The 144,179-nt window shown below is 41.7% G+C and overlaps 1 protein-coding gene across 8 annotated transcripts; it reads left to right on the top strand.

Annotated features, from left to right (window-relative positions):
- Positions 1-29,466: 29,466 nt before the first annotated feature.
- LRRC2 (leucine rich repeat containing 2) lies at positions 29,467-124,867 on the top strand. 8 transcript variants are annotated; one of them, XM_075411126.1, is made up of 9 exons: positions 29,467-29,589; positions 39,762-39,907; positions 51,837-52,047; positions 64,182-64,338; positions 87,977-88,113; positions 114,571-114,716; positions 116,908-117,063; positions 118,892-119,028; positions 120,834-124,867. In XM_075411126.1, the coding sequence occupies exons 2-9, from the start codon at positions 39,783-39,785 to the stop codon at positions 120,881-120,883; spliced, it is 1,119 nt and encodes a 372-aa protein (XP_075267241.1). In that variant the 5' UTR covers positions 29,467-29,589; positions 39,762-39,782; the 3' UTR covers positions 120,884-124,867. The 8 variants fall into 8 exon arrangements, with proteins under 8 accessions (XP_075267241.1, XP_075267243.1, XP_075267245.1 ...); XM_075411128.1 differs by lacking the exons at positions 29,467-29,589; positions 39,762-39,907; positions 51,837-52,047; ... (3 more) ...; positions 118,892-119,028; positions 120,834-124,867 and adding an exon at positions 109,525-113,984 and having other exon boundaries at positions 88,024-88,113; XM_075411130.1 differs by lacking the exons at positions 29,467-29,589; positions 39,762-39,907; positions 51,837-52,047; ... (3 more) ...; positions 118,892-119,028; positions 120,834-124,867 and adding an exon at positions 109,528-113,984 and having other exon boundaries at positions 88,035-88,113.
- The last annotated feature ends 19,312 nt before the right edge of the window (positions 124,868-144,179 follow it).

Below are 144,179 nucleotides of genomic sequence, written 5' to 3'. Positions count from 1 at the left end.
GGAGAAGAAGCTATAGCGAGGTTATTAAAAGCCACAGAAAAGCAAAATGTCTGCTTTCAACTTTTCTTTCTTGCCAGTCTTAAGGCAAAGATCGGATCCTTCTTGTGTCTATAGGAACAGGATGAGACACTGTATGACTATAAGGCAGAAGGATAACTAACTTGCTCGTTTAAATACCAGAGGGTACTGAGGAGCTCTGAATATCTTACGCTTAGTTTGTTCCTGTAAGTGACACATAGAGCTTGGGTGTTCAGAGTGCTTTCCTAGTTTCGCTCTGCTTGTGTCTCATGAGCTGTCAGATTCAACACACTTGATCTGCGGGACTTTTGTGCACCTCCATTCTGAATATTTTATTGATAAGAGTTATTATACCATAGTTTTAGACAGGAGGTGACTGGAGACATGTATTCTAGCCCAAGGAAATTTAAACTCATTTCTTCTAGATCTGGTGAGAATGACCCTACCACACAACTACAGGCTTGATTCATAGCAGAAAGTGGGTCTAAACTTGTAAAGTGCTCTTTTGAAGCTACATTCCTATGTTCTAAAAAGACCCATGGGCTACAGAGAGCAGGAGGCATAAATCTGTACTTCTTGTGCAGTGACAAATGTATGTATTTTTGTCTTAACTGTCTCTATGCAAATCAGAAAGAAATCTGTAAACGAAGACTGGTAGCCCAGATCTCTGCTTTGAAAATGAGTGCACTTAACACCAAAGTAAATCAGAAGTATAACTCTCTAGTTCCTCTCTAGTTCGGTGCACTCCTGTGCTGGCACAGCTTCAGTAGCAGTGGTAAAGTATGCCCTTGCTGATACGTAAGCTTTAACGTGGTGCTTACAGCTCTCAGCTTGGGAGTGAGAGAAGTGAATGGGAGCTGTTCATGCTGAATAACAGATTTTCCATTTCTAGATAAGCAGCTGTTTGTATAAAGATGGGTATCAGCTCAGAATCAGAACATTATTTTAATTCAGTCAGCTAAAGAGGTATGGTGACTTGATTCCTTAAAGACTGCTGTGCACTTGTGTTGGCTATACACACAAAAGTGTTAGACTGAGAAAAGTGTTTTGACGTTGGTCTAGGTAGTGCTTGCCTGTGAATAATGACAAGGAAGTTAACAGCAGGTAACCCACACTATGGATTATAGCTCTTCTTTACACCTGTGCAATTTTCCACATTCATTATTTAATACCCAGCATGGATTTATCCATAATTTCATTGTAGATTAATCTTCCTAGAGAGGAGCCTGTATTCAGCTAGAGAGACCAGCACTTTCTAATTAACATCTCCTGTGGTCTCAGCTTGCTTGGATGACTTCTGTATCAGCTATTTGGTCTCAAGTAGTGGGAAAGATGTGGACTGACTGTTCTTTTACCCAAGCACCTCCTGAAATCTAGCAGAATGCAACAGAAGATACGTGCTGAAACAGCTGTTTTGCTCTTTGGCTTGAAAAATCAGCAAAGGCCTGTTTTAGAGATTTTTCTCTTCTTTGCTTTAGGTCAAACCCATTAGTTTCGTTTTAAAAAAAGAGAGCTTATTAGTAAATATACTTTAGAAATGTTCCACTAACAGCATAAAAATTTTAGTTTCTGCGTTGTTTTACATACGTGTACCCAGGTAGCCAAAATTTTATTGTACCTGGATTACATTGTCCTTATCCTGTCTCAGAAAACTGAAATTCTGAATTCTAGATTTCTCACTGATTCATTTTGGTGAACTTAAGATTTTTTAGGATCTTACTTGGTACTTGCTTTTTGATTATAAACATCAAACTTTTCATATAAGTAAACTCTTGGGCTGTTAATGAAATACAAAAAAAGAAAGAACTAGAAATTTATTAAATGCTTGTTAATTCTGTGGGTGTAAGATTTCAGTGTTCCAAAAGGTCAAAGACTTAAGACTGTAATCAGTATAAATTCTGAATATTTAAAGGCCCAAATTCTGCTTCCTTTTTGTGGATGTCTAGCCTGAGTGCTGAAATTAATGACATCTGTCTGGATTTATTATGCTGGTGTAATAGCTCAGATCTCTGAAAAAGTAATTGGAAGGATGAACTAGACAACCAGTTTATTATCTGTAACTAGCTTATATTTATAGGTGCTATAGCAAAGGTTGTTAGTTGGAGTGAACTTCAGCATTTGAGTTTTTGTTATTTTCAGTTCATTGCCTATCAGGGAGAAGGACTGAGTGCATTATGATAGGATATGTATGATTGTTGCAAAAATTCAGGAGGCACAAAGGAAGAAAAGGCAGTTTAAGCTGAAAAAATGTCAGTCTTTAACTACCAACTATTTTTAAAATTTATGATATGTCACTATGCAGCTGCCACAGTCCTTGAAAGGCATTTAAATAGCAATGCAATCATGAGACACAGTTAACATAGTTCACAAAGTGATAGTCCTGTTTAACTAATTTGATACCGTTCTATGATAAGGTCACTTGCCTAGTGGGTGAAGGGAAGGCAGCAGACAATAGTTTTTCTGGATTTTAGTAAGGCTTTTGATACCGTCCCTCACAGCATCCTTCTGGACAAGCTGGCCAGCTGTGAGATGAGCAGGTACACACTGCACCATGTGAAGAACTGGCTGAAAGGCAGGGCTCTGGGTGTTGTAGTGAACGGGGCTACATCTGTCTGGTGACCAGTCACTAGCGGTGTTCCTCAGGGCTCGATCGTAGGGCCGGTTCTGTTCCACATGTTTATCAAGGGTCTGGATGCAGGAGTTGAATGCACCATTAGCAAGCTTGCTGATGACACCAAGCTGGGAGCTGCTGTTGACTCTCTTGAGGGACAAGAGGCCTTGCAGAGGGATCTAGATAGAATGGAGCATCAGGCAATTATCAGTGGCATGAACTGTAACAAGAACAAATGCCAGATTCTGCACCTGGGATGGAGTAACTCCAGACACAGGTACAAACTGGGAGAGGAGTGGCTGGCGAGCAGCCCTGCAGCAAGGGACCTGGGGTTGCTGGCTGACAGCAGGCTCAGTGTGAGCCAGCAGCGTGCCCTGGCAGCTCAGAGGGCAAACCTCTGCACCCTGGGGTGCATTAAACACAGCATGGCCAGACGGCCAACAGAGGGGATCATCCTGCGGTGTTCAGCATTGTGCGGCCTCACCCGGACTAGTGTGCAGTTCTGGGGCCTATAATTTAAGAAGGATGTGAAGGTCATTGGATGCGTCCAGAGAAGGGCAACAAAGCTGGTGGAAGGGCTGGAAGGCATGTCCTGTGAGGAGCGGCTGAGGACTCTGAGTTTGTCTGGAGCAACCTCATTGCTCTCTACAGCTTCCTGAGGAGGGGACATGGAGGGGGTGGTACAGATCTCCTCTCCCTGGGACACAGCGACAAGGCATATGGGAAGGTTTCGAAGCTGCATCAGGGCAGGTTTAGACTGGACACTAGGAAGCATTTCTCTACCGCCTAGAGAGCTGGTCAATGCCCCACGCCTGTCAGTGCCCTAGAAAGATGTGTTTGGACAATAGTATCCTTGAACTTTTAGTCAGCCCTGGAGTGCTCAGGCAGCTGCATTAGATGACCATTGCGGGTCCCTGCCGACTGCAGCTCTTCAATTCGATTCAGTTCCTTTACGGAACTCATCGTTTTGCAATCTGGAACTACTTCATTAGCGTGAGGCAGTTGAGAAAATGGAGTATTTTCAGGGTAATTTTTCAAAACCGAGTCAGATTAAAGTGTCGGGATTTCTCTGTGCAGGTCATCCTGCTAAGTGTGTCCCATGGAACTAAAGAGACCAATTTTCCAACCTGAAGGAAAGCGTGGTGAGGAGCGGGTAAACATGCTTTCTGGCCTGCAAACTGAATTGTTAGAAAAGCTTGGGGGTGGAGGGAAGGTTGTGTATGTGCGCGGATGGACAGGACTGGGGTGTCAATATTTGCTGCAGGAAAAGCACAGGATTTTTCCAAAACCAGGCTTGCCTGAACTGTTCCTATTCACCCACTGAGCAGGGCTGGGCTAATGACAGGCACTCCTGACATGGCCCATAACTTCTGCCCACGCAGGGCAGAAAGTCAGTGACAGCCACAAAGGGCTTGGAGGGTTTAGTGAAGTTTCCAAAACCCGGGTGCACAGGAAAACAAAGTGATGGGTTCTGACGTCACCGTGTCCTGAGCGATGGCTTCTGTTGTCACTGAGGGATGGACTGAGACATCTCCACACGATGGACTGTGACGTCCCGGACTGACAGATTTTGACCAGGCGTCCCTTGCTGCTTATAACGGGGCACCCAGCCCCACCCAGCCGGCTTTTGCCTGGACTCCACCTGAGCAATCTGCAAGGTCTGGAGTGCTCAGCGAGGCCTTGGTGCTGGTGCCGTGCTTGGTGAGTTGTTCTGCGCAGCTCTCTGTGCCCGAGCCCACAGCCATCGAAGGATTGTTCCCAGCCCTGCCAGCTTCAGGCAGCTGGGGCACCCAGAAGCTGCGCTGTGAGGGTTTCCTTCTTGAGGGACCTGGGCACTTCTTCCACCCCTCCTCTCACTGGCCAATGACCGTGGCCTCTGCCTTTTCTAGCTTAACACCGGCTGCTGCAGCACCTGTGAGAGGGAGCTGCTCAGCATCCCCAGACCACCGCAGCCAGTGGAGAGCATGGCCACGGAGCTGGAGGACTGCTGTCCCATCTGGCTGGGCAGCTGGGATAAGGCCAGCTTTGCCATGCCATGCCTTCACTGCTTCTGCTCTCCATGCATCCTGTGGTGGGCTGAGAACAAGCCCAAGTTCCCCCTCTGCAAGAGGGGGATGCAGTCCACCCTGCACTCGGTGCGGGCAGACACTGACTACCAGGAACATGTCCTCACACCATCCGTGCCAACATCAGACTTTGTCAGTGACACACAACTAGCTCCCACAGTCCCAGACGATGATGGCCTCCAGGGCCGTGGATCAACCCAATGGTGGGCTGCCAATGAGGTGCCCAAGCATTCTGTGAACATCCTCCAGCACCCAAACTGGCTGAATGCTTTCCAGACCCACCTAATCTCCTCCAGACCCTGCAGTCCTCGTTCCATCAGGAGATGCAGGAGACCTTTGGCAACAGCTTGTTACAGACAGCTGTGGTGGAGGACACATTCCCGGGCATTCATGGGATGGATACGGAGCTGCTGGTCTGGATGCTGGGGGTCTCCCTCCAGAACCCCAGTAGCCCCAGCTCTGCTGCCTCCCAAGGAGGGTCTCCCAGCCCCAGCCCAGCCCCCTGTGCCAGCCCTGCCACATCCAGCGGGGATGAGCTCCCCGCCACCTCATCCACTGCCCTTGCTGAGGGTGCCAGCAGCCACGGCTCTGCTCCTGCTGCCACCCCCATGGAGCAAGAAGAACCCCAGGAGGAGCCAGGGGAGGCTGTGCCTGGCCTGTCCACTTCCAGCCAGGGCAGGCATCACTCCCCTGGGTGGCTATGATGACCCCCAAAGAGGAGGACTAGCAGGTCTGAGGGCTCTCCAGCCACCAAGAGGCCAGCACCACATCAGTGACGCTGGAGGGTGCCTCGGGGGATGGCCACAGCAGGACTGGGCCCATCCACTGGTTCCTGCGCCAGCCTTCAAGGGCTCCCAGCCCCCCCCAGATCCAATTATCCTAACAAAATAAGTGCATGCGAACTACAGAAAAAGTCTCAGTGTAACAGAAAGTATAGGCAGTGTTGCTATCCTCGGCCTTTTTTGCTTTTTTGCTGGGAGGGGTGGGATGTTAATGCTGAGGGGTCCTTCTACATGTGCCAGCTACTATTTCAGTGATCCCCCTGAAGGTGAGTCCTGCATCCAGGCCTGCATCTCTGCAGCTGGTCCCGGGGCAGATGTTTGCAACCAGGGGATCTCCAGGGCCAGCCCATGCCCCACCACTCATCTCCCCACACCTCTCCTCCTACCAACTGCACCCTCTGTCCCCATGTCCCGTGGCTCTGCTCTCCTAACAGCCTGCACTGCCCGGTGCAGCCTCGCGAAAGGGTCACCCAAATCCCTGCTGCTGCATGGAGTCACGGCTTGGGGCTGCTCTTGGCGCCCCAGGCTCATACCCTGCCAAGGCAGGAGCCCCAACAGCTTCAGCCAGGGGAATTGTGAAGTCCTGCTCCTGGGGAGGGACAACGCCAGGCACCAGCAGTGCGGCGGGCTGCCCTGCTGGAAAGCGGTCAGGTGATGGTGAGCATGCTGCTGACCTCCAGCACAGGCTTCCTGCCCGCTCCTCCAGGTCCAGCCTCGGGGCTGGCATTTCTTCTTCTCTGCTTGGAAAGAACTCATCTTTGGCAGACGGCTGCTGTTAGTGCCCTGAGGTCCCTCACCACCACACCCCATCGCGTGCTCTCTGGAGGACTTTCCCCAGCACAGAACCCCTCTGCTGCACGTGGACCCCGCAGAAAAGGCAGCGCATCTTCTCCGTGCTCCCCAGGGCCCCTCGCCCTCCTCTTACGCCGGACCCCTTCTGCAGCCAAGCTGGCCACGCAAGATGGGGAGTGACAGAAGCTGGCTGCTGGCTTTGGCAACAAGAGCTGATGTTGGGCCCCAGTGAAAGACCCAGTTCCCAGCGCCAGGCCCACAGGTGACCCTGCACACCTGAGGCACGTAGCAGGAACCTGGGGAGCAGCGGAGCAGGGAGAGGCTCTGCGGGCAGCAGGCAGAAAGCAGCGGGAGCAGGCCAGGTCCCACCATGCTGGGGCTGCACAGAGGGCGAGATGTCTGCCCTGGTAGGAGAATCCACCTGCTAGAGACAGGCTTTCTCTGCAGACCGCATGATTCAGGAGGTTCAGACTTGGTATTAGGAAGCATTTCTTTACCAAGAGGGTGGTCAAACACTGGAACAGGCTCCCTAGAGAGGTGGTTGATACCCCAAGCCTGTCAGTGCCTTAAAAAGAGGCATTTGGGCAATGTCCTTCATAATGTGCTTCAACTTTTTGTTGGCCCTGTAGTGGTCAGGCAGCTGGACTAGATGATCATTGTAGCTCTCTTCCAACTGTAACTCTTCTGTTTTATTCTATTCTGCATGTTGCGCCAAGAGATTGGTTCTGTTCAGAGATCAAGTCTCATTCATTCAAAAACTAATACTCCCACAGATCTATTATCAGGCCTGGATATATAAATGGTGTAATCCTGATGAGCAAAACTCATGGAAATATAGAAATATCCTGGTTTCGGCTGGGATAGAGTTAATATTCTTCCCAGTAGCTGCTGTGTTTTGGATTTAGTACAAAAAGAATGTTGATAATACACTGATGTTTTTAGTTGTTTCTAAGAAATCAAGGACTTTTTTCAGTTCCCCATGTTCAACTAATGAGCAGGGGCGAAAGAGCTGTGAGGGAGAATGGCCAGGCAGCTAACTCAAGCTGGTCAATGGAAATATTCCACACTGTAGAGGTCATGCTAGTATATAACTGGGGGCTGGCTCATGGGCAGAAACTCTTTTGTGAGTTCAGTGAGTCTGGAGAGTTCTGCAATATCTGTGAGATTGTTGAATTCTGTGATTGCTGCTCAGCGACTGGCTATGCAGTTGGTCACTAGGCAGTGAGAAAATTTGTATAGTGTCTTGCTTATTTTGCATCATTATTATTATTATTATATTATTTTATTATTATTTTATTATTATTGTTATTTTTCCTTTGTTGTCTTATTAAACTGTCTTTACCACAACCTATGAGTTTTACTTTTTGTCCATTCTCCTCCCTGTCCCAGTGGGTGGAAGGGGGAGTGTGAACGAGCAGCTGTCTGCTGCTGAGCTGCCAGCTGCTGGCTTAAACCATGACAAGAATGAATGATATTTTCAGGCCCTGGAAATACTGGCTGGGACAAACTGACATAAAAGTACCAGTAGAAGTAGATGTTTAAGAGATGATATCTTGTTTTTTGGAATGAGGACTTTGGGCCTCAACCTTTCCCTGTTTGAACTTCTTAACCTTGTTATGACCAGAATAAAATAAAATGTAGATGAGCAACAGGACTACTAATATGGTCTCACACAACATTTTGCCCAGTCTAAGTGCAGCTGAGGTGCTCCTGGCAAGTTGACTATCTTTTTATATGGATATCTAGCACCCAGTCTGGGGCTAGTAAAACAGCATAAAACACAAATCAATTTTACTTGCTCTTTAATTCCATGTAAGTATTGCAACTGAGGCATAGAATAGGTGCATCTACCTTCCCCTTCCCCCAGACCTAAGGTGTGTGAAAGATCTTAGGGAAAAGAACAACGCACCTTACATCAGCCTCAATGAGCTGGGTGTAGCATCTCCACGCTTGGGAAGATACTGCGTGGGATAATGCCTGGTGAATCTTAATTCCATTATACATCACTTCCCAAAAGAATCCTGCGGTCCTTGCAGTAATCTTCCTACAGAGAAGAAATAAATGAGATATCTCAGCAAGATAATTTTAATTGGCCTAAACTTCTAAGTGTTTTCTTGTTGCAATCACTTTGGTGAGGGATGTGATTTTCTGATACCATCTATGAAAGTGCACTTATGCTGCAGTAAAGATACTTCATATTACAGAATTGTTCAGGAATAATTATAAACATTTTTTTACTGCTGTAACTTCATCTACTTTAAGTCATTGGTACTGCTTTAACCTACCAGACCAGGTAACACATAAATATTAACTGTGTATGTAGTTCATGTGGCATCTCTTTCAAACTGGGCAATAAATGATAGGAGAAATGATAATGACTCTCATAAGAAGGACTGCTGTTTTGAAAAGGCTGAACCACTCCATAATTATGTATTTGGAGTGATATTACTTGCAAAACCTCAGTATATATCTGTTTTTCTCATTCTGGAAGAAAGGGTGAATGGGAGGGGAAGCCTTCTCTCTACTTACCAAAAAATACATTGGGAAGATCTTAAAAAAATATAAGATTTTCAGTCTTAAAAAGGTCAAACAAACAATTTATTTTAAGTCTTTACCCCAGCATCAGCAGTTCAGGATGATCACTCAGACTCTTCAAAGAGGCAATCAACTCGTAAGATGGATGATATTGTCACTCATTAACAAAAAAAATTGTAACAGCTCATTAGAAAGAAAGAAAAATAACCTCACCAGGACAACAAATTATTACATCGGCATGTCATTCAGTTACAATGAAAAATTGAAAATGATGAAGCCGGTTCCCAAGGTTTTGCTGGAAGGGGGTTAAGTTTAAACATACGGGGAAAAAACAGACCTTGTCACAAACTATCCTGTGAGCTTGCAGCCTGGCACCAGCTCCTGCTGTGCACAGCAGGCACTTCCCCTCCCAGCTAGAGGGTATACTCACAAGACACTAAAGAGGATCAGAGTTTCTCCTGATCCCTCCTTGAGGAACACGTATTACCTCTGGCTTTGTCAGGAGGATATAGATCCATCCTGAAATGGGATTGAAAAAACCCAACAAAACCAACAAAAGGCAGGCATAGATTCGATAATAAAGATGCTGTTCCTGACTTTTGCTAGCTAAAAAACTCAACCCAAAGCCCCAGGTGAGCACAGCAAAAACAATCAAAGCCCTGTAAAGTTGTTTTCCTCTCTTTCTGTCTGTCTTTCTCTCCTTGTCTCCATGTAAAAGTTCTGCTGGTACAGAGATTTTTTTTAGAAATGTGGAAAAGAGAAAAATCTACTGTAAGTATAATCACACCAGCAAAATGCTTCTTTTTTTCCCCTTGAGGGTCAGCAAAATCCATACTTGTATTTTCAGGTACCTCAGTAGAGAGATAAAGCAATACAGGATACATGGTGTGGTCAAAGTTGCAGTGGAAAAGTTGACAGATACTGCTGAAGGTAATTTTGTACAGGCAGCAAAACACGTAGGTCAGAATGAGAAGTGTCTGAAAAAGTTTCTTCCACTAGACGTGTACTACTAAAATCCCTTTAAGATTAACATTGTGTTACTGTTTGATGTCCTTGCAGTCACTTATTCTTGCTTATAGTGGTGGTGTTATTGTTCTTTTCTTGCTGCTTCTAGGCATTTGTGGATATTATCTGTCTCCATGATACTTTTTGGAGAAGCACAAAGAGAAGAGGTGAGCTTTGGCCCAGACTTTGGCTTACAGGCATTTTTTCCCTATTCATGTTTGGGACTCACAAAGGCTAGATTTGGTGTGAGATATTAGTTGGGGTTCCTCCAAGTTTTTTCATAGTTAATCACAACCTAATGAAGAATCTTATGAGGTACATCATAGCCAGAACCTCCTGCTACAGCTATGTCTCCGGCAAGGAATTGCTGAAATGAGGCTTTCATCCTGTTCCTGGAAGCTGCTTGTTTTGTTTTAAATCAGGGATGACATTAATAACTGCATCATTTCAGACATGGGTCTTGCATCCCTCAGTATTCAGTGCAAGGCTGTCCATATAACAGTGGTGCTGTTTTCCACCTGTTACCATTTAACCTCTGGAAGTGGAGTCTGAACCTACAGTGCTATCGGAGTGCCTTTGTGTCAGTGTGTCTGCTCCTTTTTCGGGTGTGTCAGCCACACAAAAGGTCTATCTAGGAACAACAGGGGATGCAAGGCACCTTTCTATTTCACATTTTTTGGTCTATTGTATTCTTGGACATAATTTGTGGGGTCACCCAAAGGCATTCACATGTCTTAATGTTCCTCCTGAACTTCAGGGGGACCAATGCCTCATCACCACAGAGGATCTGGACCTAATTATCCACGTGATACATAAACAGGTTGTTGAACTTTTCAGCTAACCTGCTGAAAAGATTAGGTCTGACATGATTTAATTAGCGGTGGTAATTTCTGTTTAATAAACCTCTGCTTGAATACTTGTTTTTCTGCTACAAACACTTGAACAGCTAGTGAGAAAGCCCCATTGTTGATTGCATGTGAGGTGAGATAACTGAACAGCTCAGAAAAGGGCCACAAAGCATGAGTCTGTCCAGTCTGTCCCACTGGGTAAAGGTACTTACACCTAACATTTTGATTCAGGCTCCTTTTTCGTTTAAAGCTTCACTTGACTGAATTAAACAGAAGACTGATTGCCTAGACAGATTTTCAGTGCTCCACAGCAACAGCCTATTAACCTATTTAGATGGTATCTACAACGGTAAGGAGATTAGAAACTAGAAAGGAAACTGGTAGAGAAAGAGAAGAAACTCAAAAGCAGGTTAAAATTTTGGTACTTTTTTTTGATGAAATTACCAGAAATAAATAAGGGTCGTACTGTCCCACAAGTGAGTCTGGCCAGCTGTTATGAGGTAATCCTGTAATGACAGTCATGTACTAGCTAGATTCTGAATGAGGCTAATGTCTAGATAATACAAAATGATTAGAAGATGTTATGAATTTATCCCCAGTGGCACCTCCTCAGAGACTAACCATAGCTCTTGGGAGCACTTTGTGTGCAATAAAACTAGTTTTTGTGGATTACAAAGACCTGAAATCTGTACTTTCCAAACTTTCACTGACGACATTAAATGTAAGCTTGCTTCAGCAATTACATTTTCATCAGGCTCCTAATTTGACAGCCACTGCTCTAAGGCAGAGGTGCTGTTCTGAGCCTCAGAAAAATCTAGTGCTGTTTTCTACAAAAGTACGTTTTGTTCCTGAGCTACTTTGTCTCTGTAGCTCTGTTTTACAGCTTTAAAATGATGACATATTTTAGTTTATCCCTTATTTGTCAGTTTTGCCTTATAAATTGTCATCTTCCCTGTGGTAGTATATGTTTCTCCCTCTTTTTATCTTGGACCTATCTTCCTGAGATCTTCACTTTGCTTGTAGGCCAAGGAGATGTCATTGTAAAGCATATATGTGAAATCTGTAGTTGCCAATTTGCAGGAAATCCCTTCAATCAGCAGTTTAGGACCTTATTGGAAGCTGGGGATCAGAGGGCTTTCACAATGGGTCTTTGTAGCTATATTTTGCCATTGCTTTGATAGAAACAAAGACTAGCCATCCTACAGCCCTGCAGCAGGAAGGAATTTGTTTTTCATGGAAAACCACAGCCTATTAGCAGTCGTGAGCGCAAGCTATTGCCCATTACAGCCATTCTTAGAAGAGACGGCCTGTGTACACACATGGAAAAGTCTGATTCAGTGGACTATGCAAATCTGGGAATGGCTACACCGAGATCAAAATCAACCATATTTAAAAGTCTGCAGCTCAGCAAAAAGTCCAGGAAAGGTTATACTGTAAACATGCTTTTATATAGAAAATATTCTTAAAATGCAAAGTAGGTATCAACTGCAGACAAATGTGAAGTCTGAAAAATGTGAACTGTTCAAGGAGTAACAGGGGAAACCTAAGACTCTAAGGATACTAAGCCTTTTTTTAATTAAAGGGTAAGTTTCTGCTAAGAGGTAAATGATTTAAGGGAGGCCCTGGGAAAATATTATGAGCTTTATTTGTTTTGTTATGATTGAAGCACAGAAACTGAGGTAGCTAAATTAACAGGTTTAACACAATTAGATTTGTAATTCTTCCACTGCATTTGCACATGCATGGCAGGAACCTTTCTAACCATAGAAGCAGACATGTATACACAGAAAAGTCTAAAGTAAGGCTAAGTAGTACTCAAATTAAACTTCTTGATGAGACAGAGAAAACTTCCAAAGTGTGAGGAATAGTCACCTCAGGTATGTGAAGAACAGTCATAAGAAAAGTCACCTAGTTGCCTGGGGAAAAAGCTCTAATAAGTAGTTGTTTGAACTTTTTAAGTGGTTATTGCGTTATTTAATTTGCCATTTAACTTTCTGAAACTAATATATTATAATAGAATATTTTATAAAGAAAATACATTCTCTTTTACCCTGCAATACTTCGGAGAAGAAACCCCACTACTTAAAAAATTCCATTCTTCTCAAGGAAGATAATGTGGGTAATCACATACATAACTAATAGACTTGTCTAGATGTCCATGAAAAACCTACAGATATTTAAGGGAAAAAATATCTTTTCTATACATTTGTAGAAGATGACTTCCTGTGTCAAAATCTTTACTTGTAAATCACCCCCCCCCCCCCCCCCCCCCCGTTGTTTTTTTCCCCACACAAAAGAGTGTGAAGATCCCTGGATAGTGACTTGAGGTCTACTGACAGTCGGCTGGATTTCTCTGTTACATGTTCCACTGTGGTAAAACAGATCCCTGCAGGTACAGAAAGCCACGGCTTTAGAAGCAATGTTTCCTTCCATTTCTCAGGGCTGTGAAAACAGTGGGAAGAAGCTAGTTAGGTTCCACAAAACGTATATGTTAAAAGATCAAAATGTAACTCTGAAATCTCACTTTCAAGCCCAAAGACAAGTGGAAATGTTCTGGCCTGCTTCCATACTGTAAGGCAGAGTACAGGCAGTGTGAAAAAACCACAGATGTTTTCTGCTGGTACAACTCCGGGAAAGCATTTTGAGAATCTCCTCTTCATCCTTACTTTCCTCTGCAAGCATAAATCAAAAGGAGTAATTCTTTCAGCAGTGAACATGCACATTTTCTCCTTCTATTCAAAAAACCTTTTTGAGCCATTGGAATGCATTTCTGGCGGGCGCTCAGGAGCACAGGAAATTTGAAAGGAGCTGTTAATAGCTGCTAACAGTTGCATTCAGAAGAGAGAAGATAGTGGAAGCTAGAACAGCTAAAGCAGCAGTCTGTTCTTTACCTAGTAGGCAAAAGTCAGATTCTTGGACTTCGAGGTAGCTTACTAAAATCATCATTTTATAAACCTAGCTCTTCCCTTTTTTGTTGTTCTATTAACACAGACCTTTGATTTAGCATTTTTCCCCTCAACTAACTAGAGTTTTGTCTTGTGGTATCAGGTTTCTCCTAGATGGTTTTTGAAGTGGCTGGTGTCCTAGTCGTAATGTTGATGTCAGCCGCCTTCTGCTACCTAACAGTTTAGGATCCTGCTTGCTGAGTAAATGCGTGCTATATATCTGCTGTCTCAGCCTCTGAAGCTAATTTACATATCACAGCCATCTTGAAATATGTGCTATGCTACGCAGAGTCCTACAAATTGTATAGAGAGGAGTTAGTTCCTTTCTACCATGGGTAACACTGCCACAGTCTCTGTTAAGCACAGAAAAATACAGTGCTTTTAAAATGAGCCTATTGATAAACCAGTAGAATATAGACTGCTTTTAAAAATTTCCTGTAAGTCTTTTGTCCATCAGTCATGGTATCAGCCACAGAAGTGTTTAGGGCATTCACAAAAAAACTGCCCAAGATACAAGTTCTTCAATTTTGCAGAAAATTTTAACAAATTTAACAACTTACCTGTGAAATTTTGTGAAAAGCAGTGTTACACTCCTAAATCCCACCTTCACATATGTATTTTACATCTGCCATCATCTGAAAGTTATAAATAGTGATGTTCCTTCAACTATATTAAAATACAATGAACCAGGAATAAAAAAGATAGTTTAAAACAAAGAAATATTGGAAATATCTGTTGTAGGAGGACTATATTGCTTTGGGGTATTCTTCATTCTGTCCTGGACTACATGGCAGGACAATAAGATGACCTCTTCATGTCTTGTCTCCCCTATGTTTTGTTGCTCTGTAACTGCTTGATATTCTTTCAGCAGAAGCTGAGAAAAAGGATTGTCCTTCGGTACTATATTTTACTTATGTTATTGCCTAATACAGATTGAATTCAGTGTGAAAGGAGGAAACGGCTCTGTAAAACCATTTTTAGTAAAAAAATCATCCCAGTCTGCAGTGGCTGGGGACCTGTATTAATTTATTGCCAGCATCACTTTGGCAAGGATGCAGAGAAAACTCATGAGTATTTTTTCAAGAGTGCACCTAAAAAATAATTTTGAGAGAAGATATCTGGGATATTGCCAAAGTTTTAAAATATGATCATGAAAAGACTAAGTTGGTTCCCTCACCCATTACTGGCCTTTCCCTGTCAAGACCAAGTCTCTTCTAATAAAGGAAAGGTTATTTTCAAAGCACAGCATGTATAGTTCATTTCCCACGCGACTTCTCCTTTTTAAAAAATATTTGCTCAAGTGATCAGAAAATAGGTTCTTTGAAACAGCGAGCTCTCCTTGGCTTCCAGCGTGAAAGACTTTTAACAGCTTCAAGCAGAGGTTGATGAATACATAGCAAGGTTACACATATGAATTGTAACTGGTGGTCCTCTTTTATCGTTGGTTTTCTAAAGTGAGAAAACTTACTAGCAGCAGAATTACTTTCCTACAAGAATGATCCCACAAATCCTGAGCATTTATGTTAAAATGATTTTAAAATAAGAGCAAGTCATCTAAATTAAGGACTAGAAATTTTCAGAGCAAGTATAGTAGTCAAACAAAACTTTAGAAATTAAATACAGATGGAGACCTTAGCTGTTTAATAACTAGTTGAAGAGGAATGAAATCTGCTCATGGACAATTAGGCAAATAAGAGGGAGAGGCAAAAGTCAATAAGGTAGTTTTCGTGAATTATTCAGCCATGTTGCCACAATTCCTATGGCAAAAAGATTGCTCCAGTGCATATTTCGTAATTATAGGATAGCACAGGAACTTGTTGCCTATGAGCCCAAGGACGAGTAGCTGAGAATATATCTTTGAACATAGATTAGTCCCATTAATTGACTCTAGGGAGAATCCAAAATATGTCAGGTGTGGTTGAGTCCTAAAGCAACTGTCTCTGTACAGGTCTGTGGATGTCTTCTGTCGTGCTCTTGATTTTAAAAAGCGAAATAGTACTTTAAGAGAAAATAAGGGAATTATTTTCAAATCTTCCCTAGCATACTGACAGTGAAAAGGCTCTTACCAGTGACCAATCCCATCTTCACCATTTCAGAGAACAGAAGCAGAACCCAAATGAATATAAGACAAAAAGGGGGCTCATCAGAAGCATGAAGGGCAAGTATAAGCTGCAGCATAGCTTGCAAAGGTGGAGGAATCCCTCAAAGCAGGTATACATGTATATACATATATATGTATGATTTAAAAAAATTCGTTGCAAAAGTTCATGTTAACTAAATTCAACCCACTAGAAAAACAAGAAATCTTTTCCCTTCAGTTATTAAAGATTCAGTCAAGAATACTGACAGAGCTATAAAGACGATCTTGACCTTTCTAGCCTAGTAGGGAGGCTCTTATTATGCTTCTGTAACCTTTCAAAACCAAGGAAGAAATAACAATGTATTCTGTCGTCGAGTCCCTCTAGCCATTGCTTACCATCATCTGTTTCAGGAACAAATCACTGTGAGAACTTGAAGCAGCTTTCCAAGTTGTGTCCTATAAGACTTAAAAGCTGCTACTTCTGTCTTCCTGCCTAGCAAGTCAGTCAATAAGCAATTGAAAGGCAATTATCACCTGTCTACCCCCCACTCCCAGTATGGATATCTCCACTACAGCTCATCTGAGTGAACATATGTCACAGCAGATACAGGCTGCCTATGCCTCTTTCTGGCACATACTGCCCCAGCACTGCACACATTGTGCAGCAGGTGTCAGAGGCAGATGTGATTTCACTGATATATGTGGAATGAGGATTTATTTATACCTATGCAGGCATAATTGCCCCAGGAACATTTTGGAAAGCCAGCAGGTAGTGCAGAAAGATTTTTGTAAATGAAAAAAACCCATCTGTAACACATTCAAGGAAATACCTAAATAAAAACTGAATTAAAAACTGCAGCAGTGAGTTGAACGATTTCTTTAAAAGAATCTTTAAAAGAAATCCTAATTACATTAAGTCTAGGATGTCTGAATAGGGTTATGTGGTAACAGAAAGTTGATCCAATCCCTTCCTTCCCAAACAGGGGCCCTGGCCATTACCTGGGCATGGAATAGAAAGCTGCTACAAACAGGCAAGTCTTTAGTCCTGTCAAAGCCTCATGAAATCACAGTATCTCTAGGTAGGCTTAAAGGTCTGCTAAGCCACTACAAAACTGAAAACCTTCTATGCGAACCTTGCCTTGTATGCAGATCAAGGAAATTTGCACCTGTAAAGTTTAAATTTGAACAAATAATCAGGAGAGTATCAGGCAGGTGGCCAAGGCTTTTAAGTCTAACACAAGTCATCGAAGCTTTGTGGGCATTCTAAATTATATATCAATTGCTATGTCAAAGGGTGCAGCCCTTCGGGAGAAACAATATGACAATATGGATTTATGCACCCATTTTGCAACACAAGGGCACAACACAAGGTCAAGGCAATGGAGAATAAAGGACTAGAAGCCATACCTCTGTTAAGGAAATATTACTGTTGTTTCATGTGGGGGCTAATAGTCAGCCAGTTCCACTACTGTTGAAATTAGTGGTAGGTCCTTGGGTAACCACTGTTGATGTCTTGAGTGTGCTGTCATCTGCAGCTGTTTGGGATGGATCTCATAGAATTTGTGCAGTTTCCTGAGCACACAATAGAATAACTGTACTGCAGCCTTTGGAAAAACAAGCATCCCTTTTTCTCATGTGCAAAGCTATGTGAGCAAAATGTGACATGACTTGCTAGGTAACTTGGTGAAACGCAACTTTAAAGGCCACATATAAATAGAGATTACTAAAATTTTACTCTGGGATACCAACACACCTTGGATGCTTCTGCATTTCACTGGTTTTTGTATAAAACAAGAAGAGAAATCTACAGGAAAGGAGCACCAATGTCTCTTCCAGGATGTAATGAGACGTATCTTCAAGTCATAGACTCCCTTGTAGCACTAGCATAGTTTTTTCCTCACCTTCTGCTTTCACTATCTTCAGCTTCTTGGTGTTAAATTGAGCTGGCAGTGTTACAGGCCATTTTAAATCGATGCTTGCAGAACTGAAAGAAGTGTGAAGCTGACAATGAAGAGTCAATGAGGAAGCAGTGATAGTAATTACTGGCTCCTCCACACAAATATCCCAAGTTTTCCAGCTGTGTGAATCTTTCCAAGTTTTAAGAAAAAGGAATTAATGCTGTTTTTTTTTTTTTAATTTAATATGGTTATGTATCTATGTAAGAACAAGTTTGTGTGGACTCGCAAGTTATAACCCTTCATTTCAGTGCACCCAATTTGGCCATGGTGAACCGTGATTTCAAACAGCTAAGTCAGTTTTGGACTGGACATGTTCATACTGTCTTGCATGCCATTCGCACCATTTCACTGTTGTGCCAGAACTGGAAGAGGCTGCGCTTCAACAGTGAAGCCAATGTGTTGCTTACAACATTGTTCGTATCATGCTGAAAATACAGAGGGTCCCTGGTGTGCAAGTGAGGGCAGAGACTTTCTTCTTCCATTTGTATTCCTTGCCATTGATGTGATACATTTTTTATATGGTTCATACCTATAAAGAAATATTACCATTTTACACAAGCCTGATAGACATTAAAAAATGGGTACATGCTGAGGTCAATGGAACTACATAAATTAAGTTCCTGGCTATGTAAACTAGAATAAACTGTGTTTTTCTCTGCATGTTTTCTGTATTTTCAGGAAAAAGTTTAGAGAGGGTGCCATGAATCTACCAAATGTGTAGTAACTTAGAGATCCTGCAAATCTATGTCTTCTCTTAGCCACAGATGTATTTGTAATTGCCAGAATATAAATCCAGGCAAAATAATCTTTGTCAGTAAACATACTGCGATTTTTTCCATTGTGTAAATGTAAGTGCATTTAAATCCTAGGGAATGATTTGGACATGGAGCGTTAAATGATGCTGAATTAGATAGTGAAGTAACACAACTCCAGAGGAGGAGGTGAATTGAATGCCATCTCTTCCAAGAATGTACCAAGCATTTATGACTTAAGACAAAACTAATAGTGCTACGACACTCTTTTTCACCTCCCACATCCACCCTCTTTTTTCTGAAAACTGGTTTCACCTCCTGCTGTAATGAATCAAAAAAATTGCTGCCACTGATAGGGGAAATCTCCCTCTGCTCTCTGCTTTTTTTGTTCATGCTCCCAGCTGAACAGCCCAGCTGTACTGGTAGGTTTTAGATCCAGAAACCCTATACTAAACTCATTTGTCTCTCAGAAAGCTATTGATATATTTTGCCAGAACAGTTTACTTCTGAGGTAATAAGAAGCTCACGAGAGGAACTGATGGTTGCTGGAGCTGGCACAAGGTAAATGGTGGGAGTATCCAGCTGGGAGCAGGGAAGGAATTAGGACTTAAAAAGGGATATCAAGACCTCTCCCTTTTAATGAAATTGAGCTTCAGGTCAGTTCACCCCGTCTCATGAAATCATGGCTTAAATCCTACATTCAGACTTGGACTGCATGCCATTACAGTGAAATAAGGCCTGCAGACACCTTTTATCTGCTACTCAGACCTTAGGTCTGCAGGCAGAAACCGCAATGGTATACATTGTTCTATTCCAGAACAGATTGTTGAAGCCATAGGGAAAACTTTGAAGTTGGATTCCATAATCTTATGCCACCAGATTACTGTTCACATGGACCAGGAACAAAGAAGGAAATAATGATTCCGAAGAGATGCTGTGATTCCTAAGAGATACATTGGTCCGATATCACACAGAGCAAAGCAAAAGTCTTATGCTTTCATTGCCTAGCATTTATCTGATGATCACTGCAGAGAACAAGCACAGCACAGCAGGTGGTTCTCACTGGCGTTTACTGGAACTTCTTCAAGATACTGTTGTCCATACTTGAGCCAAACCTACCAATATTTATAATTAACAGTCAATAATAAAAAAAATATAATATTTGAAGTACCTATGCACAATCTCTTGATAGAGGTCAGGAAGGTCTTTGGAGTCCCTGGGGCTTTTCTGAAGGCCCTTAAGTCTCTTTTAAAATCTGCTCAGTAGCAGTAATGCTATTAGCTCTCTTGTCAGTGGTCCAGACAAGTTGTGGTTGTTTGTCCTAGACTGTGCTGAGACTTCCGTTCCCCACCAGCTGAGCTAAGTTGGCTTTGCCGTGGTCCTGCTTACCTGGAGTTGTGCTTGAGTGGGACACCTCCGTTCTGCTGCTGATGCCCACCTGAGAGTAAGGTTTGCTCAGTGGACAGTTAAACAGACAGAAACTAACAGTGCAAAAAGAGATGGATTTTTTACCTGGATGCTTTAACTCCACAAACTTGCTGTCTCTGGAACAATGCAAGTACCAGTGACAGCAGCAGAGTAGATTGCAGATACATGTCCAGGGCAGAGAAAAAGGCAAGATAACTGAAGCAGGTCTGGTAGGTTTTCTTCTTTTTCTGACAGGTTTTTATCCCAGCTTCTTCTTCTACCTCATATCAGAGGTCTCATGTAGCCCTCCACTAGTGAAAAAAATAGGCCGTCTATACTTGAATGAATCACAAAGTGTTTTTTCACCTTTTAAAAAACATTTATTTGATTTTCCATGCTCCTTCATTGCTTGCCTGTGGTGCAGATCTCAAATCTCTGAAATACAGATTTCCAGTTAGTCTTACTGGAGCTAGTGTAAAACTATTTAAAACACAAACTACCTGAGAATCAGTGATGGTCAGAAAAGAACTTATTGTCTCCTTTTTTTTTTTGGCATCCACTGCTTGTGGATACAGAGTAAAGTGCTGTGTATATCCTTTATTCTTCTCATGTACAGAGAAATGTAGGTTTTAATTGCTCTGTTTTCCACACTGTATGTATTTTTCCTAATTCTTTTAGTTCTGGCATCCTGTGTTGTTCGGTAATTGTTGCAGAGCCAAGGAATCTAATAGAAGTATCCTTTATTCAGCTCCTGTGCTGTTGTGGGTCAGTGCTGTGCAACCCTCTGCACAACCTAGCAATCTGTCCCAGTACAAACAGTCTTTGAGTAATTATGGGTGGGACACAAGGAGGGGGGTCCTCACCTCCAAACAAAGAAGATGCAAGAGCCTCTTTTTCAATAGAGCTGGTGGATTTTGATCAACCAGTGAAAAACACTGTCTGACTGGTGCCTGCAGTAGCAGGGGACCAAATTCAAAAGACACTGGAGTTGAAAGGACCTTCTTTACAGATGTTTTCACCACAGTTGCTATCTATAAAATGCTACTTGAATAATGCCTCTCCTTTTTGAGGCATTGCATTATTTCCATTGTGATGTCTAAGAATTTCATATACTTTTTTGAATATCCATAATAGAAGACTGTAATTTTGTTGCTATAGATCATAATGTCTTACAGTCCTAATATACATGTACATGTATAAGTTGCTGGAAATAGTTAAAACATAGCAGAGTATTTCTCTTAAAATCATTACCAATCTCTCTGATTTTAAACTTTCTGAGAAACCATTACCAGCTCTGCTTATGAGTTCATTGTATTAGGATCATTTCCACCTCAGACATTCATCTATAAACCTGTAATATAGTTATTAAAACTGTGCTAAAGGTTGAGCTTATTAAAACTTCCCTTCCAAATCAAAATGATGAATTTGTGTCTTAATGGGATAGTTCATTTAAACAAATTAAACACCATTTAAACTGTTTTTAAAAATCATTACATTCTACTAGGTTAATTATTTTAAAGTTATTGTTTAATGTGTATGAATTGCCCAGACAGAACAAAGGTCCTTCATCCTGTCTTGCGATTCATTATCTGCTGTGATAAACTGCTTTGTCTCTACCTGTAATTACCTTCTGTAATTGCCACTGCCCCTTCTTGTAATATTTACTTGATGGACTGAAAGGTAATATACATTTAAAGGTTGTAGCACCTTCAATATTTGCTGTTGTTGACAATACAAAGCTCAACCGCTTAAAGCTGTACCAGTAATGGATAATGCTGTTGTTAGTGCATTGCTAGTACAGAATTGGCTAGTGTGGAGCTTTTCATCTTCATGCTGGCAAGATCTTCAACTGCCTTCTGCCTGGAGACTGTGGCACACAACTGGTGGTGGGTCTGTGTGGTCACAGAAAGAATTGATAAAACTGATGGGGCAGAGGGACCCAGAAAGGGCTGCTTGGAACAGTGTCAGTAGTTGTCCTCAAACCAAAGCATCTGCCAAACCCAGCCCTGGCTCTTCTGAAGCTGAGTGGTGGGACTCCTGGGGGTGTCACATCCACCCTGTGTACTATTCCCAGAGCTCCACAGGCCCTCAGCTCTGCATAGCATGGGGATATATATCTTGTACCTTTTGGCCGTGTGAAGATTTCTAGGCTCTGGGCTTACCAAACTCGGCAACTCTGCCCTTGCGGAATAGAGTTTCTTTTGCCAGAGACTGTACCCTGTTCCTGCTAAATATTTGATTCAGTGGCATCCACCTTCTGTTGACTAGCCCCATGAGTCATGTGTAGAGGAGATGCCTGACTGTTTCTGAACGAATTACCTTATCAATATTAACATGTGCTAAAAATGAACGTTCATCAAAATAAATTTCCTCCTTATCTACCTTCAGGACTCCATTCTTATTCTTGGTCCTTGTATTTCTCTCCTTTAAAGCTAGAACCCTGTACTCTATGTGAACGAAACCCACTAACAACTCATCAGACTAGCACAATTATGTTATTTCTCTTCCTTTCAGGGCTTTTTTTGAAGTCTTTACAAGTGCAGTGTTAAAATAACATCTTTTGAGGCCAAACTTTCATTCAGTGTATTTTTTTTCAGCCTTGTCTGTAGTATAGACCAGGACATAAAACATGGAGAGAAGCACAACAAAATTAGTGTAACTCTGATAGTACGAGAGCTAGTGACCAAAAACTTTTCATGACTACCCTAGATCATGATTTATTGCCTTAGTTTGAGCTAGATTCTTATGTGTCACTTTTTGAAACTAGAAATTACCCTTATCTGATGGCCCTCTCATCTGGGCTGCAAACATAGAAAATTCACCTGAACTGTTGTTGTCATATTTATTAGGTCATGCTGGAGTGACCTAAATTTAATCTAGAACCAGCAGCACAACTGAGTTGAGAAGTCACTCCGCAGTTTTTTTGCTGTGCTTACTTGAAAGTTGCTTCTCTTGGAGAAGATCATATCCAGATTCCCACTTCGTCTGCTCATAGTTTGTTGGTGTGGATTAAAAGTCCTTTCCTTGGCTCTATCTTACCTTATAAAATGATGATAAGAATTTGGCAAAAGCTCAAAAGTATTGTGCAGGTAGGGCAGAAGAGGTCACTGGCTGCACATGAGCAAGAACCAAGTTTTATAAACTCATGAGGCAAATTTTCTATTTAAGCCACATGGGTTACATCTTTGTTGTAATTAACTCTTTCTTCTGGCTCATGTGTAGTCCAAGAGGTGGCTCTGGAGTCAACAAAACATTAAAACTACCGTGTGTTTTTAGGAAAATCAAAACTGGTGCCAGCCAACCTCAAAATTTTGCTGCAAACATGCTTCAGAGCCCCTTCATGGTCTGCTCTTAACATCAGCACAGTTGGTGGGAAGCAGGCAATGGGCAGCGTAAGGGTGTTTGTTATTCTGTTGGGCAATCCTCTGTCATGAGTCAGAATCCCAAAATTCGCTGTGAACCTTCAGTTCCGCTTCCTTTGATTAACCATGTGTCAGAACGGCAATATGAGGTCAGATTACACCTTTTCCCTCCAAAGACAGGACTGGGCACCTGACACTCCAGGGCAAATTTGTTTTCTGATGTCACAGTTTTTCCTCACATGCTGACTTGACCCATGTGACAGCATCGTGAGTCCTCATGAAGAATCTACGTGATAGTTTATCTGTTTTTTACATTCTTTGGTGTCTCTGTTCCTTTATTTAATCAAATTCAATTTCGTTGCCATTGGATTCAGGGCTCTGCAAAGGCGAGTTCTGTTTTACTTGCTTTTGTGTCTTCTTGTGACAAATAATTCCAAGCAGAAGGTATTTAAGAAATGCTTACAAGGCATGCTGGCTGCAAAAAAACATTAAATATCAAAGGTTGCTTATTGAAGAAGTTTTTAGCTTACTAGCAGCAGGGCAGTAGTTAAAAACGTTTCTGAATTAGAAGACAGAGATAGCTTCTCTCTCTCTCTCTGTCTCTGTTCTGTCTGTAGCTGGTACTTAGACATGCTGTTCCTCCACAAAAATTACTACCTGTAGTCTAGTAATAGAGATATAGACTCCTGTGTGCTGGAAATTGTATATGGGACTACAGTGGGACTACTGAGACAGGGCAGTTGCGCCAGAGCATCGCATGTTCTAGTAGCATGTTCTTGCATGTATTCTGCAAAATAGACTGCCAAAGCTGATTTATCTCTGCGGCTATGTGTGATACACAGAAACAAAGGAAAAAGCAGGTATTTGCATTCATCTCTCCGCAGCGGTATTGAAGGCAGAAAAACCTCAGGATTCAACGCTATAGATGCGACAAGCTAGGTGTCCATGTCATTTGGGCAGTAGATGGCACCATTTGTTTCATTCTTAAAAACCTCCTCTCCCGCTGCGGTTTTGTCAGCAGCAGGTCTGCAGGATGCGGGTGACAACAGTGTGTCTGCTGCTTCGTAGCTGGCTCAGAGCAGAACATTTCTTGGATTTCCTGTAGTGTACCGCAGCGGTGTATGGCAAAGGAGCCGTAAATCTGTGGGGATCTACGCTGCAGTGCAGTTTCGGCACAGCCTCGTCCTCTCAGACAGGCTACCCGAATAGGCCGTTGCGTTAGGGCGTTGCATTTGGTAGCCCAGTGATCTGTTTGCTCCTGTGCTCCGGGTGGACAAAGTGACTATAAAGGCAACTGAGTTTTCCTGTGTTTCCCCTTCTTCTTCCAGGTTTAATCATCCTTGGAAAACAATGAGTTTTTATCCCTTGATAGTGCCTTATTACACCTTGATGAAGATACGCACCCCTGGAAAGAGGTTGTGCTGCTTCTCTGGCTTGGTCAGGGAGGACGGACAGCTGCGGTTCACTCCCTTTAATGACACATCTAATGAGGCTGTCTACTGAGCCTGACTCCTACAAAAATCCTCCTGTTCTCAGCAATTGCTGGTCAATCAAATGCAACATACATCTCCTTTCTGTTCATTCACACGAGTGGGCTCCTGTGCCTGTAATTTGTTACACAATTAAATGTAATAAGAGAGACATCAATAGATAACATACCCATTATTTTGCTCAGAAAATGCCTCTTAAATGAGGTGATTCTGTTCAAATCGGGTACACAAGTGTAATTAGCTCTAAAAAGAGCCTTGCGGTTGACTAAAGTTGTGCTTCCGCTCACACCTTTGTGCACCTTTCACATGGAGGGCTGATCATCAAATGCTGATGCTAATATTAGTACTGACATGGTTTCATCTTGGGATCCTTTATAACCTTGTTAACAGCCTCCTAGGAAGGACTCAACCAGTCGCAGCTTTGTCTGCTCAAAGAGGCTGGCAAAGTCTGTGATGTCTTGTACAACTCTTGATTCTAAGTGCTCTATTTCTTCCCCACAGTGCCTGTAAAATCCTTCAGGAACTCTTAGATATTGTTTCTGTCATGATTTTAAGGTCCTTACACATTTGCTGGAAGGTGATTTACCTCTGGACAAACAGCCTGCATGAGCTGAAATTAACTTTAAAAGACATTTATGAAATACTGGGGACAACTCTATGCGTATTTTGTGGTTCTCTGAGTGTTGCTTATTCCCAGATCACTTAGGAGCTGTGACTCTTGAGGACTTACGCACTATGTTAACAGAGTCCCCAGTGAAGTCCCTGAACAGCAGCAGTGGGAGGATTTGTTTTCAGCAGAGCTATGCAACCTCACAAAAAAACCATAAGCTGAGCCACAAGCCAAGCCTGCTGAAGCACTTTTGTGATAGAGACAAGTCTGCACAAAGGACTCTGTAGCACAGGCAGGACAACAAGGTGATGTGACTCCCTTAGACTTTACCCGTCATACTACTGCTCTGGACACATTTCAGAACAGCCATCTCTGGGCTTTGGTTCTGTCAGGAGTTATAAATTGGATCCTTCCCTTGGTGCATACTGAGATTGTATCAGAAAGGGCTGACGCCTCAAGGCTGAAAGGTCACAGATATAAGAATCTGCCCTGCTGAAGTGATTCGTAAAGTGAATTATGGATTCTGCAGTATTATTACAGATATTCTGCAGCTTTGACAGCCCTAGGCTGAAGGCCACATGGATAGTGTGAAAACAAAACTACAAGTAAAAATATTTTGTTTTGCTGAACAGTTCTGTTCAGCACATGGTAAATTAGTGTACCAAGTTGTATCCCCTCTTTAGCCTGACTTTGTGTAAGTCTTCTCACAGATTTTGTTTTGTTGTATCTTTACAGGAAATATGTCCCTAAAAAGCTGTTAATTGTCATATGCTTCCTTCTAGTAGATATTTATTTGATGACAGCTGTGCTAGAATCACTTCTGTTGTTAGTCCTTTTTGTCTGAAGTGTTAGTGTGAAGGTGTCTTGTCTGCACTAAATGCTCTTCCTGCTTCTACCCATGCTACGCCTTGGCTGGAGCCTGTGTTACCCAGACACTCACCTGAATGTCCAAAGTCTTCTACTTACCTTAATTTAACTGCATATTATTATACACAGTGGAATGAACAAGGAAGAGAGACCAGAAAAATAAGCATATCTTTTGCAATTGATTATCTATAGCAATCATTTGTACGGTAGATTGTGTTGTTAGTATCTTTGATGCTTTTACTTTGTGAGTTTTCTATGAAGTGACACACCGGAACAGAGTGTTTAAGTAGAAGAACTGTGCTCGAGCTGAAACAGATGTGGAAAAAAGAAATATCCCTTGGCTTTTCTGTTAATAGTCAACTCTCAGTTACCCCAGTTGGATTATCTGAGTTGTGGATTTATCAGTGTCGTGGGTAGAGGATCCACTATCTTGGGACAGTAGCAGGGTTAGATGAGTACAATGATTCATGACCGAGGCTGTATTGCTTTCAGAGAGAGCTCATCACAGGAAGCAATATAGCTGCTGTCTCATGGAACAGCTGGCTTCACGCTGTGGCAGCTTGGGCATTTTTGCCTGTTCTCAAGGCTGGGATGCCAGGGATTTCAGTGCAGGCTTAACCTCAGTTTGGTGACAGCTCCAGTTCTGTGAGGCTGATGAGAACCAGCAGCCAAAACGGACCTGCCTCTTTATGAAATGACTGCTATGGGACCACATCCCAGGCAGCGCTACTTGTCTAGGAAGATAATTCAGTAGACAGCAGTGTCACAAGAGTACAGAGACCCTGGTTGGTCTACTGGATCAGCTGGATGAGGAGCACTTCCCAGGGGAGCACTGTGGCAGGCATGCAGGGCCGCGCTTGAGACTCTGCCGAGACCAGTTTGGTTCCTGCAGACTAAGATTGCCGACGCTGTGCTAGGATGCAGTATGTAGTATGCAGAGAATACCTTTGAGGGAACTAGGCTCTGTCAACAAAGCATGCCTTAAATTGGTTGAAGCCTGCCAATAGGTTCGGTTGGATGAAAACAAGCCTTCTGTCTGTTCACTGGTCTGTGCTGTTTACTACTCTCTTGTTCGTGTTGTTATCCATACTATCCAAGCTTTCCCTACTATTTTCTGGTATAGCAGCTTCCCTATTAGCTCCAAGAATGGACTGTGCTTTGACTGGATTTGTGCAACATCAGATGCAAGATACTCTTTGAATGAAGCTGATTTTGGAGACACATTTAGGCATTAACTTACCTTACGATTTTCCTTTTCCTTATGTTTTTGTTGTAAAATACACTGAGATCTACCACTAAACAATATTATCTATTCTGTCTCTCTCTCTCTATCTCTTCAGTCACTTTTTCTATCTCCTCCAAATCTCTCATGCCCTTCCTCAGCCATTCTTCCATCATTAGTGTCTTCTCCTTCATAGCACAGCCTTTTTTTTTTTTACTGGGTAATGTCTATTTCAATAGCTGATCTTTTTTTTCTCTCTCCCTTCCCAGCACACATCCTAAGTATCTCCTTCTTATGAATAGGCTATGACTGTAATTTGAAGAATGGCTGGTTTATAACTCCTTGGCTATGGCCAAGGAAATAACTGCAAGGTCAGCCGTCTATGGCTGAGACACATCGCAGTATTTCAACATTTAAAGAGCACAGGACCTCTTACCTTCCTTAGCCCACATCAACACCTGTACAGCAACTGGTGGGTCCTGAAAAGGTGAGACAGAGACCACATTTCTTAATATAATTACTAATTAAGAATTATTTCATGTTATTGTGTTCTCAACAAAAATATAGGAACACATTTTCTTAGGCAGTGTACAAGAAAGTAGAACTATGGAGCATGCTTTTGATCACAAAAAGCATGCACTTTCTCTGCTCCAAAGTGTTCTCTCCCTCACTGATTTCTTTGTCAGCTCTTGCTGGCAAAGTCTGATATGCATCGCTGCTACAGGGAACCTAGATAGCTATTTGGCAAAAATGTGCATGTTGGGGGGCAGATGTATCAGAAGATAAAAATGTCTTGGGCAACTCAGACGTGATAGGGGTGATCAATATACTTTTTACCACCAATGTTTGTAAACAGTAAGATGACTGAACAGGAAGGACTTGTGATGCAGATCCTTCAGGCATGTTGCCATACCTCAAAACACACTGCATCGAAGAAGATCAGACTGAATCCTGATATTGTCTCCTTCAGGCATGAAGATAAAATTGAATGTTTAAATCCACAGTTCATTGTTTTGCCTGATTTTCCCCTTCCATTGGTACCATTGTGATGCAATTTCAGCGAGGGCACTGAAAATACAGCAATGTAAAACTAGTATCTGAAGTTTCATCCAAGTCCAGCTGCTGTAACTAATGCTTATTATTACTGGCAGAGATGAATAGTAAACAGAGATGGTTGAAAAATGCCATTTCTTTTTTTATCAGAAAATTGAATAATACTTTAATTGAAAAGCTGAATATAAAAGGAAATTAAATCAAAAACATTTTTTGAAAATGTTTCTGATTAAAAAGTTTATTTTTTGAAAGCATCAGACCCAAAACCTTGTGCAAAAATTGCTTTCTTTCTTTCTCTGATTACATGTAAATCATTTAGTTTTTGACTAAGAAAGATTTTCTAGATGGGGATGCATAGGCTTATTTCATCAAAGGTACAATCAGAAAATTTCAACCATTCATACTGAATCGTCAGGGCACTGACGGGCCTCCTTGTCCCTGCCTGCGTCCCCCTGCTCCTGCCCTGACCCCAGGGCCTGCCCCACCTGCCCACAGTCCAGGACCCCATGTCAGCCCCTGTGGCCATCAGCCTCTGCCCCAGTGATACCACAGAAGGGATGGTCTTCAGCTCCCCACAGCCCTGCCCTGCCAGGCCATGGGGCAATACTAGTGGTAAGCAGGAATGCTACCATCAACACCAAGCAGTGAACATGAAAAAAGTGAACCACCATCCGCAAGTAAAAGCAGAATTTGCTGTAAATCAGTCACTCATGGCAAATGCACAGTGAGAGGCTGCTTGCATGTGTGTCTATTTATCTCTCGCACTTGCATGGACGTGGGGAAGAAGACATAGCTGGTACCAGAGGAATGCAGACTATGTCTATTTTTTTTTATTCTCCTTGCCCTTTTCCAAGGAAAATACATTAGCATGAGTAAGATTAACTCTGTCACACTTTCCTTGGTGCAAATGAGATGCTGTCCTAGTGCTGTTGTTTTTTGTCCTGGGTTGAGTCATGCAGCGTAGATACTTTATCCTGCCCATGTCTCTGCTCTAAGACCACAGATCATGTTTTCACTTTACAAATATAGCATATTAGTACATCTGGAAGGCTAGTCACGCTGTGGGGTTCAAACAGGTCTGGCTGGCCATGAGCTATGCTGCTGCTATAAACAACCTCAGTGTCCCAAATTGAATAACCGCAGAGCACACTCGGGAGCTCTGGACGCTCGTGTTCTTTAGTAGTAGGTAAGTGACAGTTTTGCTGATTATTGTGTTTCTTCAAATGTGTGAGGTCAAGGTGGGAAATGGCAGGGAAAGTGAGAAGTCATTATCAGGTCTTCATTGCTGCTACTGTCCTGTGGATTTTTAAATGTTAATGTATATGGGAAAAATAGCTGAAACATCGAGTGTTGTTCCAAAGTGATGTGCTTACTGGATACATTTAAAGATAGTAAGCTTCACCCCATATATAGTTCCTCTAAGTAGATTTACACCCGTGACAAATCCAAACTTTATAATTTAGGAAAGCTTTCAAGACTCACTCAGTGAGTCAGTTGTAATAAACCCTTGCTCTTACATCTCAAGGACATATGCTGGTGTGAGAATGATTTTCAATAAAAGAATGGTTGGAGAGGTTGGTCATTTATCTTTGTTGTCTGTCAAAATTTAGAGTGGAATTTAAAAAGAGTTATAGAACTTCAGTTTCTGCAGGCTACTTACAGCTAATCTAATCGGTGTAGGAAATCTAGCCTGTTAAATATTTTGTGAACAAAGCCTATCATTTAAAGTCAAATATTGTCATTATTGTTGTTGCTACCATCAGTATTTATGTGCTGTCTATCACTGACATGTTACTTTCTGTAGGCTAAAAAGTACTGACCAGCTCTTTTCCTCTCAATGGTAGTTAACTGTGTACCATTTCAAGGATCAGTGAGGCATGATAATGCCCATTAGCTAGAGAGGTAGATTATACCAAAGAGTTTCATCCACTTTGCTCTTCTCAGACAGAGGTGAAGGTGGGGAATTATTCCAAGGAGGATGTCCATCTGTCCATGCCACCTGTGTCTCCTATCCACAGGCACAGGAAGGTTTTGTGGGAAAGACTAAAGACACATCTGTGGTGGGGGAAGAGAGCTGATAAAATATAGCTGACACATGACTGTGTGCTGGTTTTTGGACAATTTGAGATAAAATAACCTGGCTCTTAGAGCAGCTGAAAGCAGCATACTCTCTTGCTTATCTAAATTGTCTGCCATGTCTTCTCAAATAAAAGAATTTGACTGCTTAGGAAATTTCTGTAAGTGTTTTACTCAAGATGCAGTAAAGTGATCTTGTATCCAACACTGGAAACAGGACTAAGAGGTTTGATGCCATAGGTCAGACATAGATTTTTACTCTCATTCTGCAGTAGGGGAAGCCACAGGTGATAGGATTGGATTTTAAGATCGATGCATGGAAAATAGACCCCTGAGAGCAAAAGGAAATCATCAAAATTTTGAGGGTCTTTGGCTAGCCTCAATTAGGACAGAGAGCCTAAAATAATGCGTATGATGCTGTCATCCACATAGATAACTTCAGAGGCTGGACCCTGTACACAAAATGTAACAGTAATAACGTCACTTCCTCAGGATGTTCCAGATCCGTTAATCTCAAGACAAATGAGAATAAATCAACGAAAGGTTGTACTAAAAAAATGAATGGCATAAAACAGGTCTGAGAAGTCTAAGACTGTAACTTTATGCTTAATAAAGATGATCTCATTATATATGAAAGCTTCCATGTTTTGTTTAGTGGGGCTGAGTGCAATTTTATTTGCCATAGGTCTTGGTGTGAGTAATTAAGTGGGGGCTCTCTGATCAATTCTTATCACATGCTCTAGCTTTCCCAGGGCTCTGTTGTCTTCTACTGAAGACAATTGTTTTCACCTGCTGACTACAGCTATATTCATATGTTCAACCACCTTTAAAAATATGCAACACACTTTTGAGCTCACTGCTTTTTCCTTTGACAAGAAACAGCCTTAAAATACATGCCCAGTTCAAATGCAGCAGTCCTCTCTCAATCTTATGAGAATTAGACCTCTCTTCAGCAACACCCAGTGAAAAAAAAATAATGGATTTATGTCACAGACGTCAGTCCAGTGTTTCATTAGCTTCATTGTCAGTGGAAGAATCACTTTGAATAATTAGTCAGCTCACTGAAGTGCTAGAGGAATACATCTGTAATAAATCCCCTTGCATATGTAACATCTATCATGCTTGATGGCAAACATATTAGTGCTACAAGAGTTGAGGAAGTATAAGGAATATTGTAATTCAGTTGCTAATTAATCTATCATTAAAGACCTAATTAATGAATAACCCTGTGAAAAAATGTCTAAAAATCAAGATGTGAAGACTGCAGTGATAAAGAGGAATCTTGTTTGTAAGACTATTTAATTTACATCTAGAATAGGAACTGATTAATGAAAACTGTCAGTAAGACATTGTACCGCAGCACTGGACAAAAAGAAATGCACACATAAAAATATGTGGAAACTAAGCTCACCTTTGCATATCTGTATTTACACATCTTTTTAATTTCATGATGTTCATAGTTATTTCTGCCTGAAGTATTAGGGGTAGGTTAAGAAAAGACATATTTGGTCTCTTAGCTGTGGTATGTAAACAGCACAAAAGCTGTTTATTTGTGTATGAAAAAGGCTAATATCAGAATCTGTTCTTAAATGCCTCTTTTATGAAATAGTTAAAGCAGAAAACTCAAAAAGAACTTGATTCATCAGAGCATTCAGGATTAAGCTCTGTGATATGAAAAGACACTGATTTCTGAAATTAACCTCAGTGAAAGATGGACTAATTAATAGCTTGAAAGTGTCACTGTCTGTCTATGTTTGTTTATCTAGGAGCTGGCTGGCTGAGACTGTGCTCTTGAGAGAGCGGGAGGGAACATTTCAAACTCCCAAAACATCTGGGCTCGCGTCCAGGTGTCAGGACTGCTTTCTCCAGCCATGGAGCAGCTTGTCCCTTTCCTCTTCTATTTATTCCATAGTGCAGCTGCATTTGTTGGAACTCTGCAGACTCGGGCTTTCAGGGGGGAACCTGCTGTGATCCATAGCATTGCCCTGCCCATGTGTTCCCCAGGATGCATCCATCATATGGATACATATATAATCTGAAGTAAAATCTAGCTTAGATCCCCGACCCGAAACTCTCACTGTCAAATCGGCAAGTCTAGTGGCAGGTAAACCAGCCAGACTAGCAGTGTGGATAATTCTCTGCTGGTGTAGAACAACAAGGGATAGTTATTGGCAACAGCACTAGGTAGGGAAGAGCAGCTTCCCCCTTTGCAGTCCTCCCCCAGTCTCCAAGTGAAGCAGGGAAGCATTGCCCCACTTACAAGCTATGCAGATTTAGCACAATATAGTTGTGTACTATGAACATAGTCATTTCTATTGCTCTTTCAATCACAGCATGTTTCTGTAATTTAATCTTTCCTTGACAACACAAAAAATGTGTTCAGTTGCTATCCAAATGTCAGGTTTCCTTTGAATTATTTAAAGACTTGTGAGATAAATGACTTGATCATTCTGAAGTGCAGTGTGAAGGAGCTTGTTTCCTAAGACATTATTTGCAGGATTGGTAGGAAATATGTTCATTCCCATTTTCCCCTATGTAATCCTGCCAGTAATATTCATAAGATTGCAGCAGATCTCCCATAGTGATTATCTGAAAGAAAAACGACCCAAGTGAACAAGGCTGTTAAACAAATTGAAGAAACAAAAACATTAATAATTTGGTAACTCATGTCAAGCAGCAATGCAAGGTATACACAGTGCTGTTATTGAGGGCAGCCAGGCCTCATACAAACTCAGGAGGGCTATAACAGAGACTGATATTGCCTGTATCTGTAGTATCAAAATTATGCTGGACGTCTTCCAGACCCAAGAGAAGACACAGGTCTTATTCTACAGAATGCACTAAACAGGCAAGTTGGCCAGCATGAACTCTGATGCCAGCTATGTTCAGAGCAGGCTAGACTGTCATATAAAGCCAATATAATTTTGGCTTATGACTGGCTGTATTCAACCCACACTAGACAAGACAGAGATAACATTGGTAAATAAGGAGGACCCATAGAAGAGTTAGTAATTAGCCCTGGAAGGCCACAAGATCAGTATATCTAAGAACACTTTTCCCCTGTGCTCCGCTACTTTTGTTTCCAAAGAAAACCTTGCCTTGTCTTTAATTTTTTGAGGTATGCTCCTCAGTGCATCTATGCATTTATGTATCTCAGATGACGCGATGAATGCAGAAAGGCTGCAAACAGTTCATTCAATGAAGCTGCTGAATTGAAGAGCACTGCTTTGCTGTGGAACACCTTCTGTATGGAATTTAGTGTTATTTGCAGCTTATGTATCCTTAAAGAGTTAGCTTCTCAAAGATCAGTCAAGTCATGGCATCTTGTCATGCAAGCACAGGTAACTGAGGTGAAACTCCTTTAGCACTGTGCACCAGGAGCTGCCAAAAGGCAGTCCCATTTTAAAACCCACTTGCCTGAGTGTTCCTGTATATCCTAGGTTGGTTACACTTCCAAATCTATTGCAACTCATCATTTTCTTGCTTTTTATTAAGCCCATGAAAAAAAAGAAAAAAAAAAGAGTCAAATGCCTTCTCTGAGATCAGGGGCCAAATGGGAACAAATACAAGTTGTCATGAGATCACTGGCTGCTGTCAAAGATGGCTATGGAAGCATCTAGCAGGTCTGTGGCAGATCTGTAAACAGGAGTGGAGATACCAGTAGCTGAAGAGAGCAAGAGCATTTAAGAGGCGGCATACTAAATGTCTCCAGTTTTACTGATGTATCGACATGTTCTGAAGTACACATATCTTTGTAGCCACATCATGAATAACAATAAATAGAAAATACCAAAGTTTTTAGACATTAGAAGGCAGAGATCATCTTTTCCATTCTGTAGTTTTTCAACACCTTACTGAAAATATTCTGGTGTAGAGCTCCTGGGTACTCCTACTATTTAAAGAAGAAAGTCTGAATTAGATGTTAGAGAACTGTCTGTGTACCTTTAGGTGAATTTATATGATAAAATAAAATAAATTATAATATAAATGATAAAATAAAAATAATCCATGCAGATACTTCAGCAGATGCTGTTACTAGCAATAACATTAGTCACTGATGTTGTGCTGTTTAAATAAAAGCATATGACGAGTATCATCACTAAGATTCTGTTTTTTTGCCAGTAATCCTCTGAATGTTTAAGACCCGCAATATCCTTACACACATAACGATTTTAACAGGCCTATTTACATATACGGTTATATGAACAAAATTTTTACCAGAGTGTAGCAGAACAATAGTGTTGGCTTCTTTTTAAGACCAGAAATCTCACAGAAGTGTCTGTAAAGGTGTTTGTTCTGTTCCATGCATGCAGCGATAGCTCATGACAATCAGACACCTAAAAGCAAGTATTGGCAGCAAAAGAGGGCTCTTATGTGAGCAAGTGCTTCTCCTCAGCTCAGCTGGCCCAGAGAGGTGGTGGATTATTGAATTTACCCAGAAAGAAGTAAGGATGGGTTTTGGTGCTGAGATGGGGCCTGCAGTAGGTCAAGACTGACAGAGTTGCAGAGGAGAGAGGCTTGGTAAGGTGTGCTAGTGAAAGCAAAGGGCTCTGGAACAGTGAAATTGAGAAAAGTTTGTAAGTCATAGCATCTGGGACTGAACGTACAGTCCTGAGGGCAGAAATATGAATTTGTGGTTTAGAATGTAGAGAGGGGAAATGCTGGTTGTGAGGATTCTTGTGAGTCCCTTATTGATGAAAACTGGGACTAGGCGGTAGATGACCTAGCCCCCTGTTAGTTGAGGAAAAGAAGACATTGTAAAGTCCATGGTGTTCAAATTTTTTTTTTCTCAGAGAAGTGTTACTTTTTTCTTCCCCCTCTTCTTAAGAGAAGTGTAAAGAGAGGGAAGGAGTGAAGCAAAGGGAAACTTCTTTCCTCCGCCATTAGTACAAGTTTCTTTAATTAGAAAATCTAATATCACTTTCCTGAATAATGCAAATACATGTTATCAAAAAAGCTCTTTTTATTTTAAAATTAATTACTCAAAGTGCATATTACTTAAAAATATTGCCTCAAATGTAATGTGTAGCTGCTTATGAAGGGAAAATCTTGCAATCATTAGAAAAAAAGAAATGGATCCTGAATGGCCAGCTTTGTTTCTGAGCTAACAACTATGAGAAAGATAAGGAATCAAACTGACTTCCCAGTATATTGCCTTTTAAGCATACTGATTAAGGCCTTGTAGATTACTGCTTGGGAGGTGTAAATGGCTAGGGATAAAGTTGCTTCCACAGAAGCACACAGAGAACTGTTTTCTCCACAAGTTGTTCTCTTGTAAATGACACCTTTGCCTTCTCTTTATGTTATTGAATCCCTTTTCCTCTGGAAAGCACTGTGCTTTGATTATCATATATTACTGAAAAGCCTTGCTTTGTGATCTATATCTCACTAAAAACTTGTAAGACTGAATGAATGTTATAATCATGCATAGTCTAAGAAAGGTGTGCTGATGATCTGCAGCATAATTTATATATAGATACTACCCAAGGAAGATGGCATTAAGCTGCAAACTCAGTGTAGTAATGAAGTAGGGCCTTGCAGATGCAGGTGATGGTTGCTTTTGTAGTCAGAACTTGTCCTTAATGAAAGCAAACTTTCCTGATCCTTGGATGAGAAATAACTTCAACATGGTTTTTGTTTTTCACTTACTGTCACAATAGTGGGTGGGGTAATCCTCACAAGTATGAGCAAAGCTTGGCCTTAATGAGCATGTGTAAGTATGGGGTGTGAAAGGAGTAATACTGAATTATAAAAGGACGGGAAAATTGGAAGAGGAAGGGGGCTGAAGCATGTGTAGGTTTGGGTGAATAACCATGTGACTGCTTTGAGCAGGGTGGTTGGACTTGGTGAACTTCAGAGGCCCTTTCCAGCCTTATTGATTCAGTGATTTCTGACAATGGGTAAAATGCTAATATTGATTATCTGTGAAGAGCCTAAGTATGGGAGTGAACACAGGTGTGGAATGCCAGTTGAAAGGAAGAAGTTGGGAAGAAGTCTATAATTAGGCATTTCTCCATGCAATACAACTTTCCACCTGTGACTGATAGATGATAGCTTTGAGTTTTCTTATGCAGGTCTAACCTGATGACTGGAAGAAAGCAACTGCTGTATGTGAACTTGAGCAGGTACAGACCTATGTGTTTCTAGAAATGAGAATTATAATTGGTAGTTGCTTTTTCTGTCACAAATTCTTGCTGTGCATGAGTAAGTACCCTGAAGAACCTATGCCTAGGTTCAGATAAGTTTAGTTTCTGCCAGCTTGCCAGGCTGTCTTTTCTGGGTAATAACTCAATCAGGACGGTGGTGGCATCTGAACATTGGGAAGTACACATTCTTCCATCATGCTTGGTTCTTCATGTCCGTTTTTTGGACTAGGATAGAAGGTGAAGCAACAGACCTGTGAAAGTTGTTGGGTGACCTTTTCAGAGTTGTAGATAGCAACAAAATTTCATGTTTGTCCTGGTGAATATTTCTAAAGCCTTAGCCACCCTGTGATCTGGTCAGTATTTGTGGCTTTGCTGCTTCTGAAGAGATTAGTTCTGAGGAGCTATGATGGACACCTCTCACCTCCCACCAACATTCTTCCTCTGCTTGGTTTTACCATTGAAGAAAAACCCCTATGCATTGCAGCCTAATCCAACTTGTGGATAAAAGCTGTACGAACTTTTCCAGCCTGAGTGTCTAATAAATCAGTGTCTCAATAAAGAACAGATGACTTAACCTGGGAGACAGGAAGGTGGGGAACAAGCCAAGTAAATAGAGTACTTTCACAGTTTATTCAGACTTTGTGTTGATTAAGGCCATCTAGTTCCAACAGAGGTCAAGTGTCCAGCTGCTGCTTCACTGTCTCTCAGCAAGTCAGCTCCAGCAATAGCCCTTCTAACAAAACACACTGATATGAATTGGTCTATTAAAATGAATTAGGTCCTGCAGAGTGACTGCTGGTCTACAACTACTGTGAGAGGGGAAGTCCTTGTCATTTGGTTTCTGGATTTGGACAGCAGAGGAGAAGGTTTTCTTTTCTATGGTAAACAGTTTCCTGTAAACTATTAGTGAATATGTTTTAAAAGGGTGCAGCTGATTATAGATAAACCTTTCCACTGAGAATAAGGTCACCATTCTCATTACACTGCTATTAATGGGGTTTTGACTCAGCTGTTGTCAGCAGTCAGTTCCAGATAGGTTGGGAACTGTTTTTGCCTCATTGTTAGTGCTCATAAAGATAAACAAGCAATGGGAGCAGCTTTAAGAATAGCAAAGATAGCAGCTTGTGTAAACACCCTAAGATACAGAAGACTGTCATAGAAAAATACTGGTCTCTGACCAGTCTCAGTGCCAGTACTTGGAGGTATTTGTGAGGGTGTTTCTTACTGAGACAACAAATAAGGTGGACAGGAAGGCACCTTTCCGCTTGGTGTTCCTATGCATAATCCTTTTTAGTCCATGCTGTGCATTTTCTAGAGGACATGAGGGTGATTTACTGGCTCAGAAGAAATTATTCCTTTATGTGTTACGTATTAGAGGGAGATGTATAGGCAGAAAGGGGTGAAAGAGAAAAGGGACAGTTATGAAGTTATAAGAGGACAAATGCACAGGGGAGAGTAATTTACCCTTCCTCCTCAGTATTGTAACAGAAGGACAGATAATAAATAGCCCCAGCTGAAGGATATAGAGCTTGGAAGAAAAGATCACAGTAAGGTCTGAGGAAAAAGTAGTAGATATAATCTTGAAAACACCTGCTAAATGAAGGAGCAGATTGCTTTTTACATGTTCAGTAGATGGTCCAAAGGGTTTTTCTTTCCTTTCTGTATTTTTTGTTCTTAAGCTTATGAATGGTATAAGTGTGGTATCTAATGAAACTTCAAGCAAAGTTTAACTATTTTTCCTTTTCTTTGTTTTTATCTGGTAGCAGCAATTATTTTTAAAAAGCTTTGAACTTGTGTTCTGTGAGACTTGTTTACAGTGGTTCAGCAAACCATTTTATGAGAAATAAGCAGAAGTCCTCTGTAGACAATCTAGCTGCATTTCACGAAAACCACTCTGTTGTGGTGATTGCACTCTTTGTCAGTGACCCCAAGCAAGAGAGTACAGTTTTATATATTTTATCAAGATTTTGATCTGTACTTGCATTAGTATTTTAGCAGGTGATTTGTTTCTTTGTTGGTACTGAACCATTGCTACGTTTTAGTAAGGAACACCATGTTGCCAGTCATGGTATGCTTCATAAGATGTAAATCTGAGGTCTTCATCTCTCGTCATTGTTAAAGGTTTCACAGTGTGGCTTTTTCTCGAGTAAAAAGAAGGTAGCGTTCATATTGGGTCAAGCTCAAGCATCGCGCCTGCTACAGGAATTGAAAGTTTTGTCACAGACATCAGCAGGGGCAAGGTTCCCACAAGAAATTCCTGTGGTTTTAACAGAGTATGGAAAGCTTGGTGAGTTAGGGTCCAGTTCAGCTCAGTTATTAACTGTACATGAACTAATACATTGCTACTAAGCCTTCGATTGTTGCAAGGTAATCCTACGCATGCTGATAAAAGCACCATGTGTTCACAAACCCTTCGCCTTATCTCTGCCTTAGGTAAGTTTTGATTGTATATTACAGGGCTGATCTTTCAATGTCTTTCACAGATAAGCACCTGCTTGTGCAATCATTGGAAATTCCCAAATTCCGACGGAACAGCGTCGCTTGGGCGCATAAAGACTGAAACATGATAACTCAAGATGAAGTGGTTTTGCATGATTTATAATAAATACATTCTTTATGAGCTCCTGTTTCTATATTAGCTACATAAATTGTTAAAAATACAAAGTCTTTAAAGTTATTTTCATCAGTATTAATCAAATAGGCATTTCTTTGCAACTGCATCCTTATCTTGGAAAGGGAAAAGTGCAAGGAATGCAAAAAATTCAACATTTAGCTGTTACCATAGTTTTTACGTAGAAATCAATTGTACGCTACGTTGATGACTGCCAGCACAAAACTCTAGACAAATTAGGCAAGATGGAAAGCATACTATGTTAACATTTCTTAAGATTTCACCTTTTTTTCCCAGATAATTTTAATGAAACATGATAGTTTAGTTCCTTATTTTTCTCATGATTTCTTTCCAGAAGTGTTCATGATGACTTGTTCTTGCAGGAGAAGCTTATAGTTCCTTATTTTTCTCATGATTTCTTTCCAGAAGTGTTCATGATGACTTGTTCTTGCAGGAGAAGCTTATAGTTCCTTATTTTTCTCATGATTTCTTTCCAGAAGTGTTCATGATGACTTGTTCTTGCAGGAGAAGCTTAATGTCGACAGAATGGGGCATCAGGTGATAATATTTGACTTTTCTCTCATAAGAGGACTGTGGGAAACTCGAGTCAAGAAGAACAAAGAACGTCAGAGGAAAGAGAAAGAAAGATTAGAAAAAAGCTCACTGGAGAAGTAAGCCAACTCTTCTGCTGTTCATTTTAACTGAATCCATTATTATTACCCACTAACACTGACAAATACTAAGCATTATCAAATGATTCAAATTTTGTTTTTTTGGAGTTGGATTTCAATGATTTCTTGCCTCCTTTCCTCTGATGATTGTAAGAGAAATGCAGCGCAAACTGTGCTTGTATATCATTAGTCCCTGCTCTTTCCTATGTAGGTTGTGATTTACCAATGGTGTATTGTATTGTCTACTGTGTAGATTTGAAGTGAGAAATAACACATTTTGTACCTTTCTATTGCTTGTATACTATATAAAATAATGGCTTTTTACTATGGAATTCATTAAAACATGCTCAGAAAATTAATTACTAAGAAATACTTTTAAGTCTTTTTGTTGAGTTGACAGGAGAAACAAAAGGAATTAAATAAATGGACATATACAATTGCTTCTGAATAAAAGAGAGAGGATAGAATGAAAGAATTATCAGAGGATTTTTTTCTTCTTCAAATTTCAAAGATAGCCTTGATTATAACCTTATGCCCACTAATCAGGTTATTGTTCTTATTATACTTAATTTATGGTTTCTTTAACCAGTATTTTGCTTTCTTTATGATTGTTCTCATTAGAGACAGTGAAATGTTATACTGTGCTGGCAATGTTGGAAACATATGACTTACTATTTTTCCCCTCTGAGAAGAGAACAAAGCAATAAAAATAACTTTCTGTTTTAAAAATAAAATGCACAGGGTTAAAGAGTGCCCATGTTTAAGAGCATCATTTTATTGAAGCTTTGTGTGGCGTTCCAGTCATCTTAGGAGACCCTCACTCACAGATTCTCATTGTCAGTGCAGCTACATTGACAACAGAGCAACTGGGCTAAGAGGAGACCAGTGCAATACAAGGTCTGACTGCCATTTATGCAGGACCTTTCTTTTCAAAACATCCGTAATTGTGGTCTTGGTTCTCCTGTCTCTACCCAAAGCCTGCACTGAAAGCAATAAACCTAATAAAAAGGGAGAAAAATGAAGCTTGTCCTTCAGATTACATTCTCTAGCAAGGATAAGCTTTCTGGTATGAGCTGAGGGAAGGGAAAAGCTTGCTGTTGTGTTATCTTTATGGTGGAAAAGAAAAATGAAAGGTTTTGGGATGAAACTCAATGAAACCTAATTTCTGTCCTGGACGCTACATTAAGAAGTGGCTTTGTGCAATTTTAATGCAGATAAAGCAGACTACTCCCTACTGTACTGCTGTCTACATCAGCTAGTGACTCTTGGGGTGCCACTGCAGCCTTCTTCATAAAAAGAATATTATGACTAGGAATCCACACCCATAGCTTCTAATGGTGCGTTCAGTCATCTTCAGAACTGATGAAAAGTCAGTCCCTACGTGGACTTAAATATCAACATCCGCTTGTCATGTTTTGTCAGTTTTTGGTTTTCTGTGGTGCAGGAGATTTCTGAGTTCACTAGTACAGAATCAAACTGGAAGTGCCAGGTATGAGGAACTTCTATGTGGAAGAAAAGAGGGTAATGTTAGGTCCTCTGAGACAGTTCATTTCAGCTCCCATGTTTTTTGTCAGTAGCATACATTAAGCTTCATTTCTTACTGTGACTTCCGTTTTCCATAAAAACAATACATTGTCCCTGCTGTCTTTGCCTGTCGTTGTCTGTAGCCACCACTCCAGCTGAAAGAGTGGAGCTTGCCTGCCTGTTCTTCTCTTTTCCACTAATGAGGTTCAAAGTCACAGAATCACAGAATAGTAGGGGTTGGAAGGGACCTCTGTGGGTCATCTAGTCCAACCCCCCTGCCGAAGCAGGGTCACCTACAGCAGGCCGCACAGGACCCCGTCCAGGCGGGTCTTGAATATCTCCAGAGAAGGAGACTCCACAACCTCCCTGGGCAGCCTGTTCCAGTGCTCCGTCACCCTCAGAGGGAAGAAGTTCCTCCTCATGTTCAGACGGAACTTCCTGTGCCTCAGTTTGTGCCCATTGCCCCTTGTCCTGTCACTGGGCACCACTGAAAAGAGCTTGGCCCCATCCTCCTGACACCCACCCTTCAGATATTTGTAGGCATTTATAAGGTCCCCTCGCAGCCTTCTCTTCTTCAGGCTGAACAAGCCCAGTTCCCTCAACCTCTCCTCGTAGGGGAGATGCTCCAGTCCCCTCACCATCCTCGTAGCCCTCCGCTGGACTCTCTCCAGTAGCTCTTCATCCTTCTTGAACTGGGGAGCCCAGAACTGGACACAGTACTCCAGATGAGGCCTCACCAGGGCAGTGTAGAGGGGAAGGAGAACCTCCCTCCTCCTGCTAGCCACACTCTTCTTGATGCACCCCAGGATCCCATTGGCTTTCTTGGCAGCCAGGGCACACTGCTGGCTCATGGTTAACCTGTCGTCCACCAGGACACCCAGGTCCCTCTCCGCAGAGCTGCTCTCCAGCAGGTCCACCCCAAGCCTGTACTGGTGCATGTGGTTGTTCCTCCCCAGGTGCAGGACCCTGCACTTGCCCTTGTTGAACCTCATCAGGTTCCTCTCTGCCCAGCTTTCCAGCCTATCCAGGTCACGCTGAATGGCAGCACAGCCTTCTGGTGTATCTACCACACCTCCCAGTTTGGTGTCATCAGCAAACTTGCTGAGGGTACATTCTAACTCTTCATCCAGGTCGTTGATGAAGAAGTTAAACAAGACTGGGCCCAGTACTGACCCCTGGGGGACACCACTTGTCACCAGCCTCCAACTAGACTCAGCGCCGCTGATGACAACCCTGAGTTCTGCCATTCAGCCAGTTCTCTATCCACTTCACCGGCCACTCCTCCAGCCCACACTTCCTCAGCTTCCCTAGGAGGATATCACGGGAGACTGTGTTGAAAGCCTTGCTGAAGTCAAGGTAGACAACATCCACGGCTCTCCCTTCGTCTACCCAGCCAGTCATGTCATCGTACAAAGCTATCAGATTGGTCAGGCATGATTTCCCTTTGGTGAATCCATGCTGACTACTCCTGATAACCTTCTTTTCTTCCACTTGCTTGATGATGGCCTCCAGGATAAGCTGCTCCATCACCTTTCCCGAGATGGAGGTGAGGCTGACCGGCCTGTAGTTCCCTGGGTCCTCCTTCTTGCCCTTTTTGAAGATTGGAGTGACATTGGCCTTTCTCCAGTCCTCGGGCACCTCTCCTGTCCTCCAGGACCTCTCAAAGATGATGGAGAGTGGCTCAGCAATGACATCCGCCAGCACCCTCAGCACTCGTGGGTGCATTCCATCGGGGCCCATGGATTTGTGGATGTCCAGATCACTTAAGCGATCCCTCACACAGTCCTCCTCGACCAAGGGAAAGTCGTCCTCTTTGTAGGCTTCTTCTTTTACCTCCGGGGCTTGGGATTCCTGAGGGCCAGTCTTAGCACTGAAGACTGAAGCAAAGAAGGCATTCAGTAGCTCTGCCTTCTCCGCATCCTCCGTCACCAGGACACCCGCCTCATTCAGCAGCGGCCCCACGTTGTCTCTAGCCTTCCTTTTGCTGCTGATGTAGTTGAAGAAGCCCTTCTTGTTGTTTTTGACATCCCTTGCCAGCTTCAATTCCAGGTGAGCCTTGGCCTTCCTCGTCGCATCCCTGCATGCTCTCACCACGTTTCTGTACTCTTCCCAAGTGGCCTGTCCCTCTTTCCACATTCCATGGACCTTTCTCTTCTGCCTGATCTCCGCTAGAAGCTCCTTATTTAACCATGCAGGTCTCCTGCCTCCTTTGCTCAATTTCTTTCTCAGGGGGATGCATTGCTCCTGTACGTGGAAGAAGTCAATCTGTTATCTTCCTGCACCAAAAGGAGATGAGGAATTTGGGACATGACGTTTACGTGAGTCGGCAGTATTTCAACCACTGAAATGAATGGCAAAGTTCATGATTTTTGGTTATGATGCAGGCTTCATAAAATGGATAAAGCTGGCAGAATAGTGGTCAAAGTCCTAAAAATACTGGTAGTAAAATGCAAAATTCAGTCACAAGATTAATCCTCTTTTTTTCTATGAGGTTTGCAGTGACCACTGGCCTTTAGGTCCTAAAGGTCAGATCATAAGTTATTTCTTAGATGCTTTTCAGTGCTTCCAAAGGTTGAGCCAAAAATAGGACAAGATTTTTCTTGTTGTTAGTATGGAAGTATAGATAAAATCATAATTATAATTAAATGTTTAATAGAAATTATATTTCGCTGTACAAATACATTTCATTAGTGAGTTCCATGTGTGACCAAATTCTGGTATTCTACTCGGAGATTAAAATTTTGCCACTGTTTGATAGGTCCACTGAAATGAATGCTAGTACTCACTGTCAAGTACCGCTAAGAAAGTATTTTGGAAAGAATAGTGGGCCAGAATGATAATTCCAAAAACACATTCAAAGAAGGCAGTTTCCCAAACTGAAGACTGCATTCTAGCATTTAAGATTCTAGATATTTACTTTTTGCCAGCAGCCAGAGTGAATTCGCAAGTAGGGCTGAAATTAATAGAGTTTCTCTGCAAATATACTCATGTAAAGGATGAGTTTGGAATCTGGCCTGCTGAGGCTGCTTTTCTTTTTTTTTTTTTTTAATCAAAATCCATTTTTTCTCGAAAAGGTTACAATTCTCTAATGCCCTTGAGATTGTGCAGTTCCTTATCAGCTGTGTTGGTATGTAAAATGACCTTATAATATGTAGAGAAATGCAGTATGTATTATTTGAGGCAAAGCTCTCAATTAACCTCTAGGGAACTTTACTTGCCTTGAGGCAAGGTAATTTAGTGTTTGAAGGGTCAGTAAGCGCTTAAATATGAAATACTTCTCCTTTTTGACTGAAGAATTTCTAAGAGGAAAACCTCACAAACAAATGTAAAGTTTGAACTGTGTTTGCATTCGTGGTGAAGGCTTGTGAAGTTTTTGGGATTTTACAGGTCTAGAACAGACGCTTAAGCAGGTAGCCAGTGAAAGCTGATTCTGGAGAACAGTCAAATGAGAATCTAGTGAGAATCTCGTTTCTGACTCTCTGAGATACTGGTATGAGATCACTTTGGGTGGAGATAATTTGGTCCTCTGTTCCCCCTTTGATTTGGTGGGACTGTGAAGGTACAGCAGTTTAAGGAACCCCTGCTTCTGTGGGGGCACATATAGACCAGCAACTGAGTATAAAGAAAAAAGAAATAGTACAGAGTTGTGCAGGAGTAATTTCATTTTACTTCTTGTCCTTAATGCCATCAGAGAAGCCTTTTCTAAATCTCCCAGAGCTGAAACGCCAGCTGTTACAAAAAATGTGCACCTTTCTGTGATCATATACATGTTTCTGAATGTCTGTATTACGGAATGACATTTGTGTTTATAGCACTGTTTTATATTTCACCTTCTAGATTCTGGTAGTGGTGAACAACCTTATATTGTACCCTGAAATCCTGAACGCTGTCAGGTTAACTTGATGTGGTATGATTTTCCTCATTAATGTTTCCTTTCTACTTGTCATTTTTTTTTGGAAAGGGAAAAAGAGGGAAAGTTTACAGTTAGATTTTTTTTTTTGAAGGATTGCAACATGTTTATCTTCTGTGTGAAAAGCAGGTAAGGTAGAAAGTGAAGGCTGACAAATTAAGCATTCAAGTGAGGAAATGACAGAGCTGTTTGCCCAGATTAGCTATCTAAATCTTTGCTGTGAAATGGCACAGTCTCCCCTGTCCACCAACCAAATATGTGGCAAAGATTACAGTTTGTTCAGCCACCTCTTCCAGTGTGTCTCTTCTCCAAAAATTTCTTCTCAAGGTCTGGCTAGCTAAATGCCCATGTATCACTTTTCTGAGCTATACACTTTCTGAATATTGAAAGTCAAAAGAAAACTTTTACTCTACAGGCAGACAATGACTTTTTTCACTGAGAGTTTATGTGTTTGTTTAATAAAACAGATCTGTCTTTATCTTTCTGCCAGACTTCAGTGTTATAACTCTATTTGTACCTGAACTAAGATTTTATTTGTGATGTTTATCTTTATTCTCACACTTAATGCCCATTTGAGAAATTTTTCTCAGCAAGACTAAAACCCAAGCTGGGAGTTTTTAGCCCCAAATACAAATTATAGGCAACAAGTTGGGAGTAGATCTGCAGCACTAATAACCACTTAAGTTATTTGCCTGTGTTCTCAGGCATTTGTACATAGAGACCTTGCATCGAATTTGATGCATGAAGATGATTTGAAAGATAAAAGCTTCGGTTCCACCACAATGCTTTATAATTCATGGAAGAGCCTGGCAGAGGGACCGGAATTAAACCAATCCAACTGAAACTGAAGCAACCGTTACTCATCCATCAGGAATATTAGTCTGGGCTGAGGTCCAGTTTAGCGGTACTGCTCTTATAAAAATTCCATAGGATTATTTCACGATCCTGTGCGGCTAGTGAATCTGATTTAAACATCACTCAGGAGTACTAAACTAGTGTCACCATGTAGTGTCCCGGCTGTTTCTTCCATCCTGATTTAGAGGAAACAGTGTCATCTAATGAAGCTTCCTTTCTTTACCTAGGAAGCATGGCTTTAACTCATGACCTCCTAACAGGACACTGACAGTGGGTAACTGCAGAAGGAAGAACCATTCCAAGAAACCCAGCTATTCCTTATATACTGGCACAGCTCTGAAATCCTTACTGATGTAAACTTCTTGTTCTCCCAGCTGGTCACTCCTCTGAAGGGTCCAGTCACTGAATTTATTCTACAGTAATTCTTTGCATCAGGTTGATTAGATCAGTGATTTTGCTGGAGAATCTGAAATGCCGAGCAAGGAACTTCTATATCCTTTATACTAAAAAAATTAAATTATATGCTATTAAATCTCTTTGCTGCAGTTATACTCCAGTAGTGAAGTAATGTTTGGGGAACGATTACCTGAAGACAAGTTCAGTGCTAAGCAAAATGGAAATACTTGAATATTCCATTTTTCTGCTGATTCTGTTTCATATCTACAGTGTATTGTCTTGAAAATTTATGAAAAGCAGCGATGTATTGGGAAATAGCTTGCCAGAACTAACCTTTCCTCTGTACCTTTTACAGTCTGCTTTAGTGACAGGTGTGTGTTTGTGTTACAGATATAAAGGTATGAAACATAACTTTTTTTTGACAAACGTCAGCAGCATGCAATCATCCTTTTTTAGAAAGAGTTGGACTATTTGCATGATTGAAATGGAAATACGGGAATAGTTAGCTGAGTTGGAACCTTAGATCTCATTTGAGTACATGTCCAGAGAAAACACATTTTAGTGTTCAGACTCCCACCTAAATTAGTCTTGACTTGACAAACACTCATTATTTGAACATTGAAAATAGTAGTTGTGCCTTTAACATGATTGCAGCTGTTCGATCAAGCTCTAAAGGAAGAACAAATTATTTTATTGCTGAATAGTAATAAAAAGACATAATCTTCAGGGAAGCTGTGATTTTGTAACCAACTTATTTGTTTATCATATGTGAAAATATGTTTGTGGACTGTCAGGAGCCTTTAAAGTGCGAATATCATAAATTTAATTTCTCTAAAAGTATTTTAGTATATTTGAAGGCTGATTTTATTTGTGTGGGTATGATTCATTTTTTTTTCCTGTTTGAATCACTGGTTTAGATGCCTTTCCTGTCTTTCCTTAAGATTTACACAATAGCCTCCAGGTATGACAAGTGTGGTGGAAATTCTATTTTATTTGAGGATTGTCACCAAGGGGAGACTTAAAATGGCATTTATTTTCATAAAGATCCTTTAAGAAGTACCATCATCTCAATTTTTAGACAATGACAGAGCTGAGTGACAGCCATGTAGCTGAACAAATCACTTTGATTACAGCTTTGAAATCTTTGCGTAATGATACATATGGGATTGTTGTAAGTCACACCGCTAGACCAGGAAGGCTTATATTGGTTCATTTGGTTAGTGTGTACCCCAAGGGTATAAGCAGGGGTTGTAAAGTTTTGGACCCGCTGCCCTTGGGAGGTATCATGTTTTCAGTTTGAGATGTAATGTACAAAGTTATGCATGTTTGTTGCTTCATTATTAATTCACTTTCCATCTGTTCAAAACGTGCTCATACATAGCGCTTAGCCTGGTGACAGTAGGTGGGCATTCTTTAAAAGCTTAACAGACCATGTTGCCATCACTTAGTGTATCAGTAAAGAAGAAATTTGACACGGGATTTCCACATCAGTGCAAGGTATCCATGTAAGATTTCTTAATCAGGTTTAATTTTTAATGCTTGTCTTTCTTCTGAGGTCAATATTTCACTGACTAATTTGGTTATCAGCGGTTTTTGTTATGTGCATTTTATTTCATGTGGCTAACAATGTGTCATAACCTCCTGAGATTTGTGTTTTGTATCTGTTATCAGCAAAGTGTCAGAGGACAGTTTGTTCTGTCATCTTTAATCTAGCTCCTTTCTTGCTGTTTTCTATATTCCTTGTTGTGAGAGAGTAGAATTTGAGACCTGAGCCCTTTGCTCTTTTGTTCCTGGGGTCTACTTGACAGAGCCAGCACTGAGGTAGAGTAGCTCAATGCCTTACTTTTTATCAAGAGTTAGACTTTTTGACCTCTTCTTTCTGTTTGCTGAGTTTCTAATGTTCTTAGAATTTATACTGCCAGGAGAGAGTCTGTCATTTTTTGTGCATGAGGGAGGAGCAATGAATACAAGAAAAGAATCTTGGGGGCAAGTTTTTTCAGTGCATTGAATTATGTGCTGAGATCAAATGTTTATTGCTTTGGTAGAAAATCAAGGCATTCCACGGAAATGAGAGGGCAGTAATGCAGAGTTAAGCTTCAGAGAGGGACAGAAAAGCTGTGTGTAGAGGACTGGAGGAGGATGTGAGAAAAGCAGTACAGCAGTGGTAAGTAAAGCTAGGATTATTTGGAAGATTTTAGAAAAAAAAATGCCAGGGTTTTGGTCTTTTTCAGTTCCTGACTTTTAATGGTTCAGATTCTTCTGTTTTTCTCTTCCTTGGCAATTGAATCAACTCTTTTTTTTCCCCCTGCCCACTTCAATTCTCTCCCACCTCCCACAGTACTACATAGCTTTTATAGCTATTTCGCTATGATACTGGTAGATGACTTCTAGAAAAAAGATGACTAGGTGGTTTGGGCCTGTTTATTTTTCTTATAGTATATGAAAGTGTTATGTTGTAGCTTTTCCTAGCGATTGCTTGCTATTGGATTGTGTGCTTTCTGTTGTGATGGTAGTCTTTGGGGTTCAAATGACAGACTGAATAGGCAAGATCAACACTAAAAATTGAATTGGTTCATGTGTCAAAGCACCTGAAAGAGGTGTTTCAACTTTCATGTCTGCCAGTACAGAAAATTGTGTCATCTGAGCGCTTTCGGACTGCAGCTGGAGGGGATACCCTTTGGTAGGGCTTCCTAGTGCAATCAGGTGCTCAGGTGTCTCTCCCTCTCTAACCAGCAGTATCAGATGCAGCATGCTGAAGGGTCACGAAATGAGCTAAGGAGCTGTGTCTGCTCTAACCTATTTTATTGTCTTTGTTATATCAAGTGGCTTCAGAAAAGATTTTGAGACGTTGTGGTTTGGTGGTGGACTCATGCTTGACTACAATAGCAGCTTCAGTACCCCTACAGGGACTCCCCGAGCTGAACGTGTTGCTGGACATGTTTTCTGTCTGTCCAGTCTTTTTCTTCCTAACTTGTCTACATATCACAGCCCGCTGTGGTATAAAGCATTCCAAAATTAGACACTGAAAGAAACTGGAAAATTTACTTCAAATATGTATTTTTTCATTCTCATCTGCTCTACTGACACTTTAAACATCACAAAGTCCTCCAGATGCTTACTTGTAAAAAGCATACTGATGTCTCTAATGCAAACGGAAACTAAGTATAAGTAACTTTTCTGCAGCTCTCTTCTTTAACTATTCCTTCCCTGCTCCTTTCATACCTTGACAAGTTATTGCTCCCACAGTCTCTCTGAGAGGCTTTCTGCTTCTGATACCCTAGAAATCATTTTCCTAGTCTTTTGTATACCTGCAGAAAGTGACTTCACTTGCCTTTTTGTGCTTTTGCACTTCATTTATCAGAACATGTAATACCTTCTCATTTCTTCATTTGAACATGCCATTTTATCTTTTTTAATTTTTCTCTTTTTGGAGATCAGGGGATGAAGAGATCCTTGCAGTGGCTTCATTAGAATGTACTTACTCTGACATGCTGTCTTCATGCAGTCTGCCAGTGAACAGCACTTTTAACCAACTTCACTGTTATATGTAGCTCATCTTCTGAAATATTTGTAGAAGATATTTTTCTTTATTTTCTCTTTATATGGAAGTTTAGTGGGAATACATTGCAGTCATTATTACAGAAGGCGTTTTCTGTAGTTCTCTGACGACCCATGTACAGTGTGCTGCTCCCTGAAACTAAATCAGGTCCTCTTGTGGTCTCTCAGGCTAGCTGCTCAGATAAAGAGTCATACGTAGTTTCCAAAAGAGTATATTGTCTGCAGTGTGTCAGTGTGCTGTGTGTATGCTGATAGCTGAAGTCTCCTGCTCTTGCTGTGCTCTCCGCTTTCAGGTCTCTCCAACATACCCTAAGGTTTCAGTAAGAGCCACAATTTGTGCTGGGCGGTTTACAGCTGTCTCGGTAATACCTTTCCTATTTAGGCATGCAGTTTTGATCCCTAAAGATTTATTTCGATAGCATTGATTCAAATATGGCTTTTAATCTACGCTATCACATTCCCATAAATACACTCTGCCCTGCAGTTTCTATCTTATATCTTGCTACGAGTATGCAAAATCTACTGCTTCTTGCATCTAAGTTTGCAATTGATTTCTTTGTATGTGACTTAAAACCAGACATTCTGTTTCGTGTGTCGTTTTAACGTCTTAGCATTTTAGAGAAAATCCCACAGTTAGCTGGGAATCTGTATACAGGTTTTGTTACTGCCTACCTGAACTTTACAAACTTGCATCTGATTCTCTTTCTAAGACATGTCATTTTTTACTTTCTCTAGGGGGCACATTGTCCTAAACTTTGTGCCCCTCTTCACCTGTCAGTTTTCTTCAAGTCTTTAGCTTAAAATTTCTGCCAGAGGGTGGAGATCAGCCTATGAATCTCATGTACCACAAAAACTTAGTATTCAAGACATGAGATCAGATTTATGAAGCAAGGGGCTCTGCAGAGTCTTATTTTGGTAGAAGGAAGGCTTGCTTCAGTAAATCAACCTGTTCCTTAATTGACTAAGCTGAAATAAATCTCTCTTAAATTAAAGCATGTGCTTTGGCAATGCTTAATTATATCAAATTGAATTTGCACCTGAGGTTATATGGATAAAAGTTTGCCCTGAACGTGAGCCTAAAGTTACACTGAAATTGAATCTGAAATTGGTTCGCATGTGATAACTTTGACCTTTACCTCCACCTTCTAAGATGATATTGGAAGATAACGTGTAAACAATGAAAACAGATTATTATATTTCAATAAGAAAGGGAAGGGAAAAAGGAATATTTTTCAATTCTTACTTTATAAATTTACTTCTTTCCAATTGAAAAATCTTGTGAACAATTACCAGGTCCTTGTTTTTGTTTATATATGTTACGTATATATAAATAACATATACAAACAAAATTACATAGATGAACAAATACATTTCCTACCCTACTGAAACAAAATACTCTTTTTTGTGACGGTGTGCTCAGTCTCCATTTATTCGTTATTCCCTGGGTGTCTCTGTAGTTAGTAAATGAAATCCTGCTCATATGAAATGTATAGATAAGTCCAGAAAATCTAAGCGTGACTCCAGGAACGCCTTTTTCTTTATTTTTTTTTTTCCCCCTAAATTGTCAATAGATTTGGTGCATAAGTATATTTTGTTAAATGCTTGTGCAAATAAAGATCAGGCTTAAAGATTTATTTGCCATATTGTTTCAGATGATTCACATAAACCCTTTTGGCACTATTTCAGGATAAAGCAGGAATGGAATTTCATACTAGAGTGCCGGAAGAAAGGCATTCCTCAATCAAAATACCTAAAGAATGGCTTTGTAAACACTGATGAGAAGATCCTGGACACTTATGGAAAGGCTCCACAGCTCCAGAAGAGGCATGCTTTGTCAGATAAAGAAAATAAAACAAGAAACAAGTTTATTTTTCAGCTTTCTGGAGAGCAGTGGATGGTAAATATGATGGAAAATATGCTTCTATTTTTAAAGAGTTTGTGTAGCTTAGCATTATGACTCTTTTTTGCAAAAGCATATGAAATTGATGCTTTTTCACAGTGTTAGAAGTGGCAAAAGCATTACCTGTCTTACCCCGAACTAGTGGTTTAGTTTTCTTATATGCTTATTTTAAGTTCTCTACTGATACATGTAATTTAGCCCTCTCAAAAATTTGGTATAAGCAATCATATTGCAATAAAGTTTCATTCTCTGAAATTCCCCAATGGATGGAAAGAGATTAAAATAATATTCATCTTTGTTGACTTGTTGATGTCTTCCACTACTCGGAGATCTGTCTTCTTGCTCTAATGTTGGGATAGCATATTTCTCAAGCTCTGTTCAAATCAAAGCTAGTATTAGCATTATTCCAAAATAGTCTTGCTGAAAAAAGCACTTTTTACTTGCAATTGTGTTTGATGTGAAATAGCAGTTTGGAAGTAAGCTCTGAATTAATGCTATTTTGAAATTCAGCAAAAGGTGGATTAGAGCTGGTCTGAAATTTTCTGGAGTTATTAAAGATTTGGCTGATATGTATTTTCAATAGACACTATTTTATTAATGAGTAAGGGAAATTAGAATTTTGACTTTTGTGTATTTTATAATTTTGAAATATATTTTTGAGACTATCGTGACCAAAAATGCAAACTAAAAAGTCAGTCAATAAAGTGGCTAAATTTCACTAAAACAATTCTTTTGGTTGACCTGAAACATATCTTTGTCAAAGATTTGATCTTAAATGTGAAGGTGTTTTCTTTTTCAGCTTTCATTTTTTTCTGGCTTTAGTTCTTTTCTGAATAAATATAAAGTAGATGAAATTTCTGGAAAATAGAAAAACCTGGGTTTCTGTCCAGCTCTAGTAAGGACAGTATTTCTTCAACCAATGCCAGTCTTTTATATGGTAGAATTCGTTGCTGGAGAGCTATAACGTCTCATCTTTCAAGAACCTTGGATGTTGAAAATGATGTTAAAGCTGTGTAGCCTTCTACTGGACACTTTCCTGTGTTGTAAACTTTGTAGGTGTGTTAGGAGAAGAAAAAGAGATATTACAGCTCCTAAGACACTGGTATAGTAGCAACTGCAAATATTTTCAGTGCATAAGGCGTCAGAGAGCAACTTTTCTGTTGTTTATTCTCTTTTGCCAAATTGCTAACATTTTGTTTTGTCACCATAAACAAGGCTTTACATTAGGAGGCAAAATCATATACATGTATTTTGCTCTGTTTTCCAGAGCATTTCATTTCAATTTGGCATGCTGGAAGATCACGTTTAAGAGGTATCAGTGTACTGTTTTGTATGTTATACCACCTTGAGCAGTACACTCCTAACCACCATGTGCTTTGATTCTGTCTGTATCAAATGCTCAGTGTAGCCATGTGATAAAACCACCGTGCCTCATTGCCCAGCTCCAGCCCACTTAAAGTTGGCTTCCTATTTCTGCAAGATACTGTGGCCTGCCAGGTGTCTGCAGACAAAGCTGAAATCAAAGCTGCTTTATTTAGCAAAGAACCATGCTTCTTCAAAATCGAAGAACACTGCCAGTCTCTAACAGCTGAAAATTTTTTAAAAAATCGGAACATCTACTTGATACACTTCTTTCAGAAATTTATTTCCTATTATTGCAGAAATTTTGTAAAAATTGTATCAGTTATAGAAATCATAACATTTCTTTTGCTTTCTTTTAATCTCAGCTGCTGCTTCTAAACTAATGACAGGATCAGACAGGACACTTTTTTCCCTTATTACTCTCCTACAAAAAAGTTCAGTTTGGCAAAGAAAATCTGCAGGTGATGCAATCAAAGCTGCACAGGCTGTCAATTTACCTGTGGAAAGATCTGTGTACATGCGATAGTTCTCTTAGGGAACCTTGTATATTGTCGGAGTTCTGGTATCAGTTGTGGTTTAGTCTTTGTAATGTGTATTGCGCACAAATACATCTATGAATTGAAAGTTTGGAAGATTAAGCACTCAGACACTGGGAGAAGTCAGAGCTGGGATAGCCTGTACTGTTTTACAGGCACATAACTTGCTTGGTTTGCTGTTGGCTGGCCATTACCACTGGCAGCAGCAAACAGCACAGCCCTGTGAAATGTCCATTTGGGAGCTAGCTGCTGAATCCACTATCTCACTTGCTTTTAGCTGATAAGTATTTCTATTATATTTCCCCTTTCCTCTCATCAATGATCCTCTAGACAGTTAATAGCTAAATCTGAGTAGGCTGCTGGTATGACTTACAGATTCAATTTTGAGAACTGGGCTTGCTTCTGGGCTATACCTGTTCTCTTTCTGGATGCCATGAAGCTAAGTCTCACAGAGGAGTAATCCCCTGCATAGGCATCTTTCAGGATCAAAGCGAGGGGCTTTACCGCATCCTTCCCATAATCTCATTGCAAGGACTTTCACTGGAAACTTCAACAGCTGATGAACTGCGTCCACAAATCAACTAATGGTGTTACTTGTAACATCACAGTCGATTAGAATGGTAGCTTCTGTTGGGCACTAATCAGTGCCCAGGCTGTTAAAATGGTAAAAATGTAGACATGTTACAAAGACGCTGTTGTCTCATGCTTCATATCTATACAGCATAACAGTGAATCTGGCCCACTGATTCTGCATTGTTGAGTACGAGGTTAAAAATGGGTTTTGTAAAACACTCCATCATATATGGGTATAGATTGGACAACTATTTTGAAAACCAGCTGTATGGTGCTTTTTCAAAAATCACCTCGGATCTCCTTCTGAGAATCTTTCTAAGGTAGAAAATTAGAGCAGATCACGCATTTTGAATTCCTAATAGTAATTCCTTTATTCAGGACCTCTGTGCCACTTCTTTCCCACCTCTCAAATGTCATTGAAATGACATGAAGCTACTGAAGGTGAAGGGCTTTGGAGCAGAGGCTCGCGCCGAGGGACCCTTTCTCCAGTGGCAAAACCGCAGCGGCGAGGCGGCAAAAAGCGCCGAGAGAGAGAAAGAAGACCCCAGCCCCGCCCCGAGCGGGAAAGCGGGAGGTGCCAGCGAGCGGCAGCTCTGACTCAGCGCGGGCGGAGTCGAGTGTGACAGCGGCCAAACCCCCTCACGGATAAGAGCAGCCCCCAGGGAGCGCGGGCGAACAGAGCCGGCAAACAGAGGCGGCGCAGCAGCCCGGGAGCGGCGCAGCAGTTTGCGCGGCAGTTCGCGCGGCAGTTCGCGCAGGCAGGGCGAGCGGGGAAGGCGACTGGCAGGGTGCAGCCGCCCCCTTCTGGCAACTCAAGTAGTGGGCATCGCTCTTCCAGGAGATACTCTAGCCATGGTTACCACCCGTGGTAAAGCTGTTGCTCGAAGGAGTGTGGGGACCCAGATGGAGGCCCCACGCAAGAACGCAGGTGTCCAGGTCTCTGGCTGCAGGGAGTGCCTGAGCCTGGCGCTCATACTGGAGGACAGCAGAGACAACTGCTGTGTTTGGTGCGAGCAGGTGAATGACCTGCTCAGCCTGGTGGCAGAGCTGAAGGAGGAAGTGGAGAGGCTGAGGAGCATCCGGGAGTGTGAGAGGGAGATCGACTGGTGGAGCCGCACCCTGCCCTCCCTGAGGCTGAGGCAGCAGGAGGCGGCTCCACAGAAAGCAGAGAAGCCCCTACCCTCTTGCCACCGAGCAGAAAGAGGGGGCCTAAGAGATGGGGGGGAATGGAAACGGGTCCCTGCTCGGGGGGGCAAGCGAATCTCTCCCCGGCCTCCCTCACCTGCCCAGTTGCCCTTAAGCAACAGATACGGGGCTCTGGAACGTGAGGGACCGGCCACAGAGGATGTGGGTGAAGGTGAGGCTCCATCCAAGGGATTGCCTAGAACGAGTCAGACAGCCCCAAGAATTATGACTGCCTCAACTAAGAAAAAAAGGAGGGTCATTGTCATAGGTGATTCCCTTCTGAGGGGAACAGAGGGCCCGATCTGCCGACCGGACCCATCCCACAGGGAAGTCTGCTGCCTCCCTGGGGCCCGGGTTAGGGATGTTGCGAAGAAACTCCCTGGTCTGGTGAGGCCTTCTGATTACTACCCCCTCTTGGTAATGCAGGTTGGCAGGGACGAGATAGCAGAAAGAAGTCCCAAGGCCATCAAAAGGGACTTCAGGGCACTGGGGCGACTGGTTGAGGGATCAGGGGCGCAGGTGGTGTTTTCCTCCATCCCATCAGTGGCAGGGAACAGCACTGAAAGGGGCAGGAAAACCCACTTGGTTAACAGGTGGCTCAGGGACTGGTGCCATCAGTCAAATTTTGGCTTCTTTGATCATGGGGAGGTGTACACAGCACCGGGCCTGTTGGCGACAGGTGCATCGCAGCTATCTCAAAGGGGAAAAAGAATTCTTGGCCACGAGCTGGCGGGGCTCATTCGAGAGGGCTTTAAACTAGGTTCGAAGGGGGAAGGGGATATTGCCCAGCTCACTAGGGATGAGCCTAGGCTTGGCGTGCCAAGGCCAGGGGTGAGATTGACAGCCCAGCTCAAGTGTGTTTACACCAATGCATGTAGCATGGGCAATAAACAGGAGGAGCTGGAAGCCATTATACAGCAGGACGGCTACGACTTGGTCGCCATCACAGAAACGTGGTGGGACAACTCACATGACTGGCATGCTGTCATAGATGGCTACAGACTCTTTAGGAAAGACAGACCAACCAGGAGAGGTGGGGGAGTTGCTCTATATGTGAGGGAGCAAGTAGAATTTGTTGAGCTTGGCCTGGGGACAAATAAGGAACGAGTTGAAAGCTTGTGGGTTAGAATTAAGGGACAGGCTCACACGGGTGACATTACGGTGGGTGCGTACTACAGGCCACCTGACCAGGAGGAGGAGGTTGATGACGCCTTCTACAGGCAGCTGCAAGCAGCTGCAAGCAGCCTCACAGTCACAGGCCCTGGTTCTCATGGGGGACTTCAACCACCCTGACATCAGCTGGGAAGACCATACAGCTAGGCAGGCGTAATCCAGGAGGTTCCTACAGAGCATTGATGATAACTTTCTGATGCAAGTGTTGGAGGAACCAACAAGGAAAGGCTGGACCTTGTATTTACAAACAAGGAGGGACTGGTGGAGGATGTGAAGGCCGGAGGTAGACTCGGCTGCAGTGACCATGAAATGGTCGAGTTTAGGATCCTGCGTGGAGGAAGCAGGGCGATAAGCAGGATCAAAACCTTGGACCTCAGGAGGGCTGACTTTGCCCTCTTCAAGGAGCTACTGGGAGGAATCCCGTGGGCCAGGGCTCTCTAAGGCAGCGGGGTCCATGAGTGCTGGTCGCTCTTTAAACAACATTTCTTCCATGCACAGGAGCAATGCATCCCCCTGAGAAAGAAATTGAGCAAAGGAGGCAGGAGACCTGCATGGTTAAACAAGGAGCTTCTAGCAGAGATCAGGCAGAAGAGAAAGGTCCATGGAATGTGGAAAGAGGGGCAGGCCACTTGGGAAGAGTACAGAAACGTGGTGAGAGCATGCAGGGATGCGACGAGGAAGGCCAAGGCCCACCTGGAATTGAAGCTGGCAAGGGATGTCAAAAACAACAAGAAGGGCTTCTTCAACTACATCAGCAGCAAAAGGAAGGCTAGGGACAATATGGGGCCGCTGCTGAATGAGGCGGGTGTCCTGGTGACGGAGGATGCGGAGAAAGCAGAGCTACTGAATGCCTTCTTTGCTTCAGTCTTCAGTGCTAAGACTGGCCCTCAGGAATCCCAAGCCCCGGAGGTAAAAGAAGAAGCCTACAAAGAGGACGACTTTCCCTTGGTCGAGGAGGACTGTGTGAGGGATCGCTGAAGCGATCTGGACGTCCACAAATCCATGGGCCCCGATGGAATGCACCCACGAGTGCTGAGGGTGCTGGCGGATGTCATTGCTGAGCCACTCTCCATCATCTTTGAGAGGTCCTGGAGGACAGGAGAGGTGCCCGAGGACTGGAGAAAGGCCAATGTCACTTCAATCTTCAAAAAGGGCAAGAAGGAGGACCCAGGGAACTACAGGCCGGTCAGCCTCACCTCCATCCTGGGAAAGGTGATGGAGCAGCTTATCCTGGAGGCCATCATCAAGCAAGTGGAAGAAAAGAAGGTTATCAGGAGTAGTCAGCATGGATTCACCAAGGGGAAATCATGCCTGACCAATCTGATAGCTTTGTACGATGACATGACTGGCTGGGTAGACGAAGGGAGAGCCATGGATGTTGTCTACCTTGACTTCAGCAAGGCTTTCGACACAGTCTCCCATGATATCCTCCTAGGGAAGCTCAGGAAGTGTGGGCTGGATGAGTAGTTGGTGAAGTGGATTGAGAACTGGCTGAATGGCAGAACTCAGGGTTGTCATCAGCGGCGCTGAGTCTAGTTGGAGGTTGGTAACTAGTGGTGTCCCCCAGGGGTCAGTACTGGGCCCAGTCTTGTTCAGCTTGTTCATCAATGACCTGGATGAAGAGTTAGAATGTACCCTCAGCAAGTTTGCTGATGACACCAAACTGGGAGGAGTGGTAGATACACCAGAAGGCTGTGCTGCCATTCAGCGTGACCTGGATAGGCTGGAAAGCTGGGCAGAGAGGAACCTGATGAGGTTCAACAAGGGCAAGTGCAGGGTCCTGCACCTGGGGAGGAACAACCACATGCACCAGTACAGGCTTGGGGTGGACCTGCTGGAGAGCAGCTCTGCGGAGAGGGACCTGGGTGTCCTGGTGGACGACAGGTTAACCATGAGCCAGCAGTGTGCCCTGGCTGCCAAGAAGGCCAATGGGATCCTGGGGTGCATCAAGAAGAGTGTGGCCAGCAGGACGAGGGAGGTTCTCCTTCCCCTCTACACTGCCCTGGTGAGGCCTCATCTGGAGTACTGTTTCCAGTTCTGGTCTCCCCAGTTCAAGAAAGATGAAGAGCTACTGGAGAAAGTCCAGCAGAGGGCTACAAGGATGGTGAGGGGACTGGAGCATCACTCCTATGAGGAAAGGCTGAGGGAGCTGGGCTTGTTCAGCCTGAAGAAGAGAAGGCTCAGAGGGGACCTAATAAATGCTTATAAATATCTGAAGGGTGGGTGTCAGGAGGATGGGGCCAAGCTCTCTTCAGTGGTGCCCAGCGACAGGACAAGGGGCAATGGGCACAAAGTGAGGCACAGGAAGTTCCGTCTGAAGATGAGGAAGAACTTCTTCCCTCTGAGGGTGACGGAGCACTGGAACAGGCTGCCCAGGGAGGTTGTGGAGTCTCCTTCTCTGGAGATATTCAAGACCCGCCTGGACAAGGTCCTGTGCAGCCTACTGTAGGTGACCCTGCTTCAGCAGGAGGATTGGACTAGATGACCCACAGAGGTCCCTTCCAATCCCTACCATTCTGTGATTGTGTGATTCTGTGATAGCTGATTTTCATTAGATGGAGACCCACTGTTCCTTGTACTTGTAAAGTAGTTATTTTAACCTATCTGAGGAAAGATAAAGCTCATACAACAAATATTAGATTAGACAAATAGGCACAGAGTACTAGCTAAAGAGAGTAGGGCTTGATTTTACAGTATATGAATTCTGAAGAATTGTATTCTGTTTATGGAGATACATAATTCCTTGCAGATCATTAATTCTTACTAGCTACTGTTCACTTTTAGTCTAATTTTTTGAGACATGCAATTTGGGCCTCTAGACATCTCATGTCAAAACAGTTGTCACACTAACTTAGTGCAAGTCTTCTGAACTACAACGCTGTAAGTAGAATTAGTATCAAGCCTTTATGCTTGAAGAACGTATACTCAGTGAGTCCTTCTGAGTCTGAAAGTCCTCCTGTAAATTGAGTACTGGTATGGCCATGGAAGCCTGGGGTGGTTAGCTTCTGGCTGTGGACAGTGGTTGATAACTGCAGTAATGAGATAGTTTTACCTTTGTCTGTCAGAGCTCCACCTGGAAGGAGTTTTGTGACAACATCCTTCAGGTTTGGTGGTCCTTGCCTCCTCTTTTGCACACCAACCAGATATTTAGACTGCAGTGTCTACATTCCTGTGTGGTGTATTTCTGCTGGCTGGGAACAGTAGTGAATGAATATTTGTACTGGGGAAAGAATAGGTCTAATAATAACAAGTGGGCTAGTCTCACAATCTGATGTTGTGAATGAAATCAGACAGGATTTTTGCTTTTCTTTATAAAAAAAATGAGCAGAACCCGCTTGTATTGCCCCAGGAGGGAGTCTCCTAAATCCTCTTCTGTTTGCAAAACCCTTAGGACTTCACTGCATGAGAATGGTGTACTGTACCACAAGTATTATATGTTCCCAAGGTATGTTTCAGAAAACCTTTTTGTTTATTTGGGAGTTTTCCAGGCAAACCCACCATGTAAAGGAGCTGTAAAAGGAATATGGATTCTTGAATTATGTGTTTGAATCGGTTGCCTAGGAGAGAATGATGGAGAGTTGATGAAACACTTTATTGAGATCCTTTGTACATGTAAACCTGTATCTACTGAATTAAATTAGTTCTTCATAGAAATAGCACTGGTATTACAGCAGCGTGAAAACTGTGGCAAAACAATGCTATGAATATTCATATACTTTTTTTCAGTGAATTCTCTTTAACTCTGTTTTCCCCCCTGAGTGTTTAATTTCTGCTCCTAACTAATGAATGTTTATTCTCTAATGGATCAGTGAATTTTAAATGGTTTTCAGAAAAAATTCAGGAAAAATGCCTTTTTGAATATTTGGTAGTGATATTGGCAAAGGAAAGGTGATGATGTTCACTTAAATACAGAGCAGGACTGTACTTGGCTGCACTGCTTTACCTAAGCAGAGGACTTGAAGGCATACCTACTTTAAACAACTTTAATGTCAAATGTGCACAAGTAAAGGAATTGGTGATGGTAAAAATTTTTACTCATAAATCATGACATTCTTGAATAGCGTTTCTTCACAGAAGAAGGCTGCAAATTAACTGCTCCATTTTTATTTATTCTCCCACTTTTATCATCTATCATTTTGTGTATTTTTACAGAAAACAGAGAATTTCGTTTGTGATTCCCAACTGTTAGTGACAGTGAGGTATTCGTTTGCCACAAAGGGTCAGGTAGAATTGCTGCATTGAATGGACAAAAGAAAATAAGTTTCAGAGATTTTTTTCCCCAAAACATATAAAATTCCTGGTCCAGTCAGGTAATACAGGGCCCTGAGACATACTAATTTTGGAACTAGCTCCAAACTTTCTCAAAGATGAGGGAGATTTGGATCCAGGGTTTTGGTTTGGCCCATGACAGATATAACCACAGAGCTGGAAAAAAAACAGAACTGAAACTTCTCAGAGGTTTGATAACAGTTTTGGTTCACGCTCATGTCTAGCAGGTAAGTTCTCTCCTGCTTAGAAACAGTATAATCAAGAATGGTTGTAGGTTTGCTGTTTATTTCCTTTTAATACTTCTTTTTTCCTTCCCAAAAATCAAAGGAGTCTGAGGTATTGTTTTGCTGTTGAAGGCAAAAGACTGGCTACCTTCCAAGTGTCAGTCTTCATGGAACAATTTATTAGCAGGCTGCCAGCTTTAGCGTGGTAGCAGAAGATTACAAAATAACACAAGGGAATCAGAAAGTAAAGCAAACCTAAATCTTGTGCAAATTTCAGTTCCCATCCCTATCTAGTTTGTAAATGAAGTAAAATATCACATTAATTTATGTTTCAGCACACAAATAAAATGTACTGTAAGATGGAGAATGCTTAAAAAACATATTGTAGCAAAGTATTTGTAAACTTACATTTGCAAATTGTAAATACGATTAGAAGCTACAAAGAAATAAACTCAGGAAAGAAAAGTAAGTCAGGGCAATTGGTAGAAGAGTGGAACCTGCTTCCATTCTTTTGAAGTCATGTCTGAATTTGTTTCAATGGCTGCACAAGGATATCTTGGTGCCTTAAACTATGCTTAATACAACAGAAAATATTTAAAAAAATCTTTTTTGTGTCAAGCATAAATAATTGTTAAAATATTTTGGCTTAATTTTTCTAAAATTATGAAGGATTTTGGTCTTAGTCTGAGAGAGTGCTTTGTGTGCTGCACTGTTTTCGATGTAGCAAGGAAAAGTTTGTGAGGTACCCCCTTCGATACGGGAGAAGAGCAAGTCTGTTGGCTTCACAGGGGCAAGTGTTCCCCTTTGCTCCCTGCTATATCTGCCACTAAGGAGCTGGAGATGGTCGGTCGTGACAACGAGGTGCAGAAACCAGTAGGTCAGTAGAAACACAAAGACAGACCTGGACAGTGCAGAAATAAAGTGGAAAATGGCGTCTGCTACTCAGGCACTTTTTCCCTGCAGTTTGACTGTTCTACATCTTCTTTCTCTGTGAATCAGAGTTCTTCCCTATAGTGGCATCTATGACACTCCAGCTAAATGCTGTCCCTTATGTGCTGCATTTTCAATTCTACAGAGGTGGGAAAGACAATACTAACTGAATTTGCAGTTGTTTTTTATTCTTTGATTTTGCTGCAGGAAAAAAGTGCAGCACTGAAGGTGAAGGAGTGGAAACTTGCTCCAGAAAGTTGGAGAGATTTCTCATTACCAGCCCTGAGGCATTTCAGGCATTTGATTTTTTAACTAGCATAAACTGACAAATGTAGAAGATGGATCACAATGCAATATGTACCTAGTGGGAAAACGAAGCAAGAAATGAAATGATCCATATCCAATATGGAAGGGCAGATAACAAGACAGAACTACATATATACATTAAGTGTCTGCATGTGTAAATTTGAAAAGAACTTAAATTTGAGGCAGCAACCACCAAAGAACAGCTTAAGATCAACAGTCCAAGTATATCTTTAATTACAATTACATGTTTTAAATTAGCTAAGAGTTAAATAGCACTATTTCTAGTTCAGAAACTCAGAATTAATAAAAAAAATTGCTAAAATGCATCACACTTGTTAATGTCTTGGGGGATCTATGAAATGTAAAAGGAAAAAAAGTGGGCAATGTACTCTGTATAAAAACTGGTAATTCCTGCTGGTTGTATTCTTCATGCACAGGTAACAAATTTGGAAGTTATAAAGGAATTAGAGGCTGAAACCCTTACATCTGTTTCATGGAGCAAAGTTAGTGATAGCACCTCATCCAGACTGTTTATTCCACACGTTACCAATGCACAATGGTATAAAACCCGGGACAGACTGGTAAATTCTGCGCGGCTTTAGCAAGTGGAGTTTAAACAATCTGACCTCCAACTTTCTGAACTCATGTTTGTCTGTTTCAGGGTAAAGGAATTTGATGACATAATTCAAAGATGTGTACATCTGAACTGCATACCCATTAACTACAGCAATTTTGTATGAATTAAAGGCTTTAAAATTTTTAGTTTCAGTAACTGTTTTACACTGGAGATTTTTGACAAATAGAATAGCCTGAAAATTGCTCAGAAACAAATTTATTTGCTGTGTATTTGGAACAATACTAGAGTTCTTAAAGAAAAAGATTCTGCACGGCTAAGGCAAGAATTAATTTCAATTGTGGACTGATACAAAAATTCAGTATTTGTATTCTTCCTAAAGAAATTTAATAAAAATTTCCAAATGTTGCTGAAATTACTAAGAAGTTAAGTCACCTATTTGAAAACAGACTTTCAAAAGATGATATACGTGTATCCTGTCTGAAATTTGTCTGCTTCTTGGACTCTGTTCCATCTTGGCAAACAAATTTTGAAATATTGGCAGGTATTAAGAACACAGTCACACTTTTTTTGGGTTTTTTTTGGTGGAAAACCCTATTTAAATAGTCTCATACACCCACTCTTCTGATCTGTGTGCAATTTTACTACATCTTGATCTATGAATTAAAGCACTGAAATGAATTTTAAAAAAATCCTCCAGCTGGATAAAGGAGGTAATATGGAAGATACTAAACAGGTTGAGTGCTTCAAACAGGTTTCAGTTTTAGAGCAAAACGGTTGCATTAGCAGTTAAAAAATCAGTATGTGATGACAGCTGCAATGATCTTCAAAAGCAAACAGCTCCTATGAGGGTTTGGCAAACTGCTGGTTCTACGTCAAGATAATCAAGACAAAGTTTTGAGGTTTGGCTTGGAATTTTCCACCCCTGTATTTAGAAATCAGGTAGAATAAAATTCTAACTTGATGCTTTCTATTAACCAGTTATTATTTCACTTACAGGAATTCCCAGATTCTCTCAAAGAACAGATCTATCTGAAAGAATGGCATGTGTGCAACACACTGATACAAACCATTCCAGCTTACATTGCATTATTTCAAGATCTGAGAGTACTGGAGCTGTCAAAAAATCAAATCAGCCATCTCCCAGTGGAAATTGGTAAGTTGTGTCAAGATATTCAGCTAATCATATTTATGCTATTTAACTATATTGCGGGGAAAGGAGCTTCCATGGATATTCTTACTCATTTACTGATAATTGTCTTCTCTGTTGTTTCCAGCAAACAATCTCTACATTTTCACAGCTCTCTGGCTGGAATTATACTTGCCAAATTGTATGCAGCACCATGTGTGTAGTATGGCTCAAACATGGCAAAAGCTTACGCATATTTGTTATCTGACTATAATGCAACTATTTCTTGCATTCAAGTTCTTCCTGAGAGCAGGTGGTGTTTTATGTTCCTTACAGGTTAAGAAAAATTAGAAGTGTTACAGAACCGTAAACCTCAAACAAGATTAATTGAAACATAAGATTGTAGTAAAAAGGAATAAAAAGATATAATGTTGCATAAAATCTATCTTTTTAATTTTGTAATGTGTTCAGTAATGATCGCCATTTAATAAAATGGTATATCCAACATAACATGAGGGTTTTTAGAGAAACAAATTCTTAATGCTTACTTACTTTGGCCTTTCCTATTTGAGCTATGAATAACAAGAATATTAATGTTTGGCTCTCCTGTGTTTTCTGATCTTACAATGTAAAAAGATTGCTTGAAAGACTGTAATGGTTTGATAGGGATTTTCTGCTCTTACAAGGAAAATTGTTTCTGTAACTGGTGGTGTCTTTGAGGGGTGAAGATACTATGTCCACTATGAGGCCCCCCTAGTTGAGCCCATGCAACCAGGTGTACTAATACCTCAGCTTTTGTTTTAAAATGCAGTAGTCCTAAGCTTTCCCCGTGACTGGTATTCCTTATGTACACTATGAGGTAACAACTTTGAAAAAAAAGATGCAGACTAAAACATCCACCTCCGTAGTTACCATAGATTGAACTAAGAAAAACAGGAAGTGGGTGACCACATTGAAACACAGAAATCAGTGCTAGACTTTTCTACTCTTTTGTACTCTTTATCTACTCTATTAGTAGAGTAACACTAATGCTTTTGCTTTATTTACTTTGCACAGAACATTTCCCACTGACATCGAGGTATATTTTACAGTTTCAGCCTAGCAGCAGAATACACTAACAAATCATGAAAAAGACACAAGCAGGCGATAATGGACATAAACCAAACTCTAACTGTTTTGTCAGCACTTTGACCATAGAACTCAGGTGGGTCAATGAGTTTAATGGACAAACACCTTCTACTAGAAGGTGTGGAAGAAAGGGGAAAGGACATAGTTCCTATACAGAGGCTACCCTAGATCACCAAATATAAGGTTTTAAGGGGTCGCTGCTTAATAATGGAGACAGGTAAAGGCTAAAGAAGTTTTTTTCTTTCTTCTTGTAATATTGTGCATCATTAATGAAAAAGATCCCCAAGAAAAAGTGACTATGAATGCTAGTAAAATCTGTGTCTGGAACAACGGCGCAAAAACGGATCATTCTAGCATAACCAGTTATCTGTAGAGAGTAATGTAGATGCCATATCAGACCCTTCTTGGCAAACAAGGAAGAAAGTTTCAAATGCTTCTAGTAGAATCATAGAATCATTAAGGTTGGAAAAGACCTCTAAGATCATGAAGTCCAATCGAAACAATCACTGTTCTTTCAATTGCACTTAACTGATGTGATTTCCGCTCATCATCATCATCATCATCTTTCATGTTGTTCCCATTTATTCACTTTCCCTCCAATAGTCTCATCCCTCCATCTTATACCCAAGGTATTGCTTTCTTCTTTTCAGTGTTATTGTTGCTGCTTTTTTATGTAAATGTTTGACTGGAAGGGCTAGTGAATATTAGAAAATGGTTTGCCGTAGGTCCTGCCTCAGGCACAGTGCTATAGCACTCACCATTCTCCTCTTAGCAGTGAACTCTAGTTCAGATTTTGGTTTTTTTCAAAAGTCATTAAATGAGAGCAGGCATGACTGTACTAAGAACTCATCTGGAGAAACCTGGATTTGAGTCTTTCCCTTTGAGATACTGTATAACCAAATGAACACATTTCGTTAGCTGCAGATGCTATTTATAAAATAATTCCACATCACAGCAATAATTCTAGCCTATCCAGAGAAAGACACAGCTTCACCAAGGTAGTTTAAAAAGAGATAATTGAAAAAGCCACACCAGGACTGTGAACTGTTCGGCACTTTTGCTAAAACTGTGTAATGATTTTCAGTTTTCTGTCTTGATAGACCACTTATTAGTCATCAATGGAACTGCACTTCTTGTTCTGGCATAAATTACAGTGCAGTTTTTATCTCAATTTCTACAATGCTTTCTTAGTCGGCTCGTAAGGTGGTATTCTTGCGAATGGCTATGCTTTTATTTCATGTACTACACATGCATATAGACATAGACACCAATATGCATTGGAAATGTTCATAATTTCGATAAGGGTCTTGGATATTTTGAAGTTTTTGGATGCTGCTTCAGAATGAAATCTTTCATACTTTAGTCATCCAGCTGCTAGATTATCACAGGGAAAATAATTGATGTGGGATTGGTTTGGGAGCTCTCTCTAAGTCGGGAGTGAGGGCTGGGTGCTAAATCAGAAGGTAAGGTCTCTGGAAAGGCTAAGTGCTGAGGTATTCATCATCTTGTGTTCTGCTTACAAAACACCAGCAAGTAGGTAAATATCACAGCTAAAACATACTTGAGAGTAATGACAGATGGTTGAAGTTGGCAGTGACATGCATACTATTGAGTCTTTAATCTTCAGACAGTATTGAAGCCAAGTTTAGACCAACAAATCATCCAGCAGAAGCTAAACTGGTGGGCCATTTTTGGACAGCTTTTGATTCTCACAGGAGGGCTTTAAAGGTGTGGAAGAACAGGAGATGATAAGAATATTTTCAGTGGAAAAAAAAAAGTATTGCTGCAATAGCAATGTCGGGACTAAAATATGTGCAGGAACTGAAGTTCATATTCCTCTTTTACCTGATTTAGAAGAGAATGCTCCGCTCTGACTGAGAGAGGACAAAGGCTTGAATCGATTCTCAGATATTTCAAATCACATTCTTAGCTATAGTCACCTATGCACTTGAACAGATCAAATCTGGATCAGAAGACAGATTTTTGTGGAATAGCAAATACTTTCATGAGAAGCAAGTGTACAAAAATGGAGAAAACTGCAAAATAGAGTTGCTGTCTGACTCAAAGTTGTCAGGTCTGATTTGCCCACGACTGACAGAAAAAATTCATCAGCATGGGTGTAGTTGAGAGATTTTCTCTGGCAATGGCTTCTAGGTGAGTTTGCAGTTCTGGCTCTGACTGCGTGGCTGCAGTGCAGCTGCTGTTTATGAGTTAGTGCTAGTACATTAGTAATCGCTATAATTGGAAGTTCCAGTAGAATATATTCCCATATTCACATAGGAAGCAGTGAACTGCATTTTCATGCGATGCCAAAGCTTTTGTGATGGAGTGGGATAGTGAGGCTGTGTCAGGAGTTTTTGCCCACAAATTAATCAGAGAACATCTCAAAGAGCTGTTAATAAAATCTTTGTACCTCTTTATGATCTCTTACTTTTTGATATGTCATATATTTAAGAGGAAAAATAACTGTGCTTTTGAGACATATTAAGAAATCACAGGGATTTTTTTTTATTTCTTCCCTACCTCACCATATAAAATTTCATTTGTGCACACCATTAATCCAATTTCCTAATTCTGAAAGGAAAACTATAAGTAATACAGTTCCATATGACTTCTAGATACCTAAAATAACTTTTTCTATTAATAAGTTTCCCAGTATGCTGATGTGTGAGTTTCCAAGAAGAAAATACATATTCTCAGTTTAAACGCAGTCTAGTTCTGAGGAGTTGCAAACTCATCTCTTACCCTTGTTATTTATTCAGTACTGAATGTTATTTGTCCAACAGATCAGTCATGTATACAACTGAGGGAAATTCTCTTTAAATTCCATGTTCAAAGGGAAAGCAGTAAACACATTTTTTGCAAGTTGACTGTTTTTAGGAGGATGCCAGTTGCTTTAAGTCTAGCTGCTCAGATGATGGCTTGCTCATACTGGAACAGCTGGTAAGGTCCTCAAATTTTAACCCTTGGTTAGTGCATCACAAAAGTACAAAATTATACTTTTTATTGAACCAGCTAGAGAGGAAATAATATTTTTTACTCATTTGCTTAAGCTATCAAAAATAGGAATATTGTACTAAAATGTAACATAAACATAGTCTAACAAATTTCAGCATCACTGGATCTTGCAAGGGCCAGTACTTTATCAAGCTGAATTTCTTGAAAGGATTTTAAATGGTACTATTTGGTACTGAGCTCAGACTACAAATACTGTGAAGGGAACTACCCATTACATAAATTATTTTTGCTGAAAGATTGCTCTCTATTGTCTTTGTCATATTGCTTTATGTAACTACTTTACATATAACAATTTTAGAACATACTCTTACACAGAGCAGATTGGTATTAGCAAACACTGTGGTTTATTTCTCAGTATTCACTTGGGTCACGGTGGGAGTGTTTGAGGCTGTGCACACTATTCTGGTTATGATGGAAAAGTTTTATCCAAGAAGAAGCTTTTTCAGTTTTTAAGGCGATCCAAATGTATTGTTCTGCTCTTCCCAGACAATTCACTCCATGTTTCTTTCTGAAGATCACGAATTTTTTTACAGCTTAGAGACTCTGCTTTGCTGTTGGGAGATACACCCTTTTTTAAGCATCCCTGGGGATATTGGAGTCCATGTTTCACCTTTATTGCTCACATGAAAAAAGGAAGTCACGTACTTTTCTACAGAATTTCTGATCTACCAAAATATCTTCAGCTCAGCTCATTGCATTTTTGTTTTCATTAATTGTCTTTTCAGCCTTTTCAGTAGACCCTCACCCTACATTTTTTTCCCCTAAGGTATGTCTTTCTGCCATTCATATCACAATAACTTCTTCATATTTTACTACAAGTAAATCTTCTTTTTTTGTTTTCCCCTTACATTGTATTAATACTCTTCTGACAACAGGACGAGATCCCAAGCTTTATCCTTTTTACTTTTTGTTTGTAGTAGTCACTTGCAATTTCTCTCTGCGTGTTTAATTTTTTTTTAATTGAATGCATGAAGGTTGGTTAAAGATTGAAATTTAACCCGCCCAGGGTCAATATGTTACTGTGCTACAGCTTTTCTAAGCGTCAGCAGCAAAAAAAGGTTTTGCAAATTTTGTTATGGAAAAGGAATTCAGGAAGTCTTCATCCCTCCTTTGCTTGGATGTTTTGAGTAGAAGTAAAAAAAAAAAAAATTGTTTTACCTATTACCTCTAAGCATCAACATCAATGTAATCTTTCAGCTAAATCAAAGCCAATGTCACTGATTCAGCAGAGAAGACTGGAAATATTTGTCTTGGCCCATAGGAAGCTGCTATCAGATCATTGCAGATCAATGCAAAAATTTGCTTTGCGTTTTACTCCAGTTTATACAAGTGGATATGCATTTGCATTGAATGGGTTCCTTATATAATAAAGACTGTCTGTATTTTGTCTTAGACACCTTGTTAGGAGCACTAATGTAGGCTTGTCTAAATGGTGAAGTTGCATTACCATTATTACTATGCTATATAGCCCCTCAGAAATTATGGAGTTTAATTACTGGTTTAATTTTTTTTAAATAGCTAATTAAAATTCCTAACTGGGAACAAACACTATCTTAGGCAAAAACTGTGGCATTGCAGCTCTCACTTAAAAATAAAATATTCTTAATTGTGAAACTGCCAGGGAAACCATGGCTTTCTTTACTGCTTTTACTGCCTCTACTCAGAAAACAAAGAGATGTTAGCTGTTTAACTCCCTAATGTGCATTTTTTATAGAACTGAAAATTTGGTACCGTTATGCATAGTTAACAACAGTGTTGTAGCAGCAACAATTTTATTATTACTACTTTTAATTCAGAAGACGTGCTTAAGTATTATTTCAATGTATAGGTGGCAGGTGTGGCGGTCAAATCCTGTTCTACATTTGTGCAACTGTGAGGGGGTGTCACCTCCTCTGTCCCCTCCGAAAACTGCCTCAATGGCTGTATTGCATTCTCATGAAGCTTAGTGGTGGCTGGGCACCGTGTCTAGGATAGTGGAGAACTTCTGCACCAAGGAAGTATAAATAAGCCCCTAAATACAGATTTACAGGGTATCGAAAGTCATTCATGCTGCCTTAGCACTTCCTCACCCCCCCGCCCCCCAGCTGTTATTGCAATAAACTCCAAATCTGAGTGAGAATGTCTGGAATCTTTACTGACAATGCCTATGAGTTTGAAGGTTATTTAGGGATTCATTGCTCCCTAAATTTGCACTCCAGCAGAGATACCTGGGTTTGAGAATCTTGAATTGTTATGAATATTGTCTTATAGAAGTATATTCATGTATGTCTTTCTCTGACATAAATAGCCTAGCAGCCTTGTTTAACAGGTCCAGGGCAAAAAGGGAGTGACAGTCTTACTCGTTTTATCTGAGAACAGAAAAGATCTCAAGCTGTAACCTGGATTAGCATTTGAGCAACTCGTATAACCTAATTCTATCCTTGTGTAGATTGTTGCTTATAGGAATTTTAAACAGTTTTTTAGAGGAAGGAGTAATTAGAGACATGGAGCTAAATGGAAACTAGGTTGAAATTGAAAATTTATAAAGGAAAAGCAGGTTGTGCCCATCTCATTTCATTTCTGTCTTTCTTTTGAGAAGATGATTGAGTTTGAAGCATTGGATATTGTCTAACTGGCATCCCATAAACTATTTGATACAGTGAACTATGGAAAATGAATGTTTGAATCTAAGAAAATGAACTTTGATGCAATAATTGTAATAATGAGCAAAGGACTTGAAGAAGCGGAGGCAACAAAGCACTCATTTGGAAAGAGAAGATATTGTTCAGGAGGAATATCGCTTGTGGAGTTTCTCATGTATTGCAGTTTGGCCACGGCCAGTAACAACAGGGCCACGTGATCGCTCTATTGCCCCTCCCCCCACTGGGCTGCAGAGGAGAATGGAAAGTAAAGGGCAAAAACTCGTGGGTCAGGATAAGGGCAGTCTAACAGAACATCAAATGAAGCGAACAGTAACAATAGTGATAAAGAGAATATACAAAACAAACAGCAAGATGCACAGTGCAGCTCTCACCACCCAGGTGCCCTACGTGTTCCTGAGCCGCAATTCACTTCCTGCCAGCCAGCTCCCCCACCGAAACCCATCATGATGGCACATGGTATTGAATACCCTGTTCTGTTTGACCATTTTGGGTCAGTCTGCCCAGCTGTGTCCCCTCCTGGCTTCTGGTGAAACGTAACCCTGTCCTGGCTGAACCCAAGACATTATCCACCCCTTATTCTATACCTTCTACATCATGCCCAGATCCCCCATTTTCCAGTTAATCCCCATCACTTCTCCAGTCTTTAATACATGCAAATAGATACCATTTCCTTAGTCTATGGATCATCCCTCTAAAGTGTCCGTTGAGTTCATTTATTCCATGCCTTCAGGCTCCATAACAGTCTTTCAGGGCAGGAGAGGTGATGTGTGGTGATGGGCGGCCACACGCTGCATCCGGAGCTTGTGGCTGATGTATCTGGTGCGGTCTGTGGCCGTGGTTTGCGAGCTGAAGATGCTGAACTTGATGAAGTTGCTGGGTGCAGTTGTTGAAACCAGGTCCGGTCCCATCACCGCTGTGCTCTGCTATGTTGCATCAAAGTCCATGCTTCATTAATCTGGCTGACTCTTACGCTGATACTGTTGATATAACATATAACAACTATAGCAGTGATAACAGAGAGTGACAGGGTCATTTAGCAATTAACATTACACAATTTATTTATTGACTATTCTTGCCCAAAATTAAATCCTCATGAGGTACACATCGGAATTCCCCATCCTATTGCATCACCCATCAGGTGCAACCAGGTCCCTGAGCAAAAGCAATCCCGTGGATGGGTTGACCTTTGCCTGAGGCAGGACTAACCCAGACTGTCTTCCCTAAGATATTCCGCATGTGCACTACAGGGACTTTATCCCCTTCTACAGGGTGCTGAGGTTTTGAATGGGTAGAACCAGCCCGGTTGATGGATCCTCTGGTGTTAACAAACCAGGTGGCCTTTGCTAAATGAGTATCCCAGTTTTTGAAAGTCCCACCCTCCATTGCTCTCAGAGTAGTTTCTAGCAGCCCATTGTACTATTCGATTTTTCCAGAGGCTGGTGCATGGTAGAGGATGTGATACACGCACTCGATACCATGTTCTTTGGCCCAGGTGTCTATGAGGCTGTTACGAAAGTGAGTCCCATTGTCTGTTCCAGATCTTTCAGGAGTGCCATGTTGCCATAGGACTTGCTTTTCAAGGCCCATGATGGTGTTCCGGGCAGTGACATGGGGCACAGGGTAGGTTTCCAGTCAGGTTTCCGGTGGTTGCCTGCACCATTGTGAGCACATAGTGCTTGCCTTGGCGGGTTTGTGGCAGTGTGATGTAGTCAATCCGCCAAGCCTCCCCATATTTATGTTTTAGCCATCGTCCTCCATACCACTGAGGCTTTACCTGCGTGGCTTGCTTGATTGCAGCGCATGTTTCACATTCATGGATAACCTGTGCGATGGTGTCCATGGTCGAGTCCAACCCTCGGTCACGAGCCCATCTGTATGTTGCGTCTCTTCCTTGACGACCTGAGGTATCATGGGCCCACTGAGCTATAAAGAGTTCACCCTTATGTTGCCAGTCCAGATCCACCTGAGCCACTTCAGTCTTGGCAGCCTGATCCACCTGGTGGTTGTTTTGATGTTCCTCAGTGGCCTGACTCTTAGGGACGTGGGCGTCCACGTGACGGACTTTTACAACCAACTGCTCCAGCCGGGCAGCAATATCTTGCCACAACGGGGCAGCCCAGATAGGTTTGCCTCTGCGCTGTCAGTTGTTCTTCTTCCATTGCTGCAGCCACCCCCACAAGGCATTGACCACCATCCAAGAGTCGGTGTAAAGACAGAGCACTGGCCGCTTTTCTCAGCGCAACATCTAAAGCCAGCTGGATGGCTTTCACCTCTGCAAAGTGGCTTGACTTTCCTTCTCCCTCGGCAGTTTCCGCAAGTTGTCGTGTAGGGCTCCATACAGCAGCCTTCCACCTCCGCTGCTTCCCCACAATGCGACAGGACCCATCCGTGAACAGGGCATACTGTTTCTTATCTTCTGGCAGCTGGTTATACAGTGGGGCCTCTTCAGCACGTGTCACCTCCTCCTCTGGCGATGCTCCAAAATCTTTGCCTTCTGGCCAGTCCATGATTACCTCCAGAATTCCTGGGCAAGTGGGGTTTCCCATTCGGACACGCTGGGTGATCAGCACGACCCACTTACTCCACGTAGCATCGGTGGCATGATGCGTAGAGGGGACCCTCTCTTTGAACATCCAGCCCAGGACCGGCAATCGTGGTGCTAGGAGGAGCTGTGCTTCAGTGCCGACCACTTCTGAAGCAGCTTGAACGCCTTCATATGCTGCCAGAATCTCTTTCAGTGGGAGTATAGCGGGCCTCGGATGCTTTGTAACCCTGGCTCCAAAACCCCAGGGGTCAACCTTGAGTCTCCCCTGGTGCTTTCTGCCAGAGACTCCAGGTTGGGCCATTCTCCCCGGCTGCAGTGTAGAGCACGTTTTTAACATCTTGCCCTGACTGGACTGGACCAAGGGCCATGGCATGAACTATCTCCCGTTTAATTTGTTCAAATGCCTGTCGTTGCTCAGGGCCCCATTCAAAATCATTCTTCTTCCAGGTCACGTGGTACAGAGGACTTACAGTTTGACTGTAATTTGGGATGTGCATCCTCCAAAAACCCACAACACCCAGGAAGGCCTGTGCTTCCTTTTTGCTGGTTGGTGGGGACATAGCTGCTATTTTGTTGATGACATCCATTGGGATTTGACAACGCCCATCCTGCCATTTTATTTCTAGAAAACATGATCTCCTGTGTATGTCTCTTGGCGTTGCTTAATGGCGAAACTGGCTTTTAGAAAAATCTGAACTATTTTCTCCACTTTGTCGAGAACTTGTCCCCCTTCCCTGGCCAGGGATCCCAGCTGCTTGGTGTCCCTGCCCTCTAATTCTAATCTGCTGGCCCCGTTATCCTGCACCGCAGCAGGCAGGTGACAGTGTGCTCACCTGGGTGGTGGCTGAAATCTTTCCGCATGTCTTGCAGCTCGCTCAGGGACAGGGACCGGGTGATGATCTCTGTCTCTGCCTCTTTGTCCTGCTCCTGTGATGGCCCTGGCTCATTGTCATCCCTCACGGAGTGATCTGATTTCTTTGCATATTTATTTTTCTCTATAGGGGTGACTGATACCGGCACAAGTTTGTTTTTGGGCTCAGCTGCAGTGCATGTTGCCAGAGCTGGAGCAGCTGCTGTGCCCTCGGGGGAAGCCGAGGCCGCCCCTGCGTTTGTGGCAGTGGCAGCCGTGGTGCCGGTCGGGGGGGCTGTGTCTGCCTTCTGGGCTGGAGGGGCTGCAGGGCAGCCTGGGGGGGCAGCTCCAGTTGCAGTGCCTGCTGCTTCGCTTTCCCCCCTTTCCCCTCTAAGGCACTGAACAGTGTTGAAAAGGGCTCAGTAGGCATGGGCCAGACCCCAGCACATTGCAGAGATTTGTGTCTCTCTGGAGTTCCCAGGGTGGCAGCACACTCTTTGCCGATATTTTACTAGTTTGTCCGGATTCTGTACTTGTTCAGGGGTGAGTTTCAAAAACACCGGGGGTGCCCATTGCCCTAGGTACTTGCCCATGCTGTCCCACACATCCAGCCACTCACAGCTATCCAGCCCTGTCTAAAAACGTCTCTGCACGATGTTTTTAACTATTATTTAACCCTAAATAAGACCTGAAACCCATTCAGAAGACAGAACAATTGGAATGTGCTGGCTTGAGCATCCCACAGATACTCAAATTTCTCAAAAGCTGTTATGACCAGCCTGAAGGAGAGACGAGGGTTAAAGAGTGGGGGAAAGCATCCCCTCCAGTTTTCCCCAGAGAGTGGGTTCAATTGTTAATACATTCTGAGAGATAACACCCGAGGTATGGAAATGACCCCAGTGCCGCCTGCAAATACTAACCTGATTTCATGTCCAGTGATGTTATCATATCTTGTTGATATTATGCAGTACATCAAAATTATAATCCTGATCCCATTCCCAGCGATGATGAACAGCATCACACTGAACACGTACAGCAGATAAGGGTTTACACACCACAGCCATTTGACCAAAAACAGCAACATTTTGACCCGTGACTATTTAACTAATACAATAAATATACAGAACAAATTATAACAAAGTTCTTTTAACGCACACTGCTCAGCCCCGCTGTTATCCCCACCCCACATTTGGGCACCATATTGGATGCTGCATTTTGGCCACGGCCGGTAACAACAGGGCCACACAGTCGCTCTATCACCCCTCTCCCCACTGGGCTGGGAAGGAGAAAGGAAAGAAAACAGCAAAAACTCATGGGTCGGGTTAAGGGCAGTCGATCAGAACAGCAAATGAAGCGAACAGTAACAACAACAATACATATAAGGAAAATATACCAAACAAACAGTGAAATGCACAGAGCAGCTCTCACCACCCGATGTCCACGCTCTCTCGAGCCACAACTCACTTCCCCCTGGTCAGATCCCCAGCCGGAACTCAGCATAATGGCACACGGTATCAAATACCCTGTTCTGTCTGGCCATTTTGGGTCAGCCCGTCCGGCTGTGTCCCCTCCTGGCTTCTGGTGAAAAGTAAACCTGTCCTGACCAACCTAGGACATCAAGGATCAGTGCTGAGTTTATTTCTTAAATATTTTTAGAAACTGGGCTACTGAAATTTTCTACTGGTATGGTTTTGGTGTTACTATTGCTGCACAAAGAGGAGGAAATATGACAGTCTGGATGAACAGATGGGCTTCCAAAAAAGTAGAGAGATTAAACTCATGATTGCAGAGTTCAAGGTCATGCACTCGGGAGCTAATAATTTGTGCAGCAAGTCAAGAGCTCATTAAATGCAAATAATTGAAGAAACAAAATTCCTAATCTAACAGTCTGTCCTGGGTTTGGCCAGGACAGGGTTAATTTTCACCGGACTCCAGGAAGGGGCACAGCCGGGGGGTGGGGGCTGACCCCACCTGGCCAAACGGAGCCCGGTATTCCATACCATGTGACGTCACGCTGGGTTCCGGTGGGGGGGGGGCGGCGCGGCGGGAACGCACTCGCGGCTTGGGGGGGCGCAGCGTCGGTCCTGTTTCGGGAGAGCGGCTGTCTGTACGGTTCGTGGTTGTGTTTTCTCCTTATTTGTATCTTTGTTGTTCCTGTTTTCCCTCTGTTTGCTGTTCTGTTAAACTGCCCTTATCCCGACCCACCAGTTTCTGCCTCTTTCTTTCCATTCTCCTCCGCACGCCGGCGGGGGGAGGGGCGGCCGCGTGGCGCTTTTGTTGCCGGCGGCAGCCGAAACCGAAACATTCTATTGGCGCCCAGACGTGGAGCGGGGATAACGGCAGGGCTGAGCAGCGGGTGTTAAAACTGCTTTCTTAGATTTTGTTAAATTTTGTTATAGGCATTTTTCTGTGTTAGTTAAATAGTCGCCGGTAAAAATGTTTCTGTCTTTGATCAGATGGCTGTGGTTTTTGAATCCTTATTTGCAGTATGTATTCAATGCCGTGCTGTTCATCATCGCTGGGAAAAAGATCAGGATGATAATTTTGCTCTACCTTACGATATCGACTTATGATATGATAACATCACTGTGCATGAAATTAGGCTTGTATTTGCATGCGGCTCTGCGGTCATTTCCGTACCTCGGATCCTATGTCTTAGATTTTGTTAATAATCAAACCCAGTCTGTGGGGAAAGCCGAAGGGGATACCTTCCCCCACTCTTTCGCCCCCCCTCTCTCCCTCAGGCTGGTCCTAACTGCTTTTGAGAATTTCGAGTACCCGTGGGATGCTCAGGGCAGCACTCTCCTTTTGTTATACCTCCTGAATGGGTTGCAGGTTTTGTTTAGGGTTAAGCAAGTCGTTAAGAACATCGTGCAGAGACCTGCCCCGGGGCCGGATAGCTGTGAGTGGCTGGGTGTGTGGGACAGCATGGGCAAGTACCTAGGGCAGTGGACACCCCCGATGTTTTTTAAACTCACCCCTGAGCAAGTACAGAATCCGGAAAAACTAGTAAAATATCTGCAAAAAGTGTCCTGCCACCCTGGGAACTCCAGAGAGACACAGATCACAGCAACGTGCTGGGGTCTGGCCCATGCCTACCGAGCTGCCCTGTTCAACACTGTTCAGTGCCCTAAAGGGGAAAAGGGGGGAAACGAAGCGGCAGGCACTGTGACTGGCGCTGCCCCCCCAGCCGGCCCTGCAGCCCCTCCAGCCCAGCAGGCAGTCACAGCCCCCCCGACCAGCACCACCGCTGCCACAGCTGCAGGGTTTGCCTCGGTTTCCCCAGCGGGCACAGCAGCTGCTCCAGCCCCAGCTCCAGCCACAGGCACAGTGAATGAGCCCAATGACCAACCTGTGCCGGTAGCAGTCGCCCCCATAAAACTAAAGAAAGACGCAAAGAGAGCAGATCGCTCCGGGAGGGATGATGATGAGCCAGGGTCATCACGGGAGACAGAGACAGAGATCATCACCCGGTCCCTGTCCCTGGGCGAGCTGCGAGACATGCGGAAAGATTTCAGCCGCCACCCAGGAGAGCACATTGCCACCTGGCTGCTGCGGTGCTGGGATAACGGGGCCAGCAGCTTGGAGTTAGAGGGCAAGGAAGCCAAGCAGCTGGGATCCCTGGCCAGGGATGGGGGCATTGACAAGGCCATTGGGAAAAAGGAACAAATCCTCAGCCTCTGGAGGAGACTTCTGTCAGGCGTGAGGGAGAGGTACCCCTTCAGTGATGATTTTGTATGCTATCCTGGCAAATGGACCAATATGGAAAGGGGTATTCAGTACTTGAGGGAATTAGCTGTGCGGGAGCTGGTTTACTGTGACACAGACGATGAGCAGGTACCCACAGACCCAGATGAACTCCAGTGCTCACAATCCATGTGGAGGAAGTTTGTGCGAAGCGCACCCTCCTCACATGCCAACTCACTGGCAGTTGTAAACTGGAAAGGTAAAGACGCACCAACAGTGGATGAGGTGGCTGTCAGACTCCGCCAATAAGAGGAAAGTCTCTCTTCCTCCCTTGTCTCAGCTGTGGAGAAACTGGTCAAGCGCCTAGACAGGAATATGTCCTACTCCCCACCTGTACGGGCCAGTGTCTCAGCTATTAGGGGCAGGCGTTTCTCTGCTCAGGAGAGGGAATACAGAGGCTATACACCCCGGGGCACCCTGTGGTTTTACCTGCGTGACCACGGAGAGGACATGAGGAAGTGGGATGGAAAACCCACCTCAAGTCTAGAGGCCCAAGTACGTGAGTTGCGAGGTAAAACAATCGCCAAAGGGGATTCTGTTAGGAAAAGTGCCGCTCCAGTTTCCAGAAGCCAGCTCTCCAGACCAGGTAGACAGTTTGACCTTGATTCCGATCCTCTGGAGGGGACCTCCAAGTCATTTTTACAGCAGGTGAGCAGCAAATTCTCTGACGAGGATTAGAGGGGCCCTGCCTCCAGCCAGGTGGAGGAAAGGGACAACCGTGTCTATTGGACGGTGTGGATTCGGTGGCCTGGCACGTCAGATCCACAAGAGTATAAAGCTCTAGGGGACACTGGTGCACAGTGTACTTTAATGCCATCAGAGTTCAAAGGGTCAGAGTCCATTAGCATTTCGGGAGTGACAGGGGGGTCCCAAGAGCTGAGTGTACTGGAGGCTGAAGTGAGCCTCACTGGGCAGGAGTAGCAGAAGCACCCCATTGTAACTGGCCCCGAGGCTCCGTGCATCCTTGGGATAGACTATCTTAGGAGAGGCTATTTCAAGGACCCAAAGGGGTATCGGTGGGCTTTTGGCATAGCTGCTGTGGAGACGGAAGAAATTAAACAGCTGTCCATTTTGCCTGGTCTCTCAGAGGATCCTTCCGTTGTGGGGTTGCTGAGGGTTGAAGAACAACAGGTACCCATCGCGACCACAACGGTGCACCGGCGACAGTATCGTACCAACCGAGACTCCCTTCTCCCCATTCATCAGCTGATCCGTCAACTGGAGAGTCAAGGAGTGATCAGCAAAACTTGCTCACCCTTTAATAGTCCCATATGGCCAGTGAGAAAATCTACTGGAGAGTGGAGACTGACAATAGACTACCGTGGCCTGAATGAAGTCACACCACCGCTGAGTGCTGCCGTGCCAGACACGCTAGAACTTCAATATCAGCTGGAGTCAAAGGCAGCCAAGTGGTATGCGACAATTGACATCGCTAATGCATTCTTCTCCATCTCTTTGGCAGCAGAGTGCAGGCCACAGTTTGCTTTCACCTGGAGGGGCATCCAGTACACCTGGAATCGACTGCCCCAGGGGTGAAAACACAGTCCCACCATTTGCCATGGACTAATCCAGACTGCACTGGAAAAGGGTGAAGCTCCAGAACATCTACAGTACATTGACGACATCATTATATGGGGCGACACAGCAGAGGAGGTTTTTGAGAAAGGGGAGAAAATAATTCAGATCCTTCTGAAAGCCGGTTTCGCCATTAAGCGAAGTAAAGTCAAGGGACCTGCGCAAGAGATCCAGTTTTTGGGAATAAAATGGCAGGATGGGCGCCGTCAAATCCCAATGGATGTCATCAACAAAATAGCAGCTATGTCTCCACCAACCAGCAAAAAGGAAGCACAGGCCTTCCTGGGTGTTGTGGGTTTTTGGAGGATGCACATCCCAAATTACAGCCAGATTGTAAGTCCTCTGTACCACATGACCCGGAAGAAGAATGATTTTGAATGGGGCCCTGAGCAACGACAGGCATTTGAACAGATTAAACGGGAGATAGTTCATGCCGTAGCCCTTGGTCCAGTCCGGTCAGGGCAAGATGTTAAAAACGTGCTCTACACTGCAGCCGGGGAGAATGGCCCAACCTGGAGTCTCTGGCAGAAAGCACCAGGGGAGACTCGAGGTAGACCCCTTGGGTTCTGGAGCCGGGGATACAAAGGATCCGAGGCCCGCTATACTCCCACTGAAAAAGAGATTCTGGCAGCATATGAAGGCGTTCGAGCTGCTTCAGAAGTGGTCGGCACTGAAGCACAGCTCCTCCTTGCACCACGGTTGCCGGTCCTGGGCTGGATGTTCAAAGAGAGGGTCCCCTCTACGCATCATGCCACCGATGCTACGTGGAGTAAGTGGGTCGTGCTGATCACCCAGCGCGCACGAATGGGAAACCCCAGTCGCCCAGGAATTCTGGAGGTCATCATGGACTGGCCAGAAGGCAAAGATTTTGGAGCATCGCCAGAGGAGGAGGTGACACGTGCTGAAGAGGCCCCACTGTATAACCAGCTGCCAGAAGATAAGAAACAGTATGCCCTGTTCACGGATGGGTCCTGTCGCATTGTGGGGAAGCAGCGGAGGTGGAAGGCTGCTGTATGGAGCCCTACAGGACAAGTCGCAGAAACTGCCGAGGGAGAAGGTGAGTCCAGCCAGTTTGCAGAGGTGAAAGCCATCCAGCTGGCTTTAGACATTGCCAGTCGAGAGAAGTGGCCAGTGCTCTATCTTTACACCGACTCTTGGATGGTGGCCAATGCCTTGTGGGGGTGGCTGCAGCAATGGAAGAAGAACAACTGGCAGCGCAGAGGCAAACCTATCTGGGCTGCCCCATTGTGGCAAGATATTGCTGCCCGGCTGGAGCAGTTGGCTGTAAAAGTCCGTCACGTGGACGCCCACGTCCCTAAGAGTCGGGCCACTGAGGAACATCAAAACAACCACCAGGTAGATCAGGCTGCTAAGATTGAAGTGGCTCAGGTGGATCTGGACTGGCAACATAAGGGTGAACTGTTTATAGCTCGGTGGGCCCATGACACCTCGGGCCACCAAGGAAGAGACGCGACATACAGATGGGCTCGTGACCGAGGGGTGGACTTGACCATGGACACTATTGCACAGGTTATCCATGAATGTGAGACATGCGCTGCAATCAAGCAAGCCAAGCGGGTAAAGCCTCAGTGGTATGGAGGACGATGGCTAAAATATAAATATGGGGAGGCTTGGCAGATTGACTATATCACACTGCCACAAACCCGCCAAGGCAAGCGCTATGTGCTCACAATGATGGAGGCCACCACCGGATGGCTGGAAACCTACCCTGTGCCCCATGCCACTGCCCGGAATACCATCCTGGGCCTTGAAAAACAAGTCCTGTGGCGACATGTCACACCCGAAAGAATTGAGTCAGACAATGGGACTCACTTTCGCAACAGCCTCATAGACACCTGGGCCAAAGAACACGGTATCGAGTGGGTGTATCATATCCCCTACCATGCACCAGCCTCTGGAAAGATCGAGCGGTACAATGGGCTGCTAAAAACCACTTTGAGGGCAATGGGGGGTGGGACTTTCAAAAATTGGGATACTCATTTAGCAAAGGCCACCTGGTTGGTTAACACCAGAGGGTCCACCAACCGGGCTGGTCCTGCCCAGTCAAAACCTCAGCGCCCAGTAGAAGGGGATAAAGTCCCTGTAGTGCACATGCGGAACATGTTAGGGAAGACGGTTTGGGTTAGTCCTGCCTCAGGCAAAGGCAAGCCCGTCCGCGGGATTGCCTTTGCTCAAGGACCTGAGTGTACCTGGTGGGTAATGCGGAAGGATGGGGAATTCCGATGTGTACCTCATGGGGATTTAATTTTGGGCGAGAATAGTCCATAAATAAATTGTATAAAGTTGTTAAATAACCCTGTCACTGTCTGTTATCACTGTTATAATTGTTATATTTTGTACCAGTAGTAGCATAGTAAGAATCGTCCAGATTAAAGAAGGATGGACTTTTTCGATGAAAACCTAGCAGAGCACAGCGATGATGGGACTGGACCTGGTTTTCAACAACTGGCATCCAGCAACTTCATCAAGATCAATGTCTCCTGCAGACTGTGGGCACGGGCCTCACCAGATACATCAGCCGTGAGCTCCGGATGCAGCAAGTGACCGCCCACCACCACACATCACCTCCCCTGCCACGGAAGACCATAACGACAGATGGAGCCTGAAGTCATGGATTAAATGAACTCAACGGACACTTTAGAGTGATGATCCATAGACTAAGGGAATGATATCTGGAGACAGGAGAAGTGGTGATGATCAACTGGACAATGGGGGACCTGGGCATGACGTAGATGGTATGGAATAAGGGGTGGATGATGTCCTGGGTTTGGCCAGGACAGGGTTAATTTTCACCGGACTCCAGGAAGGGGCACAGCCGGGGGGTGGGGGCTGACCCCACCTGGCCAAACGGAGCCCGGTATTCCATACCATGTGACGTCACGCTGGGTTCCGGTGGGGGGGGGGGGCGGCGCGGCGGGAACGCACTCGCGGCTTGGGGGGGCGCAGCGTCGGTACTGTTTCGGGAGAGCGGCTGTCTGTACGGTTCGTGGTTGTGTTTTCTCCTTATTTGTATCGTTGTTGTTCCTGTTTTCCCTCTGTTTGCTGTTCTGTTAAACTGCCCTTATCCCGACCCACCAGTTTCTGCCTCTTTCTTTCCATTCTCCTCCGCACGCCGGCGGGGGGAGGGGCGGCCGCGTGGCGCTTTTGTTGCCGGCGGCAGCCGAAACCGAAACACAGTCACAGAAGGACATCCAGTACAATACACACATGAAGTTGTGGACACCCGCGTTCAAGAAAAATTATTTCGGATGGGAACAGATACAAAAGAAATCTATTAACACCTTTCAAAGGAGGGAATTTTTAATTTGTGAGAGGAGATTAGAAGAATTGGCTTATTCATGATAGCAAAATAATTTCTGATATGTCTGCTACCTATGAAAACAGGGAAGAAGTAAACATCAGGGAAAGAAAAGAGCTATTTAAAGATAAAATCGACAAAACAATTAATAGTTAGAAAATTATTTTATGAATAAATTCAGACAGTTAATCCAAAGACCATTCCAAATCATGAAATGGATGAAACTCTATATCTTTGTGCTTCCGTAAGAGCAGTGGATGTAAAAACCAGACTGCTTTTAAGACAGAATGTGATAAATAAAAAAATGGGAGTATATGAAGTGGTGACGTAAGGGTTTTGTCCAGGAGGTCCTGGCAAGTCGTACGTATATCTTATGGTCCTAGAGGAAGGGCTTATGTTTGACGACTGCTCAGCTGTCAGGTGACATAACTCAATCCACTGGAGAAACCAGAGGTGAAAAAACATTCGTTACATGGAATTGCAAGAGACTGCTCCTCACAGGCAGATATTAGTGAACTGTATCCCACTCATCTATATTGTCTTGAGTTTGTTATCGGAATTAAATTAATTTGGAAGACTCATGGCTTTTTTGAGTAATTTTCATAATCTTAGCCACAGCAATTACTGGCAATTGACTGTATATTCTGCAGTGCACTTCCGTCAGATTGTAGGGAGATTGTATATGACAAGAAAAAATGTGATACAACTTCTACTTACCTGCTTTCTCATACTTGCAAGCTGGGCCAAACCATAGTGTGAACATTGACATACATTGTACAAATTGTGAAAAGAGAAAAAACCTCCTAGTTTCAGAAGGCAGGAAAGTCAGAAAGGGAAGATGTGCTTGTCTCCATCATTCTGCCTAGAAAGGCTGTTAAATATTTGTGATTTTTTTTTTGTAAGCATTTTTGCTCCATGTCTCCTAGTAATGTGCTGGAGATGCGTCATCTGAGCAGAGTCAGACAAAAGGATGACTAGGATATTGGTGACATGAGATGTCTTCTCTACATTAGTTCTCCAGCTACTAGTGGAACTGAGAGGCAGAAATTTCAGTGACTGAAAGGTTAACAAATACACCTGCTGTGGGTTAATACTCATAGGCAGCTAAGCTTCACACAGCTTGATCAGCACTCTGCAGCTGCTTGTTAAGTTTCCCACAGCAGGATGGGGAGAAATGGAAGGGCAAAAGTGAAGAAACTCAAGTGTCAGGATCAAGACAGTTTAATAAGTGAATAAAAACAAACAAGCAAGCAAACAAACAAACAAGTGATGCAAAAGCAGTCATTCACCACCAGCTGACCAATGCTCAGCCAGTCCCTGAGCAATGGTCACCTTGGAAAACTCCTTCCCCTATTCCTCCTTCATCCCCAGATTTTACTGCTGAATGTGATGTTATATGCTATAACATATTCCTTTGGCTAATTCAGGTCCAGTGCTTCAGTCCTGTCCCCTCCCAGCCTCTTGCCCACCTCTAGCTGACTCACTCAGGCAGCATAGTGAGAAATAAGAGAAGGCCTTCATGCTGTGTCAGTGCTGTTCAGTGACAGCAAACAAACACTGGTCTGTTACTACCACTCTCTGGTCACAAATCCAAAACATAGCACCATATGGGCTGCTACGAAGAAAAACAACTCCATTCCAGACAGACCCAGTACAATATCCCATTGCTAAAAGAAAAGACAAAGCAAAACATTCCAGTGCTAATGCGTAAGTAGATCCTTTTTCATTCCAATGGGATTTGCTCTCCTTCAGTGAGGGATTAGTTAGACGAGGAATTAATTTCTGATTTTCTGAGCTCTCATTTTAATACATTTCTATTCCAGTGATTATTTTGTTGCAAAGAGGTAGTAAGTTGATGTTTATGCCACTTAGCATGTGATGCAATACCTGCATTTGTCTACATCATGTACTAAACCTAGTGAGGCTTTATCATGGGTAGGCTAAACTTTTATTATGCTTATGTGCTTATGAATCCAGAAATACGACAGTTCTCACATTTACACCATTAAGTTGCTTCTACTACTCTCTTGCACCAGCCCCAATGACCCTTGTGGGACAGTAAAATACTGCCAAAACGATGCCTGTTATAATCTTACAGAAAATTTTGCTTCTGCTATTTTAACTAAAATTGCACTGAACAGCAAACAGGAAAGACAAGATTACCTTCCTCAAAGGACAACTGAATTTTGAAATACCTCAGTTTCTATTTCTGGCAGAGCTAAATCTGGGAGGAAGCTGAATGGAAGCTTCTGTATTTTTCTCTGTTGCAACCTGTACAGATTCATATAACGGGGTTCTTACCATATATAGCTTGTCTGCCACCTGTGAGAAAGATGCAGGTGGTTCAGCCATCATTTGAAGACAATGATGTGTCCAAGGGAGACTCTAGGGTTTATGCAAAATACTGTGTGATTTGGTGGCTGCTAATATTGGTCATCAAATTGCATCTTCCGCTGACAACAGCAAGTTCTCAGGGAAAAAAACATGGGGCTTTTGATTCCCTACGTTTCTTCTCTGTCCTTTTCTGAGGAAGTGCCATCTGGCCTCTGGTAAGGTTTTCCACATGTTGCAAAAGGTGAAAAGCTCTAAAACACCTGTTGCTTTGGAGGCAGTTTAACTAAGCATTAGTGCCTTAAGGATAAGTTCACTGTTATGACACTATGTTGAGCACTTGAGATGTACTGTGAAGAGATTTTCTCCAGCATCATCCAAGTCCCATGAAACACCAGATTGGTTTTTAAAATTTGATCATAAATAGAAGACTGATATTGTGAATCTCGGGTATGTCTCATCTTGATTTGCGAACACATAGTCTGCTTTGGGAACCTGTTGACACAACATGCTGCTCTCTGCTGATTTACAGCTGCTGAATTGCATTTAAGTTTCTTATTTCTGCTTTTCTTTTTGAATGCTGTATGCCATCATTAGTTAGAGGGGCATAATGCAGCAATATCACTGATTAGAGGGGAATATTGCAGATGACACCAAACTGAGTAGTACAGTTGATGCACTTGAGGGAAGGGATGCCGCTCAGGGGGACCTTGACAGGCTTGAGGAGTGGACCCACGTGAACCTAATGAAAGTTAACAAGGCTGAATGCAAGGTCCTGCACCTGGGCTGGGACAATTTCCAATATCAATATAGACTTGGGGATGAATGGATTGAGATCAGCCCCACAGGGAAGGACTTGGGGATACTGGTGGATGAGACACTAGATATGAGCTGGTCATTTGCACCTGCAGCTCAGAACGCTGATAGTATCCTGGACTGCATCAAAAGAAGCAAGACCAGCAGGTCAAAGGAAGTGATTCTCTCCTTATACTCCATGCTTGTGAGACTCTCCCTGGAGTCCTGCATACAGTTCTGGGGCTGCCAGTACAAGAAAGACGTGAATCTGTCAGAATGGGTCCAAAGGAGGGTCATGAAAATGGTTGGAGGGCTGGAACACCTCTCCTATGAGGAAAGGCCGAGAGAGTTGGCATTGTTCAGCCTGGAGAAGAGAAGTCTCTGGGAAGACCTCGTTACAACCTTTCAATATATAAAGCAGGCTTGTAAGAAAAATGGGTACACACTGTTTAGTAAGGACTGTTGTGACAGGACAAGGACTAGCAGTTTTAAACTAAAAGAGGGTGGGTTCAGACTAGATATAAGGAAGATTTTTTTATGGTGAGGGTGATGAGACAGTGGAACAGGTTTCCTAGAGAAGTTGTGGATGCTTTATTATGGAAAGTGTTCAAAGTCAAGTTGCACAGGGTATTGGACTAGATGACATGGTCCAGATGAAGTTTGCCTGGAGAAGTAATGGAGGCCCCATCCCTGGAAACGTTCAAAGCCAGGCTGGACAGCATTCTGAGCAACCTGGTCTAATTAAAGACATCCCTGCTCACTACGGGGATGTTGGGCTAGATGACCTCTAAAGGTCACTTCCAACCCAAAGCATTCTATAAACCTACAATCTTTAAAATCCCTTTCAACTGAAACCATTTTGTGATTCTGTGATTCTATGATTATGCATATAATACAACAGCACAGCAGTCCATAGAATGTTTTCATTTTGTTCTGTATGTATTTAAGGATCTCTTTGCTAACACATCAACTATTTGATACTTTCAAATTCGTTACTTCCCTCCCCTTTGACTATGTCACATTATAATTTGCATTTTTTCAGTATAATACCTTTTTGCATTTTAATGATATTTCTAAACCTATTTTTACTGAAGATATGTAATGCTACAAATCAAAGAAACAGAAAGTACAATGTTACTAAATGTGGCCTAGAGTAGGATAAGGGCCTTAAAATTAAGCTGAAAAGGATGATAAATTGCAATAGAGAAAATAACATGCTCACATCCATTGTCTTTTATAATCAAAAGTATGCAACGCTGAATACCAAAGACAGAATTCTTGATGTAGTAAGCTTAGTAGGTGTGATTGTTGCCAATGAACAGGTTCTATAAAAAATACTAAGATGTTTTTCAGTTAAGAAGTTTTCTAAAGTGGCCAAAGCAAAAGCCAACTTCTCTAGTTTCAGCTGAGGCCTATAGGTATCTCATCCCTGGTAGAAACAAGATCTTTGAGAGTCTTTGCTGCATCCTTTCAAACTCTTGTCAAAACCATTGCTAATTAAGGGAGGTCCATATGCGTGCAACACAACACTGCCACCCCCCTCTCAATGTTAGTGGCCACTGAAGAAAATATTTATTAATCTCTTACTCATAATCACATTAAGGAGTTTTTTCTTTGCTGAATGGAGTATGCCTTTTGTTTTCACTTTTGCCCTTCATGTTTTGTTTTTTTTTTTTTCCTCCCAAGCACTCATTTTAATTATCTTTCCCTCACAGGCTGCTTAAAAAACCTCAAAGTGCTCAATGTGAGTTTCAATAATTTGAAGTCAGTCCCTCCAGAAGTGGGTGATTGTGAGAATCTGGAAAAACTGGATTTGTCTGGAAATCTGGAAATAACAGAGCTCCCATTTGAAGTAAGATAACAGACTATGTTTCTTCCATCTTCTTTATTTGGCTTATAAAGTATTTTATCACAGTCTTAAAATCTATTCTTAACAGATTAAATCACATTCCTCACAGTTTTTAGCAATAAAGTTTTATCGGTAATATCACTGAAAATGCCTTATCAGCACTTAAATTGGACCAAACGTCTTTGTTTTAGTTTTCAGGTGACTAAATTTTACTTGTATTTTTTTCTGATATATGAAGGAGCACATGATCCCAAAGGGGATATGACCAGTGATGACAAGGAGAAGGCCGCAAATAGTTATTTTCTGTGAAAGTGAAGTGCATCTTGACAGTCAAATTCACATGCTAACCTTCATTTTTTCCCAGTGTCTCTTTTCCTTTAAACAGACGATGGAGAGTTCTATAAACAACACTGCATGTTGCTATGAGCATAAATATCTGTCTGCAAGGGATATTACGTGTGAGGCATGTTATGAATATACAAGAAAGGCTGAGAAAAGGACTCCCAGGCATGCCCCAACATTGCTTCTTCTGTGGAATGCATAACTTTTCTCTGCTACAGCTGCTCTGAGACTTCTTGTTCACAGAGAAATGAAACTATTGGCTGGTACCTAAACACAGTTTCAGATGTCATTTGTTTTTCTCTGGTTCTTAATACCCCGATTCCTGGGGGATGGGCGGGGGGACCTTTAGGAAGAAGTGTCAGGCTCTTCTTTACTGATTCCTACTTTTTCTCTGAACTTGTTTTAGATGTTATGTTTACAGGAAATATTGGAGTGGATTAAACTTACGTGAGATCTGGTTTGGCCATGCTCGTGTTTTGTTCTGAGTAATTGCAAACAGTAATTATCTTTCCCTTCTGACTTTTCACTGTAAGGTAGTTTATCTGAAAAGAATTGTCAGAAAATTATGTGAAGGAAACAGAAACAAAGGGTGAACATTAGCTTCACATCATTAGTAGACACTGCATAGAAATGCTAGCAATAGCACAAACAGTACTGGTCTACTTTCCCCTCCTTTTCCTCCTCCTTCAGATAACAAAGACAGGGGACAAACCAGATAAAACTTAACTGGTAAAAAAGAACCATAATGGAACCAGGAGAACATATATCCTGAACAGGCAAAGGAATTAAATATAAGCATCTATGAAAAGTGAGTACATTCAAAACTGTGGACTAGAATGGTGAATTTAGCCCCAGTCACTGGCATGTTAAAATTAATAACTGTTTTCCCCGCTTCTTCTAAAGGCCTTGTAGTGCAAAAACTTACCCATGTCTATGTGTTATGGGTAGCCTTTGCATGTGTCCTGGATTTGTCTGGAATAGGGTTAAATTTCACAAGAAGCTGGGAGGGCTGACCCAAACCTATACCAGACAAACCCAGGACAGCATGTGAACCTAACTGTGCATGTAAGTATCTCCAAGACTGAGTCCTAAGAGACCACTGAATCACAGAATGAGAATCACAGAATGGTGGGGGTTGGAAGGGACCTCTGTGGGTCATCTAGTCCAACCCCCCTGCCGAAGCAGGGTCACCTACAGCAGGCTGCACAGGACCTTGTCCAGGCAGGTCTCGAATACCTCCAGAGAAGGAAAATCCACAACCTCCCTGGGCAGCCTTTTCCAGGGCTCCGTCACCCTCAGAGGGAAGAAGTTCTTCCTCATGTTCAGACGGAACTTCCTGTGCTTCAGTTTGTGCCCATTGCCCCTTGTCCTGTCACTAGGCACCACTGGAAAGAGTCTGGCCCCATCCTCCTGACACCCACCCTTAACATATTTATAAGCATATAGAATGTTCCCTCTCAGCCTTCTCTTCTTCAGGCTTAACAAGCCCAGTTTCCTCAGCCTTTCCTCATTGCAGAGATGTTCCAGTCCCCTCATCATCCTTGTAGCCCTCCACTGGACTCTCTGTGGCAGTTCCTTGTCTTTCTTGAACTGGGGAGACCAGAACTGGATGCAATACTCCAGATGACGCCTCAATAGGGCAAGATTAGAGGTGGAGGAGAACCTCCCTCAACCTGCGGGCCACACTCTTCTTGATGCACCCCAGGATCCCATTGGCTTTCTTGGCAGCCAGGGCACACTGCTGGCTCATGGTTAACCTGTCGTCCACCAGGACACCCACGTCCCTCTCCATAAATCTCCTCTCCAGGTGGTGCACCCCAAGCCTGTACTGGTGCATGGGGTTGTTCCTCCCCAGGTGCAGGACCCTGCATTTGCCTTTGTTGAACCTCATCAGGTTCCTCTCTGCCCAAATTTCCAGCCTATCCAGGTCACGCTGAATGGCAGCACAGCCTTCTGGTGTATCTACCACTCCTCCCAGTTTGGTGTCATCAGCAAACTTGCTGAGGTTACATTCTAACTCTTCATCCAGGTCGTTGATGAACAAGCTGAACAAGACTGGGCCCAGTACTGACCCCTGGGGGACACCACTAGTTACCGGCCTCCAACTAGACTCAGCGCCACTGATGACAGCCCTCCGAGTTCTGCCATTCAGCCAGTTCTCAGTCCACCTCACTGACCACTCATCCAGCCCACACTTCCTGAGCTTCCCTAGGAGGATGTTATGGGAGACAGTGTCGAAAGCCTTGCTGAAGTCGAGGCAGACAACATCCACTGCTCTCCCCTCATCTACCCAGCCAGTCACACCATCATAGAAAGCTATCAGATTGGTCAAGCATGATTTCCACTTGGTGAATCCATGTTGACTGCTCTTGATAACCTTTTCCTCCACTTGCTTGATGATGACCTCCAGAATGAGTTGCTCCATCATTTTTCCAGGGATGGAAGTAAGGCTGACCAGCCTGTAGTTCCCTGGGTCCTCCTTCTTGCCCTTTTTGAAGATTGGAGTGACATTGGCTTTTCTCCAGTTCTTGGGCACCTCTCCTGTCCTCCAGGACCTCTCAAAGATGATGGAGTGTGGCTCAGCAACGACATTTGCCAGCTCCTTCAGCACTTGTGGGGGCGTCCCATCAGGGACCAGTGTTTCTCTTGGAAAGCTCAAAAATGTTGTTCCTTTCTGGCAGTCTCCCATTCAATGGGGTTGAAAGACACTGAGTGTAGGTTCCTGGGTAATGGTTCATATACAACCTAAGGAAAAAATTTTGGGCTGTGCAAATGACTTTATTTAGCAACATAAACTGGAAGAAATGACGTGTCAGCGTGATCCAAAAGGTCAAGAAGAAGAATATTGGCATTTTCTATTATGTTTCCTTGTTTCTCTGGAGGCCAACACTTAATTTATACTTGCAGTGATCTGGGAGGTAGGCTACACAAATTCTTCTGCTTTAGTCTAGAATGTTAGCTTCCCAGAATGAACATTTTAAGGGCAGCTTTGGAAGCTGAACATACAATTAAAGGAACACTTTTGTGAACTGATTTATAATGCTGCAAAGTTTTTGGCCTTTGGTGTACTCATAGTAGCTGACGGTATTCAGAGCAATTGCATCAGTATCCTTGCTCATGTAATAGGTATCTGATGTTTGATTCTCAGATGGGCAAAAGATGGTAGTCACTGGCAGGCAACAATTTAATAAATTATGATATTGAATTAGTCTGAACAGTCTAAAAAGGGAAAACAGAAAGTCACTGTGACGTCTTGCGGTGGGCTAAGCTTGGCTATTAGCCAAACACCCCTCCAGCTGCTTACTCCTTCCCCCTCCTCAGCATGACACTGGGAGAAAATAGGCTAAGAAAGCTCATGGAGCAAGCAGTGAGATTGTTTACAGTTTCCTAATTTTTTCAAAACTGGCTGTACTTAGGGAAGATTAATTTAATACTTGCCAATATGTATTTGGGTAGTGAGAAACAAAAACATTAAAAGAACATCTTTCCTTCCCCCTTTCCCAAGGTCAGCTTCACTCCTTCCATCCAGATTCCACTCCCAGCCCTGAGCAGTGCAAGGAGGGGGGGGAGTTATAGCCCGTACAATGTGGTTTCTAACTGCTTCTCCTTCCTCTTCTTACTTTTCCTCTGCTCCTGTATGGGGTCTCCAGGGGCTGCACTTCCTTCAGGAATATCCACCTGCAGCACCATGAGTCTTCCACAAGCTGCCGTGTGTCAATCTGCTCCACCATGGAGCACATTCTCCTCCTCCTGCTGGGACCTCGGCTTTCTCTCTGCTCTTTCTCACTCTTTTTTTTTCTCTCTCCCTTTCTCTGGCATTTTTTTCCCTTTCTTAAAAAAGTTTTTATAGTGCCACCACACACTTGGCTGAGGGACTCAGCTGTGTCCTATGATAGGTCCATTGGAGCCAGCTAGAATTGTCTGTGTCCAGCATGGGGCAGTCCCTGGTCTCTTCCCACAGAGGCCATCCTGCAGCCCCCACACTGCCAGCACCTTGCCATGGACACCCAGTACAAGTATTTATGACCCAAAGTTCGACAGATTTGATCAATTATTACCTAATATAATTGTTGCTAACATCTATTAATCCAGTGAAATGCTTATAAGGGTTGGTGATCATTCTCTCCTGTGGTGTGAGTACTGGGAACTGTAGAGTGTAAATGAGCAAGCACGTGCAAACTGTGTTTTGGCAGCTGAACAGGTTCCCTCTATAAAATTAGGAAAAGAAAACTTGTCAATCAATACACAAAAGAAGGTAGAGAGTTGTTAAAAATGTTTCCTGTTTATCATCTTTTAGGAAGTTCAATTTTTATTTGACTTTCAAATCCTTAGAAGTTTCTTGTGGGAAGGTTAAAGAAATGCATGAGAGCAGTAACACTACTCTTCTGTGTAAAACTTACTGTAAAGAAATAAAGGCAAACTTCAGCCCAGCAGAAATGATCAAAGTCTAATTTTACCTTGATTTTGTGCATGGGATAATGGCCAGAGAGACACTGGTAACATGTATGAAGATGGATTAAAAGAGATTAATAACATGCCTGTAATTCAGTCAAGAATTTTTGACAGACCCATAATGGTTTATGAGATCATCAGAACTCTGACACTGAATTATATCTTCAGTAATCAGTCTCCCTGTTCCATTTCTATCTGTTTCCTTTATGACAGGTGCAAAAAATAGAGAAGTCTTGAAGCTTTAAGTTTATTTGGTTATTTAGTTTTCTGCTTTCTTAGGAAAAGAGTTCAGATGCGGGTTTTTTTGTTTGTTTGTTTGTTTGTTTTATGATCTAGGGGGAGAAATCTCAATGGGATGGATTGTATAACAACTGGCTTTAGTTGTTATCCAGAAGTGGTGGAGGGTGAATGTAGGTTATTACCTAAAACCATACAATGTCACCAAATATCAATTCTAACTGAAGATCCTAATTTATGAAGACAGCTATCATGCATGTGTATAAATTTTTGCTGGGGTATTTGTTATTTCTGTGCCTGAATTTGTCAGTCAGCCACATAAGAAATTCAGTGACTGTATGGTGTTTGTTAAGTCTGTTAATTTGTTTTGTAAACAGGAAAACTTCAGGAAAGTCAAGATACTAAGCACCTTTATCTTGTACTACTTTTCAGGTAAACTACAGTTGTTAAGGAGGTTTCTAGCATGTATACAGACTATACTTCTTGCATTTTTAATCTACCAATTTCATTTTTCAGTGCAGCTGTTTTAAGCTGAGGTATACTATGACTGATATGCTCTAGCACAGCTGAAATATTGTGGATCTTCATTCTCGGTTAATAGATTCAATATCTGGTAGGGATACATCCACACTTTTCAGCGTGTGGGGAAAAAACCCCCACCACAAACCACAGCATTCTTCTTGGCCTGACGCAAAGTATTTAATGAAGTGTCTATATTAACCTACGAGGAACATTAATGTCCAACACCTGGACTTTTGTCAGTATTTCTATTGGGGTGTGCTTTGGATCCATGCCTTGAGTGACATGTCTCATGCCATAGTATCAGGAGGCAAGCACACTGCTCATTTGTCCATTAGTTGTAGAAAACTTTTTCTCTGTTTTCAAAGCCCACTTCCAATGCTCTGTAAGTCCTTAAAATGAGATAATCTGATGCTCCATTACAAAAAATTGAGGGTGTGTGCTCTTATCTTTTACTTTCTCAAGGCTTAGCATTTCATACCACTTTATGCCTAAGGAAGAACAAGCTGGTTCAATGTATACTTTTCAATATATTTTTCTTATTTCTACTATTGGATGTCTAAAATTTTTAGATTTTAAAATCCACTGAACTTTAATATTAGATTAGAATATTAGATGTGACACATGCTGTCAGTCACAGGACAGGCAAGTCACTCCACATTACCACCAGTGACACAGAAATACTTACAGATAGATGTTCTGATATCGAAGATAAATTAAAAAGTGGCTTTGCAAAGTTATTCTGCTTTGAACAGTGTTCAATACCACATCTGATCAGTCCCAGCAAGTGATCTGAAATGCTTTCTATACCCTTTGTGAGGTCTGGGTGGTGAAAAGTGAAGGAAAGAGACAGATACTGTTACAGCATATGAATACTTTGTCAAAGAAGGAGCATATGTATGTATGCCTGCATTTCCATGTCAATCCTGTATAAGTTGATCTTTGAAGTTCAGAGAAAAGGCAAGGCTATGTTTTCTGCCTGTTTTAGCACACCATGTTTTCAACAGATCAAATAAAATCTTGTTTTATATTTCTGATGCACAGAAGATTTCAGTTAGGTCCTGATATAAGCAAGTACAGACTTGGAGAGCTTGCAGAATCATAGAATCATAGAATAGTTTGGATTGGAAGGGACTTTAAAAGGTCACCTAACCCTCAGGACTCTGAGATGTGGTCTGTCGGGTGCTATAGACTTATGTACGTCCAGGTTCCTCAGTGGTCATGAACCCGATCTTCTCTTACAGTGGGAGGGACTTTGCTTCCCCAGTCTCTGTCCTGAGGTCCATGCACTGGAGAGGAGTGGGAGTAGAGGTTGTGAGTAAACACTGAGGAAATAAACTTGTTGAATTCCTCAGCCTTCTCCTCGTCCATTGTTCCCAGTTTGTCAGTCGTGTTCTTCATGTGGATACACTTTCTTTGACCTTCCTTTTATGGCTGAAATACCTGTGGAAGACCTGCTTATTATTCCTAGCTTCCCTTGCCAAGTTCAACTCCAGCTGTGCCTTGACCTTCCTGACCCCACCCCTACACAACCAGGCAGTGTCCCTGTAGTCTTCCCAGGGCACCTATCCCTGCTTCCACTGCCTGTTCATTTCATTCTTGCCCTTTTAGTTTGACCAGCAGGTCTCGACTCAGCCATACTGGTCTCTTGCTTTCCTTTCCTGATTTGTTACGTCCGGGGCTCGAGTGCTCTTGCGCTCAGTGGAAAGCATCCTTTAAAGATCTGCCAGCTCTGTTCTTCTCCCTTGTCTCTCAGGACAGTTTCCCAGAGGGTCGTATCGACTACCTGCTTGAAGAGCTGGAAGTTTGCTTTGCGAAAATTCAGGGTCCTGACTTTTCTTTTCACCTGACCCTTATCCTTCAGGACTGCAAACTCCAGCAGCGTGTGATCACTGCCCAGGCTGTGATCTTGATGTCACCAATTATCTCACTTGTGTTGGTGACAAACAGGCCCAGTACTGCATCCCCTCTGGTAAGGCTGTCTAGAGTTACAGAAGGTACAACTGATGCTGTTTCTTTGCTTTGTTTACATGAAAAAAAATATAATTATAATTAGTTTTTTACATGTTTTAACAAAGCTAGTATGTGTAACCTTAAAAAAAAAGCGGATGTGATTAGAGATTCATTAAGCACCAACATACGTCTCCTAAGCTTTTCAAACACACCAATATCCAGAAAAGACATAAATAACTTTTTACACATTAGCACAATTTTGAAAGATATTTTAAAACTGGTGTTTAAAAGCTGGAAAGTTTTCTGACTCTTTTGGTCTGGTCCTATTTCTCTGACCAGTCCTATTCAGCAAAGCAAAACATTCAGCAGGAGCAGCAGAGGCACAAGCGCTATGCAAGTGTGGGAAGACTTCTAATAAGTGCCCACTGGGCATTTCCATGTAGATTGTTGTCTTTGTGATCCGTGACTCATGCCTCCCAAAGCCATAACCTGGTTATGCAGGCAGGACACCCACCATCTCAATAGTAATGTAAAATGACAGTTTGTTTTACCAGCATGTTATTCTTCAAAGCTGTAAACTTCCAAACCTGTTTCTTTTCCTTGCCATTTGTTTTTTATGTGTGTAACTATTACAAAATGAATAACACAGGCAGGGGGATGTACAGGACACTAATTTCCCATGGATTTCATTATCCAGTTAGGCACCATAACTGACCTTTAGCTCCTTCCTCTCTCATTTGGTGACATTATAAAGGACCTGTAAAATCTGCACATAAGTAAAATTTTTAGAAAGTTACAAAGGAGTAATGTATTTGATTTGTTAAAAACTCGGTTTTATTTGTGTGCGTTTTTCAGGACCACAAAGCAGAAAGGAGTGGTTTAATAAAGAGCTTAACATGGTACTGTGAAGCCAATAGCATTAAGCTGACCTCTGGCAAAATTCCTTGGCAGAAGTCCAGTTGACTTTAATCGGACCAGCATTTCTGTGCATACATTTGACAGTCTCAGAAATATTTTTCCAATTGCTTGGCTTGAGTACATTTCTGTTAGATAGGATCTCATCTTGCCTGTTGTTGCTGAGTGCTTGTATTTGTTTTGAATTTGCTTAATGCTCATGGTGAGTTGCTTTCCAATACGATTGGCCAAAGTGCTGTCAATCCATGCAAAGCAACAGCTGCTTTATGAACTAGTACAAGATGTAACATCAAACATTAGCAGGAGGGGTGTGAAACCCAAAAGAGCAGGTGCAAAGGTGTTAGGTGTCAGAGGACATTTGTGGAGGTCTTGCTGCTGCAGGAGCTCTCATAAATGTTTTAATAGACAAGGAGGTGAAGCAGGGCATGGGTCTATGTTAGGAAACAGGATTATGCATTTAGGTACAGGAAAGTGTATCAGTTGATCCTGTTCTTGACACTGCGCTTCCAGAGTCTACTAATTAATATAGCATCACTTCAAAACCAGTCTGCTATCACAGCAAGTCAGCAGCTAATAATAGCAGCCCACTTCACTGGAGAAGCAACCCATGCCCACCTCTGTGCTGTTGTGCAAGTGACCTTTCCTTTACCTTTCACATGAGTTCAATAAAAGTAACATCACCTTTCACGGTCTGAAATTTTTTTATAATGGGGAAAGACAGATAAGTAGTTTTACAGTGTAAAGGAAGACTTAACGAGAAAAGGGACATAATGTGAACACTACAACATGGCTATGTTGTTAAAAAAATTATGGAGCTAATCATAAATGATTTCAGTGGTAGGAAATAGCATTCACTACTGTTCCAGATCTGCTTTCGCTGAAAATGGTTCAAAATCTCCTGAAATCCAATAGCAAAATAGGCTTTCAGAATCCTGGTTATATATCCTCCATTCATCAGCGAGACAATCTGAGGCAGATTTTATATAACTGCTGAACAGAAGCAGAGGAGGAAGAATACATAGCTCTATCATATTTGCGTATTTTAACTATAAGAAAAATGTCTCTGGTGCCCACATATATGGATTGAAGAAAGTCAGGAGACAGTGGTAGGTGAAGGGAGAGAAAATCATGTTATCTGTTATTTCATAAAGTGCAGCTAATGAGAGGTATTATTTATTCTGTAAGAAGAATAAAGTTGGAGAGTCTAACTGATGTTAATATATCTAATTCATTACTGAATACATTCCTATCAGTTGGTAACTAATTATAGGTAGTTACATGATTGATCAACACTTCATAGCTGTAAACAACACTTGGTAAGGTTGACTGCAATTTTTATTAATTATCATTGATCATTGGGAAAGGCATAAAGACAAGAGCCAGACCTACCAGTTGAAAGCAGTTATCATTCTATTTTTTTGTCTCTTATAGAGGTCAGTGAGGTAAGATCTCTGCTCTGCTAGTGCTGGGAAAGAGTGTAGAATTATACCCAAAATGAGGTGGAAGCAATGATGAAGACTCAAGGGAATTCAATGAATCATACGGCCCAGTGGTTCCTGCTTTTCTTATTGAAGAGGTACCATCTCATAAACCTAGGCGTCTGTCGTGATTTTTAACTGGAGTGCAACACACGATGAGTTTCAGGTTAAGAAATTCTTGTCTGGAAAACTCAGAACAAATATTAAAAAAGAGGCATCTTTTCACTCATTATTTACACTATCCTTCCAATTTACTGTTGTAGCTTGTCATGGCGCTGGTTACTACTGATGGAGTTTAGAATCATAGAACTGTAGAATCATAGAATAGTTTGGGTTGGAAGGGACCTTTAAAGATCATGTAGCCTAACCTCCCTTGTAATGAGCAGGGACATCTTCAAGTAGATCAGGGTGAGTAGCGTCCTGTCCAACCTGACCCTGAGTGTTTCCGGGGATGGGGCATCTGCCAGCTCTCTGGACAACAAGTTTCAGTGTTTCACCACCCTCATTGTGAAAAATTTCTTCCTTGTATCTAGTCTGAATCTATTCTCTTTCAGTTTAAAACTATTACCCCTTGTCCTATCACAACAGGCCCCATCCCCAGCTTCTTATAAGCCCCCTTTAAGTACTGAAAGGCCACAATAACGTCTTCCCAGAGCCTTCTCCTCCCCAGGCTGAATAGCCCCAACTCTTTCAGCCTTACCTCACAGAAGAGGGATTCCAGACCTCAGATCATTTTTGCGGCCCTCCTCTGGACCCGCTCCTACAGGTCCATGTCTTTCCTATGCTGAGGGCTCCAGAGCTGGATGCAATACTCCAGGTGGGGTCTCACCAGAGCATAGTAGAGAGGCAGAATCACCTCCCTTGACCTGCTGGCCAGGCTTATTTTGATGCAGCCTGCGATACAATTGGCTTTCTGGGCTTGCAAGTGCACTTTGTTGGCTCATGCCCAGGTTTTCATTCATCAGGACCCCCAAGTCCTGATTGGCAGGGCTGCTCTCAATCCCTTCATCCCCAGTCTGTATTGATACTGGGGGCTGCCCTGACCCATGGGCAGGACCTTGCACTTCGCCTTATTGAACCTCATGAAATTTACACAGGTCCAGTTCTTAAATTTGTCCAGATCCCTCTGGACAGGATCCTGTCTCTCCAGCATGTTGACCACATCACTCAGCTTGCTGTCCTCTGCAAATTTGTGGAGGGTGCACTCGATCCCACTGTCTGTGTCACTAATGGAGATATTAAACAACACTAGTCCCAGTACGGACCCCTGAGGGACACCACTTGTCACTAGTCTCCATCTGGACATTGAGACGTTGATCACTACTCTCTGGATGTGACCATCCAACTAATTCCTCATCCACCAAACAGTCCACCCATTGAATCCACATTGCTCCAGTACAGAGAGACTGATGTCATGGGGAATCATGTCAAAGGTCTTACAGAAGTCAAGATAGATGACATCCGTAACTCTTCCCTTTTCTGCTGATGTAGTGACATCATCATAGAAGACCACTAGGTTGGTTGGGCAAGATTTGCCCTTGGGGGAGCCAAGCTGACTGTCTCAAATCACCTCTCTGTCCTTCACATGCCTTAGCATAGCTTCGAGGAGTTTTTTTTCCATGATATTCCCAGGGCCAGAGACGAGGCTGACAGGTTGGTAGTTCTCAGGGTCCTTCTTTCTACCCCTTCTAAAAAAGGGGGCAATGTTTCCCTTTTTCCAGTCACCAGGGACTGCACCTGACTGCCATGACCTTTCAAGTATGATGGAGAGTGGCTTGGCAACTACACCAGCCAATTCCCTCAGGACCCTGGGATGCATCTTGTCAGGTGCTATCGACTTATGTATGCTCAGGTTCCTCAGGAGGTCATGAACCTGATCTTCTGTTACGGGGGGAGGGACTTTGGTCCCCCAGTCTCTGTCCTGAGGTCCATGCACTGGAGAGGTGTGAGAGGAGAAGTTGCCAGTAAACACTGAGGAAATAAACTTGGTGAATTCCTCAGTCTTCTCCTCATCCATTGTTACCAGCTTGTCAGTTTTGCTTATCCAGGGAGGTATGCTTTTTAGAAGGAGGTGGGTAATTTTACGAACAATAAAAACAAGTTACAAAGGTTCTGGTAAGGTTAAAGTAATTTCATGATTTATGGCATAAACATAGCTTTGCAAGAACAAGTTTTCCCAGATCTCCCTTATTTTTCACTTTGCAAAATTGGTGTTGGCATTTTTTTCCTTCCTATCTATTTGTGATTGACCTATGTTTTGCTTCCCCGTCATCTGCGTTACTCTAGCCACATCAGCTAATTGCTTTCTGGACTAATCTGGGGTGATACAGGTAATCCCAGTCTGCCTAATGCCTTGACCAGACACTTGAGACTCCATACATTTGTTTACATGGGCAGTATGAATGCTTGATATATGTGGCCAATGCTCACCTGATTTTGGAGTTTGTGTGAATAATGTGTATGACTACGGGACAGAACTTCCCCTGTGTCCGGTTATATGATACATGACTATATGCTATATGACTGTGAGATTATGCACCACAAGACTGCTGCTGAGGGCTGTGATTCCTGGCTTCAATCCTGTCAGACGGTGTACGCTGGCTGCCAAGCTGTTATGAGGCTGCTATTTTGTCTCATCTTGAAACACGGAGCTGGTCAGTTAAAACTTATGCCTGACCTGTGTGATAGTAGTGGTAGAGGGGCTGCAATGAATTAGAAGATACGTGTCAGGATCACACAGGGGCATCACCATTTCATGATTCACTGTTCTTCTTTTCTGCCTATGCTGGTGTTTTGTTCTGGATTTTTTTGGTGTCGGTTTTTGTTACTGTATTTTTTTATTTCGTTTTTTTTTGTTGTTGTTGTTTCTCTTTGAATACACTCCTTGCAGGGCAGGGAGATGGTTAAGAAGAGGCCAGGCTGTTGCAAACTGCTTTTACTATAGTTGAAATATTTTCATTCTCAGAAGCTGGTTCCAAGTCTTCAGGTTACTGATACAAAATGCTCTTTGAAGTGCTGGTTAGAGGCAATAAAAAGGTTGACTAAACTCAAGGACCTAATGTGATGCTTCAGAATTGTAGAATGCTGCAACATAGTTTTAAAAAAAAAGGAAGAAATGAGGAGGCTATAAAAAATATAGAGCATCTTAAATCTTCACTAATTTTATTACCATAGTCAAAATAAGTCTTGATAGGTGCCTGAGACTTTTCATAATACGTACCTGGAGTGGTCCTTATTATTTCAAGACTAGAAATAAGGAAGCCTGTGTTATACTTTCTCTGACATATTTTTTGACCTTGGTAAGTGACTTCTTGCCTCTATGTTCCTGTTTGCTTTCTCCCATTTGCTTGTCATGGCTATTAATGGTATCAAAACTGCACAGCAGAGATCTCTCAACATGCTTTTTTACAGCATAGCACCCCAGAGCTTTATTTGCAGTTCTGTGTGCTCTGTTAATACTGTTGCTAGTATGGTAATATACTGCTAAGTTGCAGATCTGCTTTCCAAGGAATTAAACTTTTAACAGTTTTCACATTTGAAATCTTAATAAGCAAGCTGAATATAGAGTTTTCAGTATTATTCTACTAGAACATCAGCAAGGTGTCTGTGCCATATTATAAGGCTGAAAAAATCTGAACTGTGCTTGTTTGAACTGTGACATAGAAATAGAGATTTTCATTATTTCTGCAAATGTCAGCTTGCTCTGAATTCTGCAAAGTTCTTAAACTGAAAAACATGTTGTTGCAAATCCTATAGCCTAATTGTATAGAAGTTTCATTTTATCATGAAGTGCAATGCTTTTCTATTGTGTTGCTCTTGTGTTGTGAAAGAAGAACGTACCAAGAATTTACTATTTCTTGCTCAACTATTCTAATCTTTACAGTCTTTCCCAGTCTTGATTCAGGTTTTTCAGAACTACTGCAAACCACAAAAATAACAAAAATAATAAAGTCTTTCCATTCTGTTAATGAATGTTGCTCATCTCTGAATCCCATGTACTGTTGTATTTTTCCTTGAGAAAAACTGACAAGAAGTATGGTGTTTTGTATGTAGGTGTAGAATTGTTCTATTTAGTGGGAAGTAATTTTGGGTTTACTTATTGTATATGTCATTAAGTATGTATCCAACTACTTATCTGCTTTTTGGACCACTAGTGCATACTTAATCCAAGACTTTCACTGGGTTATATACAGTTACTTTCTTCATCTTTCCATCTTTTCCCAGGTTTCTGTCAGTTTAAGAAATGTGTGTAGTTCATTGTGCTTGTATTAGCTTGTACTTCTCTGTATAAGATTTTATTTGCAGTTGTGAAAACCTTGACAGTTTTAAATGCATGCTCTTAACAAGAAATGTTACTCCTCCTAAGTATTTGTTCATTTGTCATAATTTCCTTTGTTATATTCATGTTTTTATATGCTCAAGGCATTACATAGGTATTTGTAAAATGTCATGTTGGCAGAAAATATTATCTGGCATTGCACACGAGATACATAAATATGCAGAACCTTTTTGCTGTTTACTGTTAAAATGTTACTGGGGGAATATATGTCTCCAGCAGCAATGTGTAGCTAAGGAAAGAGAAGTTGCTTGGACACAATCTGAAGGGGACTGGGTAGCAAAGCACTTGTTTGCAAGATGCATATTTTGGTATAGGATATAGAAGTGTAAGATGCACCTGAGCTTATACTGCTTCAGTATCATCAAAACTGACTCTACACAATTTATCTTCTGAGTAACCCTCGTGAGACAGGCCAGACGACTGATTTTATCAGAAATCTTTTCCTTATTGTTTAAGAGAAATAGGACAAATTTAGTAATCCGAGGAGCATTATGCACCAAGCCTTCAATTGTATTTGTGCCTACTTCTTCCTGAGGTACTCTAAGTTGATGGAAGAGCTCCTGGTGTAATTTAGACCTAAAAGCTTGCCTAAAATATACAAGCCGCTTGGTTATACTGGGGACCTGGCCAGATATTTTCTATGCAGGCAATTTTTTGTTTTTTTAAAAAGACAATTTCAACAAGCCCTTCATAAGTGTATAGGGAAAAAAAAGAAAGAAAATAAACATTAAATAATTTGCGGTAAAAAGCAGACAAGTTTTGTAGTCTTGCTATGTTTTCGTCTGTGGGGCAATATCAAAGAACATGTGGCTGGGTGGTATTACTGGAGGGCTGCAAGGTGTCTAGTGCCTGCATCAGGCCTCTGTAAATTCCATGTCAGGGGTATTCTTCCTGTAAAAAGAGTCTTGAAAGTCCAGCTTCAATACAACCTTTCATAAATAAGTATATGAATAAGTATTGTTATATTTCTATTAGCAGACACTTAATAAGAACAATAATAATTTAATACTTTGAATTACTTGTACACACCCAGCTTACCTCGACAGGTCAGGAAAAGATCTCTCCCATATCTGAATCTTTTACTAATATTAACTGTATTTCCAATTTTTACATGTTTGTATCAGAGTAAGATACAGTATCCTAGTAATATTTTTGTAATACAGAAAGAAAAGAATCCTTTGGAAAGAGATGAACTCAAATTTTTTCATGTTAGGTTTGTTACCATCTCAAAGAAAATATATAATCACCTCCACCGGCACGTATCTAACAGCACTATGAGAAAGGAAAGAGGAGGAGAGAGAGAAAATTTGCTATAATTTTGGCAAGCCATAAACTATGAACTGTCATTTTCAATTGTTGACAGTCTTCTCAATTGTAGGTTTGTGTACTATCAGTGTCATGCATATGCAGTCTGTGGCATTAAAAGAAAATGAATTTTGATGACAGATGTTTTGCAACAATTTGCTCAACTAGATAAGGTCTAATTCCATGCCTGATATGTCACAGGGTGCAAAATAGACTCGTCTCCATTGTGACTTTCCTGAATTTGAGGGTTTTCTGTATGAAACTCGTGCTTTAGGAAGGGGTAAATCCAGTTCCAAGTTGCAAGGTTCTCCTGCTTGGTAGCCAATTAGTGGAATTTGTCAAACTGCTCTGGTGCCCAGCACTACAGCAAACAAGGTCTTTAGTGAAGTTACTCTGTGCGGAGGCAAGAAAAATTATATCATTTCTGCTTGTAAAGCAAAAAGACATGGGGATGCTTGTTCCTGGTTACACAGCAGGCAGCTCATAGATCACAAACCTTCTGACCTCTGCTGCTGAAGTCAGAACGTCTTTTTTCCCTTAATATACTGTCTTCCACTTACATTTATAAACGAGCTGATTTCTGGCTGACATTCCACAGTAGTCTTGTTTCCAAGTTTTACCGGCTATATCTGTTCAATCTGGTGTGGAAAACTGTTGTCATCACCCAGCACCAATACACATAAGGTGAAAAGATTTCATCATCAAACATCAAAATGGTGCTACTGTAATAGATTAGAACCATAAGATCACATTCTTAGTTTCACTTGAATGTTTTCTTACATCATTTTTCTTATTATTTATGTTGATTCTGTCAATATTATGCTGTTACCTGGTTCTCTTCTACTGCTATTATATCTTCAAACATCCTTGATATTTTTTTCCTTTCAAGTGAATTGTTACTATTTTATCAATGTAAAATAAAACCATCAACCAATGTGTTATAATTCTTTATTTTTTCTGTCATTTTTGTTAACAGTATGTTTTTTGAGTTGCTACAGATTTAAATTTCCTTCTCTTTCGGATGTTTTCCCCTTTCCCTGCTTTGGCAAGCAGTGATTTACTCTGGATTTCAGACTGAGCTCAAATGAACATACTCTGTTTTTAAAATCAGAAGAATAACTTCACAGGATGCAGTGTATTGTCATGGCAAAACAGAATTTTTGTATGTGTTCATATCATAATTGAGATGGCAGCATTTGACTAGTGTCTCTTAAATTGCTATTGCATCTTGGAGCAGAAATAAGAAAATTTTTTAGCTTTATCTCTATTCTGATGTGAAAAGGAGCAATTTTGGTCATCTCTTGGTGAAGAACAGAATATATCCTAAGACGATCTTTTGATACATTCAAAGGATACTACCTATCCAAACATTTTGGAGAGAACAGTTAATGCCCGTATGGTACTGGCATTGCTGGTCTTCCTCTTCTAATGGTTTTAATTAAAACAGATGAAGATTATGCATCCAAAGTGAGCTACTGGATCCATTTAAGTTGATGAGATACCTTTGACTTCTGATAGTGCCTAGTTTTCGCTTCTAATGTATGTCTTTCATTTTTGAGTTTTGGGAATTTGAAGACAAGATGACTTTATGATGGCAACGTGCAATAATATATGCAGACTGTGTGTAGCGGTGGCAGTAATACTATGAAAATTTAATGTAACTAATCAACATAAATTTATTTTTTGAGGCAGCTGACTTATTTTGGTTTCAGCTCAGAAAATCATTAATTGGGTACTTAATTTCATGCATGTGACTCATCTGTTGGCTTGGAACAACTCCTATACTTCAATTTGAACATGCAATTCACATTCTTAAGGATTTTGACTGTATGAAGGTAGTTCTGCTCGTATTGCTATGTGGTTCTTCAATCATCTATGAATGATCAATATCTGATATTTCTGTGAATATTGCATATGCAGCCACCTTTCTCATTCTTTGCAGACCTGATGAAAGGTTTGTGTGTGCAAAAAACTGCTCTAATAAAAGCAAAGTCCCTTTTTATGAACTTTCATGCTTAGACCGTCAGAGCTATAATTACTCTATTAGACTTTAAACATTAGGTGTTTGAGTAATGGTACTGCTCCAAAGACGAAAGGGCATAACATTAAACTTCCAAGTAAACAGCTTGACATCTGAATAACAGTGTCTGTTTGTGAATTATCTCTGCAAAATATTTAGCATTTTAGCATTGTAATATCAGAATAATGCCATTTGGGTGAAGACTTGCTTCCACATACTTTTCTTGGATTTAGCTTATCATGTTACCTCCAAATAAAGCAGTATTTTAAGTCATGCATTTTTATGCTTCAGAAAGTTTTGTCACAAAATACATGAACAAATACCCTGTTACTAAGGGGTGGAGTTGACTGTTAAATGCCTTTGCCTTATCAAGTTTAAGAGTCCAGTTCAGAAGTCTGATGGTGGACTGGGCTAGAAACACACAAGTATATATTCTTGAATAATATCTTCTGCCTCTAAAGATCTTTGTACCCTGTTTCTTTAATAGATGCTTTTCTCCAGGAATGTAAATGATATTGTAGAAGAGGTCACACTTACAGGTCTGTGAAAGAAAAACTGGGGATTTAGTTTGAATGTGTGAGATCTAAGTGGGCAACTGTGCAGTATGCACCTAGGATACTCTTTTGTCATGTACATCGTACTGCTTTCAGCAAGCTAATGAGATGCTAAGTGCCAATCTATGAGTTTTGGGAGACAACCTATGTGATAGCTTGATCCTACTGAAGCGGTATAAATTTTCTATGAATTCATTGAGTCTGAAATTTCCTGGCAAAAACATGTTTGTAATGCATTGATAGACAGTTCTGGGTTAATCCTTTGTACGTCTTGTTGTACATTATCTTGAAGAGGAGAGTGACCAGCAGGTCAAGGGAGGTTATACTGCACCTCTACTCTGCTCTGGTGAGGCCCTATCTGGAGTACTGCGTCCAGTTCTGGGCTCCCCAGTGCAAGAAAGACAAGGAACTATCAGAGTCCAGTGGAGTGCTACAGGGATGATTAGGGGACAGGACCATCTCTGCTATGAGGAAAGGCTGAGGGAGCTGGGCTTGTTTAGCCTGAAGAAGAAAAGGCTGAGAGGGGACCTTCTATATGCCTATAAATATGTTAAGGGTGGGTGTCAGGAGGATGGGGCCAGACTCTTTCCAGTGGTGCCCAGCGACAGGACAAGGGGCAATGGGCACAAACTGAAGCATAGGAAGTTCCATCTGAACATGAGGAAGAACTTCTTCACTGTGAGGGTGACAGAGCCCTGGAACTGGCTGCCCAGGGAGGTTGTGGATTTTCCTTCTCTGGAGACAATCAAGACCCGCCTGGACAAGGTCCTGTGCAGCCTGCTGTAGGTGACCCTGCATCGGCAGGGAGATTGGACTAGAAGATTCCCAGAGATCCCTTCCAACCCCTATCATTCTGTGATACTGTGATGGGATGCTGTTTCTGTCACAGAATGTTTACATGTAAATGAAAAATACAGTATTATTGTGGTAAGGCTTGACATGACTGTACACCTTTTCATTTGGTGGTGCTAAGCAGTAGGCAACTCAAAACAAACTTGCATGCAACCTTATCAGTAAATCTCTTTCATGGCAAAAAGCAGAACAGGACTAAAAACACACCCATTAATCAAATAACTTGTTCAGCTCAGGATATGGTGTCCTTTTCTTTCAACTGAAGGTTTAACTGTCAGAGGGAAAGAGAAGAAGTGTAGTTCTACAATGTTATCTTGATTACTTCTAAGAACAAAATTATTAAGATAAGGAAAATGGGGCAGTGTGTCAAATAAAAATGACAAGAGTGATTAAATAGAAGGACCACAATAAGTGGATCCAGGTAGCTAGACTATCAAATGTAGTTATTTTTGAAAACAGAACTTGCATAAAGCTCATATACTGATTGATTCAAAGTCACATAAGAGAGGAAAATAGCAAAAATCAACATAAAAAAAAATTGTAACGTAAAAATGATAAGGGACCCATGCTTGTTTGAAAATCAAATATTACAAAAGATGCAAAAATCCATCAGTCCTTCAATAAGAAATAAAATAGGCAGAGTTTTCTTTAGAAAATATAATACGTAAGTGCCGTAATTTCCAATGCATCATATAGTGTAGATGTTTGTTGGTAGCATACCAGAGACAGATTAAATAAAAACTCCATTAGGTTTCAACATACTATAGAAAATGGACAGGTTTTGTTAAATATTACTGTAAAAAGAACAAGTACTGAGGAGGTGCAGCTTACAAAATATAATCATGGCTCCATATGTTCTGTGGCATGCTGTATCAAACTTTGTATCATGAAAGCCCATGGCCTTCTATATTGTTGGTACATTTTTATGGAAGTATAAACCCCAGTAAAAAGTAGATTTTCATCTAATCAAGTATTAAACCAATCTATTTTCAGTACTATATGAAAAAAGGAAGAAATAGGTCTGTTTATTAAAATAAAGATACTACTATATTAATGTTACTTTTAATATTTAACACAATAAGGGACTTCAGGAAAACACATAAAACCAGTTACTGCTGTTGAAGAAATATAATTTTACCACCTGCTGTTAATGTTACCAAGTTTTTTCAGCATGACAGTTGACTGCATATGAAATCAAAGTGTTTAGGAACTTGGAAGATCAGTGATTTCAATTTATTTTAAAATAATAATCTGCTGCTTAGTGTTTGGAGACATTTGCTTTTCTTCTTTGGGGATGATTTGAGAACATTTCGTGTGGCATTTAAGCCTGTGGGACATCATTTTAATTCTGTGCCTGCTAAATTCCTTTTGGGGACAGTTTGTTGAAAGAAATGTATGAGCATTTTCAGCAATTTGTTCTAAGTGCAGAGAAACTTGAAATATTTGCTTTGGATTTGGAATTATGACAATAATATGAAACCTGTCCTGGGTTTGGCCAGGACAGGGTTAATTTTCACCGGGAGCTGGGGGGCGGGAACTCTCTCACTCAGGAGGGAACAGCGGAGGTGCGGTCTGAGAGACAGGTTCTGTTCTGCGGGTTTGTTTTGTATATTCCCCTTTTCTGTATCGCTGTTGTTGCAGTTCCCTTTGTTTGCTGTTCTGTTAAACCGCCCTTATCCTGACCCACCAGTTTCTGCCTGGTTCTTTCCATTCTCCTCCGCACCCTGGCGGGGGGAGGGGCAGCCGCGTGGTGCTTTTGTTGCCGGCTGCATCCAAAACCAGAACAAACCACAAAGTAATTGCAATGTAAAGATCGTGCAAATTATTTTCTGTATTCTCTCATTGCTATGATCTTGAAAAGGCACTCTGCTTTCCTTGTTCATTCCGATCCTCTGGAGGTGACCTCCAAGTTATTTTTACAGCAGATGAGCAGCAAATTCTCTGATCAGGATTAGAGGGGCCCTGTCTCCAGCCAGGTGGAGGAAAGGGACAACCGTGTTTATTGGACGATGTGGATTCGGTGGCCTGGCACGTCAGATCCACAAGAGTATAAAGCTCTAGTGGACACTGGTGCACAGTGTACTTTAATGCCATCAGATTTCAAAGGGTCAGAGTCCATTTGTATTTTGGGAGTGACAGGGGGGTCCCAAGAGTTGAGCGTATTGGAGGCTGAAGTGAGCCTCACTGGGCAGGAGTAGCAGAAGCACCCCATTGTAACTGGCCCCGAGGCTCCATGCATCATTGGTATAGACTGTCTTAGGAGAGGGTATTTCAAGGACCCAAAGGGGTATCGGTGGGCTTTTGGCATAGCTGCTGTGGAGACGGAAGAAATTAAACAGCTGTCCATTTTGCCTGGTCTCTTGGAGGGTCCTTCCGTTGTGGGGTTGCTGAGGGTTGAAGAACAACAGGTGCCAATCACTAATGCATTCTTCTCCATCCCTTTGGCAGCAGAGTGCAGGCCACAGTTTGCTTTCACCTGGAGGGGTGTCCAGTACACCTGGAATAGATTGCCCCAGGGGTGGAAACACAGCCCCACCATTTGCCATGGACTAATCCAGACTGCACTGGAAAAGGGTGAAGCTCCAGAACATCTGCAGTACATCGATGACATCATTGTATGGGGTGACACAGCAGAGGAAGTTTTTGAGAAAGGGGAGAAAATTGTTCAGATCCTTCTGAAAGCCGGTTTCGCCATTAAGCGAAGTAAAGTTAAGGGACCTGCGCAAGAGATCCAGTTTTTGGGAATAAAATGGCAGGATGGGCATCATCAAATCCCAATGGATGTCATCAACAAAGTAGCACCTATGTCCCCACCAACCAGCAAAAAGGAAGCACAGGCCTTCCTGGGTGTTGTGGGTTTTTGGAGGATGCACATCCCAAATTGCAGCCAAACTGTAAGTCCTCTGTACCACGTGACCTGGAAGAAGAATGATTTTGAATGGGGCCCTGAGCAACGACAGGCATTTGAAGAGATTAAATGGGAGATAGTTCATGCCGTAGCCCTTGGTCCAGTCTGGTCAGGGCAAGATGTTAAAAAAGTGCTCTACACCGCAGCCAGGGAGAATGGCCCAACCTGGAGTCTGTGGCAGAAAGCACCAGGGGAGACTCGAGGTCGACCCCTGGGGTTTTGGAGCTGGGGATACAAAGCATCCGAGGCCTGCTATACTCCCACTGAAAGAGATTCTGGCGTTCAAGCTGCTTCAGAAGTGGTCGGCACTGAAGCACAGCTCCTCCTAGCACCACGAATGCCGCTCCTGGTCTGGATGTTCAAAGAGAGGGTCCCGTCTAAGCATCATGCCACCAATGCTACGTGGAGTAAGTGGGTCGCGCTGATCACCCAGCGTGCCCGAATGGGAAACCCCAGTCGCCCAGGAATTCTGGAGGTCATCATGGACTGGCGAGAAGGCAAAGATTTTGGAGCATCGCCAGAGGAGGAGGTGACACGTGCTGAAGAGGCCCCACTGTATAACCAGCTGCCAGAAGATAAGAAACAGTATGCTCTGTTCACGGATGGGTCCTGTCGCATTGTGGGGAAGCAGCGGAGGTGGAAGGCTGCTGTATGGAGCCCTACACGACAACTTGCGGAAACTGCCGAGGGAGAAGGAAAGTCAAGCCACTTTGCAGAGGTGAAAGCCATCCAGCTGGCTTTAGATGTTGCGCTGAGAAAAGCGGCCAGTGCTCTGTCTTTACACCGACTCTTGGATGGTGGCCAATGCCTTGTGGGGGTGGCTGCAGCAATGGAAGAAGAACAACTGACAGCGCAGAGGCAAACCTATCTGGGCTGCCCCGTTGTGGCAAGATATTGCTGCCCGGCTAGAGCAGTTGGTTGTAAAAGTCCGTCACGTGGACGCCCACGTCCCTAAGAGTCGGGCCACTGAGGAACATCAAAACAACCACCAGGTGGATCAGGCTGCCAAGACTGAAGTGGCTCAGGTGGATCTGGACTGGCAACATAAGGGTGAACTTTTTATAGCTCGGGGGGCCCATGACACCTTGGGCCACCAAGGAAGAGACGCGACATACAGATGGGCTCGTGACCGAGGGGTGGACTTGACCATGGACACCATTGCACAGGTTATCCATGAATGTGAAACATGCACTGCAATCAAGCAAGCCAAGTGGGTAAAGCCTCAGTGGTATGGAGGATGATGGCTAAAATATAAATATGGGGAGGCTTGGCGGATTGACTACATCACACTGCCACAAACCCGCCAAGGCAAGCGCTATGTGCTCACAATGGAGAAGGCCACCACCGGATGGCTGGAAACCTACCCTGTGCCCCATGCCACCACCCGGAATACCATCCTGGGCCTGGAAAAACAAGTCCTATGTCGTCATGGCGCTCCTGAAAGAAGTGAGTGAGACAACGGGACTCAGTTTCACAACAGCCTCATAGACACCTGGGCCAAAGAACATGGTATCGAGTGGGTTTATCACATCCTCTACCATGCACCAGCCTCTGGAAAGATCGAGCAGTACAATGGTCTGCTAAAAACCACTTTGAGGGCAATGGGGGGTGGGACTTTCAAAAACTGGGATATTCATTTAGCAAAGGCCATCTGGTTGGTTAACACGGGATCCACCAACTGGGCTGGTCCTGCCCATTCAAAACCTCAGCGCCCCGTAGAAGGGGATAAAGTCCCTGTAGTGCACACGTGGAACATGTTAGGGAAGACAGTTTGGGTTAGTCCTGCCTTGGGCAAAGGCAAGCCCTTCCGCGAGATTCCTTTTGCTCAAGGACCTGGGTGTACCTGGTGGGTAATGCAGAAAGATGGGGAAGTCCGATGTGTACCTCGTGGGGATTTGATTTTGGGGGAGAATAGTCCATAAATAAATTGTATAAAGTTAATTGTTAAATAACCCTGTCACTGTCTGTTATCACTGTTATAATTGTTATATGTTATACCATTAGTAGCATAGTAAGAATCGTCCAGATTAAAGGACAGACTTTTTGATGAAAACCTAGCAGAGCACAGCTGTTATAGAACTGGACCAGGTTTTCAAAAACTGGCACCCACCAACTTCATCAAGATCAACATCTCCTGCAGACTGTGGGCACGGGCCTCACCAGATACATCAGCCGTGAGCTCCGGATGCAGCAAGTGACAGCCCATCACCACACATCACCTGTCCTGCCACGGGAGACCATTACGACAGATGGAGCCCGAAATCATGGATTTAATGAACTCAATGGATACTTTAGAGTGATGATCCATAGACTAAGGGAATGATATCTGGAGACAGGAGAAGTGGTGGTGATCAACTGGACAATGGGGGACCTTGGCATGACGTAGATGGTATGGAATAAGGGGTGGATAATGTCCTGGGTTTGGCCAGGACAGGGTTAATTTTCACCGGACTCCAGGAAGGGGCACAGCCCGGTGGCCTGACCCAACCCCAACCTGGCCAAACAGAGCAGGGTATTCCATACCATGTGACATCATGCTGGGTTCCATTGCGGGGGACGGCGCTGCGGGAACTCACTCGCTGCTCGGGAGGGCTCAGCGGCGGTGTGGTCTGAGAGAGTGGTTCTGTTCTGCGGGTTTGTTTTTGTATATTCCCCTTTTCTGTATCGCTGTTGTTGCTGTTCCCTTTGTTTGCTGTTCTGTTAAACTGCCCTTATCCTGACCCACCAGTTTCTGCCTGTTTGTTTCCATTCTCCTCTACACCCTGGTGGGGGGAGGGGCAGCCGCGTGGTGCTTTTGTTGCCGGCTGCATCCAAAACCAGAACAAACCACAAAGTAATTGCAATGTAAAGATCGTGCAAATTATTTTCTGTATTCTCTCATTGCTATGATCTTGAAAAGGCACTCTGCTTTCCTTGTTCAAAGGAAGGTTCTGTTTTGTTGGAAAAATACTCAGTATCTGAAAAATTTACAGTGTAGCAGCGTTCATTGCTAGTAGTCAGTCCTCAAAATGACAACATAGTTTGGAAGTGAGAAATGTCAGAATAAAATGTGTGTTTGCCATTTCCATGGTAATGCCTCGTCAGGGCTGTTTTAATGCAGTGGAGTACAGATTTTGAAATTATGTCTTTATCTTGAGAAACTCTGAAACTCTACTGTGTTTCTGCAAGGTAAACTTAATTGTGTAGTCATTTGTAATATGGTACTTTCAGTAAATCTCCCTGAAAAGACTTCCCTCAAATTTTCAGGTCTGGCAGCAATATGAGGCTAAATCTAGAAAAAATAAAACCAAACCCCAACTAAACTAAACCCCCATACCCCACAAACAAGAATACCATTCCCAAAATGTCCCAAACCAAACTGTCCCAGACACAGTGCCAGCCTATTAATGTAAGCATTTTAAACGGCAAAAGTCAAATTAAGGTGACAGTCTGGCAGTACTGAAGTAAGAAGAGGTTTGGCCATAGAATATAACAAAACAGGAATTAATTCTTGGTAAACAATATTTTAAAAATAAAGAATGTATTCTATTTTTTTCTAATTTTTTTCAAAATTTATACAGTTGCTTGCATTTCTCTCACTTTGGAAATGAAAAATATGTTTTGTCTGGGGTTTTTGGTTCCTAATTATTTTCTGCATTTTAACAAACCTTCAGGCAAAGACTAATGAAATTGTTTTGCTACTTTCTCTGCTGTATCAGGAACTATAGAACTAGATTGTGATGGTGACATATGATGAGAAGCTCAGAGACATAATTTTTGTTCTGAAGTAGATTTTTTGGTTAACATTTATACTCCTTTGACATTCACTTTAGCTAGCTGCATGGCTTTATGAACCCTGGTCATGTGAGTAATTGATTCAGTACACAGAGCTCTTTATTTAACATTTTTATTTCTTTAACAGGTATATTTTACTTTTGTAGTTAACCTTCATTGTGCTAAAGGTTTATTACGTAAAAATGTAATTCCTTTCTAAAGTATTCAAATAAAAAGTTCTAGTGCACCTTATTATGTATTTAGTTTGCAGTGTGAAAGATGTATATTAAAAGATCTTTAAAAAATATTGAACTAAATTTTATGTTGGCTTAAATTGGCAATTTCATTTTCTAAGGCTCTCTTAACAAAGCACTCTCAGTGTGTAACAGAGGTATAGAAAAGGGAATCTGTGCATTTTTGATGGGAGTTATAAAATCTCTAATTTTGAGAATGGTAACCTGGCATCTGTTAATTATGAAAACTGTTTTTTGTCACTTCAGATCTTAGTTCATATGTAAGCTAGGAAGCAACCAAGCCGTCGTCTGGTCTCAGCCTTGGTGTCATCTGAAGCTATAGTTTTTTTTAGAATTCAAATTTCATTCAATACCATGATAGTATTAGAAAGGTGAAGAACACATTGGGAGGTAGTAATTTCTGAAATCCTCTTTCCTATAAAATTATGACTAAGACATAAGGCTGACAAAATGTTATGTAAAAAAATCATGCAGTTCTTATTTTTCTGGGTGCTTAGAGAGGAATAAGAATGTTTGATGAATGAAATGTCTTCCTGTATTGGTAAAATGTAACTAAAACAAGGCACCACTTCTTTCTAGCTAAGTAACCTGAAAAAAGTCACAGTTGTGGACGTGTCAGCAAACAAGTTCCATTCTGTTCCAATTTGTGTACTCCGGATGTCTAATTTGCAGTGGTTGGATATTAGCAGCAACAACCTGACAGATCTCCCAGAAGACATAGACAGGTAGTTTATGTTCTAATTCATTGACAGGCTTGTAAACTATAAAGCAAATCTAGAAAGTAGCAAGCTTCTAGGGGACACCACTAATGAAAAATCGTGTGAAAAAATCACATTTGGAAATGCTTCAGATAGTTTTGCATGTAAGCTTTGTCGTTACTGTTGATGGATTAGGTAGGAGAACAGAAACTACATTTTCTAGCTCATTGATGGCAGATCGGTCACTCAGTTTCTCTGCTGTCAAGTTATCGAATTATATTTTCTGCTGCATTCCTATTAATTTTTTATTGTATTCAGGCATTGTGATTTGGGAAGTTCATGCACATACTCTGCCCCAGCTCCAGCTCATCACATGGAATTGGCAGCAATATGTCTCTTGAGGGTAGATGGGGTGGAAAGAAATGTGAACTAAAGCATATTTAAGTTACTGAAAGAATCTGATAAACTTTGACAGTAATGCAGAAAAATATAGGTAAGATGAACAAAAATGCTGACAATCCTCTCATCCTACTCTGAAGTATATATGCATGTGCATACATTTACTTCTGCTCTCAATTTAGAAATCCACTAGAACTAAATTTAGAAGAATCATGCTGATCCCTATAACGAGACTTCCTAGCCTGAGAAAAAACACTTTTTTTATCTCTAAGCCTATTTATTCACTCTCGAGTCCTGTTGTAACCTAGTTTACAGAACTTTGCATAGGCATAAGTAAATCAAAATACACATTAACTAAAGTTTATAACAAAAAAATTGATTTTTTAATTGATCTGTGTATAGAGATCCCTGAAGCAGAAGAAACTTCACAGAAAATTCATTCAACCTTAACTTTCACAAGATCTTTGTTACTGGGCAAAAAAAAACATTTTTGGGACATTGTGTAATCACAGATTTCGCTGACAGCAGGGCTGAAGTCTTCATTAGTATTAATAATTCACATGCTCTAGCCACAACAGCATAAACCTGCCAATTTTTTCCAGGGGATCTGAGCAGAGAATTGGTTATTTCATAGAGCTTCTAAGGGGATATTTTAGTTTTATGGGAGGATACCCACTCAACTTGAGGGTCATTTTTTCCCTGTGATCTCTACGTATTTCTCCGTCTCCAAAATCTTCTACATTTCATCTTCTCCATTTCGTATGGAGTTGCCAACCTTGATAATAAAGAATCATAATCAGATGCCACAAAACAAGGTTTTCTTTGTTTGGCTTTCAGTTTTGAATTTTGAGATCTCTTGGGCTCATGTGTATCCTGAAGAGATGAGAAAATGTCAGGATACCCCCTCCCTCCCACTAAACTGGTACTCTTGTTCAACTTCACGATTTCAATGTTTGCAGTGTTGAAGAACCTCAGCGAACTACCATGAAGCCTGTAATTAAAAAATATGAGTTGGCAATAAACTAAAGTCTTACTGAATATCTGTCCCAGAATTCAAACAAACCTTATGGGCCTGATAATCAATAGCCTGAAATGGTGTTTTAGGAATGGACCCTTCTAGTCAAATGAGACAAAGTATTTTTCATCAGTTTACTATGATGTTTTTCTTCTATCATCTGCTTCATAGAATAAACTTAGAGCCACACGTTACTGTTGCATTAGGAAAAGCCAGGGGAAATAAAACAAAAGAAGCCCAATGCTTTCCTCCACAACACATTGTCATTAAATTGATTTCAGTGGGACAACTTGCAAGAGGCGTGTGATCAGGAGCTGGTCTTTCTTTTGGTCTTTCTTTTGCTCCCCACAGTGCTAATTACTGGTGAAAAACTATAGACAGGAATATACTGCCAAGCACAGACATATCTAGTTCATAGAAACCAGCATATGGCAAAGGTGTACGCTGGTGACACGTATTTTTCATTAGTTCCATGATGCACTGGGTGAGGCTTTATATCATATTCTGTCAACATCTTCTGTATAAAAGCAAAGTAATTTTCACAGCCTTTTAGCTTGAGCGTTCTTCTGAGTACTTGTCAGAGGTATGCTATCAATATCTATGGCGTTGAACCAGGACTGGAAATTTCCATTAAAGCTAATGACAATTTGTGAAAGTGTGGTATGAGTAACTTTTGAAAAGCCAAAGGTGGTCCATGTAATTGTTCTTCTTTTACACAAGATTAAGTCTGTATTGCTGTTTTGGATAGATGCTCCTGCCTGGCATAAGTATTTTAAGTTATCTTTGTCTTTTAAATTTCTACAGGTTAGATCAACTGCAGACACTTCTCCTACAGAAAAACAAGCTGACTTATCTTCCACGAGCTCTGGTCAATATGCCAAAGCTCAGTTTGCTAGTTGTCAGTGGTGATGACCTGGTTGAGATACCCACAGCTGTCTGTGAGTCAACCACAGGTTTAAAGTAAGTAGAAGTGAGAGAAAGGAATATGTTCTGAAGAAGATAAGGCAGATGCATCCAGGAGAAATACTTTCAGAAGCATCAATTTCTACCACAGCTGGTGGTCAAATTATGACCCAATTTGTACCAGTGCCCTTAAAGAGGTATTAGAGAGATTTGAAATTGCGGAGGAGCTGCAGCTTTCCAGATTTCATCTGCCAGTTCCCCACACTGAGCATCTATATGCCTAAACTGCTATTCCTGTGTAGACTTGGCCATAGTAGATCTAACTCTGGAATCACAAGCCATGACCTGGAGTGGGACCAGTAGTCTGGCAGTTACCTGTTGATCAGCTCAGTGCAGTCAAAAGTATGCTGTTGGTAGTGGGAGATATGGGTAGTTAAAAGGCTAAATACTGCCACATGTGTTTAGTAGTTCATTTATTCTTTGTAGTGAAACTGCATCTTGTTGCTGCATGCAGGATAAGACTAAAAAGCCTTTTATCCTGCAATTACAATGATCTTGTATTTCTGCAGTCGACGTTCAAGACTTTGGTTTTTAAACAATTAAAGAGTCTATACTGGGTCTGGCTGGGATGGAGCTAACTTTCCCTGTAGCAGCCCTTATAGTGCTGGGATTTGTAGCTAGAATGATGTTGATAACACACTGAGGTTTTTGACTACTGTTGAGTGGTGCTTTCACAGCATCAAGGCTGTCTCTCCAATCCGCCCCCACAAAGGCCAATAGGCTGAGGATGAGCAAGAGGTTGGGAGGGGACATACCTGGGGCAGCTGACTCAAACTGACCAAAGGGATTTTCCACACCATCTGACCTCATGCTCAGCAATAAAAGCTAAGAGAGAGAAGAAGGGAGGTGGGTCATTTGTTACGAATGTGTTTGTCTTCCAAAACAACCACTACATGCACTGAGTGCCTGCTTCCCAGGAAGTGGCTGGACATTGCCTGTTGATGAAAAGCAGAGAATAAGTTATGTTGCTTTGCTTTGCTTCAGTGCATGGCTTTTGCTTTTCTTCATTAAGTTGTCTTTATGTCAGCCTATGAGTTTTTCATCTTATATTCTCCCCTTGTCCTGCTGAGAAGGGGGAGTGAGAGAGGTTCTTGGTGGGCATCTGGTCAGCCAAGATCAGCTGACCACAGGCTGACAGCAATTCATCAGGTTTTAAAAAGCTGTGTGATTTGTTGGAACATTGTTCTTTTGAAAGCAACAATTCTATTGTTTTTGTTCCTTGTTGGAGTGGTAATATCATCAGAGATTTTCAGAATGCTCTGCACTTAATTTGCACTTTATGCAAGTTGTTTATTTAACTGTCTTGTTCTTCAGCTGCAATGTGTAACTTTAGAAAATTTGCAAATATGACACAACTTACGTCCAGTCATGCATTGTAAAAGACAAGTAACATAACAACAACCAAAAAACGGAGATACATACTGTCAGCTAAAAGATACTGGCAAAATTCCAGATTGCCAGGCAGTGTTGTTAGGGTAGAGTTCATACAGCTTATTAACAGATGTGAAATTACAGTGTAGTCTGTCAGAAATTCCATAATAAAGAAATATATCTGTTATTGCAAAGAATGATTTATATAGAAAGGCAAAAAGAAAGACATAAATCTGATCATTTTTACATGGAAAGTGAAGTATATAGAAGGTGCCATTTGAAATCTTTTTTTCTAATAATAGATGGATCCTAAAAATGCCATAATGCAAAAGCAGAGCATATGTTCTTTACGTTTCACCTTCTGGAAGTAGTAGCAACTTCTGAAACCCCATTTGTGTTGGCCAGTGATGTTCAGAATCCTATTGCATATATTCTTGTGTTAATCTTTCTCTAGATTCATAAGCCTCAAGGACAGCCCAGTTGAAACTATTGTATGTGAAGACACCGAAGAAATTATAGAAAGTGAACGTGAACGGGAGCAATTTGAGAAAGAGTTTATGAAAGCATACATTGAAGAGCTAAAGGAAAGGGGTATGTGTTAACTTGTAGCAAACTTCTTGCTAGCTGGGATATAAATGCAGACATACATTTGGAACATTGATTTTTAAGACTACGAGCAATATACCCTAAAATGTAATTGTCTGTTACGGTATTAAGTAAGACTAAAAGTGAAAATGTTGACTGCATTTTGTAAGTGGTTTGGGCCCTAACAAAAACACTTGATATTGCACAAATGTATACAAAATTCATGGTGTGTTTATACATGCATTAACCTTAATTCAGTGATAATATATTCAATGATTATCCTCATTCTCCAGATTTACTTACCTCTCTTTGGATTAGCATTAGTCATTTTAAATACCTACAGAAGTGCTTCTTCTCCTCAAAAAGAGACATGGTGTATACACAAAATGCTATTTCCATTTCTATAACATTCTTTAACAGCGTGTCTGTATCAATGTACCAATTGTTTAACCACTGTAAAATTATTGTAGTAAAATCACGGTTTTTGTCTTTATTGCACAGCACCTGAAAGTTTACATATTACTTTATTTTGCTTTTCTGTCTCAGATTTACCATAACAAAGTAACTGTCAGTCACAGAATCACAGAATCACAGAATGTTCAGGGTTGGAAGGGACCTCTGTGGGTCATCTAGTCCAACCCTCCTGCCGAAGCAGGGTCACCTACAGCAGGCTGCACAGGACCTTGTCCAGGCGGGTCTTGAATATCTCCAGAGAAGGAGACTCCACAACCTCCCTGGGCAGCCTGTTCCAGTGCTCTGTCACCCTCAGAGGGAAGAAATTCTTCCTCACGTTTAGACGGAAATTCCTGTGCTTCAATTTGTGCCCGTTGCCCCTTGTCCTGTCGCTGGGCACTATTGAAAAGAGTCTAGCCCCATCCTCCTGACACCCACCCTTCAGATATATCTCTTGAGTCTTGTTTAGTAAAGCACATTAGGAAACAAAGAAAAATTTCCTGCAAGCCAAAATACCCCATACCCTCTGTTTAAATCTCTCTGAGAGTTTTTGTGTAGAAATAAATTTGTGCAGAATGAATCTTATGGTATGTTTCCCTTCCTTGAATTTCATATAAGTGGTCTCTGTAGTAGTCCTACAAGACCTGGTAAAATAGAAATGTAAAGAAAGGCCACAGGATGTGGCTGTAGAATATTTTTCATGTACTGATACTGGACTTTTGCTCCTTAAAGTCCATTAAATGCACAATCAAATATTCAAGCCATCTACTTCTAAAGTGAAATTTGCTGTAAGTGCCAGATTCTGATAACAGCAGCAACAGTGGTTAAAAGGGAGAGAAGGAATCGAGGAAAAACTGAGATCATAATTTGGCTTTAGAGATACTCATGAAATATGTAGTGATGCAGTTGTATTTACGTACTTGTTGAACACACATTTGTGCCTAGGATAACAGCTACCAGGCTACCTGAAATCTGCATTTGGCCCTGTCAAGTATAGGCCAGCTCCATACTCCTTTGGGGCAAAGCAACTCAGAGATACCCTTCTCTGCTTTCCTAGACAAAATTTACCTCAATACTTTTTATGCTGAGCTTGGATCAGGAATCACTCTTGGATTTCCTGTTTCTGAACTCTTGTGCTATAGGTTATGCCAATGTCAGCTTTTGAAAAGCAGACTCGAGAAGGAATATCTTCTGTATAACATGAGCCAGCAGAAATACTGAAAGATAGCACACAGATCTCTTGTAGAGTACCTTTGAAATAAGACCAAACATAGCTGTTTCTAGCTAAGGGCTCCATTTATTTCTGCTGGATTAAGTAGTTGAAGTCTGAAATATATTTCTTTTTTCTCTTTTCACAGATTCTACTCCTTGCTATACTAGGAAAGTATTACTCAGTCTTCAGCTCTGAAGATCAAAAATCTCTAAACCACTAGTGAATATCTGAGTAACTCTATTTTTATCCACCTGAACTGAAAGCTACTGATGGCCAGAAGCACTTCAAAATCATCATGAGTTTTTTTGTTACTGTAGTTGCTCTTAGTAACTCCAGATAAAACAAAGAACAGTAGAACCTTCATAAGATGCTGTTTCACCTTGTGAATCAACATATTTATTTTCAAGAATAGTAAGAGCCACTAATTTACATATGGACCTGCTGAAAAGAAATATTCACCGTAAGAAAGTATACACAGGCATATATGCCCTCAGGATGAAGGCATAGTACATTGTAGTTGAAAGAGTGGAACATAAATATTCATCTTAAAAAGAGATTTGATTTTAAAAGAAGGGAAGGATTAATTTAGAAAATGAATGTGATCTGTTGTATTCTTAAGACCAAACAGCACACTAATTTCTTTACAGTATTTAAAGTGCGAACACATGCATAGCTGTTTGCATTTACTTTCTGTTCTTCAAGAAAATTTTCCTCCTTGGAGTTTTCAGTTTAGACAAGTTTCAACAACTTTATATACAGAAACTGTAGCAATTCTGCGTTTTTCAAGCATATTATAAGCTTTTACCTGTTTGCAAATTCAAATACCAATGTGACTGAAACTTCTGTGCAAAGCAGTCTTGTAATATAGCACTGTATTAAATAAGATTTTAAGAACTAAGAAGCCTGAACAAATGCTATCAGCAAAATGGTGATAAAGATCTTCCACTAATGGTTTCAGATTACAGGATTTTGTGGACATGTACCAGAATTTTCCAAGTTGTATAAGAACGAGGTTGAGGGATAAAAAGTTAAAAGTTGCTTGCTATTTAATAATCTGTTTATATATAATTATGTAAGTGTATATACTGTAGAGTTTCAGAAATCTAGTTTTACCTATTTTTTTTGTTTAATAAATCAATACTTTTTAATCTAAAAAGACTTGAGACTTTGAGAATTTAGACTAAAATTAGACTCAAATCAGAAAATTTAAATAGTCCTAAACTTACGACTGCAGCTAGGGGAAATGATATTTACATCTTGCTTTTTTACTATAGATGAGCTATGTCCAGTTTTGTGCAGTAGAGTACCAATCAAGTCAGTCATATTCAAAAAACAAAGCAACAAAGGATGTGCTTCTCAACACTTCCATATAAAAAAATACTGCTTTTGATGTTTTATTTCCTTTTTAATGTTTTAACATTAATTCTTTTGAAAGAAGAGAATTAGTAAATGCTAGGTATGTTATTTATTCCAGTCACAAACTCCTTCATTTCTATTACTATCCAAAATGAAACCCTCTCTAGTTGGTCTCTAGGTGTTAATGCTGATTTTAAGCAAGTCCTGGAACAAAGAAAAAGTTTCAAAAAAACCCAAGAAAATTATACATTGATCTGAAGCAGAATAATGGAATATGAGAAATGTTTTTTTATTATGAAGATACCGAAATATAATAAAATAGTGGCAATCAAAGTGGGCAATCAGGCTATCTGAAGCTACCATACCAAATTTTCTTTCCATGAAATGACAAATTTGATTAATTAGGTATTGATACTGATGTAATAAACTACTGTAAGACATCAGATTTGGCATTGCTTGAAATTTTATTTCTAGATTTCTATTGTTGTCTAATATGATCCACTGAAAATCACAGGAATGGAAGTTTATAGAATGGAGATGTCCATTAGGGGAGTTGTAACTTTAAGAAAAACTAGGGGTGCAAACATGTTTAACTAAACAAAAATTCCTGGTGTAAATTCTAGTGTCAGAACTGTTGGATATATGAACAGAAGGGACTTGAATAGAGAAGTTGTGTTAGTACATATTTAGCAATGCGTAGAATTTCACTTGCAAGATTTCTGTTGTTCACAGATAAGAGGGGTGCAGATAAACTGGAGAACATTCAGAAGAAAACTAACAGCATAAATAGAAAACATACATTTGCTTGTCAATGTTTATGAGTGAAAAAACACACTCTAGAAACAGGATTTTTTTACTGTAGCAGACAAACCTAAGGGAGAAGACTAAAACTTGAGTTCACAGTTTTGACCTAGAAACAGTAGGCCCCTTTTTCAGCAAGAGTAACCACGGGAAAACTGAGAAAACACTGCTAAATTCTCAGTCACTAGTGGTCTTTAAGCCCAGGTTAACACTTTCCTTAAGAAATTGCTGTAACACTTAAGCCAGGGAAAGTGCAAGGTCAATGGCACATGAGGGATCAAACTATTCTTCCCCAGCTTGAATTTGGACCTCTGTGTATCTAATTTTCATAGAATCACAGAGTGGTTTTTGTTGGAAGGGACCTTCATATAGCATCTAGCCAAGCCATCTGTCACTGACAGGGACATTTTTCACTAGATCAGGTTTTGCAAAGCGCTGTCCAACCCTCCCTTGAATACTTTTTATGATGACGTGTCCACAACTTCTCTAGGAAATCTACTGCAGCATGTCACCATCCACATTGTGAAGAATTTCCTCCTTAGATCAAAATTAAATCTACCTTATTGGAGTTTAAAACTTTTTCCCCTGTCTTGTCACTACAGGCCCTGGTAAAAAATCTTTCTCCACCTTTCTCAAAAGTCCCGTTAATATATCAAAAAGCTGCAAGAAGTTCTCCCTGGAGTCATCTCTTTTCCAGGCTGAAAAACCCCAGCTCTCTCAGCTTTTCTTCACAGGAGAGGTGTTCCAGCCCTCTGACCATTTTTGTAGCCCTTCTCTGCATCTGGTCTAACAAGTCTTTCTTGAACTGGGGACCCCAGATCTTGGTGCAGTACTCCAGATGGGGTCTCGCCAGAGCAGAGTAGAAGGGGAGACTCACAAGCCTCGACGTGCTGATCATGGTCCTTTTGATGCAGGATATGGTTGTCTTTCTGGGCTGCAAGTACACATTGTCAGCTTGTGTCCATTTTTTCATCCACCAGTATCTCCAAGTACTTCCCTGCATGTCTTAGAGCATTTATTCCTACTGCTTGTAGAACCTCGCTTCCTAAAATCTCATCCACAGAAAGAAAGGATTATTTTTCTCACTGAATTTGCCAAGTACTTTTGTTTAAGGGGAGGATGGTGTACATGTACAACTGTCTCCAATACACCTAAGAAGTCCAGTGGGTAATGTCAGCTACATGTGAAAGTCCTAATTTTGACATAACTGCATTTGAGTTCTACTTCCATGTCCTGTACGGCAAAAATGCTGTGAGAGCGTACTTATCATGGGCTGTTAAAAATAATTTTAGTAGTGTCATCCTATGAAGTACAAAATCTGTGTGTCAAGACACCTCATTTAGAACTGGGTCTAATTTCATGGTTTTCTACCCAACTTGGTTTACTAGTAATTTTACTTTAAACTATCCTCTTTCACTAAAAAACAATCTTTCCAGAGAAGAGAACTCTCTTACTGGCATGTTACATACTTTCTTTTTCGGTTTTTGAAAGTGAATAATTTTATGAATTAAAGAAATTGTGTGTATTAATGGCACTTTATGCTATTTTCGAGCTTCTGATGGGAGATACTTAGATACCTAAACGAAAGTAACAGTTTTTTTCTTCTGAGCTGCAAATTCAACATGGATGTATTGTGTACAGCATTTTTATTGGCTGTGACTATCTGCCAAATACTACACTTCTTAAAACTCAACACTTTCATTCTGATTCCCAAGCAGCTGCTATTCAAAAGATGTAATACTGGGAACAAATGAAGTATGTGTTATAGAATACTCACTGGTTCAATATGCAAAAGTAAATAAGATAATTACTTTTCATTGTGACCCTTTTCCTTGTTCTGCATTGTTTTGGCCTTGTTTTTAAGGATAACAAAATACAGGCTAGGAAGATAAACTTACTATGAAAGCAAATAAATTGAAATTTAATTAATGAGTACCTACAAGTAACACAGTATTGTATCAGATATTGGTTTAAAATTTACAGGGAACGCTGGACAATAAATTATTTTTTATTCCCTTGAAATTCTACACATCGTCAAAACTGTTTTACTACGCTAATTTTTGCAAAGGAAGGACAGAATAAAATGATCAATAGGGAATGCCCTATTCTTGACAACGTGACGATTTCAGTAGCTACTAGGTCCTGGTCTGTGGAGGGTTTCTGTACAGATTAGCTCCTTCTTCACAGAGTGTGGGAGGAGATTGGAAAGTAGAGTTGGTTTTTTTTTGGTTTTGTTTTTTTTTTCCTGATTTTGAGGCCTCATTTGAAGTAGAATAAGTAGAAGAACTGTAACTCAGTATAACTCTGGTTATACACCTCTCGGGTAACCCTTCTATAAGTTGAGCAGTTCAGGAAGTCGCCTCTCTTTTCAATAGTTGAATCTGCTACTTGTGCTGATTCCAGCTGTGACTGTATTCTGTCCTACGGTTTGCCCTCTTCTTCACATCACTGGTCTATTAACAGCTATGGGTGCTGCTTAGTGTAAATGGGGGATCTGCATAGTGTTTCAATACATAAGGATCATTACTATCTCTTACCTCTTCCTGGAACTTTCTGTTTTCCTGTTGCCAACTACAACATAACTACTTGAGATTCAGAGAATCCTAGTAAAGACACATTTTATGCTTTAAAAGCAGTTATATCTTAAACTTATTACCTCTGCTATGTTCAGAGCTTCTATTTTCCACTAATACTTCCAGCCTTTTCTTAAAATCAACAGCGACATTTCCAAAGTGAGGAAATTAGCTGTCGAAATGTGCTGAATAGATCTGTAAGGAAGCATATCAGCTTAGAGAATTAAAAATCAGTTTTAGGCTATACAAGGGCAGCATTTGAATCAACATTTACATATACAAAATTATATTTTCTTTTTCGTTCGTTACACGGGTCCAGACAAGTTAAGGCTGAGTATGCCTTTGGCCCTGTGTGATGAAGTAAAATAGTAGGCTTAGCAAAAACAATGTTACGCTGTAGGGCCTTGAGCTGATTAACACATTTGGTCCTCCTCTGAGCTACTGAAGGTGATGTCCGTGCCTGGGACATATCAGATTTTTTGTGCGTACACTAGTTGCACTCTTTTGCACAGAGGAACACCACAGCATATTTCTTTGAGACTTCCTACAAGTTTACGAACAGCGTGAAAGGTTAATCAATGTTTCATTCTTATTCTGTGTGTGTTGGTTTAAAAAATGCCAAGATATGTCACCTGTAGTATCTGTATAACTTTCTATGAAGACAAATATTTGAAAATAAGTTGGTCCTAAGTTTGTTGTGGTGCTGCCCTGGCCCCAGGGAGGTAGAGCAGATCAGCTGTCTGCTCTCAGTGCACTCAGAGAAACTGAGTTCAGTGGTTAGACTTTGGCAACTGCAGGAAACACAATGTCCTGTAGTTGCTTTTCCCCTTACTTTAGACTAGTGTAAGGTTATACTGTATTAAGCTTTCAGGCTCAGGCTCAGGGTGGAAAGACTTCAGGACTCTGCTTCACCTGTCTTTCCTAATCTTTCTTTTTCTTTCATTCTCTTATTTATGTAGCAATCAAAAACTCAGAAGTTCATATTAAAACCCTCTTTTACAAATGAAAAAAAAAATTGGCATATGATTTTCAAGAGCTTGTTGGCTACCTCATGCTGACAGATCAACTGCTAAACTGGCTTGTCCCTGAATCAGCTGCAGTAATTAGCATTTGGCATGTGCTCTTTGTATAACCGGTGTTGGCATGCTGGTTAGATGTTCTTAACAGAGAAATACTATATCCTGGCTGAGGGGATTAGTTTATATCTCTTTTCTCTCCTACCCATCTGTCACTTACTGCCCTAGGCATGACACTAAATTAACAGTCTGATATTTGCTACTTAAGCATTCCTTGTTTTGTTAAAAACATATTACATGCTTCATCCCAGGGCACATCACAAACTAGCAGCGAGGCTCCGGCTCCACCTGAAACCTTACAGCTGTGGGACAGGTTTGCTGCCTGCAAAGCTGAGGAAGAGATGGGTGTGCTTTGAAGTGAAGCAAACAGGACGACTATCTTTGAACCACAAGGAAGTGGCAAGTGATAGCGGTGGACAGCTCTCTGTTGCAGGAGATGGAGGCACTTGCCTGCCAGCCTGACCTGTTGTCCAAAGAATTTTGCTGCTTCCGGGGGGTGTGGATCCAGGATGTTGTGGAGAGACCACTAAAGCTTATCCCCCACTCTATTACCCCCTGTTCTTCACCCTTATGGGCAGAAGTCATACTACCAAGGACAACCTCAAGAGTTTCATAAGTAAGTACAGAGTTCTGTAGATGGTAGTCAGCTTTATGGGACCCAGGTGGTGTTCCTCTCAATCCTGCTGGTGAGAGGAAAAGATTGACTACATGTTAACAACTGGTTGCAGAGCTGGCATCACTAGCTAGGTTTGGTTTCTATGACCTTGGGATCCAGTTTGAGGATCAGCATCTTCTTGGGAGAGATGGGATCCAGCTAAGTGGCGCAAAAGTATCTTTGCAGCAGGATGGTTGTCCGGGTAAGAAAAGCTTTAAACTGGGAATGATGGGAGAGAGAGAGAGTTACCAGCAGCCCTGTGAAGGAGTGATGGACCACATCGTCAAAGAACTGCAGTGACGTGAGTGAAAGGGAAAAAATCCACAAGACAGGGCTCAAGCATTTGCGTCTAAGCAAGCGAAGAGCCTACAAGACATCACTATGGAGAAACCTCTGAGACCTTTTCTGGGAAATCAACATGCTGGAGTGCCTTTTTGAAGTGCCTACAGACTAATGCACACAGCATGGGAAATAAACATGAGGGATTAAAGATCTGTGTGCAGCGGCAGGGCTGTGATCCTGTTGGGATCATGGGAATGTGATGGGATAGCTTGTGTGACTAGAGTGCTGCAATGGAAAGATTCAGGCTCTTTACGAAGGACAGACTGGAAAAATGAGGAGGTGGAGCTGCCTCTTATGCGAGAGAACAGCTAGAAAGTGTGAAGAACTCCCTGGAGATGAAAGAGCAGCCAACAGAGGGTTTATGGGTAAAGATTAAGAAGTAGACCAGTATTGGTGACCCTGTAGTGGGTGTCTGCTATAGGCCACCTGATCAGCATGAACAAGTGGCTCAGGCCTTCTGCAGACAGCTAGAAGCAGCCTCACATTAACAGCCGCTGGTCCTTCTGGAGGACTTCAGCCACCCCAGTTTCTGCTGAATGAACACGACATCAACCACTGGACAATACAAGACATCAATGGATGAGGAATTGGTTGGGTGGTCACATCCAGAGGGTAGTGGTCAACAGCTCAATGTCTAGTTGGAGAGGTGTGATGTGTGGTGTCCCTTAGGGGTCCATACTGGGACCAGTACTGTTTAATATCATCATCAATGACATATAGACATGGTGATCGAGTGCACCCTCAGCAAATTTGCAGATCACAGATGACATCAAACTGAGTGGAGTGGTCAACATGCTAGAGAGACAGGATGCCATCTGGAGGGACCTGGACAAGCTTGAGAAGTGGGCCCATCTGAACCTCATGAGGTTCAATGAGGCCAAGATCAGGGTCCTGCGTCTGGGTCATGGCAACTGCCAGTATTAACACTGGCTGGGGATCCAGAGATTGAGAGCAGCCCTGCTGAGAAGGACTTTGGGGGTGCTGGTGGATGAAAACATCAACGTGACTTGGCAACGTGTGCTTGCAGACCAGAAAGCAAAACATATGCTGAGCTGCATCAAAAAAAGTGTGGCCTGCAGGTCAAGAGAGGTGATTCTGTTCCTCTACTCTGCTCTGGTGAGATCCCACCTGGAGTATAGCATCCAGCTCTGCAGCCCTCAGCACAGAAGAGGCATGGAGCTGTAGAAGTAGGTCCAGAGGAGAGCCGCAAAAATGATCTGAGGGATGGAATACCTCTTGTAGTAGGAAATGCTGAGAGAGCTGGACTTCAGCCTGGAGAAGACAAGGCTCCAGGGAGACCTTATTGCAGCTATTCAGTACTGAAAGTGGGTTTATAGGAAACATGAGAACAAATTTTTTAGTAGGGCCTGTTTTGATAGGACAAGGGGTAATGGTTTTAAACTGAAAAAGGGCAGATGTAGACTGAATATAAGGAAGAAATTTTTCACAATGATGGTGGTAAAACACTAGAACAGGTTGCCCAGAGAGTTGGTACATCCCCCTCCCTGGAAAAGTTCAGTGTCAGGTTGGACAGGACTTTGATCACCCTGATGTAGTTGAAGATGACCCTGCTCATTACCAGGGAGGTTAGGCTACATGACCTCTAAAGATCCCTTCCAACCCAAAGTATTCTACAATTCTATGATTCTATGACGAGGGCATAGGCAATCCAGGAGCTTCCTGGAGAAAATCCATCAAAATTACCTGATGGAAATGATAGAGCAGCCAGCTAGGAGAGGTGTTCTGTTGGACCTCATACTCACAAACAAACAAGGGCTTGCTGGGGATGTGAAGGGCGAAGGCAGCCTTGGCTTCAGTCGCTATGAGATGGTGGAGTTTGGGATCCTGAGAGGATAGGGAGAAGAGTAAAGAGCAAGGTCAGAACTCTGGACTTCAGGAGTGCACTTTTGGCCTCTTCAGGAACGTGCTTGAAAGTACTATGAGATAAGCCCTGGGAAGAAATAAAGGGTCAAGCAAGCTTGATGAACCTCCAAGGATCAACTCCACTAGGCTCAAGAGCAGATGTGAGGAGACCTGTGTGGATGAAGAGTGAGCTCCTGGCAAACCTCAAAGAGAAATAAGAAGTATACGGAAGGTGGAAGCAGGGGCAGGTAACCTGGGAGGAATAACGAGACACTGTCCAAGTATGCAGAAGAAAGCATGACTAGGAAAGCCAAAGCCAACCTGGAGCTGAAATTTGCAGAGAATGTCAAGGGTAACAGAAAGGGCTTCTATAAATATGTAGTTGGCAAAGGAAAGACTAGGGAGTATGTGGGCCAACTGCTGAATGGGGTGGAGATATTTACACAGGACATGGAAAAGGCTGAGGTACTGAATGACTTCTTTGCCTCAGTTTTTACTAGCAAGCCTGCCCTTCAGGTATCCTAGGTCCCAGAGACCAGGGGAAAAGGCTGGAGCAAGGAAGCTGCACCCTTGGTGGATAAGGATCACCCCTGGTGGATAAGGTCAGGGAAGACTTCAGGAAACTGGGCATACCTATATACACGGGCACTGATGGGATGCACCCATAAGAGCTGAGGGACCTGGCTGATGTCATTGCAAGGCTACTCTCAATAGTCTCTGATCAGTCATGTTGACTGGAATAAGTGCCTGAAGAACGGCAGAAAGCCAATATCATTCTAACCTTCAAGAAGGGCAAGAGGGAGTACTCAGGGAACTGCAGGTCAGTCAGCCTCACCTTGATCCCCAGAAAGGTGATGGAGCAGCTCATCCTGGAAATCACTTCTAGGCACATTAAAAACAAGAAAATAATCAGGAGCTGTTGGCGTGGCTTCAACAAGAGGAAGTCATGCTTGACCAACTTGATGAACTTCCTCATTGAAATGACTGGCCTTGTAGACGATGGGAGAGGAGTGGATATTGCCTATGTGAACTTCAGTAAGATCTTTGACAGTGTCCCATAAGATCCTCATAGAGAAGATGTTGATGTATGGGCTGGATGAACAGAGAGTGAAGTGAACTGAAAATTTGCCATATGGTGGCCGGAGGGTGGTAATCAATGGTGCAAATTCTATTTGGAGGTCAGTAGCAAGCAGTGTACCCCATGGGTAAATACTGGGTCTGATCCTGTTTAACATCTTCATTAATGATCTGCATGACTGGGCAAAGTGTACCCTGGGCAAGTTTGCTGATGACACAAAACTGGGAGGAGTGGCTGATACCCTAGAAGGTTGTGTTCCCATCCAGAGAGACATCAACGGGCTGGAGAAATGAGCTGAGAGGAAGCTCATGAAGTTCAGTGAGGAGGAGTGTAAGTTCAGCACCTAAGGGAGGAACAAACCTGTGCACCAGTACAGGCTGGGGGATGCCAAGCTGGAAAACAGCTTTGCAGAAACTACACTGGGGGTACTGGCATGCACCAAGTGGAACACAAGTCAGCAATGTGCCCTTGCCCTGAGAAGGCAAGGACTCATGGTATCCTGGGCTGCTTTAAGAGGAGTCTTGCCAACAGATTGAGGAATGTGGTCCTTCCCCTCTCCTCAGCACTGGTGAGGTCACACCTGAAGTACTGTGCCCAGGTCTGGGCTCCCCTTTACACAAGAGATATGGATGTGCTGGAAAGAGTCCAATGAAGGGCTGCTAAAATGATTAAGGGACTGGAGCATCTCTCCTGCAAGGAAAAGCTGAGAGAACTGGGACTCTTCAGCCTAGAGAAAAGAAGGCTCAGGGGGATCTTCTCAATGTATATAAATATCTGAAGGGAGGATGCAAAGAAGATGGAGCCAGGCTCTTTTCAGCAGTACCCAAAGGCAGGACAAAAGGCATTAGGCACGAACTGAAACGCAGGAGGTTGTTCCTGAACATCAGGAAACACTTTTTTTGCTATGAGGTTACTCAGCACTGGCACAGGATGCCCAGGGAGATGGTAGAGTCTCCATACTTGGGAGATATTAAAAATCTTTGTGGTCATAGTCCAGGGCTATGCACTTTAGATGACCTTGCGTGAGCATGGCAGTTGGACTAGGTTATGCCTAGAGGTCCCTTCCATCTTCAACTGTTCTGTGCCCCAAGGACAGGACAGGTGTCCTGAAAGCTGCTTTGCTTCATGTGGCTTACTCCAGCTGTAATGTTTCAGCACTACTGAAAGTTTGTTTGGCCTGGGTGCAGGTTCAGTACGGCAGATTTAATGGAAGAGTGCTATCTGCTATGTTGCCAGCTCTGACACACTGGGTATAAATGCTGACTGAGTATTTCTATAATGCAGTAGTGTTCAGAAGAACTAGACTGAAATAATTTCTTAATTCATGAGTGAATACTGCCTGACATTCATCATCATTTGCAGATATTATAAGCTACCTCAAGAAACAGAAAAATTTGCTCAGTGATAGAATCGCTCCCCTTTCTGTCTGCTGAAACCTGTATCACTGTACTGTGCATGAGATTTTTGGATTAATATGTGTGAGTATCATAAGGAAATTCAGCAGAAGTTTGCAGTGACGCTGTCATTTTGCACCCTTGTGGGAATGTCTCAGGTGTCTGTTTGTACCTGTCGGTGATGCATGGTGACAAAGCCTGTACAACCCTGGATTTCTTATCACAGCACGATCTCTGGAGTACTTTGTATTTGCTGTTAGCCTAGACTGGTGAAAACTGCACAGTAAATGGCCAAATTTTACAGTACTGCCTTATTACTTGTTAGTACTACACAACTTTCTGGTAAAGCTAGTAATGAAGTGTCTAAGTGAACAGTTGGTTTGGTGCATTTGGATGCTATAGTTTTTGTTAGAACTCATTGCTTTTGGTGTTAAAAGAAAAAAAAAAAACCAAAAAAAAAGACCAGCCTCTTGGCTGTCTTTAAAACCCGCATTGAAATTTAGAGGAGCAGTGACATGCTCAGGCCAGTAAGTAAAGCAATTTAAAATGCAAAAAACTAAGTGAAGGGGAGAACAATTGCAGAGGAAATCTCTGAAGGCACTAATAAGATATCCTGGTCAGAGTTTGACACTAATTTCTTTTCATGGTGATGTCAGCATAATTAGCTCTTCATATTGCTTTCTGGACCCTCAGGGAAATGATGCGGGTTAAGATTTTGCAGGTTATTTTTAATTCAGATGAGATCCTCAGTCTGTTTGACTGTATCTACTATCACAAAGGGGCTTAGGAGAGTATTTCCTCTGAGAAGAAATTCCATCATTGCCTCTGACATAAATGTTCACCAAACCAGACAGTGAAGTTGAAGGTTGTCTGGTTAGACCTGCTCCTGATGCTGTGCAATCCATTTAAAATCAATGTAGCAGATACACATGAGAAATGACACTGTGAACTATCAGAATAATGATTGTAATTGGCAGATCTGTAATATGGGAATAGGAATGAACTCTGAAAAACAAAATATCAGCCTCACCTGTGGTACTTAAGTATTGTATTTTATATGCAGTCTTCTGGGAACTGTCATCCATCCCTCATGCTCTGTTCCTAGTTTCAAAGGCTGTCCTATTTGGTTGATTGTTTTACTTCTTTTCCTCAAAAGCTTACAATGAATTCATTATGACTTATTTAAAACCCATATAGATATGAAAATACAAGAAACAGGGAAAACCCAAGGCAAATTAACCACTGCCTGAGCAACGATAGCTCTGAACAGAGTTCATTGATCACTTCTATACTTGTTTCAGAAGGAGATAAAAATTTTTGGAGCAGTTTGCCACTGGCACTTTTAATTTAGTCAAAACTAGTTTTCTAGGTTTTATGTGGGGAAAACTGGTGAATACTCTTGTGTCCTCAACAATTTTTTTTTATAAGCTCAAGGCTTCAGTTTTGAGTACAGCCTCAAGGGTCAGCTGATTTGAAGGAAACACTTCTATGTATGGTACGCAGTTTCAAGTCGCTGTTCAATGTATCACTGCAATCCAAAGTGCAAAGGTTACTTTTTTTTTAACATCTTCCAGTTTTATGGCATTTTCCTTCTGTTTTGTTTTCTAAATCTCTAGGAGGCAATATGAGGTATTTGCAGGACAAATTGTGTGATTGTAGGGGGAAGCTTGAGGCTTTGGGAGAAGGCAAGTCCAAACATACAAAACTGAGATGTTTCTCTTGCTGTTTCTGAATGAAATGAGTAGCCTTGTATTGTCTGGAAGGCATGACTGTACACTCAGTATTTTGGAAAGGTTTTAGTTTATATTGGTACATTACATGTGTCTGAGGCTTCAAAGTTTTCATTTGTTTTGTGGGCAGGTGTTGTTTTAGGTGGCTGCAAATGTTAGAGAAGTAATTGCTGCATGATACAAGAGAGAGGAGTTTCAGAAAGTATCAAGAATATACATCTGTACTCAGGACTAACTTTTTATTTCAAAATGTAATGCAACTTCTAGCCACTGTAGTTGGAACTGTTTCCTTTTTCAGTCTCTTTGGGTATAATTTCCTTGGGCAAGTAGGAGAAATGTTCCACTCTATTCTGATAGAAGAGTGGAAGTTTTGCTGGGATCTGCTACTTGAAAAATGGTGGAAGGCTGGATGACCTGCTTTGTTTTGAAGCTATGTTAACTATTTCATTCACCTTTTTGGCATGCGTCACCCTGCACTGCACCCTTACTATTTTATTCCTTATCTATTAAGTAGCTTTAAAATACACCTGAATTTAAGAAAAAGATTTTTTATTTTTCAGTTGCTTAATGATTTTCATTCTAACCTGCAACATTGGCTGTATTTAAAAAACAAAACCTGAGATAAAACTATTTGTTAAACTCCCTAGACAAATGTTTTGTGTTCAGTCTGACCAAACAGAGCATACTGGAAACCTGTCTCCAGATGCAGTAAAAACTGTGGCAAAATGTAAACTGGCAAAATGTACGCTGTGACAAAATGTAATATGCAGCCAGCTAATTAGCATTTGGTCATATCTGGCTATTACTGTAGGCATAATTGCAGCATCTGTTGGCAAATAACAAGAACTGACTAGCTAGCAGAAGTGCTGCAATGCAGGGACAGTAGAGGCTGTAGTTCCTGTGTGGTTTTGATAAGGATGCTGAGCAAGGTACCACTTTTCACAGTCACAGAGATTGTCTCTTTTTTGCAAAAAAGACTGTCTGCAATCTGCTTTAGGCATGGTACCTTAAACTCTACATTCAACACATAAGGTTTTTATTAACTTATCATTTACCAGTGATTATAAATAAAGCATGCCTCCAAACTTATATGAGTTTTGCTTTCTGAGGTTTCAGAGAGTTTTTTGACCAAGAAGACTTAGCTGCTGCTTCATTTTTGTATTGCTTCAAGATACAAATTAGCCAGCCAGCTTGCAACAAACCTTTACATTAAGAAGCAATATAGTCTGGGCAGCAGGAAGGAAATTTAGACTGAATTTCTATGGTCCCATCTTTGTGGGAAAGAAACTTCCATACTAGTTTTACAGGAGGCTGTACTTGTACATACAAAGTGTGGCAACTATGCCTGTCGGTAGAAATTTCCACAGCTTAGTACTATTCTTCTGTCTTTTGTAATGTGAATAGGACACTTACTACTCTAGCCAAGTCCCACACAGCGAGTGAAGGACCATTTCCAGCTCAGCTGGATGCAGACTGCTCCTGGTTTGTAGGAGACATGGACGAAATGTAGACGCTGACTGTACAGGCAAATAGTGAGAGAAGTGGTGTATCTGGATGACTTCTGTCATGACAAGACCAGCTGCTCTCCTTGTCTTCTGCCTGACCTTGGAGCGCTGAGGAAACTTCAGACAAGTGTAGGTGAAACCTGCTTTCTGTTCTGGTTCAGAGATTCCTAAATGTGACATACTTGGGCACCACAAGTGGTGAGAACAAAGAATAGGCTCGAGGAACTGGACCTGACAGCTACTGCTATGTGTAGGAGACAGGTAGCAGCCTCCAGTCCCTTTTCTCCACTCCTTCTCTGTACCTTGCTCTGTCTGCTTCCCTGCTGCAGGAGGCTGGCTGCTTGTCCCTAGCCACTTCCCCACATTCGCAAAGCAGAGCTCCAGCCCACCCAGTAATCTTAAAAATTTTTTATTTTATACTGCTTGTTGTGGCTTTACAACATGCACTGGTAGTAGTGCAGGCTGGGAGGAGTAGGTTGCCAGCACCTCAGTTCGCTGGCATTTCATGTCCTTTCCTTGCTTGGCTGGAGAAAAGATAGATGCCCATGAGTGACATGCAGCTGCTGAAAGTGGCTTGTTCAGCACAAATGCTAGATGTATCGCTGTTTGCCTCACCCTTGGGGTTTGTGTTATGGCCTAGAGGTATACAAATATGCATTGCATACTTTTATTATTCCTTGTTTCACAACTACTTGAGAGAGACTTTCATCAAATTATTAGGAATCTCATTTAATAAGTCTACTGCAGAATACAGAGATTTTCCTCCCCGGTATTACTGCAACTGAAGACTACTGTAATATCTAGCACTTCAATTTAAAGCCTTGTCATACTCCAGGTTCAGAAAAGCTCATTAGAAGGCAAGCTATCCAGCATTGAGATGATTACTCTGATTCCATAGAATTCGTGCCTTGGAAATCAGTGGCATTTTGCCAAGAGAGAAAGGTTCCCATGATCTGCTTTGACTTCTGAAGATATAGTAGAAAATTTCAGGAAATTACATACACTCATACACATTCATTTTTTTTGCCCTAACAAGCCTTAGGCTAGACACTTGTCTGCATTTTAATGTCTCTCTAGATTAGTTTAGATAAAGAAAATGGCATGAATTTTATGTTCGTATAAATTTTTTTTAATCAGGTGTTTGTAGTAGAACTGTTTAAGGAAGAAGACCACAGCAGTGAGTACTGTACCAATGAAATTGATTGAAAGGGATTATTTGGCAACATAAATAAGCTTAAGGTATCTAGATGAAACATCCATCAATGTGGAACAGACTACCAAATGCTCTGTGTGGGTGGATAAGCAGAGCTTTTCTTTCCCCCCAGAATTTTTATATAAAAATACAAAGTTAAAAAGTAAGTCTCACAGTATCATGGTTATTTTGCATGCAACTGAGCAGATGATCTTGAACAGTTCTGGAGCTGGACATACATTTCATTTTCACTCTAGCTTGCACATTTGCTACTACTGTCTCCTTCAGGTCTACAGGGCAATGTGTCTAGATTTGTAAGACATGAATATTCTGCAGGTTCCTCCTGGCTTTATAGTGAAAGTAACTCCTAAGGTAAGCATTCTAGCCAAACCATCTTAAAGGCCCCACTGCCCCACAAATCGATGTTCTCTCTTTTTTCTTGCTTCCGTGGAGTGTCTCGCACCGTTGAAGCCACCTTTTGTTAGAGTACTGGAAATACCAGTCTTGGTGACTTTTCTTCCATGAGGTTTTTGAAGCTTCCTGATGTAACTTCAAAGCTGAGACTGCTTTTAAAAACTCGAGCAACTCCCTGCTCCGACACCACCCGTGCACCTGTGAAGTGGAAAGTCTTGCAGAAATCATAGCATGATAACAAAAAGGCAGGGGAGTACATTGTGCTAATTACTATAGCTTTAATGCAATATAGAATGTAGACTGACTTACATCGTGAGTGTATATATTTCACTTCGTTATCATACTGCTTTTCTTGACAGTTTTAAAAAATTTAGATGAATATTTTTGTTGTTTCAACCATGCTTTTTAGACCAGATCTGTTTTCATTTTTTGCTAAGTTTACAGATGTTTTCAACATTTTTTAAGCTATTTTAGAAATCTACTATTTTCTCTTGCCACTTGTGATGTTGAAAATGTAATTCTTCCTCACAAAAGAAGTTATAATTTGATATTACTTGTATATGATCAATATGTGAATATATTTGTTGAAGAGTTCTGGGGATATCAGAAGAAAGGAGTCAGAATTAGCTGGGTGGGTAGTGACAGAAAAATTGCTGTATTTATCTGAAGTCAGCAGTTACTTTTTTCTACTTTGACTGGTTATTGGAAGTGCTTTTCTTTTCAGTGTTTTCGTAAACCAGCATTGGTGTTAATGCAAAAAAACAAATGAATTCTGTGGTTTTTTTTTTTTTCAATAACCTCTGAATGTCATCCCAAACTTACAAGTCATTAACATAATGTGCTGATGAAGTTCGAACTTGATTCTCCTGATTCTTCATTGTATTTCTTGTCTTGATTGCATGGTCTGAACTGAGTATTGAATAAGTTGACAGCTTACTGAGGATTTTGAAAGATTTACCATTCGTGGCATCTTCAACTTTTTACAAATTGCACTCAAAACACTTCAAGTCCAGCTTTATAGTTTTTATATATTATAGAATTGTGTTATACTAACATATTGGTATAATGCTTCTTAATAATATCTTGTTGCTGTTGTTGTGGGAAGACTGATATGTCTTTTTGTAAAAATTGCTTCATCAGCCTGACTTCTAATGGATAAAATTAATTTCAAAATCAGTAAATGTATGTTTTCTTTGGCCAGGCAGGATGTGAAACACCATAACACCTTAGTGCATTGACACAACTCAACAAACACAAAATCTATCTTTTTAATGTTGTCTCTCCTTCTGAAGTCTTTGACATATGTTTTCAGGTTTATTCTTTTCATGTTTACCTACTGTGCTCCTTATTACTACAATGACAGTTTTTTTTTCTTTCAACTGAAACTAATATGTGATTTAAAGCATTTCTTGGCCACACTGTAGCATATTTTCTTAACAAAAGTTTCTTTTTTTCCTGCACACGTTAACTTTCTAAAATAACTGAGGCTGTGCTTTTCTGTACAGTGCCAGGTGCATAGAATTTAACTTTGACAATAACTTATGGTGCATATTTCAGATGAAGAATATCTATCATTTTTGTACTGTTTTGTAATTACAAAGGAAGATTTCAGAAGTAAAATGCTTGATATTCTTTTCTCCAAGAAACAGCAAGCTGTTTTAGAAAATGAGTCAAGTGCAGCGCATTTTGTCACACATTTCTAGAAGAGTTTTATATTTTTCATGCTACAGGCTGTGTGGTGTTTTGACCTGTAGGACTGGAAGGCGTATCCTTCAAGATCAGGCCTACCTTGCTCACAGCTAATGCTCATAACACTTTCTCTTGCAAACTGGTGTATTCCACCTGAAAATTGCAGGAGCTCTTTTCCTTCTCTTTTCCTGAGTTCATATGCTATCAGTGCTCTCAAATGCTGTTGTCAAGCCTGTATTCTGACAATTAAAACCTTCCTTCTCCTGCTTATTTTTGTTCAATCGGCATTTGTTTGGTCATGTACCAAGGTTGGTCTTACATAGATTTTTTTCCTGTCTTTGTATGTAGTTCTCTAATGCATACTGGCAGTGACATTATTCCTGCTTAAATGATTCTCATTTTCTCTGATAAGATCTGTTGCACTCCCTTCATGGTATTTGCACTGATCCTGTATGATTGTTTTGAATACCTCCCTCCTTCAGGTTTTTTTTTTGCCTTAGTGACTAAAGCAACATGTTGAGTTACATCTGTAACATATATTAGATATGTAAGTTATGACGTATATGTTTCAGCACTACTGTGTGCAGCTACATTAATGTTTTGCCAGGTACCCAGAAAAATGTGCTGTTTTTCTATGGCTGTCCTGCGTTGGTGACTTATCTTCATGCTGTTGCTTAATGACAAATCTGGATTCTTCTCAACGTGTTGAAAATGATCAAAGAGAAGCCACGTGACTCTCTTTTTAACAAGTTCCTTACCTCACAGAACTCGTACTAGTCTCCATCTTCTCCATTTCAGCTTTCCACAGGTACTTCCTGGATTCATTTGCAGTGAAGCAAAAGAAAAGTGCTTCATTTTGAATGTAGCTATGTTTGCTTTAGGAAAAGTTTAATGAAAAAAAATACCACCATACTACTCCAAAACTCTTAAAATATTATTTGTGTTTATTATATTGTCTTCATGAAACAGTCCAATCTAAAAACAGCTCATATTGTTAAAAAAATTATGGCCAAAGGTATGTCCTTGTTCTTGTTTAAGATACTTCAAAGAATCTATATGGATGCTTTTAAATGTTTCTCAAATCTTAAACACCTGCCTTCTCCCACCCTCAAAACAGTAAGAAGAAGGTTAAAGTGAAACTTCTTATAATTCTGTTTAAGAATCTTTATTTATTTTTTGTGTGGTCAAATATACACATAGTTGTTTCATTTATCTCATTGAATTTTTCTGTATTTTTAAAATTTGCAAAGACACTTTTTCCCAGGAAAATAAAAAGGGGCTGGATGGGGAAAAAACATTTTCAAGATTTTCCAGAGAATGTTTTAATCAGAGAAAGTAAACAATAGAGGGGAGATAATAAAGTAAATAGACAGTGCAAAAAATCGTGTTAAGTCATAAAATGAGTGTGGTGGATTGACCCCAGCCAGCAGCCAAACACCCACCCAGCTTCTCACTCACTCTTGCAGGATGGGAAGAAAACAGAGGGAACGTAAGAAATCTCACAGACAGAGACAATGAGAATTTAATAAGAAAAGCAAAAGTACAAGGAAAGCAAAACAAGGAATTCATGCACCACTGGCAGATGCTGCTCCCTGGGAAGCGACGCCTCAGAACGGGCAACGGTTGCCTGAAAAGACAAATGCCAGAACCACAAATGTCCCGCTTTCCTCCTCTCCCTGAGCCTTTATTACTGAGAAAGATGTTATATGATATGAGATAACGCTTTGGCCAGTTCAAGTCAGCTGTCTTGGCCGTGTGCCCTCCCAGCCTCTTTCCCATGCCCAGTCTACTCACAGAGGGAGAAGGGAGGCCTTAATGCCATGCAAGCATGAACTGTTTCAGCAATAGCCAAAATACAGGTGTGCTACCAGCACTGTTCTAGCCATGAATGTAGAGCACAGCACCTTAAGGACTGCTATGCAGAAAGTTAATTTCATCCTGGCAAGACCCAGTACAATAAAAACAGTAAATACAAATGCCTTTTAAAAATGCTAATTTCATGGACTCTCAACATTTCAGAATGAGTTTTGTTAGTTGGTTGAATGTTAGATTTTCTTTTCCCTTCCAACTAAGAAACAGCAAGGACATCCAGCGCACTTTTCCATTTCTCAGAAATGCACCAGTTTGTTACAGCTATGCATTTTGGAACATGATAATCAAGAGTTTCGTCAAGATCAGTTTCATTATTCTGCTGGGAGTTGTTATCAAAAAGGAAACAGAAGTTTTTTCTTTGAAGATGCAACATCTAAATGTTGGTCAGGTAGTATACAGATCTCAGTTAATGCAGGCAATTCCATTATTGTAACCTCACATTTTTCTTCCTCTACTCTTTAATTTTCTTGTAGTTCAGGTGTACAGTATTTACTTGCTCTGTCCTCATATCAGTGCTGTGCTGAAGAGTTGATTTTTTTTCTTCCTTCTCTCTCTTTCCACGTGTTAACACACCTTTTCTCTCAACTCTTCCTTCCTGCATTTTTGGCAACAAGCAGTCATTTTTTCGGTCATCTACAGTGTCTATGCCTGCGCGGAGAATGCTTTACAGTACGTTGCAGATAAGCTGTCTTTTTCATCTAATGAAGGATAAAGCTATTTTTGCTTTAAGTCCAAAGGCTGAAGGATTTTAGTTTTATTTTACCACTACTGGAATTTTCCATAACCCTTCTTCCTCAGTCGTCAGAAGAGTTTGTGTTCTGTACAGGTGACCTATTTAGATTAATTTAATAAACAGAACCTTAAGTCCTAGATGTACAACAACTAGATAGTGACTATCATGATTATGATGTTGAGGAAGACCTCTTACAAATGTGCTAATGATCTTGAGTTAACAGTTGACAAAAATAACTCAAGTTAGTAAAGATCTGAGGGATCTTATATCCCTCTGCTTTCACCAGAAGAAAGCTTCTCCTGTTTCATCCACCACTAAGATGCTCAATATAGCATTTCAGCTACTACCAAAATGCTCCTTTAGGCTGGAGACCCACAAGTCATCCCCAACACACACATGCGGAGCTGTGCGTTGCATTTGTGAAACTGGCTCTGGCTCTCTGCCTCACATTACACTGGGATACTTGATGTAGTTTGCCTTGCCTTCATTTGTACATTGGTCTAGTGTTTATTTTCTAAACCTTAGGAAACATTCCTAACTACTGAAGGAAAGCCTGCAAATTTACACTTCAAGACATAGTTTTGTCAGCCAATGGTACCAAATGCAGGTGCCATATGTTAGTTCAGAGGATATAGATAGGTAAAATTTATTTTCCCAGTATTTATTGTTTATATAATGAGGCCATTTTGACCCAATTGCTTCACAGTATACTTAGCACTAGCCTCCTTAGCCTTGGTAGAATGCTCTCTGGAAAAAGTTTACTACTGATAAACAGAGACACTTACAGTCTATCTGCTTGTCCAAACAGCCCTGAATTTGGACAAACAGTAACTACCTCAGAATATTTGCATGTGGAAAACTGAGAGGTGTTATGTGAGACTTCAGACACTGATTGTGCAGATATATCTTCTTGTCTGTTAAAAAGTGACATTCTGTCTCCAGAGATTCTCTTAATACCTTAAAGTGCTCTTAATAATGTGCCCTTAATATTTATGTCTTATTTCTATGCTGTGCATTCTTAATTCAGCTTATAACACCGCCTGCTTTGAATAACATGTAAGCATGTTTAAAAATAGCAAAACACAACAAGCACACCTCGCTCATCACCATGAAGTAACAAAGTAGCTTGCTGTTCTCATTTGAAAACTTAAAGTTGTGATTTAAAGTCCCTTTGATAGGATTAGCTCTCAGCACTTGCGCTGTCTCTGCCATACTTTACTGTCAAGGTCTGGATCGCTACTAACGTTGGAACTGTGGAAGTTTTTTCCTGCCTTTTGTCCATCAGCCTGGTACCGCCACTGATGTCATGTACTTACCAAGGAGGTGTGCGAAATCTGCTGCAATATCAAATGCAAAAGGAGAACAATGTTTACAGCTTTTGATTAGCATAACAACTAAGTCATGTTGTTATGTTGCCATTGTTACTGTGAATTGCAAGGTTCCTATGCCACTGCATACAAGTTAAGTAAGAAGACGGGGGAATTTTTGGGTGCAGTTCTTGGTTTTGTTTTTTGTTTGAAACCATCTTGAATAAAACACATACAAAGCCCAGTGTTTTTACCAGCTTTCAGACGGTTGTGAAAGTAGATTTTAGTAATTCTGCTAAATTTACTACAGCAAATTTCCACTTTGTAGGATTAACTGGTATAATGAAAACGTAAACATGAGTTGCAAAATGCTGGTATGAGGCCACTGGGAAAAGAAGATACTGTGACAGAACTGAATACGAGGTATCAAAATATCCTTCTTGTATTTAATTCTTCCTTCTATTAAAAAAAAAGCTGTTTCAATTTGAAAAAAGAAAACATTTCCCTTTCTAAATCAGTGCTGATATAATGTGTGTCTTGTATGGTGTGTGGTCCACATTCTCTGTTTTAATGTGGCACTTTCTGCCATTCCTTTGTTTTATATTTGCTATATTTTCTGAGCCTGCCTTACAGATGTATTTTGATATGATGGATTTGTATCATAACTGGTAGTTTATAATTGTGATGCGTATGTTTTGTATATAGACAAATAAGAGCGCTCGCACAGTTCTGTTGAATTGTTCAACAAACGTAGTTTCTGTGATGTTTTGTGTTGTGTGTGTTTAATTACTGGTGGAATAACAGTGTATTGCAGGAGAAATGGCACAGAGCAAAAGACAGATCTTCAAAAAGACTTCTTGTAACCCAACAGGTAGGAAATAGCCTTCATAGAGTAATTAACAAGATTAACCTCACACAGTATTGTTAATTGACATGACAGTGTTATTTCAGTTGGCCTTAGACATGTTTCAGCCACATGAACAGACATCATACTGTGGTTTTATTTAGGCTTTTGCAAAGTAAACAAACACAAGTTAGCAAATAAACAAACAAATGAACAAAAGGACAGACCTCTTTATTGGTTAAGTAAACTCAAGAAATTTCAACAGAGAAGTAAAAAGTGCTAATGGTAAGGACAATGTCATTTTTCTCATGATGGGAATCCCTGTATCTTCGGTGATATAATATATGAGGTACCAGCAAAGGTTAATTTCATCTTTTGCTCAGGGAAACATTTCTCTGTGCCATCAGCTCCCTGTCCCAATGAACCAATACAGAGCATATGTGTGATTTTTTAAATCTTGTTTCTGTCTTGAGTCTGGCACACTTTTCTTTCTTTTTACAAGATAGTTTAAGAAGTGTCTGTAAAATCTGATGTGTTTATGGGATTTCTTTTCCTGCCTGACATTCATGGGTAGCATCAGTTCCAGCATGAACAGCAAATGAGAGATGGAAACTATGTTTGGCAAGGAACTAAAAAATGTAGGAAGTAGGCTATCTGAGCTGGAAAACATTAATGAAGATCTTGCTGAAAAAAAAACGCAAATTTGAATGTCATGAACAGGAACTGAGGTCCAATATTTCAGAGTCTGAAGAGATATATAGAAGATCACACAATTCTTTAGTAGTTAGCTGAAAAGTAGCACATACAGTGTTGTAAGACCAGTATCAGGGGGTGCTTTAGTCTCTCAAAAAAACTTAAAATAATGGTGTTACAAGTGTATCAGGTCTATTATGTTTTTCCCACTTTCTTTTCTTTTAATGAAAGAATGCTGTGGTGCACATAAAAATAATATTTCATCTTTCAAACTTTCTTTTTATGCATTTTTGAAAGTTGAAATCAAACTAAATGGGCCAGGCACTTACCTGCTGTAGCTGGAGAAAGATTATACCAGAAGACATTACCAAAAT

This window comes from Opisthocomus hoazin, chromosome Z (genome assembly GCF_030867145.1).
Source record: "Opisthocomus hoazin isolate bOpiHoa1 chromosome Z, bOpiHoa1.hap1, whole genome shotgun sequence".
Classification (NCBI taxonomy): domain Eukaryota; kingdom Metazoa; phylum Chordata; class Aves; order Opisthocomiformes; family Opisthocomidae; genus Opisthocomus; species Opisthocomus hoazin.
Note: the sequence above shows the minus strand (reverse complement) of the source record. Positions and strands in the feature narration are given on the sequence as shown.

Excerpts from the sequence above, each read along its gene's own strand:
- LRRC2 (XM_075411123.1), top strand. The coding sequence starts at position 100,621 with ATGAGGCTGCTATTTTGTCTCATCTTGAAACACGGAGCTG. Across the intron at positions 100,661-109,524 it reads CATCTTGAAACACGGAGCTG|CAGAGTGCAGGCCACAGTTT; the intron begins GTCAGTTAAAAC and ends TCCCTTTGGCAG.